This window comes from Lemur catta, chromosome 14, assembly GCF_020740605.2.
Source record: "Lemur catta isolate mLemCat1 chromosome 14, mLemCat1.pri, whole genome shotgun sequence".
NCBI lineage: Eukaryota > Metazoa > Chordata > Mammalia > Primates > Lemuridae > Lemur > Lemur catta.
Genome location: NC_059141.1, coordinates 30,735,723 through 30,879,901, shown reverse-complemented (window position 1 = coordinate 30,879,901; position 144,179 = coordinate 30,735,723). Strand labels below are relative to the sequence as shown.

General features: G+C 39.6%; 1 protein-coding gene, 1 non-coding gene and 1 pseudogene across 2 annotated transcripts; 1 reads left to right on the top strand and 2 right to left on the bottom strand.

Moving 5' to 3' along the window:
* Positions 1 to 2,046: 2,046 nt before the first annotated feature.
* LOC123649959 lies at positions 2,047 to 3,632 on the top strand (annotated as a pseudogene).
* A 48,107-nt stretch (positions 3,633 to 51,739) lies between these two features.
* On the bottom strand, positions 51,740 to 135,046 carry HTR7 (5-hydroxytryptamine receptor 7). Its single transcript, XM_045568297.1, has 3 exons — positions 134,140 to 135,046; positions 60,963 to 61,718; positions 51,740 to 53,410 (listed from the first exon to the last, which is right to left on the bottom strand). The coding sequence occupies exons 1-3, from the start codon at positions 134,685 to 134,687 to the stop codon at positions 53,368 to 53,370; spliced, it is 1,347 nt and encodes a 448-aa protein (XP_045424253.1). The 5' UTR covers positions 134,688 to 135,046; the 3' UTR covers positions 51,740 to 53,367.
* On the bottom strand, positions 132,333 to 132,394 carry LOC123650496. Its single transcript, XR_006739364.1, has one exon. It is a non-coding gene; the product is annotated as a U7 small nuclear RNA (small nuclear RNA).
* Positions 135,047 to 144,179: the final 9,133 nt, after the last annotated feature.

The following is a 144,179-nucleotide window of genomic DNA, read 5'->3' as shown; positions in this document are numbered from 1 at the left end:
AGAAGTTGGATGGGCATGGAGCCAATTGTAGGCAGCTATCATGTTACAGCAGAATCAAACCCAGGTAACAGGACACAATTACCACTATAAGATGAATTTCTTTCTAAAGACCAATATATCCAGTCTATATAAGAAATTTTAATTTCTCTTATTAATGTTAATATTAATTTGACCCAATTCTTTGCAAAATAATATTCAGATCATTTCATGGTAAAGATCCATTTGTCCTCTCCTTTTGTCATATTAACAAGCAGTAAATAGTTACATTATCAAAATCATTCTTTTCTAGTCTCCAAATTTCCCCTTTGTCCACCAAAAAAAGGATACAGATAGACATTTCAGTCCATCCTGACACAACGCGTTATTGTTAATACTTGATTAATAATGTGTGGCTTTCCCCACTGGACTGTAAGCTCTGTGAAGTCCGAATCCTTGTCTATCTGGATCACTAAAGCCATTGTGTCATGAGCCTTGTACAGTTCCTGGAACATGGTAGGCACTCCATATCTGTAGCAAGAAAAGGGAGAGTTGGGAGGGGAAAGGAAGGAAATCAGGAAGCAATCAGGCATATAATAATGAATGTTTGCTCATTAGTCAATAAATGGCCACTACTATTAACGCTGTCACTACTCACATTTTATGGACAGAGTTATAAGTCCATTTGGTTGCATTTACAATGACTTCATTAGCCTTGCAGACATTCTGACGGACACTAGTCACAACATAATTATATTTCCAGGTTTCTCTGGAAGAAACTTTTTGTGATTTCTATTTTATTTCTAAGCTAAGCACATGGTACACATTTTAAAACAAAACAGCAAAAAAAGTTTTTCTGAAGATATCAAAACCAAGAAGGGCAAGTTCTGTTTTTATAGGAAATGGATTTTCCATTAAATGGCAAATTCGTTTTTTCATATAGTTCAAGGTATTGTTTTTTTAAAAATGTATATGTTTAAAGTTAGGGCATTGAAAGTACAATTCAAGAATGTTTTCCACTACAGAAAGAGCATCTTCATTCAGTTGTGAAGAAGGCCAATTTCACCTACTATATACTTTTCACTCTCGGTATTTTGCTCTTCTGATCTAGGAAAATAAACAGTGACACTCTATTAGCCTTTAAAGTTTCTATTACAGTCCACATAATCATCTCAAGAATACTCATATATCTTAGCACATTCTTAGAAAAGTTGCCAACTCAAAAATATGCCTATTTGTCAACATCCTCTTTCCTCTGTAGCAAGATGAATTTTTTCCTCCTGTGCCCTTTCTCACCTGGAACCCTTCCTCCTTGTTTGAAATCATTTTTAAATTGAAGAACTAATTCTCCATCTGTGTTGGTTTTACCCAAGAATGGGCTATGTGTCCTGAGTATCCATACCTTCCTGTCTGTCATGCATGGTATATCATTAATTCATGATGGGAAATCTGGAGCCTGGATTTGATACACAGAATTCATAACAACATAAGCTTTCAGGCAGTCACCTGCAAACAATTAGAACGTTTGTATGAGATAAAACTTTTTATTTTGCCATCACCAGTTTAGAAACTACCTGGAAGCAGTCAGCCCAATTAGATGTCTTGAGATCCATTTCAGTTTTGTCATTAATTTTTATCTACAAATCAGCCTACGCCAAGGATTTAGGACAGACAAATCAATTTTTCATACTCTGGAATAACAGATGTCAACACTCTGTGAGCTCAGCAGAGAGTAGTGACTAGGCCGGTCCCCCGCCCACCGCCCTACACCCTGTCCCCTGGTCCCCTGGTCCCCTGAGGAGGTAGTTTCCATTTGAGTGGGGATTGGGGGAGGGGGGAGGAGAAGCAGGTGAAGATGATAGAGTCCTGGGGGGGCCTGCGGCGCAGCTGGGGTCTCCGGGGCTCCCTCAGGAGGAAGAGAAGCTGCGCTCGCTGGGCAGTCAGAGGGGACAGGATGGGACGCACCAGAGGGTGGGCGGACTCGGTGACTTTGCCCTCTGGGCCCATCCTGCCTGGACGCAGGTGCCCTGGATGAGGCTGCCCTGCGAGCCTGGACCGATTTTATAATCAATGGATAAAGTAGGGAAAATGTGGAGTAACTTCTAATACAGGTGTCAGAATCTCTTCAGTCACGAGGGAAGAAGCGTAGTGAAAAGGGGGACATGAACTCCAACAGATGTTTGTATATCAAGGAGTATAGGAGAGTCAGCTCCTCGGCTGCAAAGTGGTCCCTTAAGAGAAAATGTTGCCTTGCAATTAGGATTGAGCCCTTCACAGAATTCTTTAAGGAGAAACCAGAATTGTGCCACTGAAATCCCTCAAATTGTTGAAGTAAGCATTGAAAAGGATAATGATTCTTGTGTTGCCCCAGAAACAAGACTGGCACGAAGAGATTCCTACTCTCAGCATGCTCCATGGGGTGGAAAGAAAAAACATACCTGTTCTACAAAGACCCAAAGTTCCTTGGATACTGATAAAAAGTTTGGTAGAACTGGAAGTGGACTTCAAAGGAGAGAGGCGCTATGGTGTAAGCTCTGTACACGATGGGGACAGTGTTTCCGGCAGAACCATAGGCAGTCGCTCTCTGACACAGAGTTTGCAGGATACCGTGGGCTTGTGTTTTCTCATGAGAACTTATAACAAGCACTCAAAGCCTCCCTTTTCCAATAAAAGAAAAATACATCTTTCTGAATTTATGCTTGAGAAATGCCCTTGTCCTCCTGGCTTAGATTTCGCCAAAACATGGCATTTGATTAAACAGTATACAGCTCCTATGAGCCCACATTCAATATTTTTTATACATTTGATCCATCTCTGGTTTCTACAGAAGATGAAGAAGATAGGCTTAGAGAGAAAAGACAGCTTAGTATTGAAGAAGGAATTGATCTCCTCCCAATGCACAAATACACACCTTTGAAGCCACTGCACAGGTTAATCCGTTACATAAACCGGGACCAAAGTTAGTTCCTGGAGTGACTGAAATAAGTGGTGACAGTTCTGCAATTCCACAAGCTAACTGTGACTTGGAAGAGGATAAACCACCCTGTGTTTGCAGTCCTGGAGGCAGAAGCAGCGTGTGGTATCTGGAGACAGCCATGCCCATGTTAGCAGGCAGGGAGCTTGGAAAGTCCACGCACAGCTTGATAACATACACTGCCTCGTGCCTGATCTGCTACAGATTACAGGGAATCCCTGTTACTGGGGAGTGATGGACTGTTATAAAGCCAAAGGCCTTCTGGAAGGAAAGCCTGAAGGCACATTTTCGCCAGGGACTGTGCAGGAGGACTGCCTCTTCTCTGTGAACTTTCGCCGCTACAACAGACCCCTGCATGCCCGAATTGAACAGTGGAATCACAACTTTAGTTTTGATGCACATGACCCATATGTATTTCACTCCTCCACTGTAACAGGACTTTTAGAACATGATAAAGACTCCAGTTCTTCCATGTTTTTTGATCCATTGCTTACTGTATCACTCAATAAGACTTTTCCTTTCAGCCTGCAGTTTCTGTGCCGTGCAGTGATCTGTAGGTGCACTACATGTGATGGGACAGATGGGCTCCCTTACCGTCAATGTTACAGGATTTTCTAAAAGAGTATCATTATAAACAAAAAGGGGTCGCTGGTTAGAAAGAGAACCAGTCAAGGCAAAGTAAACACGCCCATCCCAAAAGGGTATTAACTAGATCTGCTTTCATGTGCATCAGACAGTACACCTCTAGCAAACACACATGTCAGTGCTAGGTTTTTTCATACAGTATGTAGGCTTATGTTAGTGTCTGTCAGATGCAGTCTGCTGTTACTTATTCAGGTAAACGTGGTACCTATCGGAACAACAGAGGATAGAGCCACAAGTGTTCAGCAATTTAGCTAACAGTTTGGTTTTTGCCAATTGAGCTAACAGTTTGGTTTTTAATGGCTGTAGTGACTGAGTAAGGCAACGCTGGGGCATTTGCTATAAAGAATTCTATTTCTTACTGAAGAATAAACTATTAATATTGGATGAGTATTTCAACAGTCTGACTAATGTTTGAAATTATTTTTTCTAAGAGTTTCTCTATAATCTTTCAAAAGTAGTGATGTTTGTAGTTACTGTAAATCAAGCTTTGGAAGTCCAAAAAAATAAAAGACTTCCTGCCTTTTAGAAAAACAAAAATGTGATTTTCTGGCCACACGGGTATAGTGCAGTTCACTTAAGTGTTGATGTAGATTCCTTCTCTCTTCTGCAAGAGGTACTGTTAAGTAAACCAGGTTTTCTAAATAGTCATTCTGAAAATTTCAGACTTATGAAGTTAGTAGTAGAATTTTATTTAAAGGCCCTAGGTAATAATTTTTTAATGAGTACTTTAACTTAAAACAGATATTTGAATATCTACTGCAATGTAGTGTCCTGCATGTGATTTTTTTTTAAAGTTGACATGTGCAATCTAATTGTTTTATAAAAGTTGGATCTTTTCCTGTGCCCATCATGAGCTTATGAACTAGAAAGAAAATGAAACTGGAAGATGCCCAAACAAGTCAGATAGTAGTAACAACAGTGGCTGCTAATGTTGAGATTATTATCAAGCTGTAATTAATAATTTGATGGCAGTATTTATCTCTCTGTTGTAAACGCATAGCTGAATTGCTTAAGTATAATTTGTAGAATTTCAGTGCAGTTAATTCTTAATGGAAAATCTGAAACCTAAATTGCAGATTTAAAAGGTACTGTACAACCATTGTATCTTTAAATAACTTTAAATAGCCTCTTTTTGTCACTTAGAATAATATGTAATACTACTTGAGTGAGCTCTTTTAGAAGTTATACCAAGTTCTAGTGTTTGCTTCTTAGTAATTGAACTGAATTTACAGTTCTTTCCTAGACATTTTGCACTAAAGTAGCCAAATCCATTCTTGCATCTTTTTGTTAATGTGCTCTGTACCACTGGTGAGTGCCCTGTAATTTCTGTACCTGCTGCTACAGAATGTTGTTTTACATCCCTATGGCTAGTGCCAAGGCTACCAAAAAGAAAAGCTCTGTTTAACCCTTTGACTGCTAATGTATATTTCTACTTGCCCTGCCTTGATAGGGCTGCTTTTTTGTGCTAATAAAGTATGTTTGGTGTTCTCCTTGTTTAAAAAATAAGAGGGAGAGTAGTGACTAGGTACATGTTTAAGCAGTAGGAATTGTGTGTCCTAGGGAAAGACACTTAACCTTTAGCTTTATCTTCTATAAAATTGGAATCAAAATTCATGATCTGAGTTACACTATTCTACCCCAACCAAACTTTTCAGTGGTCAAGACTGAAGTGGTCTCTTTAGATTGTGTATAAATTTAAAAAAAGAAAAGAAAGGAAGAGAGTACATAAGAAGGAAGTAAGATGTATGTTACTAGAAATATGGGAGTAAAGTTGGTCTTAGGCAAAGGAGAATGGAAAGGATATCCGAAGAAAAGGAGAGTATAGAACTAGCATCAAGAGAATCAAGTATCAAGCTTCTGTACAGTAAAGGAAACAATCAACAAAGTGAAGAAACAACCACATTGACAGCACATAGGACAAGAAAGGAAGGAATGGAAGGGCCAGAAAGGGGAGCAAGTCTGCTTCCACACCTTGATCCTAGCTACCTAGGAGCCATTTTGCTCCCATTGGTGGGTGAAGTGGTGGGTAGTGGTGACCAATGGTACACATGACCATGAAATCCAACACACTGGGTATTAACCTTTGGAATCTTGGGAAGTTTGGCTGGTTCTATTACAGATATGGGCTGGGGCAATAGAACAAAGTGAGTCACCTCAGGCACCAATAACCCAACACCAAGAAAAGTCATGCCAATATCAAGAAAAAAATCTCAAAAGTGAATTTTACAATGGCTACAAAATATTTGAATCTATGATTCTAGAGCTACTGAATATATCTGCTATATCTTTTCTGTGTTTTCCCCTTCACATCATCTCACTTCATTTATTGGAGATAATAAAAATAGTGTCATGAGATGGATGTTAGCAGTGACAACAATACTTGAGCCCTCCTGGAGAGAGATATTGGTATCGAGATGGGGTGAAGCGCTGACACTCCCTCCAGGACATGCTTGTGACTCACAGCATACCTGCCAAACCATCTAATCTCTGCAACCAAAGGACCCACTTAGAAGATTTCAATTTGAGGGGCTGGAGAGATGACAAATTCCCCTTTAAAAAAGACTCCTGAAGGATAGTCAACTTGGGATGGCTCCCAAAAGAAGCTAAATATGCAACCTGCAACACGACATTCATTCCTCCATGGTGTCAATGTTTCTTGCATTTCCTAAGTCTGTATACTGTATATGCATGAGTGAAACAAATGCTTAATTCAGCCAAAAAACACTTTTGTAAGTTATACCTGAATAAAGTTTGTTGACAGAGGAAGGAAAAGAATGGCTGCAACTATTTAGTCAAAACCTACTGTATTTTACTTTTAAAAGTGTTATGTCTGTGGCACTTTTGGACCTGTTTGTATTTTGTGTTATGATCTGTCCAAGTTACTCAAACTCTCATTTGATGGTACAGTATGATTATAATTGAAGCTATAGAGTAGAGATGTCTCCTCATTAAAAAATAAATTGGAGGAGGGATTGTACATTTATTGGTGTTGATAATTTTCAGAGCCCAAACCCAATCACTGATCAATCACATGCCCCCACCATTTTACCCTGTTGTGTAGAAGTGGCAAGAATGCACCCTTGGTTAATATTTCTAGCAGGCAAAAGCTGTACCAAGTTAATACATAATAATGAATACATGCTCTCTATAGGACAGAGAAATACCATGTATTGAACTACAATAGAATATTTGGGTAAAAGAAATTAACTTTCATTTACATCTCTTTTTTTAATCCCTAAATATCCATGCTTTACCAAAGCTGTTATAAGAATTCTAATTACAAATGTACAGCACTTTTTCTATAGTGAGGTGGTGTTCCTGACTCAGTAGCCATAGGAGGTATCATTCGAGTGGTTTCCACAATAGGGATATCAGTCCTGAGCCACCCACATCATTCACCTGGATCCCACTGCGAGCATACCGGTTATGTAGCACAATTTGAGATCATGGCACCACTTATAAAACTCTTTGTAAAACTGGGCATCAAGTGTGTAAATCTGGTCTCATATGAACATCATTTGTTGGAGACTCAGTTGAGATAAACTCTTTCCTGTTCTTCTGGAGATAATCCAGCTTGCAGTTGCCTCTGATATAATGTGAAATACTGATTTAAAAAAATACTGCTCTGAGATCCACTTGCCAAAATAGCTTCTTGTATAGGTCCCTAGTTAATTCTAAAAGCATAATCTGATTTTTATAAAGAGGGGAATGTGTCTTAGCCTAAAATAATACATGTTGGTATCAGAACGAAGCTAGAAGAGTTTATGATGGTTCAAAATCTTACCCATTATTTTCTATTTTGCCAAATATGAAATTAATGAGTCAAATGAATGGGTGTTCTCAGTGTCCCTCTCCCCACCTTCAAGCTCTTTTTCTTTTTTTTTTTCGAGGGGTGGGTAGCTGGCAGAGTTTGAAGAGTGGGATACTGCTTCAGCTTCCTTTCAAATCTCTCTGGTCTCCCATCAAAGCAGTAGATATCTAGAAAGTGTTACTATTTCCCCCCACTCCATCTGAAGATTCAGTTAAAGGGGAGAAGGACTAAATGGTCTGTATCAGTCAGAATTCTTAAGAGAAGCAGAACCATACATATATGTATATGTGTAAACTGGATATACAGTTGACCCTTGAACAGTGAAGGGGTTAGAAGTACTGATCCCAATGCTCAAAAGTCCGAGTATAACTTTGACTCCACAAAAACTTAAGTATTAATAGCCGACTATTGATCTGGAGCCTTACCAATAACATAAACAGTTGAGTACTATGTTTTATATGTTATATGTATTATATACTGTATTCTTACAATAAAGTAAGCTAGAAAAAGAAAATGTTATTAAGAAAACCATTAAAAAGAGAAAATAGATTTACTATTCATTAAGTGGAAGTGGATCATCATAAAAGTCTTCATTCTCATAGTCTTCATGTGGAGTAGGGTGAGGAGGAGGAGGAAGAGGAGAGCTTGGTCTTGCTGTCCCTGGGGTGGCAGAGACAGAAGAAAATCTGCATATAAGTGGACCCATGCTGTTCACCCCTGCGTTGTTCAAGGGTCAACTGTATACAGGTACAATAGTCTGTGTCTGTGTCTGTGTATGTGTGTGTGTACCAACAAGATGGTATATTTTATATAAATAAAGAGATTTATTTTAAGGAATTGGCTCATGCAGTTACAGGGGGCTGGCAAGTCCAAAATCCCTAGAGCAGACCAGCAGACTAGAAATTCAGGCAAGAGTTGATGCTGCGGTCTTGAATCCAAAAATCTGTTGGGCAGACCAGCAGGCCAGAAACTTAGGCAGGATTCTATGCTACAGTACTGAGGCAGAATTTCTTCTTTTCTCAGAAACCTCAGTTTCTGCTTTTATGACCTTCGACTGATTGGATGAGGCCCACCCATATTATCATCTCTTTTACTTAAAGTCAACTATAACTGTAACTGCTGACTTTGAGTAAAATTAACTGTCTTTTAAGTAAAAGTTAACATCTAATGTTTGACCAGACAACTGGACACCATAATCTAGCCAAAGTGATATACAAAATTTAAACATCACATAGTCCTAGTAATGTCTCAAATTGTTGAGCTTCCAGAAATTAATTATTTATATATCATTCTACCAGATTAATAGATACATAATTTTTCTCATTCTAAAATAAATTCTAGAAATTTCAGAATGGTTGCTTTATACACATAGTACAGACCCATTAGAAATAAATGTGGAAATCATGCCACAAATAAGTTTTAGAGTTGTTTAAAGATGAAAGAAAAGCTCTAACATATTGCAAAGTCCTTCCATATAAATGTAGGAGTAAATCAAAATTTGAAAGCATTCTAAGGCCAAATGTCCAGTTCTGTATCACCACAAAAGTATGTGACTAGGATTGAAGCAACACAGCTAAAATCAACATACTCACCATACACACTATGCCAGAGAGTAGTGTTTCTGTCTTGAAGGCTTTTTTTTTCCCCTTTTACAGGAAAGAGAAATACAGCTTTGTCAGTAGTTTACATTCTCTGCAATTGCTTTGGTTTCAGTGAATAAGGTCAAGAAAAAAAATGGAAGTGTTACATTAGTCCCCAAAATTCAACAATAAATAGGGAAAATGTGGAACCTATTTATTTTACTACTATCACAAATTCAATGTCCCATTATTCTAAAATTTGCTTTCTGTTTCATTAATGTTGTTATTCAACACCACTGCATGCCAGCTATGTCTTGAGCTTTCTCCTGTGTGCTGGCAATACAGTGATTCCCAGCATCAAGGCAGTAACCCCCTGAAGGAATTGATTGTGTTTATAAAACAACTGTGAGGCAGAGAGATAACATTTTTGCTGTGCATAAATGCATAGACATTGCCTGAATGGTTACTACCACTTGCCAGACAGGTGCATAAGCCAAGCTGAGGCAATGTTTGTGTGTGCTTAGTAGCATCGTCCCTCTTAGTAACTCCCCTCTTTGGGAAGTTGCTTACTTCCCAACACATTCACTATACATAATACCAAACCCATCATTTTTCTTTCTCTTTTGATCCCTTGGAATTTTTTCTCAACATAGCACTGATCATCACTTATTTGTTTGTATCTGTTTCTTGTTCAACATTATATGCCCTGCTCTTGGCACAGTACCTACAATTGGACAAGAGAATAATAGATATTTTTGGAGTGAATTAATGGTAATTCAAAATTATATGAACATCAAAACCTGCCTGAGTAGGAAGTCATGGAGATGAGGAAAACATACCCTGTTCCCTGACCAAACAGGCATCGCCAACTGTGGGCTGTCCCCGTCGCTACCCCCATCTTGGAAACATGTAGTACAAGAACAATGGGGAACCTTTGTTAGACTGAGAGAATTAATCTCTAATGCCCTAAGGCATCTCATCATAAATTAACTTCCCTTTTATGCTTCTAGAATGTTCTGTAACATCCTTAGGAAAATTGAAAAAATAGTCACTGAAATCATTTTCCGTGTTCTGTGATTCAGAAAAGGAAGCCAGTTGAGAAAGGCTGAGTGGGAGTGACCCCCGTGGCTCCGTGGCAAAGGTTCATAATGTACGAATGCAATTTCACTGAGTAACTGCAGATTAGTACCTTTCACTCTTGGCTGGTTCCCTCCATTTCCCTCTATCTTGTTTAACGTTGGCCAGTTTAATTCTGTATTGGTGGCAAAAATATAACCTTTAACTCTTTTATTTTAATGCACCACTGGTAGGTAATAGTTCTTCCCTCCTTAAGTCGAAAGCCTCTTTGTCAACTTTTCTGCGACATCATTATGGGGCCCGGGGAAGTAGTAGTTTCATGCTTCTGGTCCCTTCTTAGAGTAAGTAGTAAATTCCTTAGGCACTTTCCAGTATTTCTCAGTTGACCATGAGAACAGTCAATGCCAAGGACTTCAAAAGATTGGGGAAAAGGAAAAGGGACCTAGACACCCTATATCAAATCTGTTACCATATATGCAGCATAGAAGCTAGTCTAGGGACAGCCAGAATAGCAGCTGGAGGAAGCAGTGAGGATGCCTGCTGACTGGCTGACTCACCATCTTATTTCCCTTCCATTATTCTCCTTAAAAAAAAAAAAAAAAAAAAAAAACAGGACTTTCTCTCCCTATGTTATGATGTTCTTGGTAGGACTGCAAACCTCAAAGCAGCTGGGACAAGAAGGTGAAAACAAGGATGTTTGATCACTTTATATAAAGCCTTGATGTAGGGAGACTATAGCCTTCTTCCTTCTGTTTCCATTAAACAAAATATGGCTGAGTAGTTTGCTTAATCAGAAAACATCTTGGCTATTTCCGAGGCTATTTCAGCACTTTAGTCTGCCAGCCATTCTTTCAAGACAGATGTGACATGAACGGTGCAGCCCATGTGTCTCTCCGGGAACGATAAGTAGAGAATTAGTACAAATACCAGAGAGACACACTTTTCATCGATCCTTATTGGGCTACTGAATTTCTAGAGTTAAGGTCTACATCTAAAATCCCAAACAGTATATATAGCAGCCTGGAGATGTTTTCTAATGCCACTCTGAATTCTTGTGGGGATAAGTGATACTGATAAATAAAACAAATCATTCAGTTAGAGTTGCTGTTGTGTGTGAGAGAGTTCCCTGTTGTTTAATAGCTTGAAAAATAGATCAGCCCTACACAGACTGCTCACTTTTCCAAAGGCCTCAGTCTGCTTGAGTGTGTGAACCAGACAAACTAGATTCCCACTCAGCACAGTAACTGAGGAAAACAAGAAAAAGTGTACTGCCATGCTTCTTGATGGTTCTTCTCTTTAGATTAACTTTAGAATAATAATGTATTTGGTCATCTAAACATAGAACTTACTAAATATAAGTATATATTATAATATCAATAAAAGCAAATGCTTATAGACTACTTACTGTGAGTGAACAGGTACTATTCTAGGCATTTTACATATATTCACTCACTCACTGCTCACAAAAGCCCCATGGAATAGATATTATTACTAAACTCATTTTACCTATTGGGAAACTTGGGCACAGAGAGATAAGGTCTAAGGTCACACAGTGAATACATATTAAAATAATAGACACAGTAAAAAGGCAATATTATTAGGCAAAGAATAGTACCTCTTGTCTCTAAATGTTGTATCCATTACCACTTAATTAAACCTTGGTTCAGGAAAACTTTTATTCTCTCAAGAAAAAAGAAAAAAAGAATCACTAGCCTTAGGTGAGGCCTCCCCTCCTAGCTATTTGCAGTTTGCTTATTATAACACACGGTATATCCTCCTGGTGACAAAGTTAAAATGAAGCTAGTTCTCACTAAATAGTCTCATATGGATAAAGAAAACTATCTATTCATGTAGATTGTGTTATCTGTGGTTATTCTATACTCCTTCTCTTTCTGCATCAGAAACAGAAAAACCAAGAAGACCTCTAAAATCCCCAAGAGTTTCCCCAAAACATTCATTCCAGCAATTACTATCTTCCAACTCAAAAATTTGTAAGGAACCAAGTTGCCAGCTCATTCAAACAGCCATCTTCCCCTCGCCCACAGAGTCCTTTGCTACAGCACTGGACCACTTCTACCTAGCCTGTGCGAGGCAAAGACAATTCCTTACTGGGGCCTTGCCCCTGGAACACTAAAAGCACAATTTAGAAAAAGCAGTAGCTTTTAAATACAGTTGCATGCTGCTTCTCTCACTAGGCGCAAGCGTCATGTGAATTCTAAGTGAGCCTTTTACCTAAACCAATTATAGAGACCTAAGTCCTCCAAATAAAATTGGCTGCATTTCAAATCCTAGGCAAATTCATGGTAACAAATGGCCTCAGGTTCACAATATGGAAAAGTTATACCTTCTCAGCTTGTGTGTTGGTTCCTAGTTTGTTCCCCACATAAAGAGGCTACTGTAATGAAGAATTCTAGACTCTCAAGCTTTTAAAGCAGTGGTCCATTTAGTGATGGAAATAGGAATCAACACACACCAATTCACTGCCTTCCTCTTGTCCCCGCTCTGCTCCCCAGCCTGAGAGATCGGAGCATCTCACAGGCAGTGTCCTACGGGCTGTGAAGCAGAGCAGGTCATAGAACTGTCAGATTAATCTTAAATACATGGCTTGTTATGGGGACCACAGTTGTTTGTAAGCATTAAAGACAAAAGTCAGGATGATCAGAAGCCCGGCAACACGATGAGCCCACAGTCAATAATAGCCAACTTTGATAGAACATTCCCTGTGTTCCAGGCACCTTTCTAAATTCTTTACATGTTTTAACGCATTCAGTCTTCACAGGGAAACCATGGGGTGGGTGCTATTCTTATTATCCACTTTTTACAGATGAGAAAATTGAAGCCCAGAGAAGTTAAATAACTTGCCAAGGTCACTGCTAATTAGAGGGCAGAGGCAAACATTTGAATTCGGGCCTTCCAGCTCCAGAATTCCTGGGCTTAATCGCTATATTCCAGCTGCCTCTTGGAGGAGTTTTGTGCTGACTGGCCTCGGAGTTGAAGAAGGATTTGATGAGCTCCTTACTCCAGGGTTTGTGAAGAGGATGGACTTCAGAATGGATGGCATTGTTTTTGATACTCTCTGAGAAACATTTACTGAATAATTCTCATATTTGAGAATTATAATTATAATTCTCATATTTGTCTAGCAGAGAACCTTGGGACACATTTATCTTACTTTCCAAGATGTAAATAAATACTAGTTAATACCTCCCATGTGTACTTATATCTATGACACTTTAAGAATCCAATGGATACCAAAAAACGCCAACGTAGGTCAAAAATGGTACAAGCAGAGCAGCATACCTGGAGGGTGAATAACTTCTGAGCACATTTTATCCTACTACATTCAACCGGTATGAGTTTGTTGATAGAAATATGTCATTTTCAACCTTTTCGCTATTCCTGACATTTATTTAGATTCAAAGAACAAAGATGAAATTTCACTGTAGGCTACAAAAGCAATCAAGTCATTGAACCATCTCTACTGCAGAGTTTCAAACTAGCAAACTCCATTTCTCTTTGGGAATCCAGGATGATTCTGTATTTCAGAGCCTAGAGTATCAATTAGAATATAAGGAGAGCACGAGTCTTGTTTGTCTTGTTCACTAATGTGTCATGGGTGCCTAAAAGTGTGCCTGGATGAGAGTGTGCCTGCAGGATTCACAACCTGAAATATAGTAGGCAAGGGAAGTCTTTGCTCAAATTTATACCTCTAAGACTACCTCAGTTGCTCTGGGACTTGTTGACTATAACACCAGTATTTGACAAGAGGCTGAAGATAAAGGCCGCCACTCACCCAAAGCATGTACCCTAAACTCAGGTGTGAATATTAGTATGGTGGTTAAGACTTTGGTCTTTGGAATCAGACCTAAGTTAAACTGAACCCCACCACTTAAGAACTGCTCTTTGAACCCCTTGTAGCCTAGACTTTCTCAACTATAAATTAAGTAATAATGTGTACCAGAGTTATTATAAGAATTAAATTAGATAATACATCAAAAGGGCAAGCACAGTGCCTGGCATATAGGAAACGCCCAATAAGGAGATGGAAAGAGTAGGGTGGGAAGATGCTGAATACTCTTTCATTCTGAGGCTCATTCTCAATATAATTTTCTTTTATCACTAAGAGCACATTGATTGGTCAATTACCAGTTTTTCTTTCAAACAGTCTGTTTGTGCCCCTCCAGGTCACTGAAACTCTCAGAGAAGAACTGCGATATCTTCTAGCAACTTGCCAAGGGGAGCTGGGCGAGAGTAGGTCTCATTACCACAGTGTTGAGAAATCTCATACTCATAATGAAAATATGTTTTACTAAATGAAAGAATTTATGTGGATTTCAGAATACTTAGCTTGCTCCTAGGCCAGGGGTTCTCCTTTAACTTAATCTCAAGCTGCACTTTCAAATAACTTTAATGAAAAGAGCCCTTGACTAGTCCAAACCCTGAAGATTCCAATCTACTGCGTTGTTCTAACTATCACCGTGTAGACGAGCCTCTGAGACTCTCTTGGTCCCAGTCAGGAATTCTGTTGCCTGTACTGAGAGAATCTGAGTTAGTCACAGAAAATAGTTTTGCTTATTTGGTGATATGACCTACAAAATATAAAAGATGCATATCGGGTATAAAAACACTTAATTAGCTTAAAATGATTATTGCTATCACTAGCAATGTGATCCTAAGAAAAGTAGACTAGACTGTTGGATTCAAGGCAGAAAGGAAGGGAAACGAAGCTAATGTTTTAAAATTCATACCATGTAGCAGAAGCTAGGATATTCAATCACCAGCATTTACTGAGCTAAACATGTGCCAAGCTCTGTGCTTAGTACTTTTATGCCCATGTTCTTTTATTTAATCATCACACCTATTATTTGAGGTGGGTAAAACAGATCCCAACTGGGAAAATTGTAGCACAAAAAGGAAAACTTACCCCAGGTCTTTTATCTAACAAGTGGTGAGTTCAGAACTTAAACCCCCAAATCTGGAGCCCGAGTCTAAGACTTCTCACACTACCCTTTCACGTTCCCTACTGTGACTTAAACAGATAGCAAAATCGTGGCCCTCACAACTGGAACAAGTTAGGAGTGTAGGATCTAATTTTATGATTAATGTACACAGGCTGTCTGTACCAAGGAGTTGAAGATATACCCCAAATCCTCTGTTAAATGAGGAATAAACTAGATCTCAATCTCTCTAGAGATCAATTGGTTCTAACTAAATTCTGTAATTGTGGAGGTTCTGCTTATAATGATTTTGTTGTTTCTGTATCATGGTCCAATTTCAGATCAACTGGTTACATATGGTAAGTTTTCTTTATATACTCGCCAAATTCTCCCAGTTCATGGCTCTTCCTCCAAAACCTTTTCTGGGTATTGCCATAAATGGATTTCATGTTCAGAAATAAAGAGAATCACAGAAATGCCAATTCCAACCCCTGGGACTGGTTTCTAAAGGCATGCTTCAGACCCTTCACTTGCTTCTCAGACAAGAAGGGAAATAATTGGGCCATGCTAGGTCTATTTTTATGAAATTATTCTGAAGAACAGTCATTATGTTGGGAAGCTTCTACCTTATCCATCTCCATGGGTTTGCTAAAATGAGGACAGAGGTTTGTGAAAAGGCAGTTGTAAGCTTTTAAAACCACCACATTTTAATAGAATCGGTTTGATTTCTTACACATTTCAATGGACATGACCTCAAAGCCCAAAGTTAAAAGAGAAATATCCATCTGTAGCTCTAATTTAGTAACAGCGTTTCTTTATGATGTCCAGGATCTTATGACGTATTTAGAAAAAAAATATGTCCTTATAGACACAACGATTCACATCACACAAGCAATGTTATGATTATTAAACTCAAGTTGTAGAATATTTGTTTTTATGATGGGTCCATAAAATCTAAGCCAGGCTGGGAGGTGGAGCTGTGCAGCCCATGGTTTCCCAACACGGCGCTTCTGTGTCCTAAGATTTGCAGTTACCTCCGTGGCTTTCACATATGCAAGTGGTTTAGGGCAACTGGAAGAGTTTCCAGGCCAAAGACCTTGGCTCTAAACCTGGCTCTGTTGGTAGAATTCACTTCATTTAAATAAATTTCCACATCTCTAAAGCATGTGGATGGAACTGGATTATTTCTAAGATCCCTGAGAAGCCTGGAGAAGGAGGGAAATCTCTAGAGCTTCCTTTTCCTCCGCCGCCACCCCATACACACACAGGCTTCTTCACTTCTTCCCTTTCCCATTGCAAACACTACTGGAAGCAGGGTGACTGTTGGGATTGGCCTGAGTGTCACACTCTAGGACACTGCTGGGCGGGGTTGCCATGGCAGGGAATGCACTTGGGAGTGGCTCTCCTTCCTGCTGTCTGCTGCACCACTGGAGTGGTGAATCCAGCCCAGGCTTGTTTTCTGTGCCACTCTTCCCTCTCTTTCTCTCTGTCAGTAGCCAGCCTGAGCCCAAGGCTCCAGTTACAGCCCACACCATTCTAGGCATTGGATTGCAAACAATTTGCATTCTTTCTTACAGTCTTGTTTCTGCTCTCCCTCTCCCCGTAGTTCCATCCCTGTGTAGCTGGCAGATATGATGGATTGGGTAAACAAAAAATTATGCTCAGACAGTCCAATCAGTTTCAGCAGAGTTCTGTGGACGGAGACCTCAAGCTCAAACCCAGCTGTCCAACATGTGGCTTTGTGCACTTACTCTCAGTGTGTTCCATGGGGTGGACCTTCAGAGAGAACCTTCCAGGGAGGGTGGGAGGCTGGGCCTAGGAGGAGGCGAATGTTCTGAGTCCCTTGACTCTAACGCTCTATTGTCACCAATAATACCATACCAACAGAGTGGTTTAGAGAATATCCTCTGATTTCAAAAACAACTAAAAACAATAATTTGTATCAGAAATTAGTTTATGACCTGATTAATGTAGAGCTTCCATAAAGCTCTACATTATAAGCTCTTGCCTGACAAAGGTATGGCAAAAATCCATTTGTCTAAATTAGTTTGCATAAAACCCAAACCTCTCTCTTCCTCAGAGTATCTCTCTTTCACTGTCTGTTTCTTTTTCTTGCACATGCGCGTGCACACACACTACAGCGTGAACATGTAGGTGTACACTGAGAGACACTGAGAGTTTGTTTTTCCCAGCCAGAACACCTGAACCCCCAAGGAGCCTGCCCTGATGAGGCTCTTCTTGCTCCCAAAGAAGAAATAACAGAACTCATCCTAGTTTTTATTGTCCACATACCCCCTACACACACACACACACACACACACACACACACAGTCTGGCTTATGTCCCAACCTCTGGGAACCACGCACCTCAGATTAGAGTTACCACAACTGTGGACAGTGAATTCTCAAGGACACATCCATGAACTGAGAAAAATCTGCAGGCAGGAGGCAGCTGCGGTGTATCCCTAGGGGAGCTCAGAGAGCCCTCATCGCCAACAGCCAAGCCAAACCAAGTTCCCTTCTGCTTTTCCTTAGGGCATTGACTTATCAATAATGAAACTTTCCGGGTCCTCAGCCTCCCATCCTTCACCAGATTCCCATCATTTCCACACCATTGACTGACGCCTAAATGCTGCTTTTGGTGTAGAAGAAAAGGAAATAAAGGTTAAAGAGTATTCAGCAGCCACCTCCTCAGGCACTTATGAAAACTCAAAGGATCATGCCTGGCTTCCCAGAGAAGCAAAGAAAAAGAGAAGAGACAAAAACATTCGAGAGCTGTCAAATTCCACGGTTCCTTCTGTCAGTACTTTCTTTCCATAGTGATAACCCATGCAGGCTACGTCAAAGATTTTTAGTTTTTCCTAATATTCCCTGAGCAATTCTCAAGCTGCTACCATCACTGACTCTAATGTTTTATACTATACAAGAGCATTTATAGCAACTAGGCATGAAAGGCTTCTTCCCATTTTAGAACCTTAATGCTGAAGACTAGCAGAGAAAGCTTTGGCTGAGTCCTGAGTTACAATGGCTACTCTCTTGTATCATGTTTTTTTCAAGAGGAAGGTGAGTCTTGGACTACGATGACAGACTGGTACCAAACCCAGGGCAGAGCTGGCTCCCCATAGATCCCCAGAAAGTGAGAACTGTTCCAGGGGCCACCCTTTGTACTGCACAACAGTGGGGAGAGCTGTGGTGAGGGAAGGTAGAAGGGAAGAGGAAGGAGGGAAGCTCAGGGCTGAACAAAGGCAAAGGAAGGAGAAGTTAGAAGACATGTTCTGGCACAATATTTTTGCCTACCCTCCTTGGGCAGAGGCAGGTAATAACAAGAAAGGTGCTTGGTGGCACTGCATTCCGTGGGGTGGCATGAGAAAAGGAGGTAAGGGACCCTACGTTCTGCTGTCACCACCCATGCTCCTTACCCCACTGGCTCCCTCAACCTCCAGGCAAACACAAATGCCTAGACTTCCTCCATATAATGTGCTGCTTTAGCCAAGATGGGACCCAGAAACGACATATGTTATGTATTGTAAAAACATTCCGTACTCACAGTGAAATCTTCAATTATGCAGAATAGTATATGATGAAAGGTAAAATTCCTCTCCATCTCACCTGACTCCCCCACACATGCCCTCACCACAGTAACCGCACTGAACAGCTTATTTTATATCCCTGGAGAAAAGCTTTATACATTTGCAACTGCACACACATATATAGCTTTTTTAAAATATTCAAATGGGAATCACACAAAGCATACTGTTCTGTCGCTTACTTTTTTAACTCGGCGTATTTGGACATTTTTCCACATCCATACACCCAGACCAAATTCGTTCTTTTCAAGGACTGAATTTTGTTTGGGCAGACCGTAATTGAATGAGTCCTCCCCTAAGTGGCTGTTAGATAACTTCCACTTCTTGTTACAAGCCATGCTGCAGTTAAATTATTTGTACATATGTCTTTGTGTGCTTGTTTAAGTAAATCTTAGAAGTAGAATCCTTGGCTTATGGAGTGTACACATTGTAAATTGTTAAAATGTCAGATTGCTCTCAACAATAATGCTTGCAGGTAAAATGTTTGCCTTTCCACATCCTTGCCAATACTCGATATTCACCAATACATGAAAAATGTATTTTATTGGTGCAATTTACATTTCTTTAATTATGAATAAAATTGGGAATATAGCCACTCATTATAAATTCCATGTATGGATTCATAATGCTCTAGTTATATACACATACAGACATATATACAGAAACACATTTCCTCTGTGAATAATCTATTCATACCCTTTACTCATTTTCCTTTGTGTTGTTCATTTATTCTTCTTGATTTCTAAGGCTGCATATATGAAATTACTATATCTTTATCATATGTGGTCACATGTTTTCTACTTTGTCCTTTGAAGTATTTTTTTAACTTTGTTTACAGTGTCATTATAACACTGAAGTTGTTGCATTTCTTAATGTAGCCTGATTCATTAATCTTGTGCTTTATGACTTCTGGGTTTTATGTCAGGCTTCAAGGGCTTACCTACTCCAAAATTATTTTTTAAATCACTACAATTTAGTCCTTTTATGACTTAATTCTTTAAGTGTAAATGCTTTAATTATTTGGCATTTATTTTGTATAAGACATGATGTAAGGATCTACCCATGTATTTTTCCCAAATTTTCCATTGTCCAAATATAATTAATTACTAATCTACTTTTGCCTCACTGATTTCAAATGTCAAATTCCAAAACTCACCCAGGTCTATTTTTAGACTTTATAATCTGTTTCATTGATTTTTCTATTTCTACACAGTTATAAACTGATTTCATTACCATAGCTATTTTTTATGCATTTTAATATCTGCTGGGGCTAGTCTTTCCTCATAACTTTTCTTTAGTAGGTTTTATTTTCAAGCTGGAAAAGTTGCAAGCTGACTCTCTTGTTGAAGGTGGAAGCTTGGATTTGCTTTGAAGGATGACGGTGCTTAGTTTCATGAAAAGCCACTTGAGTAGGTCTGCTGGTTATGTAACACCTGCTCGCAGCTCTGGAGAAGACCTAAATACAAACCCAGATGCAATCTGTTCCAACGGAAGCCAAAGGTTCTGTTTAGAAATGTAAATTGGGCAGATCTTTTAGCAGATCTATGTTTCTACAGTTGATATAGTCAATAGAGAAGTGTTTCTTCCCTAAGTGTGGATGTATAACGTCCTATTCTTATACATGAATGCATGTGGCAGAGCAATGTGTTTCCCTGGCAGCGTTTGTGTCCAGGAGTGGCAGAGACAGGATGGAAGAGCTCGCATGAAAGGGAGGCCGGGTGGAATCCTGACGCTCTCCTCAGCCTACGCTGCAGGAGAGGATGTGAAAAGAACAGGCCCGGCCAGGGCAGCCCAGCCTGAGCCAGAGCTCTTTATTCCACATTTGGTGCCATCCAACATTGAACAGGCTGAACTGGGAAAGTGTGTATTGTTCTAATTTATTCTGGAGGCTTCAGCGGAAACCTTATTCCTGCGGCCTTTTCCCTTAAGGGAAAGGCTATTCCCAGTCATCCTGGAAAGGAAATGGGGAAATGTGGATGTTTGGAGGCCTTTAGGGTTTGGAGGCCTCGACTCCAGGTAAGAGAGATGTACTTAAGGGCACTCCCCTGTGAGTGGTTAAGTAGCAGGTAGGTGGCTTCACTGGGAGGGGAGCTGGAAAAGAGGTACACCCAGGAGAAGACCTCATGGAGGAGCTCTGAAAGCTGCCATAGCTGGAATCCTTTGTGCATCCTCTTTGCTGTGATTCCCTTCTGAAACTCCCAAGCCTTCATGAAGCCTTGCACCATCTAATAGGCAATTATGGAGAGTTTCAGAAAGTGGCTTCCCCACTGTGGGGAAAGTGGGCAAGACGCTTGCAGCTGCAGGGTGAAGACAGCAGGGAGCAGAGGGCAGAGCAGCAGCCAGATGACTGAGATGGTGACAACCCCCACTCCTGGTTTCTCTAACGTGAGCCTTTCCCAGGGGTTCTCAGAAATACTGAGGCAGGGAAACCTGGGATACATTGGAATTCCTACAGACAGACAAAATTGAGTACTAATTTATTACTGCTTCTGTCTTATTACTTGTTATTGGTTTATGCAGGTTTTCGACTTCTTCGTGGTTCAATCCCGGTAGGTTGTATGTGTCTAGGAATTTATCCATTTCTTCTAGGTTTTCCAATTTATTGGCATATAGTTGTTTGTAGTAGTGATGATCCTTTGGATTTCTGCAGTATCAGTTGTAATGTCTCCTTCTTTAAGACTTGCTTTGTGGCCTAACATATGGTCTATCCTTGAGAATGACCCATGAACTAAGGGGAAGAATGTATATTCTGCAGCTGTTGGATGAGACGTTCTGTGAATATCTATTGGATCCATTTGGTCTATAGCTGCAGGTTAAGCAATGTTTCTTTGTTGCTTTTCTGTCTGGATGATCTGGCTAATGCTGAATGTGGAATGTTGATGTCTCCAGTGATTATCGTATTGAGGTCTATCTCTCCCTTTAGCTTTGATGATATTTGCTTTATATATCTGGGTGCTTCAGTGTTGGGTGCATGTGTATCTAGAATTGTTATGTCCTCTTGCTGAATTGACCTCTTTATCATTATATTAAATATAATGACCTTCTTTGTCTCTTGTTATAGTTTTTGTCTTGAAATCTATTTTATCTGATAGGAGTATAGCTACTCCTGCTCTTTTTTGGTTTCCACTTACATGGAATATCTTTTTCCATTTCTTTATTTTCAGTCTATGTGTCTCTTTATAGGTGAAGTGTCTCTCTTACAGACAACATATGGTTGGCTCTTGTGTTTTTATCCACTCAGCCATTTGATATCTTTTGATTGGAGAGTTTAATCTGTTCACATTCAATATTATTATTAATAGAGAAGGACTTACTACTGCCATGTTATTATTTGATTTCTGGTTGTCCCATCTTCCTTTGTTAAAAGTGATACTTCAGACACTGAGTAGTGCTTTTAAAAAGCCTAGAGACAAACATACTTTCCCTTGTATAAGATTTCACTTTCTGACCATTGAATTTTTCTTTATTCCTAAAATTCAGTCATTTTGCCTAGATATGTCAATCATTCCATATCAAGGTTTTTTTTTTTTCTTCCTAGGATAAACTGTCTTTTCATCTGCAATTTCATATATTTTTATTTAGTTTAGGAAAGTTGTCTTCTATTATATTTTTGTTAAATACTTCTTCCCCTATTGCTAGACTCTGGAGTAACATAATGGGCTCATAATAAATACTCCTTGAATACATAGATGTTTGAGTATTTTTTCTGTTCCATTTATTCTGTTCTCTCCTACAGGAAATCGAAACTAATTATATTTATGTTATTTATGTTTTCTCTGTTTCAGTATAATCACTGTTTATAATCTTTTAAATATCTTTGTCTTTTCCATTTTGTTTTTGTGATTTCTCAAGACTGTCCAGCACTCATATCTCTGGCTATGTTTTCAGCATTTGCATTATTCTTGTCACGTCTAAAGTGTGTTTCATCTCTGTAATGATTTTATTTTCTTGTAGCTCTTCTCTGAGTTCTACTGATTCACCATTCATTTCCTGCTTGATGTATTATATTTTCTTCTCAGAACCCTTTGAGCTGTCTTTTAGAGAAAACATTGTAATTTCCTTCAAAATATATGGACTTACTGGCTGAACTCTTCCTATGTTTTAGGGTAATTCTTTTTGTGATATACTTTTTAACATACTTCTTTTAAAATGAAAACAGTGATTCTTCTTTAAATGGGGCCAACTATTAGCTAAGGAATAATGGAGGAAGGGAAGATGATTTAAGGTCATTCACACTGTAAATTCAGGTTTCTTATTGTGGGAAGTCTCACAAAGTCTGCCACTACCTACATAGTGATGGGCCAGAAGCTCTTGTGTGTATGTTAAGCTAACAGTTTTAATGAAAATAAAAGGAAACAGCCATCTGGACACCTTCACCCACCTCACAAGGGTGCTCATATCCAACATTTTTTGTTGATAAAACATATAAATAAGAAGAGATTGGAATATGTATAGCCCCTGATGTGCACCCAACATTCCTAAAAACAGATAGACCCTTCTGTCTTTTCCAGCCTTCCAAAGGCATGAAAGTCCGTGGAGGAAACACTTTCACTCAGTGTTGTTCAACATTGCTGTGGAGTATTTCCTCTTCCCCAGCAAAATACTGAAATGGTAATGAAGACAGTTGGTGAATAAAAAACCCAGGGATAAACAGGGGCAAAATTAGTTAGGACCAAAAGATATGTAACTGAAGGGGATGCTTGGGAGAGAGAGGATGACTCATACTCAAAATTATGCAGGAGGCAGAGTTAAGTGTACAAGAAACTCTAATATTGGGATTTGGAGTTGAGTATGGCAAAATTTCAGAACTGATATGTGCCACTAGTCAGACAATCATTTAAGCTCTGATTACCCACATTCATCCTCCTGACTCACATTTCCAGTACCTACACTGAAAGGCCAAAAGCGGAACAAAGACTCAAATCACAGCCTTGACTGCTCTGCTCCTTCCCCCAGGGCCTCCCCTTGCTGCTCCTGCAGAGCTGGCATGTGGGAAGCTGCAGTGGGTCTGGACCAGGAGCTGAGGAGCCGTGGCAAGGGGAACTTGGAGGTGGACAGGCAGGGCGTGGCTGCCAAAGTGTGCCAGAGGGCAAGTTCACAGGTGGGGAGAAACTGATGCTTTGCCCTTAGAGGTTGAGTGCAGCTGACAATCAAGTCCTTTCTAGATTGTATTTATAGGTAGGTGATTATGACTTCCCTGCTCTCCATTCTCCTGCTGGTCAGATGGATCTCAGACAATAAATGCAAAATCAGTAAGGTTTCTCTTTACGAGATCCTGTCCCTGCCATTGAAAACCATTAAACTGGGCCTCCATGGGGGCATTCCTCACTTAGTAAACTTAGTCCTGCCTCGACCATAGATATCCTACAAATCTTAAGACTTGTAGGATGGGGCTGCAGTTTGAGGGAAATCTGTATGCCTTTGTTCTCCTGTTTCTCCCTCTTCTGGTTGAGAATACACTTTGGGGCGGGAATGCCTCATAGACAGCAGCCTGGAGTTGTGGCCATTTTATTGCTTCTTTTAATATGAAGAGGTTTTTCTTTTTCTTCCTTTTTGTTCTTTTTATTGCTTTTGGTTATGTTTTAAGGGGGAAGGAGGATTAAAAATACTTTTACAAGGACATATTTAAACAGAAACTCTGTAAGTTTGATTTAAATACTTAGCACATTTTGATTACAATTCAGTGTATGTGCAGAGCAAGTTTGGTGGTTTAGAGCTTGGAGTCTCAAGTCAGTTTAAATCCTGCCTCTCTCACTCATGAGATACTGGACCAGTGATTTAATCTCTCTATGCCTCAGTTTCCCCATATCAAAAAATGTAGGTAACAGGATCTTACTGGTAAACTTATTTTCAGGCTTAAACAAAATAACTCACTTTAAACATTAAGCATATAGAAGGAGCACCAAAAAATGCTACTTACTATTGTTATAAATTTTCCTTAACTGTTCCCTTTTGTTATAAAATGCCTGTTAAAGAAAACAATGAAGTGTCGGTTTATTTGCCATACCTAAATCTAGGTAGAGCATAGTAATCATTTAGTACACTTAATCTTGAATATTCAAGTAAGAAAATACAGCATCATTTTCCCCCCAAAGGAAAGTATGCAACATATTCTATTCCACAAATGTATCAGTGGAATGTAGTACCCACCCTTTATAAAAGTATAGCACTTTACAAGGCACTTGTGTATTCATTATCAACTTTGATGCTTCAGTAACACTCTGAAGGAGACATCTATCCATGATGTAGATAAGAGGCAGAAGTCACCTGTTCAAGATTTCACGGTAAGGCTCTCAACCTAGAACTTCTCTTTGTTTGTTCTCACTATGACACATGGACCCTCATAAGAAGGGAGCAGAGGTGCTGAGGGAACATATGTCATCCTCTGCCTCCCTAAGATATTGGAGGAAATAAAACACCAAAATCAGCAGAGCCAGCATGCCTCTCCTCTTTATAAGCCTACAGCTTAGGAGGGCTTAGAACGGGTTAATAGAAATTTTATCTAATCCTATATGGAGGAAGATGGGAGGGAGGGAGGAAAACAAAGAGCCTGCTTCTGCCTTAAAAACCTTGATAGCCTATCCCAGACTCTCACAGACCTGAATGATATAATTTAAGAATTTTATTTCCTATAGTCTTTGTGGAACCAATATATAGCCATGCCTGACATTATCAATTGATTTCAAACTTAACTTCCCTCTGGTATCTGAAAAAAAACGACGAGGCTTGCAGAGATGACAAAAAGAGATATTAGAAATGTCAGCCTACAAATTGCTCAATGTCAGGCTATTATTGGGAACCAAAAGCTGTTTCACTAATAGGTAGCAGCTGAGATTGGCTAGGGTGGTACTGCTTATGAGTTAAAGAAAGAGCTTTGAGGCCAAGCGTAGTGGCTCATGCCTATAATCCTAGCCCTGTGGGAGGCTGAGGCTGGAGGATCACTTGAGCTCAGGAGTTCAATACCAGCCTGAGCGAGAGTGAGACCCCCCATATCTACTAAAAAGAAAAAAAGGAAAGAAAGAAAGAGTTTTATAATTGGCCTCTTCTTCTTGGACTCCAAAAATCTTGACATCTAGGATAGATCAAGTGTCTACCTAGAGCAGACATGTCTGTCACAATAAATGGAAGAGTTCTTTAACATGTGTCTGTATGAAGATGCCAATAATTTTATGAGAATGATGGATTAAGTCATAGTGACATGTGTATGGTTTCACAGTAGCTAAGAACATGGACATGCAAAAAATATTTAAGTGGATTTCTCCCAAAAAAATGCTCTCTCTAGCTATTCTACCTCTGTTTGGCCTATGTTCCTCTCCTGCTTCATTGTGCAGCATAGAGGAAGGTTTTGTTTCTTAGCTTTAGGGCAGGAAGCATAACTCCCAGACTGAGTTTGAGTTGAAAATGTCTATCACTATTAAACATCCTTCATGGGGGTCAGCACTTTGAATGTGTAACTGTCCAATAATCATGCTCATTAATCAGGAAGGCTAACTGCAGATCTTCTGAAGAGATGAAAACAAAATAACAGTTCCTAGTGAGGAGAGAAGACAGTGTATCTCTCTAGGCCTCAAGGCCAGAACAGACTATAATTGGCTTGGGAAGAAGTAGCTTGGGCTCCACAGTAGCCCATTCTCTCCCAGCCCAGGCTGCAGTCACTGCAAAGAAATAGCAGCCCAGGCCCTACCCCAGCACACTTTGATTCTCAGGGTCCTCTGCAGCTGAGCAACACCACGGGGTCCCCTGAACGTTCACAGCATCATCTCAGTAAGCCCCTTTAGGGCCCTTCTAACACTTCCAGTCCTTCCAGGACCCTGTGGACAAGGGGCTAAATCAACAACAGAAAGAAAACAAGACAGGCACCTCCGCCAGCAGTTGAAGGGTTGCTTGTAGATCCAACCTGAAGTACCATGCATTAAAACGTCCAGCAAGTTGCTGCTACTCTGCTCCTGCCATCAGTTATTCCCCAGGCAGAAGGGTGCTGCCCCCTGTGACAACTACTCCTCCTGAAATCAGTGCTGAGACCTTTTCTGTCCCTCAATCACACATCAATGTCCCATGTATTGCCAACCCCCCACTTTCTGGTTTTGCAGGCACAAAGCTCTCTAGGAAAGCGCAGTAGGTTCCACCTTGCACTAAAGCTGAGGCCTGAATAGAAATTAAAAATAAGAGTTCTCCTTTACACAAATAGTGAATTCTTGAAGTCACTGTCTTCAAGCATAATCCCTATACTCATGGTGCCTAACACCAGGTGATGCCTACATAGAATAATGTAAAACCAACAATAAGTAACATTTTGGTGGGGCTCACTATACTCCAAACATAGTGTTTTACATGTATAACCTGACTTGACCCTTAAAACACTCCTAAAAGCTTGGTATTATTGTTATCCATATGCTGCAGATGAGGAACCTAAGCACAGAGAGATTGAACAAATTGCCCAAGGTTGCACAGGCAGTAAGTGGTTGGGCAGGGATCCAACCCAGGCGTGTCTGAACCCAAGCCCCACCATGTTTACTATCTCCCAGGGCTTAGACATACAGCATCGAATAACTTTATAAAGATGCTATTAAAGCTTTATATTTGCATTGCATTTTAGAGTTGATAAATGCCTTTGCATGTTGATTATTTCATTCGATCTTCTCAGTCCTAAGAGGTGGGCTATCCAACTTCATAAATGATAATTTTTGAGTCTCAAGTCCTTGAGAGTTAAAGTGAATTTGAGCAATACATCAAAGATTTTAATAAAATTATCAAATTAGGCCTCAAAAGGAGCTCTTCTGAATACAAGACCACCATTTTATTTTTACTGAACCATGATGTAAAGGATGTTTCTTTACATAGAAAAATTTGCAGCAAAATTTAAAGCTTGCTTCCTATTTATAGATGACCAATAGTTGAAGACACTAAATAAATTTCCAAGTGCTAAACAATGTGCATAGTTAAGAAAGATATGGAAATTTAGTCAGTGCTTTTATCCTCAGTGCCTATAAAATTGCCAGCACACAGTAGGTGCCCATAAATGGCTGTGAAATAAATGAAAGAATGGCAGGGGAGGATCATGGTATAGCTGCACATAATGTGCTATGAGCAGCTTTTTAGTCATGTGACAAGAGAGATTTGATGAGCTTGGAGAAAGTCCTTGAATTGATCAAGGTCTGATGCAATGGAATATGGTAGTGTGGTGTCCTGGGTGTTGGAGGAGGCTTGGGTTTCAGAATCTAAGAAGCAGCCTTGTACTTGCTCCTCCACTGCTTCCTAGATACATGACCTTGGGAATGTATGCAACCAGTCATAGCCTCTGCTTTCTTCAGTGAAAAGAGAATTTGCTGGAATCACATCATATGAGTGTTTATATTACAAGATTAAATCAATTACTTACATGTAAGAGGATGCGGAAAGCAGAGAGAAATAATAATTTAAATTGTGCCATCATTCCATTAAATGAGCATATGCCCTGGGGGGGTTCTTCTTTGGGTTCTCATTCTCTCTCTCTCTACCCCACCCCCCCACTCCATTACATTTTGTTAACATTTTCATTTGCACATAGACTTTTTATTCTATAGTGTACATTATAGTACATGGTTATTAAACTTATCTATATAGTTGAATATCTGAAACCAAGTTTACTTGATGGGCAATTAAAAGGATTTTCAAGAGTAGTTTGGACTGAGAATGATTTTCATTTTATACACTGACACTAAAACTTAACCTCTATGTAAGGTGGGACTCCAGTAAACAAAGAGTTCATAGGGTTTTTGTGAAGATAAGATGAGGCAACACCCATAAAACACTGAGCACTGTGCCCAGGACTCAAGAAGTACTATTTTCTCCACCCACCTCCTAAATCTAACACACAGACTAACTGCTTTGATAAGGTTCCCTCTGTTAGTGGGAATTACAAGCCTGAGATCAAATGAACCAGTAGAAATATAGTTCATGTTTCCTTTTCTGAGATTCGTTTAGGACACCTTTGCTGGGAGCCTTCTCTAAAAATACCTGCGGAAATGAGCTAGAGATACTTTGCCAATAACATACAATTAGTTTAATTTTTCTACTAGTTGCATTTTCATATTTTTATCTTTATCTTATTATTTCTTAAACTAAGTAAACAAGAACTCAAAAAATAATTGAGACAGATTTCTAAATTCCTGGCATCATAGACACCATGAAATTATTCATCTTCAAAGCTTATGTCTGGCAATTTGATACAATGTCAAGACAATTTCAGTTTCTTAATTTCCTTCATATAGCAATCACTTAAATAATTGAAATAAATTTTATAAGTCATATTCTTCCCTATTTATTCACAATTATCTAATCAATTGAAGTACTTTCCTGTAACTTTAACCATAATATAATAAGTGCTCTAATCAGATAAGTTTAAAGTTTAATCAACTCAGACTTCTATGTCTGTGGAAATGTTTTAATAATCTAAATTAAAATCGCCTGTGATAATTCACTCACTCTTCTCAGCGGAATTCAGTAGTCGAAGGAGGGGCGCATGCCACAGGGTTAGCCTTCAATGGCTTTGTATTGTATTAAGCAAAAGTCATTTTCTTTAAAGACAATGTAATTGCATTTTAATATCACTATAGATTTGCATATTGACAAAAGGAAAGCACAGAAAATTTACTAAATAAATTTGAACAAAATTGCCCTGTGTTATTAATCCTTTCATTGCCATATCTAAGAATATGAATTTGCTTGTTTAAAAACCATCTGATAAAATTTTAGTGCTTCTACTTTGAAGGCAGGTAAGCTCTGTGTCATTACAGTCCATGGTGACACAGTCAAGGTAAGTATATGCACATCATTTGCATTTGGGGAACAATCCATTCTGTTGTAAAAATCTAATTTGTGTGTGTGTGTGTGTGTTTGTGTGTGTGTGTGAAAGCGATAACCTCCAAAATCTTACAGAAAAGCGAAAGGTTATTATTTGGTAGGCAAGTAATTACAAGCAGGTTAATTCAGGTCCACAGGGTTATTGGAAGCAAAAAGCCTACTAAACCAGGAAGCCACTCCTCAAATGGTCTCTCAGTTTATGGTGATATCAATTGATTGATGCTTTTTTCCAATTATACATTCTGTTAACACTTGGAAAATGTAGAAAATAGTAAGGAAAGAAATAAGAATCATCTGAAAATCCCACTTACTATTAAAAATGTACTTAGGCGGTGTGCGGTGGCTCACACCTATAATCCTAGCACTGTGGGAGGCCAAGGCTGGTGGATTCCTTGAGATCAGGAGTTTGAGACCCTGTCTCTACCAAGAATAGAAAAATCAGCTGGGTGTGGTGGCACATGCCTGAAGTCCCAGCTACTCAGGAGGCTAAGGCAGGAGGATTGCTTGAGCCCAGGAGTTTAGGTTGCTGTGAGCTATGATGACACCACTGCACTCTACAAGAGACAACAGAGTAAGACTCTGTCTCAAAAAAAAAGTGTACTTATAAAAACATTTTGAAAATATAGAAAAGTATAAAAAGGGAAATAAAAATTCCCTGTAATGTCAATATCCAGAGATAACCACTTTTAACAGTTTGATATCCACATATGCATATACATGTACATATATACAAATATAAGGATATATACATACAATTTTTTTTTTTTTTGAGACAGAGTGTCGCTTTGTTGCCCTGGCTAGAGTGAGTGCCATGGCATTAGCCTAGCTCACAGCAATCTCAAACTCCTGGGCTTAAGCGATTCTACTGCCTCAGCCTCCCGAGTAGCTGGGACTACAAGCATGCACCACCATGCCAGGCTAATTTTTTATATATATATATATTTTAGTTGGCCAGATAATTACTTTCTATTTTTTTTTAGTAGAGACGGGGTCTCGCTCTTGCTCAGGCTGGTCTCGAACTCCTGACCTCGAGTGATCCACCTGCCTCGGCCTCCCAGAGTGCTAGGCTTACAGGCATGAGCCACTGCGCCCGGCCTACAATTTTTTAATTGGGATTATACTACTATATATGTAGCTTCTTAGTTCTTCACTGGAGATTGCACCATTATTTTTCTTTTCATATCATTAACTTTATTTTCAAAACATGTTTATTGATGGCCGTAACATATTCCTGTTAGACTATAAGCTCCATGAGCAGAAAAACTAAATCTGTCTTATTAATAGGGCCAGTAACAAGTAGGCCATAATTAATTTAGCCATTTCCCTAGTGTTTGGCATTCAGGTGGTTTCCAAATTGCCACTGCCATTAAGTTACAGGATTATTAGCGTTTGAATTAATTTTCCCTTTCTGCAACTTTCTGCTCTCTTTGACAGACATTTAGTTTCCATCTTTCTCCCACCCTCAGAGGGGAGGTCTATTTTGCTGGATGATTCTTTGAGATTTTGTGATGCAGATTCAGAAGGAAAGGAGTGAAGCTGGAGTTGAAGAACAAGAGGTGTGTGGGCTAGGAGTGGGAGAGAAATTTCCTGAGAACTCTAGAGGATAAGATGTGGCAGTAGCTATGCCAGGGCACTAGATGGAAGATAAAAAGTATCATGGTGGTCTGTGTAAACTCTTCACTGAGTTTTTTAAATGCAAGTAGAGCAATTGAAGTGGAGTCAGATTTTGGCAGTTTTTTTGTTTTAGGTTTGTTTTTGTTTGTTTGTTTGTTTATTTGGTTTTTTTTTTTTTTTTTTTTTTTTTGCCTGCTCAACACTGATCCTTGAGTTTTAGGGTGGCCTAAATTCCAAAATGAAGAATCCCCAGATCTCAGTGGCTTAATGTCATTAAAGTTTCCCACTCCTGTCTCTGTCCAATGGCAGGTACAGTGGGTAGATCCATGTGATGATACAGGGAACTCGGCATCTTCCGGTGGTGCACTTGACATCCTGCAGGGCTCTGAGTCCTGCACTGGTTCTTCCATATCCTGCCTCGAGGTGAGGACGCAGAGCATGGAGGACCTGAGGGAGTTACAAGGGGCCAGACTAGAGGTGGCATACATCACTTTTGTCCCATTTCATTACCCAGACCTCAGTCACATGGCCCTACCTAACTGCCAGGGAAATCAGAAATATAGTTCATTGTGTTCCAGAGACAGTCTCCACCATCATTCTCTATTTTAGGAAATCTTGCTACAACTGTTACTTGAAGTATCTGCATTCCCTTGGCCAAATGTGGACATAGGGCCCGGCTAAGGCTATTTGGAATATCCTTCTCAGTATCTGAATTTTGAGTACAGTGACAGAACGGTGGGAAATATTTAGAGTTGACCCACTTGATGGTGGTGCCCTCAGGTGGTGTAGGAACTATTCATATGTTCCCGCAACCTGGACCCCACCTAAGCCTTCTATTAATACCTGTCTTTACAACAGCTAGATATGCAGCTTTTCCTTCATACCTACAATCTATCCACATCCTTCCAAGAAATTCCTTTTTTGCCTAAATAAGCCACAATTATTTTTTGTTGCTTACAACCGAAGGACCCTAACTAATACAGAACTTGAATTATTTTGAAATATGCTTGGTTGTTATTGACCTGTGTTTCACCACCACTGTCAGACAATGGCTTTATAAGGTTTACACGAATTATTGTCAATTGATTTGTACATAAATCTTTACCTTAGTTCTGATTATTTTCTTAGGCCAAATGCCTAGATCAGATATATTTTTTAAAATATGGTAATACTAATTTTACATTTTAGTCAATTAAATATTAATATAAAATTTTTTCATATGATAAGCATTCCATCTCAGCTTTAGAAAATTGTGTTTTCACCATTGTAACAGCAGACACAGGAAAGCACACTTGTGCACTACACCTGTGGTCCCCAAACCCTGGGTCCCAGTAGGGTACAGGTCCCTGTTAGGAACCAGGCTGCATGGTAGGAGGAGCCAGCAAAGCTTCATCTGTATTTACAGCTGCTCCCCATCGCTTGCCTCACGGCATAAGCTCCACCTCCTGTCAGATCAACAGCGGCATTAGATTCTCACAGGAACTTCAAACCCTACTGTAAACTGCGCATGCGAGGGATCTAGATTGCGTGCTCCTTACAAGAATCTAATGCCCGATGATCTGAGGTGGAGCTGAGGCAGTGATGCTAGCACCAGGGAGCGGCTGCAAATACAGATTACCATTAGCAGAGAGGTTTGACTGCACAATAAATGTAATGCTCTTGAATCATCCCAAACCCATCCCCCCACCCTGCCCCATCCATGGAAAAACTGTCTTCCATGAAACCAATCCTTGGTGTTAAATTGCTGAGGACCACTGCACTACACAGCGTAGGATTAATATTAAAGTTAGATTGAGGTACCCAGTCATGGCGTGAGGAAATCCGTGCGGTAATTCTAGGTACTCCATGAGCTTTCTTAGAGTATTGCTCTCAGTTGCAAGATGAAGGGAGGAAGGGGAGAGTCTAACTATATCATTAGTGCAGTCTTCCGTTGCTTATTTGGTTGCAGTTGCAGTCAGCTCAGATCTTGGTTTTGGTGGCGGCCGTTCCTCTGTGCTTGTCTCTCCCCCTACACAGTACCACCTCTAAGCCACCATAAAGCACCAGGCCACAACGGGTCCTGCCCATATAAGTCAGTTGGGTCTTAATGAAATTGCCCAGGAGGTCTTGCTGTTCCATGTAGACAAATTCTTTCAGAGAGGCTTAGCTTGCCTTCTTGGCTTAGGATAGGAAATAGGAAATTTGGCGATACAGAGATTCATGATTTTCACTGAGAGAAAAAGGTTTTTCTTAGTTTTGTATATCTAGGGTAATTCCTACACAATAATATTCAGCTGTGAAATTGGAGTAGCTGTCAGTCTTTTAAAATTTACCTCAGGTGTGACCAACATAGCCAAGTGCTTGGTTGTTGTCCTACTTTCTGTGCTGTTTGAAAAATATATTCTTTATCATAATAGTACCATAAAATATTTTAATTAATATTTAAAGCTAAACTGTACATTTAAAAAAGCACAAACATAAAATTACTAAAAGAGAAAACAGAGTAATACAGAAGTGTGAGTAAATAAATCTTAAATAAAAAATAGAATGGAAAAAGTCTTTCTTTTTTTTTTTAGAGAGACGGTATCTCTGTTGCTGGGGCTGGAGTGCAGTGGTGTCATCATAGCTCACTGCAACATCAAATTCCTGGGCTCAGGTGATCCTCCTGCCTCAGCTTCTTGAGTAGCTGGGACTACAGGTACATGCCACTAGGCCCAGTTAAATTTTGTAATTTTTGTAGAGATGGGGGCCTTGCTATGTTGCTCAGGCTGGTCTTGAACTCCTGGCCTCAAGCCATCCTCCTGCCTTGGCCTCTTTCCTGCTGAGATTACAGGTGTGAGCCATAGAACCCGGCCAAGTCTTTCTCGATTTGGTATGAAAGCCAGAAGAAAATGAAAAAGTTTGTAAAAAGTCACCCATCAAAAAGACCTGGTAAGATTATTTTGTGAGCAAACTTTTTAATAATATTTATTTTCTTATATAAATGAACTTCTCTACTGAGCCTGGAACAGTTTATAGAGAAAAAGGAAATATTCCAAATATATATTATAAACCACATGACACTGTTGCCAAATCTTATTAAACAAAAAGAAAGCTACTGACCAATATTACTTACAAATACTGACCCCCAAAACCCTAAACATAATATTAGGAAATAGAATTAAATGAGACACTGAAAGGATATTAATTAGATCATGAATAAGTATCAATCATTCTAGACTATAAGGATAATGTTATATTAGTAATTAAATTAACATAATATATGCTCTTAGCTGCCAAAAACAGTATTTGTTTAATTCCAAATCTATCCCTGCTTTTAAAAACACAAACTATGAAATAGAATTGGATGGATAATGTCTGTCAGTATTATTTTAAACTACATATTGCAAATCCGAGGCCAGCATTATGCTTAGTGGAGAAATAATAAAAGTATTTTCATTTAAGTCAGAAATAATGATGTCTTAGATCATCACAATTATTTAACAATGTCTGAACATTCAAGCCAATGCAATTAACTTATGAAAATGAAGTAAGAAGCATACATAGTTGAAGTGATGATGCAAAGTTATTGTTATTTCCAGCTAATATAATTTTTAAATGACTTATAATTTCCTGCAAACCCTGGGGAAAAAAATGGAAAACTTTTCGAACTATTAAGAGAATCAGTAAAGAAGCTAGTTTCAAAATAAATATACAAAAATATGCAATTGCTCAGGTACCAGTGATAACTAGTAAGAAAACTATCACATTCGCAAGAGCAACAGACAAAAATACAAATAGAAAAAGAAATTTGCAGTAATAAAATTATAAAACTTTACCAAGAAATACAAAAGAATTATTGAATAAATGGAAAGACATACCTTGTTTCTGGACAGAAAGGTTTGTTGTTGTAAAGATGTCAATTCTTTCTAAAATAGGCTATAAATTATATGTAATTCCAATCAAAATCACAACAGGGTTATTTTGGAATTTAACAAAAATTATTTTTAAATTCATCTGCAAAGACGATAATAAAAATTATTAAAGGAGTGGGAAAGAGGGGCACACACTCACCCTATGAGATAGTAACACCTTGTATTTAGCAGTAATAGTAGTAACAACAGCAACAACATGGATAATATGGGCACAGGAAAGGACAAACTACCAAGGAACAGAATAGACAATCCCAGAAACAGATTCAACTATTATGAGAACTTGGTACATGATAAATGTGGTATTTCCAGTCATAGGAGAAAGACTGATTGTTCACTAAATAATTGGGGGCAACTGACTGGCCACATTAGGGGAAAAATTAAATTTTATAAATTAAACTCCTTTTAGATTAAAATTTTAATAGATGTAAAAAGTGAAACAAAAGTATGAACAAACATTTTTAATAACAATAGAATAGAATAAGCCTTTCTTAACTTGACACTAAAGTCAGAAACCATAGAGGAAAATGAATTTACATAGAAATTAAATATTTCTGGGCAACAAAAACAAAAACATCACCATTACAGACATTTGAAAGACTTAAGAAAAACTGGTTAGTAACACACATGATGGACAAAGAATTACCTCTACTGCACAAAGAGCTCTTGCAAATCAATTATAAAAAGAAAAATGGTCAAAGACTATGAATAGTCAATTCACCAAAGACAAAATTGAAATGGACAAAAAATATAAAGAGACATTCAGTTTCATCATTTCCTAAAATGCAAGTAAAAACAATAAAAAAAGAAATCTTTTTAAACCATAAAATTGGTATCAGATGAATGACAAAAAAACAAACATTGTCAAATCAAAAAGAAAATTGGCATTATCAAAAACTATTGATAGAGTATGAATGGATACAATCTTTCTGGGAGGCCTTTTTGTCAATCCACATCAAAATCATAAATGTTGTGATTTTTATAATCAATTATAAATAAATCCCATTCAATCCAACAATCTCATTATCTAGAAATTCTCCACAAAGATAATTACACAAATGGGAAAAAATGTCTGCATAAATATGCCTATTTTAATATTCACAAAAGCAAAATTGAAAAGACAAAACAAAATGTCCATCATTGGATGATTGCTTAATAAATGACTTGCTCTGCTACCATTAAAAAATAGGATGTAGTTTTTATATTTATTGAGACAGAAACATGATCTCACCATGTTTTTATGTGGGGAAAAAAACAGCCTGCAGTGTAGGATACATTCTTACATAGCATTATGTCCATATATCTATATGTGTGTCCATATATATTTACAAATCTAGAAGTTTATCTCTGAATGATGGGTTTTGGGGGATTTTATTATCATCTTAAGTTTTTTTTTTGCATTTGATTTTTTTTTTTTGGTCAATGAACATGTGTCATCTCAACCACCAAATATTAAGCTTTTCAAATAAATAGGCTTACCAGCAAGTTCATTACCTCTTTTCATTGCCTTTGTCCCTCTCTCTACATTAATGCTATCATATTTCATCAACCCCAAGTGAGACATTTTCTTCACATTTTTTCTTTCACTAGGATGCATCTTAAAATAGATGGCATCTCACAATTGCTACTGGCCAGGAGGCTGCTGTGACATAGCTGTCATTGACTATGTACGCGCAAACTTGGTCATAGTTATTCACATTATCATCACTTTGATTAATGACATGCATTATTGGTACAGTTATGTGTCACTTGACGACAAGGATACATTCTGAGAAATGTGTCATTTGGGGATTTTGTCATTGTGTGAACATCATAGAGTGTAATCAAACTAAATGGTGCAGCCTACTACACACCTAGGCTCTATGGTATAACCATTATATTCTTACAGGACCACTGTTGTACATGTGATCCTTCGTTGACGGAAATGTTATGTGGCACATGACCATACTACATTTGTGGAGTATAATTGGTATTTAAGATTGCTTTGGTTGCTATTGCTACATTACTAATCACCTCAAACCTCAGTGGCATAAAACAATCATTTTATTATCTCTCACAGTTTCTGTGGGCCAGGAATTCAGGAAGGGTTTGGCCCAGTGGTTCTGGCTAAGAAACCTCTCATGAGATTGCAGCCCGGAGACAGTGGCTGCCAGCAGGAACAGCAGAGGTGGAGGGAGCAGGAGCCGCTGAAAACTGGCAAAGCCTCTTTTTGCATGTAGTTTCCGGGCTTCTCCATGGGATCCTTCTGGAGTTGGACTAGCGTGGGCTGCCTCTCAGCACGGCAGCCACAGGGTAATCAGACTGTTAGCACAGACGCTCTGGCTCCAGCAAGCAGGGTGCATGCGGCACCCCAGCTGCTGCGTTCAGGTTGCAAGCAAGTCAGAAACTAGCCCAGATTCAAGTGGCGAGAAATCAGGCTTCCCCTCTTAATGTGGAAGTAGTAAGGTTCCAGAAGCATGTGTGGAACAAGAGCTATTATTATAGTCATCTTTGGACGGGGGAAAAAAGATCTGCCACAAGATGTTTTTAAAAAGATTACACCATTATTTAGCATTGAAATATAAAGTTGTTTTAAATCCAAAAAGGTACTATAAGATAAAAATAAATCCATTTCTTTATCTCTAACAGAGCTCTTTCAATAAGTGTAAAAAATCCTAAGTGATAAGACAGCACTGTCTCAATTTAATCAGCAGAATTTATTCTTTCTCAGTAGCTGTACCAGAGATGCCTTCCATTTGCCCTTGCAGATCCACTTGCCGCACTTCTCCTTGAGAGGCTGATCTTTACAAGATGTGGACCTGCTCCTGCACCCTCGGGCTCCAGGCTGGGTGGACAAATGAGGAGGCCTGGCAGGAGATTGGGAGGGGTTGGGAGTGGGGATAGGGGGACAGAGTGGCTTACCTGACCCAGCAGCCTGCTCTACAATGCTCTCCCCTTCCAGGTGTCTGCAACACATCCTCCCCTCATTCTTTTGTAGTGAGGTAGTGATAGCTCCTCAAATCCTAGCCCCAGCTTCCTGCACATTCCCTTGTGGGTCCCCCCAACAAGGGAATTTATCTTTATATTATTTGGCCCCCACCAAAAGTCATGCAGGGTTAGAAAACTCCACCTACCTACAGCAGCAACTCTGGGCACATATTCCCAGGAATCCCAGATGTCTATATATGCAATGTTTGATGTACACACTTTATGTCGTAATCAGTAGATACAGAAGTATAAAATATTACATAATAGGGCTGGTGAGGCTAAATGCTCACTCTTAAAAACCTGAACTCTAAGGTATTAGAAACAAAAAGGCTGAGAGAGCCTGTTCCTCTCAGTACAGGTTCTCTATTAGGCAGTATTCTCTTGCATGGTACTGTCAGAAACTCAATTCCAACTAACTTAAACAAAACTGAAATGTACTAGCTTGTATAACAGGGAAAAGTCAGGGTGAAGTGGGCCTCAGGCACCATTCATTTAAATGCTCATTCATTTAAATGAATAACTATGGTGTTTTTAGAACTCTTTCATCTCTCTGCATGGGCAGCTGAAAACCACAGCTAGGCAGAATTCACCACTTAAACTTCCCTTTTCCAAGTATTTACCATTCAGAGATTTTAGAGAAATTCATTAACATCAAATTGGCAATGATATTAGATGGCCTTGACTTTGAAGGCAAATAAAATGTTTTTGAAGGATGCTGATGCATTGCTGCTGGGAATATAAATTGGTCTAACCACTTTGTAAAACTATTTGGCAGTATTTACTAGAGCTAAATATATATATAGTCTATGGCCCAGCAATTCCACTCCTGGTGTACCCCCATAAGAACTGAGGGCTTATGTTTACAGAAAGACATGTACAAGAATAGTCATAGCAGCATTAAACATAACAATTCCCAAGTGAAAATAGCCCAATCGATCATCAACAATAAAATGGATAAATTATGGTATACATATGAATACATGAAATATGCACAATTTTGAAAAAGAAAAGGTTGATGCTACATACAGCAACCTGGATGAATTTCATAAACACTGAGTGAAAGAAACCAGATACAAAAAAAGTACACATTATATGACTCTATCTAAAGTTGAAAAACAGGCAAAACAAACCTATGATAATATTTCAGAATATTGGTAACATGTGGAGGTTTTTGATCTGCTGGGGTGTTAGAAATGTTAAATAGGGAAAGGGGTAGTAGTCACATGGGTACGCACATGTGTAAAACTTTCTTGAACTTTCCATAAGATGTATGCAGTTTATTGAATATAAAATATACCTCACTAAAAATGTTTAAAAAAGAAAAGGTGCTTGAAGCAATAAAAGCATACCTATGCTTGCTATGGGACTGTCTTCTGGCCATACACGTGGTACTCACATGAGTACCCATCCAAACATGAAAAAGAAAACATTTCCTAAGAAGTGACATTTAATGTATCATGTATATCAAATATTTGGCTTGAAATGCCTAATAAATGTTTGAAAGCTCATATAGTTTACTTTTATGTTATTATATTTCTATTTCTCCTTTTATAATCTGTCTTAAAATTCTAAAAATTGTAATTTTGAAGGTCTGTGTTTACTGTCAGTTTTTCCTGCTGGTTCTTACTTATTTCCTTATGTGTTTGTTTACTGTGTACAGTTCATTGTCCTTGAAACAATATTAATGGGAATCCTTTGAAGACTAGACTTAACACGCCTTTCTCCAGAGAGGATTTGCATTTGATAGTTCCGGGTACCTGGGAGCATTACCAACTCACTGTAAACCACCTCAAACCGAATTAAGAAGCCTGGGCCTTGGGGCTCCCTAGACCACCTAGACACCGTGACCCAAGGCTGCGAATCTGCATGAGAACAGGCTGTGGCTCCAACCTCCCAGGAAACTGTGTTTCCCTTTTGTCCCCTCCCACCAACTAAAGGGAACCTCATCTAAAGAACCCAGAGGTGAAACTGGGAATTGAGGCATGGATGAGGCTGAGGTGGGTTTGGTTATGGATCTTTTTCCGGGGGATTATCTCCCCTCTTTGAGGTCTGAACTTAATGTGGGGAGGGTCTCTATTAGACTCCCCTTCTTGGGAGATCCCTTCATCTCTGCACCCCAAGTCCAACAGAAGTGAACCCCAGGTGTGCCCTACAGGCAATTCCCTCAGAGGAAAAGCAGCTCTGGGCTCTGTTACTACAGCGGGTCTGTTTCTCTCTCTGCCGCCCCACTATCTTGTCAGATGCTCTCAAGATGTTTTTCTATTTTAATTTTATCCAGCTATTTTATTTCTTGTTACTAGAAGAGTTGGTCTGAATAACATAGCCCACAAATTATACTTGAATCTTTCATTTATTCTTATCACCTTTGGTATTTTTATGATATGAAGAGAATTTCCCAAATTAGATCCTATTTCATAGTGCTATACTCATAAAATATACTAGAATGGGAGGAACATAACTTTTCCGGTTATCGTTGAATTGCACAATAAAGCCCCAAACCACAGACAAGAGGTGATTATTGCTCACACATTCTGAAGAGAGGAACTGTGGTTCCACCAGACAGCTCCCCTCAACACTTGGTAAGGAGTAGCCCCTTCCAAGCCCCTTCACCTCAAACTCCCCAACCCCACCCGCATTTGTGTTTTAGGCAAAAGACTGGAGTTTGTTAAGAAGGTCAGGGAAGTAGTGACTTCTAGGCCTTAGGGGAAAGGATTCCGAATTTTGTCCTCTCTGTCTATAGAGAAAGAAAACAAGCGTAACTCTCCTTCCAGACCAAATGACCAGAGACTCCTAGAGAAATTCCCATAGAAACTTGAGGTTCTTGGCCGGGCACAGTGGCTCATGCCTGTAATCCTAGCACTTTGGGAGGCTGAGGCAGGAGGATCACTTGAGATCAGGAGTTCAAGACCAGCCTGAGCGAGAGTGACTCCCCGTCTCTACTAAAAATAGAAAAAAAAAATAGCTGGGCGTGGTGGTGCACGACTGTAGTCCCAGCTACTAGGGAGGCTGTGGCAGGAGGACTGCTTGAGCCCAGGAGTTTGAGGTTGCTGTGAGCTAGGTTGACGCCACGGCACTCTAGTCCAGGCAACAGAGTGAGACTCTGTATCAAAAAAAAAGGAAAAGAAATTTGAGTTTCTTGTAATAGGTTTCCCAGCTGTGTGACAGTGAGCTATAGATGGACCCAAATAGGGTGTTGTAAGAGCATTTGAGCAAGCCTTACATGAGTCCCCTGGAGTTGAGGGGTCAACCTGAATAGAGAGACCAACACCTGCCTCTGGCTTAACTCTGGGCTTCTTAAACTTTTATGTGCATATGAATCACCTGGGTTTATGGTAAAAAGCAGATTCTAATTCAGTCTGTCAGCAGCGGAGAGTGAGGCTCTGCATTGCTAACAAGCTTCTATATGATGCTGCTGGTCTCTGGACTACACTTGGAGTACCCATGGCTTAGAAAATTCCGAGGATGGGAGGCTGGCAGGTACCGCCCTCCACAGCAAGGTGAGGTGGGTGAGGAGCCCACACTCCTAGCTCTCGGCATGGACAATGTGTGTAATTGCCCTTGGGCAAAATAGAGGTCACAGCAGTAGCCAGGCTTGAGGAGTGGCCCCAGAAGGATGGCCGATCAGAACCAGAGGAAAACTGGCACTCTGTGGGGTGGCCACTGGGGCAGGAGCTGAGGGGGTCTTGGAAGAAGTTATTTGAGAGCACAGAACCCACATCAGGATGGATTTGTGTCCAACAAAATCGAAACATGACTCACAAAACAGCCACAAAATAACACCAGCTAAGTAAAAACACTTTTGTCCCTTTTCCTTGTGTCTTCCTTCCTTTTCCTCTAATTCTCCCTCCTCTTCCAGCCAGGGAGGAGAAGAGAAAGGGCTGGAGTATGGAACAAGAGACCACATCCTCTTTCCTACCAAAGGTCCCAGAGTTACAGACCTCAGGTTAGGGCTGAGCTGGGGCCAGAGAAGATTTAAACTGGCTTTGGAATTAAAGTTTTCATCTGTATCATACTGGACTTTTTAATACTTTAAGGAGAATCTTAATCATTGAGAGAAAATTTTCTTATCTCTGAACATGACTAGAAAGTTTTGGGCTTTGCCCAGGTTGGTATACAGGGGCCAGGAAGGGAGATCTGATACGCTGAGTGAAAAGAGTTGGGGAAGAAAATTATGGACACTTCCTGCAACCTCCATGAGGTTCAGTCCACTCCATAAACCAACTCTATTCCAATGGCTCTATTTATGACTATTGCCCAGCCAATTTGCTCATAAGTCAGGGATGGCCCGTATTTCAAATAAACAGAAAACCTTCTATCTAAACAATATCCAATTTTAAACAATATCAAATTTTAAAAAATCAAATCAACCAATCATGTTTTTAAACCAATCAACATGACCCTAGGTTTTTAGTAAATGGCAAATTATTTTTCTATTTTCTATTCACTTGTATCAAGTTACTTGTATATCAAGCCATATGAAGATATGTCGTTCTCATCATGTTGTCAGAAGTGTCCAGATGGTTTGATGCCTTACATGGAAAGGAAAATCAGCAATTAATTTCTAAAAAGGAAACCCTCTGGGTACAGATTAAAAATAAGAATGCTTTGTTAAAGAAAATATTTTTGGCTAACTAAGGACTAGATTGAGAATTAGAAGAGTCAAAGAAATGTAAAGGTGTTTTCCCCAAAATAAGCTGAAAAAGTCAATATGATATAAAAACTACTTCCCTACATTACAAATATGTGCATGAATCAATTGAAAAATGGACAAAGATATGAGCAGGCAATTCACAGAAGAGGAAATACAAATGACTAATAAATACATGAAACATCCTTCCTCACTAGTAATCAGGGACGTGAAACTTAAAGTGACAGCATTTTATACTCTTCAAGCGAAAACTTAAAAGTTGACAACACTGTGTTTGAGAAAAGGTGAAAATAAGAGAAATTCTTATACACTGCTGTGGGAGTATAAACTGGGGCAACCATTTAGAATTTGGCAAAATCTAGTTAAAGATATACACACCCTCCTACATAGCAATTCCATTTTGGGTGTACTATAGAGCTGTTGGGAATCTAAATTTTTTGCATATGTACTCCATAGAATAATTTTGGAAAACTATGCAGCCACTTGCAAATTTTTAAATAGATATGTAAATTTTTTAACCATAAATTTAAATACTTGCAAAAGATGTAATTTTGCAATTGTTATACTGACATTTTAAAAATAAAACCATAATGTCATTCTTTTAAAGCTATTCAAACGTGGTATCAGATAACCATTCTCATCATTTTTTTTTAGAAACACAAACAGTTTTTTAACATTTGGAAATTTTACTTTTTTTTTTTGGACTTGTTTTTCTATTCCACTTTACCACTGAAGTTTATCTTAATGTAATATTTTTTATGCTTGAATGTCTTTTATTGATCACTCTATCATATTGCTGTTCCACAAATGTGTATGTAATGAAAAACTGCAAAAATATTTTTCTCGTGACTTCAAGATTGTGAGTTAAGGAATTTTTTTCAAAAAAATGTTTTACTTCATTTAAAAAATTATCATTACTATTTTAGATAGTAATTTAAATATTACTAATTCTTGTTTAATTGCTACTAAATAACTACTGATCAAAGCTAAATGCACTGAAAATTTTCATACCTAATTATTAAATGTAGAAATATAAAATCTTATTGGAATTGCATCTTTTAATGAAATTAATGAGACTGGTTTTTTTTTCCATTTAGTTTCTGTGTCCAGAGATGACTATTGTTTACTGCTAAAATGAAACAAGGTCCACTATAAATTAACAACAAAATAAAAGGAAGGAGGCCACTAGTAGTGCAAGGCTTACCAACAGTATATCAATAATTAAGTGCAGAAAATTTGAGTTCAGATAAAAAGTGTATGTGGATTTACAGTATCCAATCATCTTGGCTAAAGTAATAGAAATGTTTCTTCTACAAGTCTGAATAAATGTTCAAGAAAATATAAAACACTAACTTCTTTCCAACACGTTTACTTGACAGTATAATGCTGCTCTATAGGAGATGCTTTCATCTCCTCCCTCCTTAAACCTGCAAATGATGCAGGTGCACCAAGACAGAACCCCGGTGAATAAAGGCAGTCTCCAGAGCCTTTCTTTCTCAGAATGAGAAATTCACGGTGTGCTTCTCAACAGACTAGCATTTCCCACATCCTTTTTACAGCTCCTGAATATCCTTAGATGGGTGAAGACCAAGGCATTGTCATGAGTTCATAGTCCCAGTGAAATAAGACATTAATGCCCTCTGTATTTCTTGCCTGTTTTGCTCCCAGAGGACTCCCCTCGGGAACAATGTGTTCTTTGACAATCAAGAGAAGGAATCGGAGAGATCATTAAACAAAAACTGTCCTGCTACCCCACTCTACAATATATCTGAATTCAGATCATCCCATCATGGGTCAAAATACCATTTCTAACTCCACTAGGGCTGTCAAATTTAGCAAACTCACACAAGCATGCACACGCAATGGTTAAATTCAAATAATTTTTTAATATAAGTATTGGAAAATAAGATGGTGAATGAGGAAGTGGGAACTTGCGTGTGGCTCTAAAGAACATCAATTTTAGGATCTGAACACTGTTTTAACAACCATCTGTACTGCGCAAGTTTCTGTGTGTGCTTACCCTAATTTGAAGACTAGTGTCCTGGCACAGAGCTTCCCAACAAGTCTGCATTAAATGGGCACGTGGGTTGTGGTTGTGCCAGAGATATTAACCTCCTTAGCCCTTGGGCAGTCCTGGTTTAGAGGCACAGTGACACCCAGCAGGTAACCCAAGTGAAAAAGGTTGGGGAACACCACATGGAAGCACCTCTCACTAATATACATAGGGTGACTCGTCCATAAATGCTCACAGCAGCATTCTTTATAATTACAAAGACTGAAAATACGTGCCTAGGAGAGGAAAAATGGATGAATGCATTGCAGTATATTCAATTAACCAAATATTACAGTGGAATTACAATGGATGAACTTGATCTATATCTCCCAATAGAAAGAGATCTCAAAAACCTAGCATTGAGAAAAAAGCAGGTTGCAGAAAGATGCACACAGTATGACAGTGTGTGTGTAAAATTTACACAGTTATGTACAGTTTTGAAAGACATAAATGTTGAATATTAAAAGCAGTCAAGCATTGATTAGAAGGATGCACACAGTAACTTCAGGAAAGTGCCTGCCCTCTGGGAGAAGAAGGGAGCAGTGTGAAACTGAGGAGTAAGAGCATTGGCAGCAGACATCAGGTTCTGTTTTCAGTTCTTTACATTTTTATTCATTTAATCCTCTCAACAACCCTATGAGGCACTGGATAGTATTATCACCATTTTGAAGAGGAAGTCACTGAAGCCCAGAAACAGAGAGATTAATGAACTTGTCCAAGGTCACACAGCTCTAATAAAGGGTACAAAAGGGGGTCGACTGTATATTTAATTTTTTTTATTAAAGAAGATCTGAAGTAAATATGACAAAATGATAACACAAGAAATGAATGGGTCCTATTACACTTCATCTTTTTCCATTTATTTGAAAGATCAAATTTAAAAGCTCTATTTTGTTCTTTCATGAGCCCAAATCTGTCGAATGAGATCATTTTAAAATTCTGGTTATGATTTCTTTTAAAGAAAACATACAGCTTTTCCTCAAGTGTCCTCACTGATGGTAGACAAATTAAATACATTAGTATTCTTTTTATATTTACTGCAGCAAAATGGAAATAAAAACATTTTATCTCAGTCTTTATTAGACAATTTTGCTGCGAAACTACACGCCCCACTAGAATTCATGTTGTAATGTTTAAGAAGTGGTTTTCATCCAAAAACCTGTGCTCTGCGCAATCCAAATGGATGAATGGGAACTAGGCCAAATTTTCCCTTAAGTGATTTAATTAAGTAAATCTATTATTTTTTGCCGATAAATTAAAAGCCAATATTTAAAAGCTTGTTGCAATTAAAATTTTAAGAGCCAAGACAATAAGCAGTATGAGAAATAATCTCTGAATTCACATGCCCAGAAACAGTTTCAGGTGTTACTTTTATCCCCACTTTCAAAATATATTCTAGTATTTCATACAAAGCCATTGATGGGGAAGTTGACTGACGATAAGGATGACTCTAAGCAGTGTCACTGGAATTGCTCCCTTGGGCTGGGAGAGCAGCAGGAGAGTCTCACAGAAGCAGATTCCACCAAGACCAGGACCTGGAGGCAACTGGCCAAGTCTTCCTGACAAATCTCAGCTGCTCCCTAATTACCCTCATTCGTTTTGCTTTAAAAAGCTAGGGAATTCCCTCAGTTCTCTGCTCTAATGTTGGCAGGAAGACCTGGCTCACGTCAAGTGGATAGGTTTGGGTAACAGCATGCTTGCGGCCGCAGGGGCCCCTGGGAGGTCTGTAAGTAATTAACAACTCCGAGTTTACAGAAGCCTAGTCAGCAAGAAAGCTCACCCGAGTGATGTGAGCTGCTATCTCCACCGCCACCTTGTCACACTGAAGTTCCCACCAACACTCTTTGGGGTTCAGACACTGATCCAAGAAGTTGCTTGCCTCGATGTAACTACGTGCCATGTCAGGAGAGGTCACTGCCACTGCATGGATTAGTGCATTTGGTTAATTGGGTGACAGTTTCAAGAGACAGCAGAAGAGGAGAGACTGGGACACAGGACAGATAAGTTTTAATGAGGAAAATATGGAATGGTGCACATTAGAGGGCAACAGCACTTAGGGCAATGTAGTAGGGTCTTCCAGAGAAACAGAATCAGTAGGAGATACAGCAACATAAACACACGCGCGCGCACACACACACACACACACACACACACACACACGCACACACACGCCAAGGCCGGGAGTGGGGAGGGGAGACTGAGAGATTTATTTTGAGGAATTGGCTCACATAAATGTGGAGACTGAGAAGTCCCATGATCTGCTGCCTGCAACCTGGAGACCCAGGAAAGCCGGTGGTGTAGTTCAGTAAGAGTCCAAAGGCCTGAGAACTGGAGGGCTGATGGTCCCAGTTCCAGGGCAGAAGACGACCAATATCCCAGCTCGAGCAGTCAGGCAGAGAGCATATTCTCCCTTTAGCACCTTTTTGTTCTATTCAGACCCTCAATGGATTGAACAAGGCCCATTGAAGTCCAGTAAAGCTCCCTGCTAGCTTCAGACTTCCCGGCCGTCCCCTGCTGGCACCCCTAACCTCTCTGGACCTGTCAGTAATAATGTCTTCTGTTTCATGCATTTTGGTCTCACCTCCTCATTGCATTGTGTCTCACCCAACCAACACACCCAACCTCTGTCCCCTGGTCAGGGCTCTCCTTGAGAGTGGCTATCTTGGCTTATGGCCACTCTCAACAGAGAGATCTCAAGACCAAATTAGAGAGGAACCATAACAATAGAAGTCACTTAAACTGAAGCATATATACGTCTTTAAATATCATGTTTGCAAACTCTCTAAGGTGACCTGTGGATTATTTTCCTCCACAAGCTTGCTGGATTTTTGGTACCAACAGTAAGCACTCAGTACCACAGGGTATGTAAGAAAGAGCTTGTAAGCAAGTTGTGTATTTCTTTGATAGGATGCTATCATCAACCACATACAAAAGATTGGATATTATTTCACATTAGGGCTGCCTTCCCACACTAATAGCACACAGAACTGGCTAGATAATTTAATTTGGCAGCATTTTGGGGAAGAGCAATTCTCATCATTTAGAACCCAGACGGGCTATACCACAATCACCCGGTAGGCTGGTTAAAAGCCTTCTTCACTCTGCATCCCACCCCAGGACGTACCATATCAGAATCTCTCGAAATGAGGCACAGGAACCTTCATGTTTATTAAGCTCCCTAGATAATAATTCTCATTCAGAGCGAAGTTTGAAAAACATTGGGTTTAATATATAAGTTGTTGTAGTTACTCAATAGAAATCTTTCTAATACCGCAAACTTTTGCCTCAAACTCTATTGGTGACACTTGGTCAAACTTTGGTCTCTTTCTTCACCTTATTTAAGAACAATTTTTTTAAAAACAATCATTTTAAAAATTAAATACCTTTCAATGCTTTCAGGTCAGCATCGTGGATTCAATTTAATTATAGAAAACTAAAGAGGAAAAATACAGGGGAAAGAAGTTCCAGTTGTTTAATGGCTCTGATTCACGGCTGTTGAGGAGCATGTGTTGAAGCAGGTAGCTTCTCTGCACCGGTACTACTCCAGGTGTAGTTCTCAGACGCAAGCTGTTCCTTATGTTGTGGGCCCTCACCTTTCCTACTAGGGTGCTCTCCCTGTATGGCACGCACCATGCATGCTGTAGAATGAGCCTTGCAAACTTAGTGTTCTCAACATGCAATGATTATGCTACAGTAATTTCTCACCTGGGTAACTGTTGGGTTTTCCCTAATTGAGTAACTGCTCACTTTCAGTGAACAATGGTCAGTTTGGGGGATTCTTTTCTTTTTCTCCATGTTATGTTTGTTCTGATCATATTTATTGAAGTGTAATTTTATGTCTGTTGAATCTAATGAGAAAAACCGGACTTATCATTTGTATGTTTTGCACTTCATTTTTCTTATATTCATAATTAATTTTTACTACATTTTTTAAATGCACAGCCATGTGACAGATTTTTTAAAAGAAGATCTCTTCACCAAAGGTCTAGAGCAAAGCACTGCTTTCTACCATACTCCTTTAAACAACTTTAGACAAAACATGGCTCTAGTCTAGCATTTTCTCACCTGCAAAACAGCAGAGGGTTGTATTATATCAACAATGAGATTCTCCAGCTCTATGATTCTCTGTGGATACAGTTATATCTCATTTTCCTAAGGCATATTATTCACTTTGTGAATTATCCATGACAAAGTTTTATATTGACAGCTGACTTTCTGCTGCCTCTCATCATAGTTCTGAACCGCCCCTCCTAGTATGAGACTGTGTGGGTTTAAAGACTAAAGAGCATTTTAACAATAGCCTAATCAAAATGTAATTAGAAAAGGTAATTTGGCACCAAAAATATTACATAATACATATCAAAAATAAATTCCAGATATTTCTTACCATTAGCTTTTTTGGATTACCACTTCTCCCCCTCCACTAGTACAGGTGTTAATTTCTTCATCTCAGCTTTTTTTTAAAGTGCCAAAGACTCAACACAACTGTTATCTGCAAATCTACTTCTGATACTTGTCAACCTCTCTCACTTTCTGTTTCACATTAGCCATAGTAAATTTTACTTTTATATTTTTATTGATAATCACATCCTATCTCTGTTAGCTTGTACTGCATAAGCAGGTTTAAAAAATTTTTTATTTAACCGAGCACGAACTTAAAACAAAATATTTTAAGTTAAGAAATTATGTTCCAGCTATATGCAGTGGCTCACTCCTGTAATCCTGTGCTTGAGGTCAGGAGTTTGAGACCAACCTAAGGAAGAGCAAGACAACATCTCTACAAAAAATAGAAAAATTGGCTGGGCGTGGTCCCAAGTAGTCCCAGCTACTTGGGAGGCTGAGGCAGGAGGATCACTTGAGTCCAGGAGTTGGAGGTTGCAATGAGCCATAATGACACCACTACACTCTAGCCCAGGCAACAGAGTCAAGACCCTGTCTCAAGGGAAAAAAAAGGAAAGAAGAAAAGAAAGAAAAGAAAAGAAAAGAAAAGAAAGAAAGGAAGGAAGGAAGGAAGGAAGGAAGGAAGGAAGGAAGGAAGGAAGGAAGGAAGGAAGGAAGGAAGGAAGGAAGGAAAGAAAGAAAGAAAGAAAGAAAGAAAGAAAGAAAGAAAGAAAGAAAGAGAAAGAAAGAAAGAAAAATTATATCCCTTCTATAGAGAATGGGTAAACAAAAGAAGTTTAAAGAGTGATCCAATTAGATAAACTTCTGTGTCTGGGAACTAGAACCTCTGAGTTGGTTCTCAAAGTCTGCATGTTCCACACATAATATCTAACAAGGTGCTCCTCACTGTAAGCTTAGAGTAAGTAACCAAACATCACAATATGCATCACTCTGAATGTTTTCAGAATGCACTGACCCTCTGAAAGTTTCCAAATGGCTTCTGTGTGTGCTGTTACAGACCATCTGGCTAGCTGTAGATAAACAAGTTTCAACATATGGGCCATAGCACATACACAGCTCTGCTCCACCAGTGCAGAAAATTAAGAAAAGGTCGCTCTCTTGATAGCACCAACTCATACAAAAGAAGCAGCACCATATAGTGAAGGGCCTGCCATAAGGTGCACACAGAAGAGCTCAATTCCAGTTCCTACTCCCCTACTCACTGGGCATGCCACTTGATCACACCAAGTCTCCTCCATTTCCTCATACAAAAATTAAGGTGCCAGTCAATTCTGGTCCCTCTCTCCTTTCTTCACTCCCATTAAAACATAGCTATGACATGCCTACCAGATATACTAATATACGCCCAGCACAATGCTAAGTAATGGGCACACTGTTGAGGAAAACAGACACAGCCCCTGCCTTTGAAGAATTATTGAACAATGATGAAGACATATGTCAAATAAATAATTAAGAGCAGGAACAATATTCCAAACTGAGAGGGAAAGCATGTGTGAAGGTCCTGAGATGAGAAGGAACATAGACTGCTTTAAAAAAAAATTCAAGATTTGTAAACATTTACATCCACTAAATTGAAAATTCAGTCAACAATCAAAATGCTGAAAGGAAAATTCCCACCATCTCCAGATGGTAATTCAGACAATTATTATATTAGCATAAACTATTTGAAAAATTGTCTGCATTTTTTACTCATATTGTTGATCTCATGGCTACAATCAATGAACCTAATGAAACTGCATTAAAATCTGATCGTCAAATACATATACAAGCATCTCAAGCACATGACACCACAGTAAATGCCTTGAGTTATGAAACAGTTTCTAGAAAACCTAGGAATTCTGACTGCCTGCTGTTTAATATTTATAGAATAAAACTAAACACTAAGGCGCCAGTAATTCAGTTATCTCTTACAAGTACTTTATTTCCCAAGCATGGTTTCCCAATATTCAGCCTTGCCAGAAGATGACAGCTGATACCCTAGAGTGAGAAAAGAGATTAGTCATAATAGTCCTTCTTTCTTGAACAGTCATAACATATATAAGATGCTTATTTCAATGATTTTCCCAATTCTTAGTTAAAATAAAAGTGGTACCCTTGGCACTGACAAATTAAGTCATATGTGAAATAATAGTTTTTCTCATTCCCTTTCAACTTCTACCTTTCCCTTTTATTTGGTTACCATATTTTTAAAGCACAGTGTACACATGGAGTCTAGCCACTGTAGCCAGAACGAAGCAGAGAGTTCAATAACCAAGCATTCAAGCCAGGCAGGATAAAGAGACGATTTGAAATAACAAACGTCCTAACAAATAATTAAACAAACACATTTGGAAACCTGAATCAATCCAAGTGACAGTAAGTCCCTCTCTTCTACTACAGGAAAGAAAAATGTTACTCCCTGCAACGTCCTATAGCACTTATTGTACTAAATTGTGACAATCTGCGATATGTCTGCCTTATACCTGATGGGAAACTCCTCACGAGTGAGAACTGCACCCATCTTTGTGCCCGGATGCGTACAGAGCTGAATGTAGCAGGAGCCCGATCAATACTCATTACTCAACTCAAGTAATGGACAGTCACTATTTAAAAAAATAAAAAGTTAGTAAGGGGATGAATCGTCACAGTGAAATGTAATTAATTCCAGAACTGTCTTGGCTACCTGTTAGGATTTCAGGCAACATGTGAAGTGTGCCCTTTTGCCATTCTGCCTGCAGCAATATGTATGACATAAGACCTTTAATTAAAAATCTTTACTTAAGTTGCTTTATTTCAGCTACAAATAACCTTTATTTGATGTAATGTAATAAAACATTTTCAAGTTTAACAATATGTGTCTGACCATAAATAATCATTTAAATTATGAATATAAGTATATACGGTCACTTTAGCAAATCTGCGGTTCAGGAATTTGTACAAGCTTTGTCTGAAAGGACGGTGCCCACCTCCCCTTTCAGGAAAGGCAGCCCTTCCCCGTGTCCGGTAAGAAGCAATGTCAATGAAAGTTGGAAGAAGTCCATAGTCCACGCTGGAATTCCACTTTATCCTGTGAGAGGACAGCTTTCTTTTTTGTAGGAAAATAATATATTCTCTTCAGTTCTCTCCTATCAAACGAAGGCTTGCATTCATTTTTCCCTTGTAGGTACAGGTACTCTTCTGATTTAGTGTTTTTCTGTCTCCTTAGCTCACACTTATTACATAGTACCATTTTCTAAAAAAATACTATCCCCAAAGGGACATTTTCTGTTTCCTCACCTTCCCTTAATGTCTACCATGGGGGAACAGGGAGGTCAGGGGACGGAGTTGCCCAGGCACACATTTAATTTAAGATACAGAGAACACAAAAACGAATTCTCTAGAAGGAACAGAATAGCATTCTGGAGCATTTCCCAAGAGTGGTCTAGCTGACCTTGGATTCACACAATTCAATTGAATACAATGCTGCTCAACAAGAACGAACGTGCTCATGCTACATCTCCAGACACATCACAACCGTTCATGGAAAACCCATTATTTCCATACATCTTCCACATAACACGTGGTTATGGACCAGCCTGTGGGCCCACTGCACCCTTGTATTATATAACTGAGATTCAGAAACATGCCGATAATCCTGTTAATTACAATGCAGTTACGTAGCACTGGCACTTCATCCCAGTAGAAACCCTCACCTCTCAGGACCCAAGATAGAGCCTGACTTTTATGCTTCTCTCCATCCCGAGATCTGTTCCTGAGTTACACCATAACAATAAGTGAGTTAACAGAGAAAGTACGTTGGAGGGCAAGTCACAGGGACCCTGCAGAAAAGCCAAACTATTTGACAGAAGCTTGAAACAAACACTGCTCTGGGAAATCTTTTGTATTAGCTGATGACTGGATTCTGTTTTCTAACATGAACATGCAACATATTCAACACTATGCTTACCGCAGTTTGCTTGGAAAAACCCTTCTGTCATACAAGAAAATACATTCTGTCTCATGAATGATTCCTGAATAGTCACCACAATGCCTAAACTCGGAAGCATGGGAAATGTGCATTGGAACTTTCTCCCACTTGTGTGGATTTGGACATATGCAAAGCACCAGAAACTGCTTCCTTTCTGGAACCCAGTTCTGTTAGTGTGCTTACTGCTGAGATGATCTGGCTGTCTTAAACTGAGAACACACACTAGCACTGATCCACAGGAAAAGCAGAGGTCACGATCCCCCCCGTAAGATACTTTGTACAACAGATCACCCTGTTTGTCAGGGCTTAGCCATCCCAAGGAAGAAGCCGCATCCCAGTCTGCAGTCTCCGCAAACGATTTCGTTCTGTTTCCACCTCTATTTAGCCTTGTTTATTTCCTCTCCATTATTCCACTTTCGATCATGAATCATGACCTTTTTTTCTACAGTAGTCAGAGTTTTGTCTATAAAAGAGAGAGAGAGAGAGAGAAAGAAGAAAATGATTTAGCAGAACCGTAATGTGAGTTTTCATTTTGTGGTGGGTGGATTTAATTTTTTACGGCAGTCAGTAATTTGAATCATTTGTGGCTTCTAAGGGATTACAAGCATCTTTAAAGGGAAAGAAAAAGTGCTGTGGCTCTTTTCATAAATTTCATAACTTCTGTAAGTTGCCAAGGCCTTAATATATTTGCAAATCAGCCCCAAATAACCCATTTAGAAAATCACTTTTATAATACAGCTGTAGCCAAAAATGAATTTGCTCTCAAAAATTCTTGCAAAATACCACAGCACTTGCCCTGCTTGAAAAGAATAATGACTACCAATGAGAAGTGTTCTCCCTTTCAAACCTAGGAAGGTGCCTCATAGTAAGCTCTGTGTGCAGAGACCAGGAAACCCCAATTCCCTCACTTCCTCCCTCTCAGACTCACAGAAGTGTGGCATGAGCATGGAGAAGTGTCAGCCACTCTCCAATGGCTGAGAAAAAAATCCCCTTCTCCTGGTGTAGAGCCACACGCCCCTAACTCCATATCTCCATGGGCCTCGACTTACTACACCACACCTGTGCTTAAGAGCTAGGTCTACAAGGCCCCAGGGTCTGGGACACCCAGTCTCCACGTCCCTGCCCCATCCAAAGCACCCCCTTCACTTGGCTGTCCTGCCATCGGTCCTGTTCTTCCTCCTCTGATATCCCCCTCTCAGCCTGGCCCTTCGGGACGGGTGACTCAATTGGTGGATTTCCCAGGTAACACTTTCCATGGCTTTGCCCTGCAGCCTCACAGAATGGCACCTGAGGACAAGTGCCACACTTCAGCCCAGACCCAGCACTCTAGGCTCCTGGGCGTCTAGGAATGGAAACGGGAAGCAGGCTGCATCACCAACTGTGCTCCACAGATACTGATTCCAAGCCCAGGGCCTCTGCCTGTTCAGCACAGAGGAGCGACCACACTTCCTCTGTGGCTCAGCACTGCTCTGCTCGCACCAGGTCTTGTGCCGAACTCCTCTAGGCTGCTGCACCGTCTGCAACGTCTCCCTCTGCTCACCAGCCACCTGCTAGCCAGTTGTGATGGTCTGGGGATTCCAGCACCCAAACATCTCAGACACCCTGGGCCTCGTTCCTGGTCTCGACACCACCCTCCTCATGCAGGCCCTCCTGACATGAGACCTCGCCCTTACGTCAGTCTCCTAAACCATCCCTCTTCCCTTCTTATGAAGCCTTGGTCTCACTCCTGCTCAAAAGCCCTTCATCTTCCTCCCCCAGCCCTGCCCACCTGGCCTTCCATGCTGACCCCAGCCTACCCCGCTTCCCAGTGTTGCTGAAGACATGCCCCAGGCTCCTCGTCCCCCTCCATCCATGTCTGTGCTCCTCTGTCCCTGCTGTCCCCTCTGCCTGCAGCAGCCCCCACCCCACCTCCACCCCTACCAGCCCTTCTTGTTAAAATTCCACTCTTTCTTCAAGACTCCCCTCAACCATTCCTCCTTCTTGGTTTCTACTATGGACATTTTCTTCTTAAGAATTCCCCGCCCCCAGCTTATTTTTCTTCTGTACCCCTCTCTACTGCTTGGTTTTATACTGTCCTATGTGTATTTATTAACCACTAAGAAAACAAAAACATATATATTATAAAAAGCAGGAGAGGGCAATCACCTGCCTTTCCTACTTTAAAGAGATGTTGCAAAGTTAAAATGTAGGAAATCGCAAAGCGTGAAACAAGCTATTACTGGTTGATGATTTAATAAAAAACAAAGTGCTGAATTCCAGCTAGTTAATTATGAGGAAAATACTATTGTGGGGGAAAAGGTCCACAAAATAATAGCAAACTTTTTGTTTTGTTTGTTTCTGCCTTTAAGGCAACATCGCATCACAAATACACGGGGTTTTAGGAGCCTCGATATTTCTTCCCAATTTCCTCTGGGATTCATTTCATTTTATTTTATTTTTTAATTACTGGTTTCCATAAAGAAAGGGTAGAATCACCCTGAACTCCAAAGTTTCAGCACAAACCCTGAAGCAGTATATTGGCAGAATTCATGGCAGAAACCCAAAGTTACTCTGCCTCCAGTAACTGCTGAGAACCACTACAATTGACAGGGATTATAAACGGCTCTTTGAAGAGAAACACAATATAATTACCAAGAAGAAAAAAAAGAAAGAAAAGGAAGAACTACTTCAAAACAAGATCATGACATTCTTTTATGTGGAAGTATTTTAGACACTGCTTTTCAATACTGTTCATAAATGATGTCAAAGAACAAACTTCATCAAAACATGATACTTAAAAGCAATTTATGGCAATTCAAAGCAAATCCCAAAGTAAAATCATCAAATTAAAAAGAAAAAAAAAGAATCCCTGATTATATCATATCACATTATCACATTTGGGTTTGTACAGTATTACCAACCTTTGAATACTTGTGAAAAGGATTAAAATTGATAGTAGTAAACTAAAATTACCAGTGCAAAAGTATTCACAGCCTTTTTCCCTCTATTCACTCCATTACCCCAAGGAAAGTTCTCGAGTGCATGCTGGACTTCTGAGTCTCTGGTTAGGCTGATCGAGAAAACGGGAAGAAATGGGTAAATATTTGGGAGTAGCAACACACAGTCTAGTAGACACTTTACACAGGAAAGGAAGAAAACTATTATGTAGGAGAAAAAATAGAGCCAAGAAGGCAGAGCAAGCAGAAAAAGTAAGGGACTAGAACCAAGCAGCCAGGCAAGGAGCTGGAGAAATTAGAGGGAGGAGCCCAGAGTCTCCAGGGTGAAAGGCAGAGGAGAGGCAGGGGGAGCAAAGGATTCTAAGAAGGCGTGCCATGAGCTGTGAATTGGATACCATTTGTCATTCTTCCTGAGACTCCAGAGATTGGCTCTGTCATCCATATTCCATAGAGTTAGGAGATGTTTGGGGTTATCCAACTAGTGTTGATGTGAATGCAATCGTGCAGAGTATGGTCTGTGTGGGTTATTATTCTGGTTACAAGTCTTTCACTAGCCATCACACCACCTCTACAGCCACCCCAGCCCACCAGATTCAGGGCTTCCAGAACCTAGGACTGTCACTTATTAATCTTTCTACCCCAACCATGCCTGGCACCAGGCCTTCTCCATAGTAAGCCCCCAAATGTTTCTGGGAAAAACAAGCCACTGAAGAGACTCTTGACATCCTTCTGACTCACCCCACACAGTACCATAAATCAGTCTTTGCCACTTTGATGACTCTATTCCCCTACTTGAAGACTCACTGATGGCTTACTACTGTTTACACCAGAACTTCCCAACTTTAGCATTATGGGCTAGGCAATGTTTTGTTGTGGAGGCTGTCCTGTACATTGTAAGATGTTTAGCACTAACCCTGGCCTCTACCCAGTACATGCCAGTAGCACCCTCCCTCACCCCCTACCTGTGACAACCAAAAATATCTCCAGACATTGCCAATGTCTCCAGTTGCAAGGGGAGGGAAAAATTACTCCTGGTTATGAACCACTTATCTATACTAAAGTCCAAATTGTTGGAGCTGGCATAGAAGATCCTCATAATTTCATCCTAGTCTACTTCATCTTTTCTACTCTGATCTAACAGTTCCCTCAACCTAATGCTCAGCTTCAGTCACACAGTCCTTTGAAAAGCACCCACATTGGTACTGCTATAAAAAAATGCCCCCTTCACCTGGAATACCATTTCTGCTCTCCTTTAGCTATAAATATTTGGACCACCTTCACATACTCGAGCCCACATCCTGGCACCATGCCTTCTGAAGGATCAGAATGTCTTTTCTGATCAAGATTAGTATAAGATCTGGGTTATTTTCCTTTCCTTCAAATCTTATAGCTTCTCTTGTCTCCACTTTTCCTTATTACAAAAAAGGATGAATGTGCATATGGCTTAGTCTATTCAGGCTGCTAGAACAAGATACCATAAACTGGGTAGCTTATGAATAATAGAAATTTATTTCTGATAGTTCTAGAGGCTGGGAAGTCCAAGATCAAGGCACGAGCAGATCTGATGTCTGGTGAGAGCTTGCTCTCTGCTTCACAGATGGTGCCTTCCAGCAGTTTCCTTACAGGGCAGGAGGAGTAAACAAGCTCCCTCAGGCCTCTTCTATAAGGGTACTAATCTCATGAGCACAGAGCCCTCATGACCTAATCACCTCCTAAAGGAGCCACATTTTAATACTATTGTATTGGAGATTAGGTTTCAACATATGAACTTGGGGGTAGCGGGTGGGGGGAGACAAACATTCAAACCATAGCAGCATATGCCTGTATTGGTGCATGGCGTGTCCGATGGAAATACACACACAAAACAAGGAAGATGTCATATACTTTCTCTATCCTCCTTAATGCATGGCAGCCACACAATAGCTCTATCACCAGAAATTTCCTAAAGTTCATAGATATTTTTAGGCCAGTACTCCTAAATGATTTGAATATTCTGTAATTATATATTCAAACTGTGAGAGATATAAAGAGGGGAGAGCAGACTAAGGCCTGTGGGCCAAATCCAGCTGGCAGCCTCCTTTTGTAAATAAAGTTTTATTGGTACATAGCCATGTCCATTTGTTTACTTGTGCTGATGACAAAGGCAGAGATGAGAAGTTTTGATAGAGACCATACGGCTAGTGCAGCTTAAAATATTTACTGTTTGGCCCCTCACAGTAAAAGTTTGCTAACCCCTGTCTTAGACTAAGAGGAAAACAAAACCCAAGCCTCCGTACTAGCTAAAGATACAAAGGCAAATATCCTTGGACTTTATATTAGCTGATTTATTTTTATAAAAGGCACAGTATCATAGAAGTTAAAAGCACTTTGAACACAGACTTCCTGGGCTCAAATCCAGTTCTACCACCCTCATCTATCTGTATGACTGTGAGGAAATTATTTGACCTCTCCAAGCCCTTGTTGGGTTATTTTCGGAATGCAGGTGAAGAAAACCAACCTCTCATAAAGTTTTCAGGATTAAGTGATAAAATTCACAGACTGCTCAGCATAATGCCTAACAGTGAATCCTCAGCAAATGTGGGTGTTTATTATTTCAAATTGGGAAACCTGTTTATGTTACATTTTTTAAAATTATCATTTTGTGATCTATCTGAATTATCTGTGAATTATTAGCTAAAATAATCAACAAAATTATTCTCAAGTGCTTTGACTGTGTAGGAGGCATGCAAACACACTGGCATTTTCTAGTTCAGGATTCTATCTGTTCTTTCCTAATTTATATATCAGCTGCTTAACTGGACCCCCTGCCACTCTTCTTTCACTTTGTGTGCCCTGCGCAATATTGCCAGAGAGACCTTCTCAAACACATCCCTCAGCGTGCTCCTCCTGAGAACTGAAACCAACATGCTTTCCTTTTCCTGTGCTAGACAATCCTGGGGCCACATAAAATAACCTTGCTACTTGTTCCGGCAAATAGTTGCTTCCAGAAGATAAGGCTGTACACCAACTAAAATTACTTATTTAACAAAACTAATAGCTTGTTCATAAATACTTGCTTCAAGGCCCTCATCTAGCTAAACCCACTAATCCAAAGAAAGCTATTATGTCAGAAACTCCGCAGAGTCCTCACCAGTTCTCTACCTTCAAAGCACTCAGCCAAAGCCCTAAAACTCTATGAATAATCTCGCCTACTTCCTTCATCTAAGAAACCAGACTCCGTCTAGGAGATGTCCTTCCATAAATGCAGTAAGTCTAATAAACCTAACTTACTTAGAGTAACAGGTCATTCTACTTGTCTTCTTAGAGAGCTGATGGCTATAATCCCCAGCTCAAAAACATTCATTGGCTATTCACTGCTTAGAGACTGGAACCATTTGACAAGTAGTATTGCATAATAGGCAAGAACACCCACATTGGGGTGATTCATACCACATCTACCACATAGGGGCCATGTGATCTTAGGTCAGTGACTTTATGTTCCTGACCCTCAAGTTGTTCTTCTGAAAACTGGGGATGATAGAAGCACCTATTCTGCAGGTAGCATGGTGTATAGCACATAGTAGTAGATATTCAATAATTGTTAGTAGTTATTATTTTTATTTATCATCTATTATGTGTCAGTCATTGTACTAGATTCCACTAAACTAAATCTGACTAACACATAGCTCCTTCTCAAAAGAAGTCATAATCTGGAGAGCAAACCCTAGTGGTCAATTCAATAGAATCTCATAGGCCTAGAAGGATTCCTGGGTTTGATCATCGTACCTGCTCTAGAAACTGAAATTGTATTCTTTTTTTTTTAAATGCTACTTTTTATATTGTGAACAATTTAATAGGTACAAAAGAGTGTATATAATAGAAGAAGTAATTAACTAATGAAACTACACCCAGCTCAAGAAATAGCACAGCTGTCGTCTTCCAACTTTGAGTTGTAAGAAAAGGCAGTCCAGTCTATGAAAAATGTGCTGCAGCAGGATTTGGATACTGTGTGATGTAGACTGACTTCGTTGTGACACTAGCTAAGTGTGGGACATCCCCCTCTCCAAGTCTCAGTTACCTCCTCTGTCAAATGAAGGGATTGGACAAGATGGCCAGGAAGGTCCCTCTCAGCTAGTGGCCCCTGGTTCTCTGGCCGGTCCCTTTGTGCCGGGCTCAGTGAAGAGGAACGCCTCCTCTTTCAAGTATGACACTAATCTGCTCACTGTCTCACCAGCACCTTCCAATTTCTCAGTCCAAGTTTCTTTTCCCTTGGTTGGCTTTCAGAGGTATCTCCTCTACTTTAAATGTAAAACAAAGTCTTCATTTGACCTGCTGATGACCCTAACTACTATACTGTCGCCTTCCTCCTTTACAATGCCAATTTGTTAACGTGGGGCTTCCTGGTGAAACTTCCATTTCCTTTTCACCACCTGCCCTTGGCAATCCTTTCTCAGATCCTAACCCACCCCCATAACTGCTTCCTGGAAAGTCAGTCGGCCCTCCTGGACAAACGCAACAACTCGTATCAGTTCTCAGCTGCAGAGATGGCCTGCAGCACTTCCTGTGGCTTTCAAGTCCTTGCCCCATCCTGGCATCTCCCCACACCAACCACTCTCCTTTTGCCCGGGCTGCTTCCTTTCAGCTCACGTGAATGTAACTGCATAGTGGAAAGATCATTTTTGCTTCCTTCCTCAAAAGAAGAATTCATCAGTGAAGGATGAGGTCATCAGAAGAGGGAGGAATAAATAATAGCAACTAAAATGATGTTACAGGAATTCAGATCTAAGGACTTAATTTGGACTCCATTTATGGAGAAAGGATGGACAGTATCACCTTCCTTGTCATCAATCACAGGAATCGCAATTCATCAGCAAATCAATCTCATCTTCCAGTTCACATGAGTACTTATCTTTGGCCTTTGGAATTGTATTGGGTGGCAGACTGGAGTCTATACTATTAAGAATTCAAATCTGATAGCTGAGCAGAAAATAAGCTAGCTACGGGTTCAGGAAGCTTTCTGTGATGTGTTGCAAGAAGAAGCTGCATAAAAGGGGTATGGGGTGGGGGGAATAAAATGAAAATAGTGATAAATGACCTTACAGCACAATCTCGGGTCGCTCCGGCCGCTCGGCAAGCTTCAGGGCCTCATGCATGCCTGCGGCCGAGAGCTTGCGGTTGATGTTCCGGTACTGGCACTGGAGCAGGCTGCGGTAGGTGGTCCTCAGGTCCCGGTTGAAGAAGGCATATATAAAAGGGTTAATGAGAGAGTTTGCATAGCCCAGCCACAGAAATGTCCTCTCCACCCACAGCGGGATGCAGCTGCAGGCGGTGCCGCAGATGAAGGGCCTGGCTGTGGACAGGAGGAAGAAGGGCAGCCAGCACACGGTGAAGGCCCCCACGATGATGCCCAGCGTGGTGGCTGCCTTCTGTTCCCTCTTAAAGATGGAGATGTTTTTCCTCTCGTGCTTGAGGAGTCTCGAGAGGTTTGCACACTCCTCCACCTCCTTCTGCAGCTTCACCATGCCGTTGAGCGCCACCACGCTGTCCGGCTGCACGCGCGGGAAGCCGGGGAACTTGTGCTTGGCGGCGCTCTTCCTGGCGGCCTTGTAAATCTGGTAGTACATGAAAAGCATCACCGACATGGGGATGTAAAACGCCACGGCGGTGGAGTAAATCGTGTAGCCAAAGTCCTGGCTGATCAAGCACACCTTGTCGTCATTCACATTCTGAGCCCAGCCGAAGAGTGGGGGTAGAGTGATGGAGGCGGACAGCAGCCAGACGGAGAGAATCATTTTGGCCATGCATTTCCCGTTCTGCCGCACAGGGTACGTTAGGGGCCTCGTGATCCCGAGGTACCTAGGAGAGAAACGGACAGACAACAGGTAAACTCTGTGATCGTAACTGTTCAAGGGAGGCAGGACCACCAGCCAGGCACCACCGCCCATCCTCACAGCAGTCCTTCTAGGTAGCCATCATTATGCCCATTCTCCAGAAAGGTAAACTAAGGCTCTGAGATGCTACCTATTTTATTCCAGGTGTCACAGTCCACCACCATGCAGCCTGTGAGTCCTCTGACTCTAAAGTTAGTCCATGCTTTTTGCATACCTTGTAGCTTCTCACAATCCATGTAAGCAAAAACCTGAAATTTAAAAACCTGCCCCTCGCCACCCCCACCCATGACCACAGCCACCAAAATCAGCCAGGAACAAGACATGAACATCCCATGATATGGGATGTTCTGACACATCCTTGAAAATTAACCGAGGTCTACCACACTCTGATATTACACACCCACTGATCTCCTCAGCTGTCTTAATTGAAGCCAGCTTTTAATTCATTTTCACTTCCCCTTTGCACTGCAGTAAAAGCATTTATTTAAGATCGCAGAGATTTTTGAGCTAGTTTGGACATCCTAGAGGTTTGAAATGGAAAATAGAACGTAATCATTTTTTTCACCCAGAAAATTCTCACACGACAGCAATGTCAGAGGAACAATCTATAAAATAAAAAACAGCCTGCCCCTCCAGTTCTGAGGAGGATCACAAGAAAAGGCATAATTCTGAAAAATATTAGGCAAATCCAACATTTTCTCTGTGTTTAGTTCTACATAGGAAATAAATATTTCTCCATCTCTGTTATCAAAGTTTTATAATGCAAAAGAGACTCTGCAAACAGAGAAAACATATACAGTAAGATGTTTTGCCAAATGCTTATTATTTTTCAGCTTTCCAAATCTGTATTTTCCTCTATATTTAACAGTCTCAGCTTCTATTTTAGGAAGGATGCAAAGAGTGCTTCAGAAGCAGAGACAGGAAAAAGCTGGTCATTTTGTTGTTGTTGTTTTACTTCCTTTATGTATATAAAAGACACACTATTGAACCATAAAAAGGAAAGGTACAGAGAGTCCCTAATTCCCCCACAGGTTATTTTGTGAAAGTCAGCAGTTGGTAGGTCAAAACTTAAAAATATAATTTCTGCTAGAAATACCCTTGGTATCTAAATTATCCCACAAAAGTCCAAAATCATATTTTCACAATGAAAATTAGCATCATTGCAATACTTACAAGACAAAATTGAAATACAGTAAAAAATAAGCCAGATTTGTGTATTCATCCAAAATACTTATTCATTCCTTCAACAAATTCTAGTGGAGCACCTTCTATATGACAGGTACTGCTCTAAAGGTTGGGGATATGGCAGTGAATAAGAGACAAAAATCTTGAATGCAGGCACATGGAGAAATCACGTGAGGTGAAGGGGAAGACTAAGGGAACTTCTGAACCCCTCCAAGGACCCAGGTGTTCACGGCACTGGTTCTTCACTTCACAGCCTCTGTCTTCCCTTCTTGGTAAAGACAACCCTCAAATACCATCCTTAGGTTACCAGCTGTAGTTAGGATTACGATGTGGCTCCCAAATAGAATGAAGGAAGAGAAAGAGGGAAGCCTTCCTGAGAATGCAAGAATAAGAGCTGGAAAAAATAAAGGAAAAGAGAAAAGGAACTAGGAAGAACAGAGGCAGAAGAGTAAGGAAGAGGGAAAGAGATAGGAAGAGAGAGAAAAGGAAAATATGAAACAGGGTTTGCCTTATGTGGAATTCTCTGAGTATCAAACTAAAAAAAAAAAAATTAGAAAAAAAATCTTTCTTAAAAAAAGGAAAATGAGGAAACTCTAGAAAGATGTCAAAACTGACTGGATACCCAAAATTAAGGGCTTCTTGCCAGAGGCTGAATGTAGAAATTCCATTTTTAAAAGTCTCCCTTCTTTGCTTTGCCTCAGGTGCCTTCTCAAATTGTTCACTGATGGAAGTCCTTTGCAGATCTCTCTTTTGGATCTAGTCCTTGCTCTCTACTAGCTCCTGTGAATGGGGCCCTTTGAGTTCCTTCCTTGTTTCCCAGATCCCCCCAGCAGCATTTCCCAAGACTTGGACTTTGATTTCTCTTGTCCCTGTCTATTTCCCAAGCATCAACTGCCTGCTCCCAAGCCTGGATCTGGCATCCAAGACACCAACTCAGGCTGGAGCCCCAGGCTCACCAAGGAGTGGAGTCCAACAGGTAGAGAGGTTCCTCAAACAGTTCCTCAGGTGGCCACCAGATGGCACTGTCAGACCATCTTACCCATAACTGACGGGTCCGTGTTGATATGGTAGATGGTTGGAACAGTTAGGTGTATGTTGGAAGGGCAATTACTCGCAAGAAAAGAAGTTATATTTTATTTGTGGGGTACAAAAAAATTAGCAAGCCTGGAATTTATAACCTGGTGAACTATTTTGAAGAAGTCAGTTCAGTTTTGCCTTCCATTCCTCTACATTTTCCTTACTGGAATGAGGGACTATACACCTTCAAGCTCAAGTAAAAATCCTGCCTACATAAATAATACAGAATTTACAAAGCTTAATCCTTAGATATTAATTAATAGAGTAACAAAGGACTCTAATATTATCAGAATATTAGATAATCTCATAAAAGCAGTACTTTTATTCACTCTAGTATACTTAATCTGACATATTTTGATGATGAGAATTGGCCCATATTCAGTCTACACTGGATGTACAAATTATTTATACTCCATAAACTCTGTCCTATTTCGGGCACCATTCTCTCATAGTTTCAAGTCACATCCTACAATAAGGTAGTTATATTTATTTTTTTAGTCTCCTGAGTACCACTTGGAGGGACTTCAGAAGGCAAAAATCAACTAAAAGTTTACTAGAAAAAAAAGAGTGTTCAGCAAAGTGTCTGGATAGAAAATAAATAAACAAAAGTCAATAGCTTATATTTTAACCGTTAACAATTAGAAAATATTATGGGGGAAAATGATTCCATTAACATTAACCAAAAACTTAAAATATCTAGGAAAAATCTTTTAAAATAGCCAAGGCCCATATGAAGAAAATACAAAATGCTACTTAGATACGTAAAAGAATACTTAAATCTATAAAGAAAAAACCTTTTTTCTTCAATAATAAAATCCAGTATTATAAAAGTACCAATTTTCCCTCAATTAATACTATACAACCTCAGTTGAATACCCTGGCAGGGCTTTTGTTAATTTGACCATAAGATTTTAAAGTTCATCAAATCAATATGCAAAAATGGACAGATAATCTGGAAAAGAATAATGAAGGGATATTTATCCTGTTTAAAAAAATAGTATAAAGCCACAGAAATAAAATTCCAATAATAATTATTCAAAAATAGATAAATAGAATGGAATAGGTCTCATACATGGATTCAAACGTATAAGGGAATTTAATATAATAGGAGTCATTTTAAATCAGTAGTAAAATATTGGATATTCATGAAGTCTGACAGCTGGCTAGCAATTGGAGTAAAAATAATATTGGCTTCTTATCTTTCATCTTATTAAACACAAATCCCAGATGGATCAAAGATTATCATGCAATAAATTAAGCCCTAAGGCTAGTAGGAGAAAATATAGATATTTCTGCAATCTGAGATATCAAAGGCCATTCTTAACTATAATAGAAAAGCTTGAAACTATAAAATTAAACATCAATAAATTTTTGTGACAAAAATTTTATCGACAAAATCAAATAAATAAATGATACTTAGTTTAATTTAAAAATCACTATGTGCAGAGTTAAAAGTTAAACAACAAACTTGGAAGCCAAATGACAATATCCCAATATTCACAGATCTTTTACAGGTCAATTAAAAAGACAACCATCCCGGCCATCCCAGTGTGTATATATACACACTGAAATGTCCACAAGAACATCCACTAAACTATCAATCTGAGTTTTATCTGAGCTGTAGAGATTTTAGTGGCTTTAAATTTTCTTTGTACTTTCCTATGCTTGAATTTTTATAAGCATGTAAAAAAAAATCCCACTATTTTACGAACAAAAGATTTAAGAGGATTCTGTGATTCCTAAATTACCTAAGTGATTCTGGCAATAGAGAGAATTTGGTTCATAAAATCTTTAAAAAGATGATAATTAAATCTTATATTGTTTTACTTGATTAGCTTGTCAAAAGTGTTTTATTACATTCATAAATTCACACAAAAGAAAAAGAACTCATCAGCATTCAAAATCCTATAATTACTATTAACATACAAAGTAATATTGGTATTCAGGGAAGTATTTGTCCAAATTATACATTCAATCTCCCAAACCCTGTATAGTATAAATCTTGCCTCCAAGAGAGAGAAAGAAAAAAAGAAAAAGAAAAAAACTTGATCAATTCTGAATATTCCTTAATATGCACAGTTAATATTTTATCACGCTAACTTTTTATGCTTACTGTTAATTAGAAAGCAGGGTACTTATAAAGCCTTCAAAATTTGACTTTAAAATGCATACAAATGTTAAAACAGTAAATCTCAGAGACAAAGGCACCAAAGAATTATAAAATTGAGAAATATATGCAACTCACATTAGGGGTTCCATTGAAGTAGAGGTTCAGAGAAAAAAGGATTAGAGAGTTATAATTTGCATAGGGAGAGATTAGAAGCAAATTAACTCTTCTGCCTGTCTTCCATTCTAACTGTATAGAAATGGTAGATAATGGTTCTTTAATTAAATGACTTCTCTGGAGTTTCACTGCTATGGCATAATAATTTAGGGGGTAAAAGAAACTGGGTAGAATTATTCTGAAATACAGTGGTTTTTAGAGTGTTCAGCTTTAAAAAGGTTCTCACACTTAACAACACCTCTTCTAGGAGACTTCCTCCTTTTTGGCAGGCAAATTCCACTAGAATTTCCAGCCAATATTAGCAGTTTCCCAAACTGCCAGATTATCAGAATCACCAAGGAGCTTTTGAAACATGCAGATTCCCAAACCACTATTCTCTGTCAAGGAGGTTTGGAGATACAGGATTTAGGATTGACTGCTCTAGGTTTTTATTCCATATACTGCTGTCAAAGTAGCCTTTCCCCATTCAATTACAAGAACTTTACATGTATCATATGGAGAGCTTTCCCTTTACTTTATATTTATATATTTCATCTTAATGGTTTGCTTCTAGTTTGGCCCTAACAAAATCATTATGAATGTTTCCATTATTTCAGCTATTAGTTCTGTCTCCCAGTACTATGCTAAATGAGGAAGGCATAGTTTCTGTTTTAATCAACATGTAGATTTTTTAAAAATGCATAATACACCACAAGGTTTTATAACTTTTTGACCACAGTTCACAATAAGAATATATTTATGCATATAAGAAATTGATGTGTGTATCTATAGGTATTTATAAAATTGAAACAAAAGTTTCACAAACTATACTTACCATTATAACCATTATTTACTCTTTTCTATTCTATACGATTCTATTTTAGACTTTTTAAATGCTGGTCTTAATGGACTAAGTTGATTTCATAACCCAATAATGGATCATAGCCCAATGTTTGAAAATTGCTGACCTTTAATAAACATATGAAAAGGTGCTCAACGTCATAAGTCATGCGGGAGATGCAAATTAAAAGCACAATGAGATACCACTAACAGCCATCAGAATGGTTAAATTTAAGATAACGAGAGAATATGATGATAATAAAAACTATAATGCCAAGTGTTCTATGAAGATATGGAGCAAATGCAATTCTCAGACACTACTGATGGGAATGTAAATTGATGCAATAACTTTGGAAAACTATTTTTAATATCCACTAAAGCTGAATTATATATACTCTATGACCTAACAATTTTTCTAAGTATATAATGAATATTAACCAAAATACATGTATAAGAATGTTCACAGCAGCACTACTGGTAGTAGCCCCAAATGAAACCAGCCTATTCTGCAAGAGTAAAATAAGTACAACTCTACAATAGTAGAATGGGTACATAAATTGTGTTATATTTATACAATGGAATTCCATAAAACAAAAATTAACCAACTCCTGCTTAAGCATCATCATGGATGATTCTCACAACTGGATGTTGAGTTAAAGCAGCTAAAAACAAGAGAACACACTACTCAAAACCAGGCAAAACTAACCTATGGTAACAGAAGCCAGAGTGGCAGTTACCTTGGGGGTGGAAGGGTTCCTAATCAGTAAGAGTATATATGAGGAAAATCTGGAGTTCTGGAAATGTTCTATTTTTTTTTTTTTTTTTGAGACAGAGTCTCACTCTGTTGCCCAGGCTAGAGTGCTGTAGCATCAGCCTAGCTCACAGCGACCTCAAACTCCTGAGCTCAAGCTATTCTCTTGCCTCAGCCTCCCAAGTAGCTGGGACTATAGGCAAGCAACACCATGCACAGCTAATTTTTTCTATTTTTAGTAGAGACAGGGTCTTGCTCTTGCTCAGACTGGTCTCGAACTCCTGAGCTCAAGCAATCCTCCCTCAGCCTCCAAGAGTGCTAGGATTACAGGTGTTCTATTTCTTTATCTGAGTATGTTACATAGGTACTTTCACTCTGTAGAAATTAAATGAGCTGTGCAGTTATGATTTGTGCAGTGTTCTGGATGTATGTAAATAAGTTTATTTTTATAATATTAAAAGTAAATTTTTAAAAATGCACTGGTATTTGACATTTGACATTAACCTAAATGTTGATCTATTCTCTAAAATCATTATTACAATGGGGTTCCATTTTCATCAGTGTTTCCAGCTACAATTATAGTTAGGAACAGTAAACAACCTAAATTCCTCGTTCTGACCTCAATATTGAGAGAGAGAAGTAGATAAAAGAGAGAAAAAAAACCAAAGAGCAACAAAATTTGACAAAGTTTGGAAACAATAACAAAAGCCTCCTTTTTGAGAAAGTATATTATTATAAAACAAGAAATGAGTTTCCCTTTAGAGAAAGAAACAGAATTAAAAGAAAGAAAATCATGTGAGTCGAAAAGTACTTTCAAAAATTCACATACTATATTAGTTAACTGTTGCTACATAACTAATTACCACAATAGTGACTAAAAACAACACCAATTTATTATTTCACAGTTTTGTAAGTCAAAAGTCTCAGCACAGCTCAACTGAATTCTTTACTCAGGGTCTCACCAGGCTGAAATTAAGATGTTGGCTGTGGCTGAGGTGTCATGAGGCTCTGAGTCCTCTTCCAAGTGCACATAGTTGTTGGCCAGACTCATTTCCTGGTAGCTGTAGAACTTATGGAGATTGCATCTTCAAGGCCAGCAGGGGAGCAACTACTGCAGCTCTGAATCTCTTTGATCTTTAGATTCTCTTTTAAAAGGGTTCACCTGATTAGATCAAGCCCACCAACATTCAAGGGAAAGGAATTACATAGAGCATGCACACCAGGAAAGGACACTCTTGGGCACCATGTTAGAATGCTGCCTACCATGGATCCTATGTGGTAATAGAAGCTCCGGATACAATCTTCCACCAAGGGAGCTAAATAAAGATCTATATACTACCTATTCAGGTTGAGACAAGCCTTCCAGTAAGACTAATTTTGTCTGTCCTCTACCATAAGGCAATTATTTCTGCTGTATTTTTCTGTCATTCAATGTTTCTCTTACTGTCAACTCAGTTTTTTGTCTACCTATATCTATGAAAAACTAAAAATGAATTTTTAGATAATTACAGAAATTCATGAAAATGAATAGTGTGGAAGGTTAATAGTGACCCCTGAATTATGCTTGATGTTAATCACTTCAGTTGTATCTGTACTTACAATAAACTGAATTTTCCCAAAGAATTTAGCCTTTTATTCCTCAAAGAAAAAAATGAAATGGAAAGGCAATGAGTGAGCCAAAAATTTACCAGCAATAATAAAACAAAGAAATGACATAAAATCTTAGCTATAAACTTTAAAAGGTTATAGAGGCAGGAAGACAAGAAAATATTCTGGTTTATGACGGTACTGAGTGGCTTTTAACCCATCCCACCCTGTAGAAGCAGTACTGAAGAAAGGGGGTGAGTAAAATCCCTAAATTCTGATTAATACCCTCATATTTGGGGAGAAGCAAATTGAGCCAGTGAGAAGCCAGCCTAAGGAAGAGCAGAGAGAAGCCATCAAGAGCAAAAGCCCCATCATGCCATTTTAGCAGAGTTAAGAAGGGCCACCAGGTTTGTTACCTTTCAGGACACTGAGCTGAACTGGGGATACAGAAACGCCAAGTTCCAGAAGATGGGTAATTACTTCACTTAGAGGAATGTGCTCTGGTCCAGGCCATTTAATGAGAATTCAGAAAAAAAGAACAGTCCTCCCTAATGGACTTCACTCAGCTGCAGTGGAGTCTACTCCCTTCCCTTCCCCAACCCTACACCTTCAGGATACAGAAAAGTAGATACACTGAATCTGGCCTAAAAGGAAAGAAAGAACTGATATCAAATAAGGTGGAATATCAAGGTGAATTCAACCGCACTATGTGAGAACAAACATAAAGACTTAAATAAACAACCCATGTTAAGAATGAGCAAGATGGAAAAAAAAAAAACCTGTTACAACTACTATACAAACAAGCTCCAATAACAACCACCATGAAAGAAAAAAAGAGAACACGGAGCATTCATTCCCCAGACCAGTGAAGAACCAAGTCAAGTAAAAAACACAACCTCATTTCCTTACAAATACAGTTCACCGTAAGAGATCTTAACAAATATATGTACTCACTGGCCGAGCGCGGTGGCTCACGCCTGTAATCCTAGCACTCTGGGAGGCCGAGGTGGGTGGATCGCTCGAGGTCAGGAGTTCAAGACCAGCCTGAGCAAGAGCAAGACCCCGTCTCTACTAAAAATAGAAAGAAATTATCTGGCCAACTAAAAATACGTATACAAAAAATTAGCTGGGCATGGTGGCACATGCCTGTAGTCCCAGCTACTCGGGAGGCTGAGGCAGTAGGATTGCTTAAGCCCAGGAGTTTGAGGTTGCTGTGAGCTAGGCACTCACTCTAGCCTGGGCAACAAAGCAAGACTCTGTCTCAAAAAAATAAAAATAAAAAATAAAAAAAATATATGTACTCACTAACGCAGAGGCTCAAAGATGTTAAAACAACAGAATGAGATGGAAAAACAGACTGTTGAGTTAAGGAAGTAAATTGAGACCACCAGTGTGGATCTAATGGATGAATCAGAAGCAGCTGGGAATAGAAGCAGACACACCTGAAAAGCAGCCAGTGGTGTGAAGTAAAGGCTTGAGGTGAAAATTTATTCAAGCCATTAATAGACTTCCAGTACTATGCTGAATAGAACTGGTGAGAGTGGGCAACTTTCTCTTGTTCTCAATCTTAGAGAAAAAGTTTTCAGCTTTACACCGTATTACGATGTTAGCTCTGGGCTTGTCATATATGGCTGCTATTATGTTGAGGTCCATTCCCTTCCATACCCAATTTGTTGAGAGTTTTTATCATGAAAGGATGTTGAATTTTGTCCAATGCCTTTTTCTACATCTATTGATTTGATGATATTATTTTTATCTTTCCTTCTGTTACTGTGGTGTATCACATTTCTTGATTTGCATATGTTGAACCATCATTTGCTAGTATTTTGTTGAGGATTTTTGCATCTATTTTCCATCGGGGATATTGGCCTATAATTTTCTTTTCTTGTAGTGTCCTTGTCTGACTATGGTATCAAAGTAATGCTAGCCTCGTAAAATGAGTTTGGAAGTGTTCCCTCCTGTTCAGTTTTTCAGAAGAGGTATAGAGGAATTGGCCTTAATTCTTCCTTAAATGTTTGGTAGTTTCACCAGTGAAGCTATCTGGTTCTGGACTTTTGTTTGTTGGGAGGCTTTTTACTATTGATTCAATCTACTTACTAGTTATTGGTCTGGTCATATTTTCTATTTCTTCATGATTTAGTCTTAGTGAGTTATATGTTTCTAGGAATTTGCACATTTGTTCTAGGTTATCTCATTAGTTAGTGTATAATTATTCATAGAAGTCTCTTATAGATCCTTTGTATCAGTTGTAATGTCTCCTCTTTCATTTCTGATTTTATTTAAGTCATCTCTCATTTTTTAGTCAGTCTAGCTAATAGTTTGTTGATTTTGTTTATCTTTTCCAAAAACCAGCTCTGTTTTATTGATCTTTACTATTGTTTGTCTAGTCTCTATTTCACTTATGTCTACTCTAATCTTTATTATTTCTTTTCTCCTGCTAACTCTGGGATTAGTTTGTTCTTTTATATCTAGTTCTTTGAGGCGTAAAGTTAGGTTGTTTACTTGAGCTCTGTTTTTTCTTAATGTAGATGTTTACTGCTATAAACTGTCCTATTAGAAGTGCTTTCACTGTATCCCATAAGTTTTGGCATGTTGTGTTTCCATTTTCATTTGTCTCCGTATATTTTTTGATTTTTTATTTTTTCTTTGACCCATTGATTGCTGTTTAATTTCTACATATTTGTGAATTTTCCAATTTTCTTCCTGTGATTGATTTATAGTTTTATGTCATTGTGGTCAGAAAAGATACTTGATATAATTTCAATCTTCTTGAATTTGTTAAGACATGTTTTGTGGCCTAATATATGATCTATTCTAGAAAATGTACTGTGTATACTTGAGAAGAATGTGTATTTTGCTGCTGTTGGGTCGAATGTTCTATATATGTATGTCTGTTAGGTCCATTTAGTCTATTCTTTTGTTCAAATCCACTGTTCCCTTATTGATATTCTGTATGGATGATCTATTCATTGTTGAGAGTAGGATATTGAAGTCCCCTACTATTATTGTATTGCTATTTATTTCTCTCTTCAGTTCTGTTAGTATTTCCTTTATATATTTAGGTGCTCCTATGTTGGGTGCATAAATATTTATAATTGTTATGTCTTCCTGATTACTGACTCCTTTATCATTATATATTGACTTTCTTTGTCAGTTGTGACTGTTTTTTGACTTAAGGTCTATTTTGTCTGATATAAGTGTAACCACCCCCATCCCCTTTTCATTACCATTTTCATGAAATATCTTTTTCCATCTCTTCATTTTCAGTCTTTCTGTGTCCTCAAAGCTAAAATGAGTCTCCTGTAGACAGCATATCATTGGCTGTTTTTTTTTTTTTTCATCCATCCAGCTACTCTATGTCTTTTGACTGGAGAATTTAATCTATATACATTTAAAGTAAATATTGATGGGTAAGGATTTACTACTGCCATTTTGTTAATCATTTTCTGACTGTTTTCTAGGCCCTTATTTCATTCTTTCTCTCTTGCTGTCTTCCTTTGTGACTGGAAGATTTCTTGTAGTAGTACGCTATGATTCCTTCATCTTTTATGTATCTGCTACCTATTTTTCCTTTGTGATTACCATGAGGGTTACATAAAATATCTTATAGTTATAACATCTTATTTTAAGCTGATAACAACATAACTTCCACTGCATACAAAAACTCTACAGTCACCTCTTCTACCCTTTACAGGTGCACTTGGCAGGGAAAGAACTTTACCAGTCAGTCCAGCCTGTGGTTCTGGATAGGGCAGCTGGTGGCATTTGCAGGCAGGTGGAGCTGGCTGTTGTGTTCTCCAGTTGAATGGGGCCGTTGCCAGTGCTCTGAGGTTGGGTGGGTCTCCTGGCTGGGCTCTCTGATGTGGAGGGGACGCTGGCTGGACTCTGCATTCAGGCAGGGCCCACAGGCTGTGCTCAGCAATTGGACAGGGCCTTAGGTGGGCTCCATGGCCAGGCAGGGTCACTGGCCAGGCTTCCTGGTTGGATGAAGCCATAGGCTATACTCCTCAGTTGGGCAGGACTGCTGGATTGGCTCTCTGCTCAGTGGGGCATGGGCTGGGTTTCACAGCTGGGAGAGGTCACTGTCTGGGGTCCCTGGTTGGGTGGAGGCTGTAGGTAAAGACTTTTTTAAAATTGTAATTTCAGACAATAATTTCATTCACCTTCCAATTGGTCCTTCTTTACAAATCTCTTAATGAACTTGGTAAGTTTGAAATTAACTGCTGACTTAACCATTTTCAATTTCTCAGAAATTTGCACAAATTATCTTTGCACTATAAATTCTTGGGTTGTGAAGTAAATTTTGGGAGAAAGCCAGTTCTGTCCTTCCTAATGGTATATAATCTCCTAATCAGCTGTGGCGGACAAAGTATGGCCATATATTCTCTGCAGGTAAATGATTCTGTTCCCTGTTATTCTGGGCTGGCCTTGTGACTTGTTTTTACCAGTAGAGAGTACAGGAAGTGATGCTGCATGACTTATGAGGCTGAGCCTTAAGAGATCCTCAGCTTCCGCCTTCACTGCTGGGTAAATTCCCTCTGGGAAGCCAGGTGACAGGTAAGAAGTCTGTCATTCTGTGAGGAAGCCCAAGCTAACCATGTCAGGAAGAACAGGATCACTTGGAGAAGCACTGAGGAACCAGACATGAGTGAAGCACCTTCTGGGCCATCTCCAACACCAGCTGAGAGCAGCCAAATGAATAATCCTACATGATGCCACCTGACATGGAAGACTCTGCCACGTGAGCCCTACCCAAATCCCTGACCCACAGAATTAGGTGCAATAATAAATAAAAACAAAGTTACAGGGTGGCTTATTATGCAACAATAGATAACCAAGACAGCATAGCAATACCATATTCTCCTATCCTGCACAGGGTCTTAGAAATTGGATTTGCTGACAAGCATTTCACCTCATTACTAGGAATGTCTGTCCAGCGCTTCTTTCATGTAGCACCTGCAGCCCCTAATGGAGAGCCACAAACACTCACTAGTGCTTGAAGCAACCCCAGGGTTCACTCCCTGCCCACTTTTACTTTGACCCCATCTTGATTGACTGATTCATCTCTTCTCTCTAAAAACATGCCCTGAATATCCAGAATATATCAAGCACTGTTTTAAGGACTGAGGATATAGTAACAAACAAAACAGACATAAATCCATGAAGCTTACAATCAGGGATGGGGCAGAGAGATGGATGATAAATTAATAAGTAAAATATTGAGTAGGTCAGATAATTATAAGTTCAATGAAGAAAAACAAAGCAGGGAAGGGAAATAGAGATTTCAGGGTGAGACTGGGGGCAATTTGCAACACAGATTTGCATTTCTCAAAGTCCTTTCATTGCTCCTTTCCAGGCTAGGCATTTAGAGCTCAGCTTTTCCCTACAAATTTGAAATTGGCTTGTCCCTTTAACTTGAAGACCCTGTTATCTCAAGCAGGACTTCCCTACCCAAGTCTTAGTCAACAGAACTCCAAACTCTCCCCCTGCAAGGAGCACAGTCAAAGAGCACTGACTTTGTACCTACACATACTTTCTTCCCTCCTCTAGGGTCTGGCTTCTAAATTACTTCTCTTTCTCTCTCTCTTTAACTTTTCAAGTTTACAGGTTTATTTCCTTTTACCTACAGATATAAATGTATGCATGGGTGCATGTGTGTATACTGTTGTACATATTATATTCGATTTAATCCTCCATTGTGCTTATTCCTTTTTACCCCAAATTTATTGAACATGTCATCTACCTCAGCTGCTTTAATTTCTACCCACTCTCTTCCTTCTGGTTCTCCCAGTATCTGGCTTTTACCCTCATCACTCTACATCACTTTATTCTAAAAGGGCACCCCCTTTTTTGCAAATTTTAATTGTCTTTTCTCATTTCTGATAATTCTCAATTTCTCTTCTCCCTGAAATGTGATTGCAGACTTCTTGGCCTCTCTTGAAATATTCTCCACTCTTAACTTCTGTGACATTGCCTTCGTCTGTTTCTTTATCTTAAGCTGCATTAGAGAAATGCCATTTCCACATACTGGCTACATAATATTCAACATTAGGATATAATGAAAACAGCTTAAACCTTGCATCAGGCAGACTTGGTTTAAATTCTGCCTCTGCCCTTCTTACTAGCTAAAGTACTCTGAAAAAGACACTCAGTCTTCCTGAGCTTTCGTTGCCCCACATGTAAGGAGAAAAGAACACCTATCTCACAGGGTTACTGTAACAACTAAATGTATGTAAGGCTTCAATCCCATGCCAACCACCTAACAGAGACTCAAAAAATACAGCTGGCTTCCTTCCTTCACAACCCCATTTTTTGAAAAGGTACTGGCAAATAATACTGCAACCTGAGTAGATCCAACAGGTGAGTAAGAGGACTGTAATATACATGTAATACATAGCATCTGACAAATGAAGTAAAAACAGAGGGTGCCTATAGCCTACACACAACACGAAGTAGTTTCATAGTGTACATGTTTGTGGGTTCCATTGGCATGCGAGCTGACTGGACCTGAACTGGTGCAGTGGCAGTATGAATGGAGAAAAGAAGGCAGAAGTGAAAGATAATCACTGAAACAGGGTAAACAGAATCTGGAAATGGTTTAGCAAGGATAGGGAAAAGGGGCAAAGACAAAGGAGGAGTTGAACAAGCTCATCCGTTTTCAAGCCATGGGAAGATGGAGGCGCCATTATGTGAAATAAGCAACTCTCAATTCACTGCAATCTGCCTTCCACTCCAACAGGCCTCTGAAGCAGATCTCACCGGGATCACTGATGCCCTCTCTAGATCTGGTGACCATTTCTCTATCCTCAATACATGACAGTCCTGCAGCCCTTAGTATGCTCTCACTGCCGCCTTCCTAAACTCTCTCTTTGGTGCAGTGCTGCCATGCTCTCCCAGTTTCCCACCCCTCTGCCCACTCTTGCCCAGTCTTGTCATCTGCAACTGGGCCTTTATGTCTCAGAGTTCCTCAAGGCTGAGCCCTGACTCCACGTTTCTTCCACCTCTACATTCTCTGCTTGTTCTCCTCCATTACCAGTGTTTCCAAATACTCTCTTGGCTGACAATCCCAAAATTTGGATCCCTGGCCCAGACTTCCCCTTGGAGCTCCAGACCCACAAATCAACTGCCTCCTTCACATCTGTACTTGAATATCTCTAATGCGTCTTATTCGCTCCTTCATTCAACAAACCTTTATTGAACACCTCTATGGGTTGGCACCACCTCAACATGTCCAAACGTAACATCATCACCACAAAACTGAACCTCCTCTATTTCCCCAATTTCCCCAACCAAGTGAATTCATCTAAGTGTGTGGTCCAAAAGCCTGAGGGCCTTCCTTAATCGTCATCTTAACCAAGCCTGGCCTATTTTACCTCCTCAATGTCTCTAAAATGCACCTGCTTCTCTCTGTCGCCATTGCCTCCACTCAGAATCACTCTCTGTCCATGGGTCACTGCAATGGCCTCTCCCTTGGCCCCCACCTCTACTCCCCTCCTTCCTAACCCTTTCTCCGCATGCAGCCAGGGTGATCTTTTTTCATCTTTTTTTTAATGTAAATTTATTTCATCAAATAAGTAATATCTTCACATACTTCAAAAATCAATATATAATAAAGTATATATTGAGAAGTCTTGCTTCAAATTCTGTTTCCATCCTCCTCATCCCCCACCTCCTATATGCATCATGTTTATTAGAACCTTTCATACCCTTCCAACTTTTCTTCGTCCAAATGCAAGCAAATAAGAATGTATGCCCTTATCTCCCCCTTTCTGACATGTGAGACAGCATACTGGATCTGTTTTCACTTAATATATCCTCAAGATACTTTCATACTAGTGCATCAAGGGCTCCCTCAAGCTTTTTCAGAACTGCAAATATTCCACTGTGGGGCTTTGCCATCATTTATTTATCTAGTAATAAATGAATAATGGGATAAATAAATTCAAATGATATCCACATAATTCCTACCCTCCTGCCCACCAATCAAGGACAAAATGAAATCCACACTTCAGACGTGAACACCCAAGCATACAAAGAAAGAAACAACTCCAACATCTTCCTTGATGATGTGAATTCTAAAACTTAGTAGCTGCCAGTCCTTCAGTTGGCCTTTGAACAAAAGAAAAGATGTTGTCGGCCAAAGCTGGTGTTCATCTACTGAAGGTACTACTGAAACAGAGCACAGAACTGATGTTTCCTCCCTCTAGCCAAGAACACTCCCAATAAACAGAGCCCAGGGCCCTATGTTCCAAAATGTCCTGCAGTTGCTGAGGGTGTGTGTCCTAAAGCCATCCTTTTAGAAAAGATAAGTTTCCTGAATGTACCTTAAGTTGCTGTACTATTTAAATGTAAACATTATTTTACTTCTTACTTTAAGGATATCATGCTTATCAATCTAGATGCATCAATATTCAAGTTTTTAAAAAGCATATAAAAAGATGGCACCTATAGCTTTGGGTAATATGTTTGTATTTTGAACTTTGATAACACCATTTCTCCTTTTTAAGGAAGCTGTATCAAAAGTTATGAATTAAATTTATTCTGTGCTCTCTATTTAATACTGCTGATAATTGTTAATTAATTTGCCCATTTCCATTAATCTTCCCCCAAAGCAATCAACTAACAAACATGTTTAATATTGAAATGCATATTATGTATTCATATTTTCAATGTGTTTTCTTTCTGAACTAAATTGCTCATCTGATCTAGGCCTATCAGAAATGTTCACATTTTCCTACTAAAACACAGTAGAATATAAATCAGTATACACTTATCAAAATGCATTTTCTAGTTTAAGTTTTAAACATAACAAGCTTTAAACGTTACAACTATAACCAAATATATACTTCAAAATAACCATGAGAATAAATGAACAAAAGAATTTTTAGAATTAGAAAATAAATTATATATTCCAACTGAGAAAAGGAATTTTAAAAATTAGATTCTAAAAATCAAAACAAAAATAAAACAGGAACAGCAAAACCAGTTACCAAAATAACAAACACCAACAGTTAATTCTTTGAACAAAATACATAAAATTGAAAATCTCCTTTACAGACAATAAAATGAGAAAGAGATTAAAAGGGGAAAGAAATGAAAAGGAAATAAAATGTCATGTAAGAAAATCAATAACTTTCAAAGTAAATGAAAACATAAAACAATTTCTTGTTTTAAAAACGCCTTTTGGTTAGAACTATAAATCATTATATGTATAAAAAACAACATTTAGGAAGACATCTCAATTGAAAACTGATGACAAAATTACCATAGAATTGTTAAATTATCTCCTAAATCCAGACAGTATTCAAACAAATTTCTAAAAACAAAACCCTAGATCATAGCAGCATAATTTTTACTCTTATCCATCTAATACTTTAAAAAAGCAACTAGTTATTAGATACTGGTTTTGTTATTTATTCTCTTCTTTCATTCTAATCCTTTATCCTCATATCCTTTTAATATTTTTCCTTATAAATGAAATCATTCTACTAGTTTTAAATAATATTCAGTAGTATTAGCCTATATGAGCCATTAGTTATAGAGTCTAATAACTTAGATGTCTTCCTTTTCTTCTGGGAAATAAGAAATGCATCAATAAGAGTGGAGATTTTTTTTCTCTTCTACCTTCCCCATTTAGCACATTAGCCATTTAAAAAAGGACCACCACTTTATTCCAGAGGATATTTTTATTCTTCTGTTCTTCTCCTTAGTCCCTTTCACATGACATATCTTTACACTAAAGCAAAAACCTTCCGGAATTTAAAATTTTAGCCAATAAACTTACCTTCCACTTCTGTGGGGTGGGGTTTTGGGGGAATTACATTCCTTTTATATACGTGTCTACCCAGAAACCCAGCTTGCTTTTCCTTTTATGCCCAGAATGAGTACTGCTAAAAGCAGAACAAGAAGAGCAAAGTTAATTCTGCCCCGTGTGTTCACTGAATAACACTAGCTAACTGAGCATATACAGCATGCCAGACTCTGTGATCAAAGATTATCTATACAGCATTGGATTCAGCCCTTACAACCCTGTAGGTTAGATATGATAATTACCATCATACCCATTTTACAAATGAGAAAACGTAGGCTCAGAAAGGTTATCTTACTCACCCAATGTCACATAGTGAATAAAGCTCAAAATTAAGTTTCAACATGGCTTTTCTCATTCCAGAGCCACCTCTTAACCAATACCTATGTTTCTACTCGATTATTTACAATATCCATATATGTGATCTCATATAATCCCTGTTTTTCATTTATTTGTTGAAGAATAAATAGAATTCTACCTGGAAAGAACTTAGAAACTCAAAATGTAACTTGAGATAGAAATCCCCATTTACAGCCTCCCTAGCTTTTGGTTAAACTCACACATTGACAGGGAAGTCACAGGTGCTTGCAGCAATCAGCTACATTGTTGAATAGTCCCAAGTGTTTAAAAGTTCTATATTAAGTCAAGGACAAACGTGCCTTTTAATGGGTTTCCTTTGGATATCATTCTAAAAGCAATTGAGAAGAATGCTAACTTTTTTCCATCTGACAACCATACGACTACAGACTGTTGTGATACACTCCTTTCACGCTGTTTAGGTAGGTCCTTGCCAGTAGAGACGACAAAACAGGAGTAAGAGGGAAGGCAAACATAATGGCTCACTGAATAAAAAAGTTCAGGTTATGCTTCAGGCCCACCTCGACCCAAGTGCTCAGAGGAGGCCACCAAAATCTTCTACAGATTATCAATTGTTTTACAGAACTGAACTCCAGACTCCAAATGTATCAGAATCAGAACAGATTACAGGGAAAGGGAAGCAGATGTTCCACTTTTTCCACTTTTCTGTGTTATGTTTATAACTCAAGTTTTATAAATTATATTGGTAATTCAAAGTACTTCTTCTTTGTTGGAGTTGTTCTTCCCTTAAGTACTTAGTACTCATATTGTGCTAATTGTGTCATCAGCCTGTTCCTTGGGGAGGAATTCTACAATAGTATATCTTATTATGACTTCTGCACTTTTGTCTGACAGGTTTAAGATTTGGAGGCTGCTTCACTTAAATTCTGTTATAACATAGCATCAGGAAGATATATAGTATTTGGCTGGAAAGAAATTTTCAGAAAACCCAGTTCAAAATGACCCCAACAATGAGAATGATTTGTGACAGGAAGTCACAAAGTAGGGCAGCTCTGAAACAGTTTATTTGGCAGCCCAATGACATGATGAGGGACCTGGTTTCCTTCTATCTTTTTACTTTGCCATCCTAAGTGTTTGGGATCCACAGCCCCATGGACACAATATGGCTGCTGAAGTTACAAACATCACATACAAACCAAGCCCAGTAAAACTTGACAACCTGTTTCTTCATAAGCATCTCTTCTTAATCAATGAAATCTTTCCCAGATGGCCTCTGCTCCAAGCTCAATGGCAAGAAGTGCATCACATACCCACTCTTAAACCAATTACAGGCAGAAATATAGGCCAACCCTTAGTGGTTTTGGTGAATCATGATCACGTACAGAAGAGGCACTGCCTGAACAAAATAAAGTTCTCTAAATAAGGAAGAAGATGGTACATGCTATTGAGTAGAAAACAGAAGAAAATTAAAATCACCTATACTCTTATTACCAATAAAGAGATCCTATTAATATTTTGGTGTATATGCTTCAAATTTGTTTTTTTCTTTTTTTGGTTGCTTCACTTAAAATTATTTCATTCATTCATCCATGCATTGAAGTTGAGGGCCTATGACGTTCCACCACTGTTCCAGGCAATGGAGATCCAGTGGTGATCAAGGCAATGACACAAACATCGTCTATGGCTATTTCAGGCAGTGCTCAGTGCTATGTGGATGAACACAGGGACAGAGAGCGAGGAGGGAGAGGGGGCCAAGATGAGATAGCGAGTTGAGAGGTGGCTGTCCCAGAAGAGTCCTGGAAGAGGTGAGAGAAGGAGCCACATGGAAATGCAGGGAAAAGGAATCCTGTGTGCAAAGGCCTTGTGAGCGACACGTGGCCATGACCAAAACCCAGCAAAGTGCCGGTGTGGCTAGCGCAGAACAAGCAACAAGACGAGACATAAGTGATAAATTCCGAAGTGGTAAGGAACCAAACCCCACCGGGCTGAGAAGGTGACAGTGAGGCCTTTGGTTTTCTTCTAAGTGTAATGAGAAGCCCCTGGAGGGCTGAGCAGGAGGGAGACATACTTTTTAACGCTTCTCAGGCTGCTCTGTGGAAAACAGAATCTGTAGAGACAAAATGCTAGGAAGCAGATTTTTCAAGAGGCTCTGGCAGCTTTTTCAGTTCATTTTTTCCTCAGTTACCAGAACGGTGCTTCTACTGACTGACTTTCTGCTGTTTCTCTGAGAGTCTGTTTCAACTACTTGGTTGAGACCAGCACCATCTAAGAGAAATAGAATGTGCACCACAAATGCAAGCCACATATGTATTTTAAAGTCTCTAGTAAAAAAAAGTAAAAAGAAATAGGTGAAATTAATTTTAATATGGAATTTTATTTAATCTCATATATCCTAAATATAATTTCTACATATAATCAATAAAAATTTATTAGTGAAATATTTTAACATCCTTTTCCTTGCATAAAGTCTTTTAGATCTAGTGTGCATGATATACTTTCAGCACATCACAATTCTCAGAGCCCACATTTCTAGTAGCAATAGCCCCATAGCTACCATATTGAATTTGGCAGTTTTGAACAATAGTATCTAACTTTTCTTTGTTCCTCCTCATGTGTTCTTTGTACTACTTCATGCCTGTAACATTTGACTACTTAAATTCATAAACATTTCAATTATGAAAGGTCTGGCTAATTTTAATATCCAGTATCACTCAAATCGGTTGAATTGACATTGTCTCCTTCTTTTGTTGTCTCTAACTTTTCATTTTTAAATGTTTTAATTCAAATGCACCTTCACACATATGTACATTGGCCAACTCTCATTCAGGAATATTTATTTCAAAAAGCAGAACATAGGTAATCTTTATATCCTTTAATATATGGACAAGTTCTATTAACCTTAGACAAAATGTGAAGCTTTACTATTTTTCTTTAAGTTTATGACTTAAATTTGATTTAGTCACACAGGCAATTTCCCAAACTTCACACCTCACACTTCACATAGGTTGAAAGAACATGAGTTTTTTTTTTTTTTTATTTTAAAACCAACATTTAAGCAGAGTAAAATACCAGGTGTGAAAATGTTGATTAAGCAGAATACTTAGGGAATAAGATGGTTTTGTTCTCTAAATTCAAGGTTAATGTTTTGTTCTTTATTGAAACATCTTTTCAAAATATATTAATCAGACTTCTACTTAAATAAATATACTCTACAGACTATAATAGAAGTTTCTTTGATGATTCCAGAGGTTGCGCAGTCTCAGTGTTGTTACAGAGATGCAAAGGGAGGAAAACCTAATTAACTGAAGGTCTCAGCTGAGGTCTGGCAAGAATTCACCGTGGCATGGCGTAGGAGAGCTACTACTTCGTACAGCAAGTGAGAGTGTAACCGTTATGAATGCTTTTGGCTGAATTTAGTGGCCTCACCAAAGTGGCTCAACCAAATAAGGTTTGTTCTCCTCAGGAGGTCAGCAGTCCAGGACAGGTATGGCCACTCTACAATGCCGTCAGAGACCCAACGGCCTTCTAAACTCCCATTTTTAACAGACTTATTTTGTGGCTTTAAGATGTTTCCTACAAAAAGAGGCATATACCATCCATGTTCCAGGCAAGAAGACAGGCAAAAGACCAAAGGTAAGAGAAAAGCCAACCAAGTCTGTCCATTTTTAAGGACTTTTTCAGGAACCACCCCAAAGAACTATCATTTTCATCTCAACGGCCAGGGCTATGTAACCTGACCACCATAGCAGCAAAAGAGGCTGGAGGCAAGTATTTCAACTGGAAGCATTGCCATCCTAAACAAAACCAGGGTTCTGTTAATACAGAAAAATGAAGAACAGACTTGGAGAAGGCAACCAGCAATTAGGTACAAGGGGGTTATGGCACAATTGAGGGAACCAGGGAGGGGGCTCCTGAATTCCTGCCTTGTGACAGCTGGTGGGAAGTGAGAAATAGATGGGAACAGCATGAGAGAACACAGTTTGTGTCAAAGAGCAACAATGTTTCCTCGCCATCCACCACCCCAAATCACACATGCTTCTTCATCTCTTTCTCTTCAATCTTGAAAATTCCTCTGTGGACACTTTCAAGGTACAATTTCCTACAGTTCTTTCCTCCTCAGGTCCCCTAAAGTTGATTCTAACTAGCTGAACCACAGATCCCAAAGGGCAGGGATGATGACATTACTCCACCCCCAACCAATACAGCATAGCAGTGTAGACCACTAGACAAAATGAGAGTTGTCATTACCCTCCTATGCTATGGTTTGAATGTTAGTCCCCTCCAAACTGCATGTTGAAACTTAATCCCTCATGTGGCAGTATTGAGAGGTGGGGTCTTTAAGAGGTAAATGGATTATGAGGGCTCTGCACTTATGAGTGGATTAATCGATTCATGGATTAATGCATTCATGGGTTATCACGGGAGTGGAACTGGTAGCTTTATAAAAAGGGGAAGAGAAACCTAAGCTAGCACATTAGCATGCTCAGCACCCGAGCCATGTGATGCCCTGTGCCACCTTGGGACTCTTCAGAGTCCCCATCAGCAAGGTTCTCATCAGATGCAGCCCCTTGACCTTGGACTTCTCGGCCTCCATAACCATAAGAAATAAATTCTTTTTCTTTATAAATTACCCAGTTTCAGGTATTGTGTTATAAGCAAAAGAAATGACCTAAGATAGCAGTCCCCAACCTTTTTGGCACCAGGGACCGGTTTCATGGAAGACAATTCTTTCCAGGGGCAGGGGTAGGGGGCAGTGAAGGTGGAGCTCAGGTGGTGATGCAAGTGATGGGGAGCAGTGAAGCTGAAACTTTGCTTGCTCACCTACTGCTCACCTCCTGCTGTGTGCTGCCCCTGCCCAAGTTTCATGGAAGAGAATGTCCCCCACAGACTAGGGATATCCTACAACAGATTCTATAATAAACGGAAAGAAAAGTCCCACTGCTTTGACTGCTCAAACATGGTTCCTTTAAATGAACGAGAGTCTCCCACAAAACATACTCTACACACCTGCCCTCTATCTCTGTACTTAACCCAGGCTACTTCCCACTTGCCCAAATCCACTGCTTCTCACCGCAGGCTTCCCCATCCCTTCCACTGCCTAAACATAGCTCATTCCTGGACACCTTTTCCATGTGGTCTTCTATCTATTCCTCCCAATTTAAGTCTGAACTTGATTTTTTCAGCTTTGAACCGAACACCCTCCAGACACAACTTCACAATAATCTTCCTCCAGCCTCAGGCACCCCTGACTTTTGCCTTGTTAACCCCCCAGCTGGTGTTGTCCCCCATAACGAGAGGATATCAGGCACTCCTAGCTTCCTGCACAGTGTGCTAGACTGGAGGAGTAAACACCGTGGAGGGAGACAGCTGCTGTCCTGCTTCTTGCTGGGGACACTGGTAAAGTGCCAGAAAGGAGGGGGGTTCCAAACATGCCGCTTTATGGTGGTGTTTTCTTGTACAGCCCCCAGGAGAGGTCCCTGAGAAAAATGCATGTGCCTCTTGAAGATTTTTAAAGAGAATATTCAAATTCTTCCTTCTCCCCCTTTGGAACAGAAAATGCTGGAACAGCACAGAAGTTAGGACAAAGCAGAGAAAGAGAGACCAACATCACCAAAAATAACAAAATGAAACTTCCTACACTTCTAATTCTGCTCATAAAATCTGATGTGTTTGTGAGAAGTGTTCAGTGTTTTGTCCCAGAATGGAAATGGCAAGAGTGAGACAAGGCCCCTCTGTGATCTGGCCCCTGCCTTTAGTTCCAACCTCACCGCGGGCTGCTCCCTGCCTCCCCTGCGTTTTGTTCCTCAAGTACTGTATTGGTCCAAAGTAGCTAGGCTATGCACTGGTCACAGACAACTCCAAAATCACAGCAAATGTTTATTTTCCACTACTCTCATCACCTCTTCCCTGAGTCCAGGCAACTCTTTAGGCCAGCTCTCCTCCATGCCATGGCCAAATAGCACACCTTTGTATCAAGATACACTTCCACAATGCCCATGGCAGAGGAAGATCACTTTGGACACCTGCACACCCACAAGCAATCCCACCCAGAAAGAACACTAGTCACCTCCCCTCACATTCCATAGCCTTGACGAACCACAAGGAGGTGGCAAATGCGATTTGTCAAGCGTCCAGAGGAAGGACAATAGAAACGTTGATGCGTGACATGGATATCTAACATACATTGCATGTTATTTTTCACCTCCACACTTTAGGATGGTGTGGCCCCTCTGCTTAGGATGATCCCACTCTCCCAGCCCTTTTCTTGGTTCATCTATTCGGGTCAGTCATTCCCCACACTCCAGCCCTGCACGGAGGCTAGGTTAGGACTCTGTCCATGTCATTGCACCAGTCACATCATGTTATTGTCTATCTCACTCACAAAAGTACAGGCTTCTGGCCAGGTGTGGTGGCTCATGCTTGTCATCCTAGCACTCTGGGAGCCGAGGCAGGAGGACTGCTTGAGGTCAGGAGTTTGACACCAGCAAGACCCCATCTCTGCTAAAACAACCTGAAAAAATTAGCTGGGCGCAGTGGCGTGCACCTGTAGTCCCAGCTACTCAGGAGGCTGAGGAAGGTAGATCACTTGAGCCCAGGAGTGTGAGGTTGCTATGAGCTAGGCTGATGCCACGGCACTCTAGCCTGGGTGACAGAGAAAGACTCTGTCTCAAAAATAAAAAAAAAAAAAAATTCCAGGCTTCTAATGTTTCTAATTTCTTATCTTTTTAAAGTTCAAGTATGGAGCTCAGTTGTGCCACAGCATAAGGGATGCATAAATGTGTGCTAAATGATTCAATGAATACACACACAGCATCCCAGGGAGAGGCACAATACCACATTTGGTACAAAGGTCAACCAACATCACCAGGAATGACAAAATCAAACTTCCACATTTCTAATCTGCCAAGAAGTAAAATCCAATGGGATTACGGGAAGTGGTCTGTTTTTTGTCCCAACAAGAGACAGACATAACCCCTGCTGCCTGGAACGTTGTGGGATTCCTTACGCTTTAGTTTCCTACCCCTCCTAAGAGTTCCATGGGTTTGAAGAAGAAAACACAGACAAACAAAACTCCTTTGAAGGAATAAATGTTTACATGTATGATAGATGTGGCTTGAAATCTAAAACTTTGAAATACTTTCGTTTTTCATATTAGAAAACAATGTATGATCACAGCAAAACTTTTAAATAACACAAAACGGTATGAATTGAAAAGTGAAATTCCTCTTCCCTATTTCTCCAACACTGCTCTGAAGTAATCACTGTTAACAGAGTGTTCTTCCAGAAATTTCTTCCAGAAATTCTCTATGCATTTTGTATTCATTTATGTTGATATGTTACCTTTTCCTAAAAATGAGATCATATTCTACATATTCTACAACTTGCTCTTTTGTCTTCACAGTTTATACTGGGCATCTCCCTATCAGTATTAATACATAGAAATACGTCTCATTCATTTAAAAGCTGAATAGTTAGAGTAAGGAATTTAGGCCAAACTCCTAACAAATGAGCAACTTTTTGAAGTTTTATTTTTAAATATTTCTTTCACACAGGAAAAAAAGTATTTCAGACATTCTTCTCTGGAAACAATTAGAAAAGTGACTTCATGTTCCACAAAAAATCCAGAAGACATCAGAAGGGTAAAATGTGGCCAACTCAATGCTATTAGTTATCTTTTAACTGAAGAATCTGTTAACGAAAATACTTTTCCTAGAAAATACTGTGTGCTATTCTACCAGGGAAAAAAAACATCTGATTTCAAATGTTTTTATTTCAAACATTTTGTCTTGTTATATAATAAGGCTTCTTCCTTTATATTTCTTAAGCAGAAAAGCAGAATTAGAAGCCCTCTCCGTCGACTTAAAGAAATATTCGTGCTTCAGATTTTCTGCACTGAAATCTGGATTTAGGTGGCAGAAGCCCTTTTGCCACTGTTCTTTGACCATTATAATTTAGTTCCTGACATAACCTTGCCTGTGGCTACGGTGAATGCAGGCAGCAGTCAAACCACAATCTGCACCTTACTCAAGAATTTCTCTGAGCCCTGGCCCTTGGCCCTTCTTCCTTGCTCTGGTCACTTTCTCCTTTGGGTCTCAGACCTTGGCTCTCTCACTTCTCTGCCTGGGTTGGATCAGACTAGACTCCAGGACCAAGCACTGACCTCTGGCTCTGCCCTGGTTCCCGCTTTGAAAGGCCAATTCCTGTCATTAATGGGACATCACAAATACAGGTATCCTGGAGAGACCCCTGGACACTGCCCTAGCTGGGTATCCAGCTGTCCAATTCCACAGTCACAGGCAAGAGACAGTGTACCTCAGCCCCCAGACTCCTCGGGATTCCAGGCTGGGTCCTTCTCAGAGAGGATACCGGGCAGCTTCCAGAAGCAACAAAGTTCTAGAATGTGAGCTTGGACATCAGGCTAACTGGATTCACACCTGACGTCTAACTCTTAAGCTTCAGTGAGCCATTTAACCTCTCTAAGGCTTCATTATCCCACTTGTAACACAGGGTTAAGAACAGTACTTATGTAATATTATTAAGAAGGTTACAATAAGGTTAAAGTAAAATAATCCCCATTATGTGCTCAGTATAATGCATGAAACATATGTGCTTCATAAGTATAAATGGGGATGATGATGATGATGATGATGATGATGATGATGATGATGGCAATGATGAAGCTAAACCTTTCCAAAATGTCTTTGGAATTTTTGACTTCCTTGACCAATCAAATCTCTAGAATCATGCCCCATCACCTTTCCTAGACCTCAAAAAATGAAATCACCTGGATCTTTCCAGAGGAAAGGCATCCTGAAAACAATTATGACAGTGCCCTTAAATGGCCAGCTAGACTCAACCAGGATCCTCCAAACAAGGTAAACCCTTGACCCATGAAGATGCTTCTGAAGCTCTCAAGTGTTCATTCGAGGCTTGTACAATTTTCTACCACCACCCATCTGGAAGCCTTTTTTTTTCTCTTTCCCACAAATCTGTCTGGTCATTGTGGAGTTTTCTGTTGTTGTTCCTTGCTCATACTTTTGATTCCATCTTTTATTTGTTTCAACACAGTAAACATGGGTGTTTCAGTTTGGTATTTGATAATTCTAACATGTAAAGTCCGCAGATCCAATTGTGCTGTGTGTAGTTTCTGGTAGCAGTGTCTTGTGTGTCCTGCTGAGTTCTGTGATCTGGTGATTGTGAGCCCCTGCGTCCTGGAACTGGAACTGCGGGAATTCTCTGAGGGTCTGTTCCACCAGTGACCACTGGCATCCATTTCTGCCAGGCAGGCGGCACTGTCAATCCAAGATCCCTTTAAGCTAAATTCCACCTTGAGGTTGTTGTGTTTGTTTTTCCTGGGCCTCAGGCGCAGTATGAACACAACCCCAAACCCCATGAGTGCCTGCCATGGTCACAGATTCTCAAGAAAGGCTTCCCACTCCCCAGCGTCAGGGTTAAAAAAGGCAAATTTCCCTGCTAAATTGTTGCAAGTTCTCCTTCCTTAGGTCATCCTTTTAAGAGTCCTAGATTTGGGTGGTGACTACAATCTCATTCCTCACTTTGTAAAAGCCTGTGTTTATTTCCTACTCTGAATGCAGTCCTCATATATTTTCCAGGTTCTAGGTCACCAGAAACCGGCAGCTATCCCCAACAGAGGCCACCAGCTTCCACACGGGTTTACCTCTTGGGCTGCTGGCTTCCTCTCCATCTCAGACCTCTAAGGATTCCTCCTACTTTCCTGGCAGCTCAGCCATGCAATTAAAATGACATATATATTTTTTAATTTTATCCAGGATTTTTAGTGTTTTGACTTCAGTTATGGGCTTTTTAGGATATCTATAATGCTACCAGAAATAGCCTGAATTTTAGTTTGATGTTAAAATTTACTCAGTATTTTCTTTACCCCATTATTTGAATGGTATACGTTTGCCTGGCCTTGTCCCCTGCTTCAACTCCTGTGATGTCGCTGCTATGCTGTGCAGCCCCCACGAACTCCGAACAGCCCACCTCCGCCTGCGCCCTCTCCTCATGCTCCGTTAAGCGATGGTTCTTCACTGTGAATTTTTCCAGCTAGGTCTGCCCATGGGAGAGAGGTGACTGTGTAATTATTATTTTTATTCTGTGACTTCCAGCAAGATTTCTAGAAAATTTAGTTCTTGACAGGCACGATACAATTACACAAAGAAAGATGGGGATTAATTACCTTCTTGCTAAGACAAGTCATATTAAACAAATGATGTGTAACATTTTACACATTATCTTTCAAAAAATACACCACATACAAAACTCTCTAATCATGATGCCAGCCAGCTCAGGCAATATTATCATTTATCCCTGTAAAATTCTTTCACTGTCTTAAAATTAATGACAAAGGACTCTGAAAAGATCCATTAACAACCTCTCTGTCATGTGCTAAATACACTCCATCTTGTTCTTTCTCTGAAGCCCAAGCACTGGGGTTCTGTGCCCACCCTCTGGACTTGAATCCCTGCTCTAATCCTCCCCTAGGTGAGAGGCCAAGAGCAGGTCACTTCATCTCCGGGAGCCTCTGGTCCTCATCTGCACAACAGGAATGTAACAGCTCCTCCCTTACAAGACTGTGTCAGGGTTTAAATAAGCACATTTTCAAAACCCTCAGAACAGTGCCTGGCACTTAGGTCATCCTCAGTAAGTGGCAGCTATAAGTACAAAGTCTATTACTATCTAGGGTTTTAAAGATATTCACCCAATGTTATCATAATATTCACCCACTATTATCACAATAAATGACCTACAACTGAGCCAATATCACACCTGACACTTCCTGAGTGTCAGGAAGCCAAGAGGTTTGTTTAAGAAATGGAGATTAATGTGTGCTGATCTGACCACCGTCTTTCACCCTGTCCTCTGTGGAGCCAGCCCACTCTCCAAGTGGGAGGGTCAGAAGAAAGGTCAGTCGGAAGAAAGCCCGACAATTCTTGCCTTGACCCAGAGCAGACGTGTAATGGCTGACCACTTGGCTCACGTCATTAGCCCCAGCACATACAGTTCAATAGTACTTCCCAGCTCACTCATCAGCCATTCAGGCTGTCGACCACTCTGGGAAAGACTCAGGCTCCCGCCATCCCACAGGTTGCTTCTGTGCCAGGAACACTCCACACCCATGCTTCAGACATCAGCGTGGATCCCGCTTCCTCCAGAAAGACTCCCCAGTCCCAGGGAGCGCCCCGCCCTGAGCTCTCAGGGCATCTCCTCATCATCAGCCACACTAGACTACAGGTGCCCACTTATTCATCTGAACCCCCAGTAATGTAAGATGCACTAGGACAGGAACCACATTTTTCCTTGTTCAGCACTAAATCCAAACCCTGGTCCAATTGCTGATATGACACGGGCATTAAATAAATACTGGTTGGATGAATGAATGAATGAAACATGCAGAGAGAACTGCAGCAAAAGACTTCTTTGTCCCATAGACGTCACTTACAGGCAATTAAAACATCAACGGTGTTTGATCGTTCAGAAAGACCTATATCTCTGACATAATCTAATTAAAAAGTTGCAGTGACATATACTTTGAACTGTGTCTTCTCAGTGAAAGCCAACTAGAGGATTCTTAAATTCTGGATGCAAATTCCTTTGTGACGTTTGTGATGTTCCCTGTCTGCTCCTCCACCCCCTGCCCAACACACCCACACCCACACCCACACACACACACACACACACACACACACACACACACACTCTTCTCCTTCTAACACATGACTCAGTACCTGGTACACAGGCACTAAATAAATACCACCTTATTTACTGAATGGCACCCTGCATTTCCCCATCAATCCTAATACTGCCTGAGGCAACAGCCATTTCAGCCAAGAACCAGTATTGGACTTCTGGCAATCCACCTCCAGCCTCTATTTTGTGATATATTTTAAATAACACCATGGTTCATTCTTATTTTTTACTTAGTCCTTAAAACTGTGTTGATTTTTTTCCCCAACATTTCTTACTGCTCCCCAGACTGCACCATAACAAGGACTGAGCCCAGAACACAGCAATCCACAGAGTCCTGCGGGCCTGGCAGCGCTTCTCAGGAGAGCTGGAAGGCAGGCACCGTGCTGCCTGGTCAGCAAGCTGACGTGGGGCTGTCTCTGCCCCTGCAGTGTGCTTCCTCGCCTGCGTTCACGCGACCACAGGGAGGTGGCCTTTCTGCAAAGTGCTTTCACTCCACCTGGCTTCCATCTTCACTACTGCTCCTTCCAGGCATTTCTGGGGAGGCAAGTTCCTTGGCATAGACGCCCAGGGTGATCCCTGACCTGGGCCAATCTGTGTTTTCATTAAAAACCATAGAACAAATCAGGATGAATTAACAATATCAAAATTTAAAAAAACCCACATAATTTAGAAGAGCAGGCAGATGAACAAGTGATCTTTAATCAGTATTATAAACCCCACATATCCCAACAAGGAGGATAACCACCAGGGGGGCTTTAACACTCTGTAATGCCACGTGGCCAAGGGCAGGCCTCCGCTAGGGACAGTTCATCCACTTCATCAGCAGAAAAACGCTGTGGTACTTACTGCCAGATACCTGTTCATGTTTCCCTATGCAGGTCAGTGATGTTTTTTTTTAACCACACATGTTGTCTTGGGAATTTGAAGCTAATGAGGAAGCCAGATGTGGTGCCTTAGTTAACATTTTCAAATGTATTTGTTCCTAATATCTGGCAACGTAACACAGGAGCAGGCTATGAAATGTTTCAACAGATGGAAAAATGATGAGACCAGGAAAGAGTGGGAAAACCTGACAGAGCTGAACTAGCCTTATTCTTGGTTATTACCTGCACTTTTATTTTTAAACCACAAAGCCTTGAAATTCATGAATAATACAGGAAATCTGTGAAATGCCACTTTTCTGGAATAAGCAGGACATTAAAATGCAAATTGCAGTTCTACACACAGCTGTACTCGATGTGACAAATTAAGCTCTTCTTATTCCTAGTCTTGACATTTGCCTTCAAGATGTTTGTTCAATGGAGAGAGAAAGTGCAAGGGAGAAGCTGACAGGAGGAGTGGCAACAACCCCAGGAGACCAGCCCCCTACAAAAGGTCCCCAGGCGTGGAGGGTCTGCATGGGCACCTTCCGAGCCAGCAGAATACCTGGGAAAAACCATCCTCTGCCTTGCTGCATTTTCTCAGGAGGACCTTCTTATGAAAATGGCATTCTTTAATGATAAAGATACTTTTTTAGAATGAGCAGGACAGAAATCTAGAAGAAACTGAGTGAACTGCAGAGTTTCGGAGTCCCTGTTACACCCATTCTCCACATATCACTCACTTAGCTGAATTCGCAAAGCCATCCTCTAACCCTCCCTTACTCGCTCGACATATTTACTCGAGAGGAGTGGCGGCTGTGTACCAGGCACATGTGGGACACATCTGTGACTAAGACAAAGCTCACTGCCTTCACTGGACTTACATGCTGGGGCTGGGGGATTATGTCAGCAACAGTGCTAGTGCTCTACATATTTAACTCACAGAAGCCAAATGAGGGAAGTAATATTATTCATATTTTACAGATGAGGAAACTGAGGCACGGACAGGTTAAGTAATTTAGCTAGTAAACTAGTAAGTGAACAAACTGGGATGTGAACCCGGGCACTCTGGCTCCAGAATCAGCATGCTGAACCAGCTTGCCTCACTTTTATGGCCTCCTCCACTTGCTCTCTTGCTATTTATGTACAACAATAGGACAATACCCTCCCAAGGTCAGGGTCTGCTCCCTAGTTATCTTTGTCACCCTCCACTCACAACCCCTGTAGGGTCTGGTTCATGAGTGCTAAATAAATATTGTATAAATGATTCGCCTTAGAAAAATTACCTTTACCCTGAGCTGGAGCTGCAACAGCAGGTATCAGCACCACCTAGTGACGAAAGGCCTGGCACTGGGAAGATACCATTGGAGAGTGGTTGACAACACAGCCAAAGCCAGCTAGGGGTCACAGCAATGACCTGGATGAAGCAGGTCAACGTCTTCACATAGGTGCTTTGCTATCATTCTGCAGACCTCGGACAGTTAATCTAAAAACCCCTCAGGCTTACCAAAAGCTAAACACCAATCTACAAAGTAAACAATATTCCAAACCCAAAACAGATCAAGCTGTGGTATGTTTAAGGACCCGACAAAGCAGAACAATTTAAGCAGAGCTCTTCTAGAAAATCCATGATTGAGGTCACAATGAAACAGGGAAGAGCTCAAATTCTTACAAGAAAGACCTACATATATGTATCTACAAATAACTTCATTAAACTTGTTAAACCAAATATAAACAATCATTTGGAGACCAAGAAGTAAATTGGACCCAGATATAAAGCCTGAAAGAAAATAATCGTTCCTAATCTCTATTTCTACAGGAATTCAACTGTCTTTGTACATTTATGAAATATTAGCTTATTGTGATATCATCATATTAGTATAAGATTAAATAAAGTCTCTCTATACTTTGTTTAGAGTAAAACAAAACAAACAAAAAAATCATTGTATGTCTTTTTTTTTAAGACCGCTTAGCAAAAATAACAGGGAAATAGAATATTTTATTTCAGTTAGTCATTTTCAGTTGCTTTTCCCCTTTGACATGAAGCGAAGAGAAGAGAGGAGGTAGATGAAAAATGCAGGGAAACATAGCAATAGGCCAAAGTGGGGAAGTCAGGAACAGTCTGCATTCACAGTCCCCACTTCATAACCTAGCAAACTCCTATTCATCCTTCAAGACCTTGCTCAAGTGTCACCTCCACTGTAAAGTCCTTCCTATCTGTGCCCTACCCCCAGCTATTTACTCCCATTATTGAGATCCTATAGCACTTGACACATCAAACTATGATATAATACAATGTCATATTATAATTGTGCACTGACTTGTCATTCTTCCCCAGAGACCATGAGGCCTTTCTTAAGTTTCTCAGCACATCTGCCAGCTAAATAACTACTGAAACCAGAGGTAAATAATGATCACTTGAAACAAGTATCATTTCCCTCTTCCTTTTATGCGTTGTATTGTCATATAACAAAAAGCTCTTGAAAGGATCATAAAGACCCAGCAATTCTCAAGGCCTTTGCTTTGACTCTTTTGTGATATTTTTTTCCTACTCGGTCTTCAAGACTAGTCTTCCCAAGCCACAAAATCAACAGTCATTGAAATGTAAAGTAGAAAAAATAACCAAGGGCTTTGGTTTTAAATGCTATTTTCTTCTCTTCTGCCCACGATAAAACTGTGTCAGGAGGGACGCCCCACACACATCAGTGCATCTGCCTGAACTGAAAAGAATGTGGAAATGCTCGCTGGGAACATCAAATGTCCTTTAAAAATTGAAGCGCCCAGACATGATCTGTTTCTTTAAATGCTGTGGGCAAATGTACTTCTGAAGGTTAACAGATAATTAAGAACTATTGTAGTCCCATGAAAATGATAAACAAAACAGAAAGATCAGTCTTTCATAATTGCATAAAATCAGTTACAATTAAACAAAAATAATCATTAGGGAAAGCACTGCACTTGTTAAATGCATTATTTTAGTAGACAGTGGTGGCTAAACATTTGGATTTGAGGAGATCAGAGAGCCAGAATTCAAATCCATGCTCTGCAAGGTATAAACTGGGTGACCTGAACACATTATGTAATCTCTTTATGCCTCAGTTTTCTTATCTATAAAATCAGAATAATTATGGTACCATCCTGGGTTTGTTAAGAGCACTTAACAGAGCATCTGGAATATAGGAAGCATTCAGTAAAGATTAACATTAATTATTCTTTCTCTTTTCTGACTTATTCATTATTTCAAGAAAATATATATTTAGTGCACACACTAGACATTGTGCTGAAGAATCAATCTACACACATCATCATAGTTCACATCTGGAAAAATGAAAAGATTAGACACAGTGAACCTTTCCCACACTAACATCCCTTTATCCTAGTTATGCAGTATTCAAATTGTGCTTCCAGAGTTCTGTAAACATTTGATTCAAAGTCCATGATTAAAATATATTAATCATTTTTAAAACTGTAATAAAAAGCATTACCCATACACACTTCTGTTCTTTATCAAATTTTAATACAAGGGAGACCCCAAATGACTTAATTTGTGCTGCCTGGTTAACTGCTCTATTCTGGAGCCCTCAAAATAAAACTTCTCAGTGTATATTTGAACTTCTTAAAAATGTGATACTGATTAGTAAGATTGCAGGTCTTTTTCTATTTTGTTAAAAAAAATTCAGACCTGTACATGTCTACTCACATAAAATTGTACAAGCAAATGCAATCCTATGACAAATGTGTGTTCCACTCAATTAAAGGACAAGATACATTCATACAGTATTTTCTGCCAAATGGTGACAAATTAAGCTGGCTGAGGAATCCATTAATTGACTCTTTAAACTGAACATTTAACAATTAATAACTGCATGCCCTTGTTACTTGCTGTGATTTTAATTTGAAACTAGCATTTCCTACTCTTTTTAGCTACTGTATCAGTTAGAGAGCAAGCTATTAAAAACACTGTATCAGTTAAACTGAAGAGCAAACTATCAAAAAAAAAATACTTCCATTTGCAACTTATCTGTGTGAATCCAGATTTTCTTGACATCATGCAAAGGGAAGGAAGACAAAGGAAAGGGGAAAGAGAGAGACAGAGACAGAGACAGAGAAAGTAATAGGAGAAAATTAAATTGGATGCTTAGACTTATGTGACTGCAACTGTCTTCCATAAACACAAATTGCATTAGAAGTTTATTAAATCAGCCTCACTGCTCTTTTGGATGACTATAAGAATCAAATGTCACAAATCTGAACCAATAAATTTATACTAATAAAACACTCCCCTTAATATCTTCTATATATTTTAATCCTTCCTACATATTTCATTTAAAAGGGGAAAGGGGTTCAGAAAAGCCCTTCTCTTTTATTAGTAATTACCATGGGCCAGTAACTGTTATGGTTCCTTTGCAGGACAGAAAGAAAAATATCACTAACTACCTGTCCACAAGAAGGTTTAAGCTGAGAGAAGACAAACAAATGCATATTTAGAATAAGGCAACATGTGGGAAGTGCCATCTAAGTGTGTGTGTGTATATGTACATAATGTATACTATATATAACACCTAAAGGAGTAAGGAGGAGGTAGACTGGGGGATGATTAATTTCACTTGGGAAGTTAAAGGAAGGTTAATATAGATAACAATATTTAAGTTGTACATTGAATACTGAATAGAATTCAATGAGATAATTTAAGTGGAAAATACCAAAGAAAGATTCAGAAGTACAAAATTCAGAAAATGCTCAAGAAAGATAAGTGATCCAGATGTATGTGCACATTTTAGTTCATGTGCACTGAAGCGGGAAGAGGAATATACAGTATAATAACAAATAAGTCTAGCCTAAATTAAAATATGTCATACCTCCCAAAATTATACTTAGAATAAACATATACATTTTGTACTTATGCTATTCTTCCTATGTCTAATGAGCCCAAAGAGAAGAATTTTTTTTTTTTTTTTTTTAAGAGACAGAGTCTCGTTCTTGCTCAGGCTGATCTCGAACTCCTGAGCTCAAGCAATCTTCCTACCTTGAAAGAGAAGAATTTTTAAAGCTAACTCTGTTGATGTTCCCTCCCAGTGTTTTCTTTTACTCAAGGTACCATTATAATTTCTCGTAAGCTGAAGCACAATAATCCTCTCATTTCTTCATCTTTTTTAACAATTTCTCACAAACATGAGAATTATTCCATTGTTAGACAGGGGTTTTGGCTCCTCAAATATGAAATACCTGATCATAGCTTTTCCCTGTAGTTCTTCAGCATTTACCTGGGAAATCTCCAAATCTGTTTTCAGTTTAGTACAAAAAGATGTCATGAAATTAAAGAACTTTGAAAAGAGAAGAAAACCATAAAAACCTTGTAGCTCAAACTCCTCATTTTCAGAGGCATCTACCAACCAGAAAGATTAGGTGACTCTATTGAAAGGATGAAATAAAACAGAATATGAAATCATTTTATTAAAAAACACTAAATTTTTTTAAAGTAGTCACACAATTTCATCACACAAGCTCTCAGTGATAGGAACAGAATCATGATTCCATGGCTCAAATTTTCAATTTTTTTTACTTCTAATCCAACATCAACCATGTGCAGGGCACAGCAGGGAATTAAAAACATGACAACACCAAGTCTCCGGTTCTAAAGAATTCAGTGTCTAATTAGGCAGATGAAGAATGAAGTCTGTAAATAGAAGGAGTTTGTTTGTGGTTTTTGTTTTTTGTTTTTTGCTACAGCTATAGTGGAGAGAATTCATCATAATTCTTGATTTATAACACATTATCAACATACCCTTCTCATAAGGTTTTTCAGTGCTTAAGTTTTTAATAATGTATACACAAGAAAGATTTTGTCAGTTGTAAAGGGATTACAGATGGTCCCTGACTTAGGATGGTTTGACTTAGGATTATTTTATTTTACCATGGTGCAAAAGCTATATGCAGTTAGTATGCTCCTCAACTTATGATGGGGTTACATCAAAATAAGCCCATCATATGTTGAAACTATCCTTAAGTCAAAAATTCACTTTCATGTACTTTTGACTTATGGATATTTTCAACTTATAATGAGTTTTATCAGAACATAATGGGGAAAGGACAGTATTTTAACAACTGGTGCTGAAAAAACTGTATATTTGTGTGCAAAACAATAAAGTTGGATCCCAATCTTATACCACATATGAAAATTAACTCAAAGTGGATTAAAGAGCTAAATGTAAGTGCTAAAACTATTAAACTCCTAGAAGGAAATACAGGGAGAAAGCTTCAGAACACTGGATTGGGCAATGACTTCCTGGCTATGACACCAAAGCACAGGTGGCAAAAGCAAAAAATAGACAAATGTGACTTAATAAAACTTAAAAATTTCTGTGCATCAGAAAAAAAAACCCAAGAGAGTGAAAAGACAACCTATGAAATGGAAGAAAATATTCACAAATCATTTATCTGATAAGGAGCTAATATCTAGAACATATAAAGAACATCTATAACTTAACAACAAAAAAACAAATAACCCAGTTTTTTTAAATGGGGCAAATGACTTAAATAGACATTTCTCCAAAGAAGACATACAAATGCCTAATAAGCATAAGAAAAGTGGTTCAACATCACTAATCATTAGAGAAATACAAATCAAAAACCACAGTGAGATATCACCTCACACCCATCAGGATGGCCACTATCAAATAAAACCAGAATAACAAGTGTCGGGGAGGATAGGGTGTAACTGGAACCATTTTGCATTGTTGGTGGGAAAGCAAAATGGCACAGTAGATATGGAAAACAACATGGAGGTTCCTCAAAAAATCAGAAATAGTATTACCATATGATCCATCGACCTCACTTCTGGGTACACAACCAAAGAATTGAAAGCAGGATCTTGAAAAGATATTTGCACACTCCTGTTCATTTAAGCATTATTCACAATAGATGAGAGGAGAAAGCAATCCAAATGTCTATCAACAGATGCATGGGTAAAGAAAATGTGGTATATACATACAATGGGATATCAGTCAGCCCTAAAAAAAGAATGAGGTCCTGTCACATGATACAACAGGGATGTACCTTGAGGACGTTTACTCTAAGCAAAGTAATCCAGTCGCAAAAAAGATAAATAATGTATGATAATTTATGAGGTATCTAAAGTAGTCAAACTCATATGGTTGCCAGGGGTTAGGGTGGAGAGAGAGAGAAATGGAGTTCAATAAGTGCAGAGTTTCAGTTTCACATGGTGAACAAGTTCTGGAGATCTACTGCACAATAATGTGAATATATATACTTAACATTAGTGAACTGTACATTTAAAAATGGTTAAAATGGTAAATTTTACATTATGTGTTTTTTCAAGTAAAAATAAATTTTAAAAAATTTCAAGGCACTGATTAATTTTCATCCTAATATAGACAAAAAGATGAAAAGCCATGCAATTCATTTTACCAAGCTAATATAACTCTAATACCAAACAAAAATAGCACCAGACAAGAGCAAATTGTCAAAATTAACTATAAACTATTGCCAGATCTTTAATTTCAACAGATGTTACAAGGGCCTATTATCAACCAAGCGCTATGCTAAGACACAGAAAAAATATGGTCTCTGTTCTCATGGAATTTACAGTCTAGCCATTAAACAAGTATCTATAATTATGATGGGGTAGAGATATGAAAACCACAACATGCTGGTAGAACTTTAAAATAAGCCAAAAGAATCACTGATAATTACCATGGAGGAGGGTACCCCCAGGAATGTAAAAACAGTTTAATGTTAGGAAATTACTTGTATAATACACTACTAATTAAACATCGATATATCTAATAAAATATACACGTTCACTATACATAGGGAAAAGAAATTTAATATTAAACATCAACTTTTAAGAAAGTTCTTTAAAAAATAAAAGATCAGCTTGGAATGACAGACCAGTGTACAATGCACCTCAATCCTTGTACACCAATTCCTTGATATATATAAATAGGGTTTTTTAAAAAATCCATAAGAGTATTCGAAACCAAGACTGGACCAAAAATCATAAGGAATCCCTTAACGACCAACAGTAGACTGGATCAGACTGAAAGAGGAACACAAACCAAAATGCTCAGAGAAAAATGACTGCTGGAAAACATGGGGGACCTTCTAGGGGTGCTGTAAGCTTAGAGTTGATGGGTACAGAAGGGTACCCCAGGACAACCAGTGTGACTTGGGTGGGAGTAGTTATCAATGCAGGAAGAGACAGGCAACCTGCCACTCTCAACTCTCTTCATTTCCAAAACACTAACTAGTAAAACACCCCACCTGGAAATGCATTCTACCTTCCCTGATAGTCTCCACGGCTCCTGCAGTAAGAAAGACTCTATTAACAGGCAGACAAGATGAACCCCCAACCAGGTATCACAAAACAAACATCACCAAAGTGAGATACCAAACTCCATAACAAGAACTAACACCAAAGAAGATTTATTAGAGCAAACAGGGAAAGACTTTAAAACGGACATGTATATAGTATAATTAATAACTTCAAATAGATCAAATAAGATATTGCATTCATGAAAAAGTAAAAGCTTATAGAAAAAATTATATTGAAATCCAATAAGATATTGTTTATGTTGAATGAATCAAATGATTCTAAAATTCATCTGGAAGAATATCAGATGACGTTATCTAAGAAATTTTGAAAAAAATGGTCCTGTCAGATATTACAGAAATTATAATAAAACAGCAAGGTATTGGTATAAGAACTGATAATTAATCAGAGAGAATAACAGCCCAGAAACAGACCTTAGTATGTATTAAACCTAATTACATTAGAATAATGAAAATTATTAAACAACAAGATGTAAAAAGCAATCCACGAAATATCCAAAACAAATCACAAATATTTAACTTGTCAAAGAATGAATAAGGACATCTTAAGCACCAAATGCAATCTAAGAAATAATGAAAGAAAAGAAGAAAGATTTGACTATATTAAAAATACCACACAAATTGTTAATAAAAAGCAAATGGCAAACCAGAAAAATATATCTGCAACATATATGACAAAAAAGTGATTATCCTTCAAATATAAAGTGCTCTTAGAAGTTAATTTTTAATTAATAGTGAGATTTAAAAAACAATTATTTGGATATTTACCAATTTAATAACATTCATTTCTAAGTGATAAAATTAAGAATTTTATTTCCTTTATACTTTTTTGTACATCCTAAATTTTCTATAGTGAATATAATATTTTTATTCAGAAATAAAAGTTATTTCTAGATGAGTAAGATAAAGATGAACACCCAAATTTAAAAATGGGCAAAGACAATTCATAAAAAAATACAAAGCTAATCAACATATGATAAAAGTTGGACACTGCTAATCAAAAATACAAACCAAAGTGAGTTATCATTTTTATTTCTTAAATTAGCAAGTTTTTTTTTAAAATGTAATAATAACATTCAGTGTTGGCCAGAATGCTATGAAACAAACACTATCACACAGCCTTGGTGATGTGTATAAATTCATATATAACCTTTCTGAAGAATGTGGCAATATGTGCCATAAATATTAAAAATACACAAACCCTTATAATTTCCATTTACAGAAGATTATCCCAAGAGGATAACCAAAGCAGCAAATAAGTATTTTCATCATACTATTGATAATAATCAAAAACTGGAAATAATCTAAATATCCAAATAAGTGGAATTATAAAATAATTTATGGTAGACAATTATACAGTTACTAAAAGTCATATCTTTGAAAAAAATGACTTAATGACATGGCAATTGCTCCTAATATGATTTTTCCACCTTTATTGAGGTATATTTGACAAATAAAATTGTATGTATTTATGGCATACAACAGTGAAGATGTGACACACGTATATATTGTGAAATGATTATCGTAATCAAGTTAGTTAACACCTGTGTGTGCACGTACGTTGAGAACACTTAAGATCTACTCTCTTACATGATTTCAAGAATATAATATTATTTACTATAATCACCATGCTGCACATTAGATTCCCAGAACTTACTCAACTTATAACTGAAAGTTTGTACCCTTGGACCAACATCTCCCCATTCCCCACCCACTGGCCCTAGTTCCTGGCAACCGACATAAGTTCTATTTTTTAGATTCCACATGTAAGTGAGATCATGTAGTACTTGTCTTTTTTGTCTGACTTACAGTGCCCTCCAGGTTTATCTCTGTTGTCACAAATGGCAGGAAATTTCTTTTTCAGGCTAGATATTTAATTATATGTGCAGTCATGTATTTCTTAATAATAGGAATATATTCTGAGAAATGTGTCATCAAGTGATTTCGTCACTGTGTGAACATCATAGAGTGTCCTTACACAAACCTAGATGGTGTGGCCCACCACACAAATAGTCTATATGGTATAGCCTGTTGCTCCTAGAGTACAAACTTGTACTGCATGTTACTGTACTGAATACTGCAGGCAACTGCACCACAATGGTAAGTCTTTCTGTACTTACACATATCTAAACATAAAAGGTACAGTAAAAATGCAGTATAAAAAATAAAAAATGGTACACTTGTATAGAGCACTTACCATGAATAAAGTTTGCAGGACTGGAGGTTGCTCTGAGTGAGTCAGTGAGTGTGTGGTGAGTGAATGTGAAGGCCTAGACCACTGCTGTACACCACTGTGGACTTTACAAACACTGCACACTCAGGCTACACTAAATTTATAAAAAAAAAACAAAACATTTTTCTTTCTTCAATAATAAATTAGCATTAGCTAACTGTGACTTTTTTACCTTATAAACTTTTTAATTTTTTTAACTTTTTGACTCTTTTGTAATAACATTTAGCTTCAAACACATTGTATAGCTATACAAAAATATTTTATTTCTTTATATCTTTACGCTATAACCTTTTTTCTAGTTTTAAACTTTTTTATTTTCATTTTTTTTTTTTTTTTTTTTTACTTTTTAAACTTTTTTTTTTTAAACTAAGACACAAACACACATTAGCCTACTCCTACGCGGGATCTGGATTATCAATATCACTGTCTTCCACCCTCCACATCTTGACCTTTAGGGGCAATAACATGCATCCAGTTGTCATCTCTTAAGATAACAATGCCTTCTTCTAGAATACCTCCTGAAGGGCCTGCTTGAAACCGGTTTACAGTTAACTCTTTTTTATAAGTAGAAGGAATATACTCTAAAATAAGGATAAAAAGTATAGTAAATACATAAACCAGTAACACAGTTGTTTATTATCATTATCAAGTATTATCTACTGTGCCATACTTCTCTACAACTGGCAGGGCAGGTTTTTTTTACACCAGCATCACCACAAACCTGTGAGTAACGCATTGTACTGCAACATTATGATGGCTACATCAGTGGGCAATAGGAATTTTTCAGCTCCATTATAATCTCATATTGCCACCACCACATATGCAAATCTGTCATTCATTGAAACATCATCATGTGCTGCATGACTGTATATACATTTTCTTTATCCATTCATCCTTTGTTGGACACTTAGGTTGTTTTCATGTCTTAGTTGTTATAAATAATGCTGCAATGAACATGGGAGTGCAGATATCTCTTCAACATACTGATTTAATTTCCTCCGGATATACATCCAGAAGTGAAACTGCTGGGTCATATAGTATTTCCGTTTTTAATGTTTTGAGGAACTTCCATACCATTTTTCATAATGACTGTACCAATTTACATTCCTATCAACAATGCACAAGGGTTCCCTTTTCTCCTAAATGAAAAACAAGATATAAAAATTTATCTATAGCATGAACCCACTTTTGAAAGACATTTATATGTAAGAGAAAAAAATTATCATCTCCCTCCACCACGTCCACCACCATTTTCTAAGGAGAGCGTTAGTAGGAACACAAAAGTTTAGAGGTTCTCTCATAACAAATGATAAAGGCAGACGATATTAGAAGTCCATGAAAGAACTAGGAGTAAAAAGACAGGAGCTATCAAGATGGGAGTCCACAAAAGCAAGAGGAAGATTGAAAGAGAAACCCAAAATTCCATTGCCAAAGGAAATTTACAGTATATTAGAAATTGCTTACAAATACTTATCATGCAAGTGGATTCTGCTGGGGAAGCTCAGCGAGGGGGGCTGAGTGGCTGCTGACATTTGAGCTATGTATGCAAATGTTTAAGAAAAAAGAATGGAAGCCTAAACCCTAAAATGTCAATGATGGTTATTTCTGGACAGTGAGATTCTTAGTGATCTCTTTTCTTTCCATCTTTATCCATTTATATATTTTCTAAATTTTCTACAATGAGCATGTGGGAGATGTACTTTTTTTTAGTGGTAGTCTTGGAGCACAGTACAAAACAGGGAATGGAAAGAAAGGCAAACAAGAGGCATTGCCTTGAGCAAGACAAATATACAAAATTTAGAAATAGGACAAGTGAGGAGCTTCATTCTTTACAGTTCATTCATTCACTGATTCATCGATTCATTCATTTATCTAATACATCTATCAAGACTGGAAGGAAACCAAAATAAAGACAACTCATTCCTTGCCCTCAAGGAGCCGATGGTCTAACACACACATTATCAGCTAACCGTAAAGCCATGTGAGAAGACTATAATAAGGCTGGGTTCAAGTTCAATGCTATGAGCAGAGCTAGGAATCTTGTCAAAGTACTAACTGGAATCTAGGATAGAAAAATGCTTTGAATGACCATAAAGCAATACACAGATGCAAGACACTGTCACAACTATCTGAATTATTCCACAGAAGAACAAAAACCCCAAAAAACAATGAAGAATGTATCAAGGAAACTGTCCCACAAAGTAAATTTTCTAAACAGTGGATATTTAAGCAGGAAAATTGTGATAAGCGTTTTTGAGTGAAATCTTTCAAAAATAATTTTCTTTCTTGCATTCTGAAACAGCATCTGGAAAACAAATTTTAATCTTTCCCTAACGACTCAGTGTCATCATCGCAAACATCAAGCACTGCACTGTCTTGTGGAATAGTTATGCCCTCAGGAGCTGCCCAATTTTCAAGGACTCTTTCCTCTACACCGGGTCCAGATTTCCAGGTTTTTTCATTCTTATATGTTTCTCTGCAGCTTTGTATAGCTTTTATCTTAAATACATTGAATTTTAGAGCTGGAAGGGACCTCAGAGATTAACTAGTTCAACTCACACATTTTACAAAGAAGAAAACTATTTCCCTCCTCCACGGGGCAGCTCTGGTTCCAACTTTTTGCTGTTTTAATGCACCTACCATGAGCAAATCGTCTCCCTTTTCTAATTTTCTGCTTCTAATCTGTCAGCTGGGAAACCAGATAAGCAACCTTGTCAGAATGTACAAAACACCCATGATCTAAAGGAAAAACTATTCTTAGAACACAAAGTAAGAGTTTTAATTTTGTTCTCTAGGGCCATACATTGTGGTAACTCGGAGGCCTCTTTTCCATTCATTGCATTTGGGGAAGGTGTTTACAATACTCAAGATTTCCAAGACTTTCACATAAAGAATGCAAATGCTCTGAGAATGCAGACTTCTTGATCTTGAGTAAACGGTTTAATGGCTCTGAGTCTCAGTTTTCTCACATATGAAAAGAAAATGAACTCTACCTGGGAAGATGATCTCTATACTTATCTATATTTACTTACAGTGGGTGAATTTTATGGTATGTAAATTATACCTCACTAAAGCTGCTAAGCAACAATCAAAAAAATGAAAAAAAATGGAAATGCAAATTTTCATTTTCATCCCTTCCCAGAAAATCCATCCTTTTCCCTAATCATTACTAAGCTGCCTCTTTATCTACTATGGCAAACAGGGATGCCTAGGGCTGGGGACCCAAAGTCCACAGGAATCTACTGGGTTTGGGACTCTTTGTTTGAACAGAGTATCCATCCCATCTTAACTTCTCCTAAATATCCATTTATTTGTAGGTAATTTAGTGTTAGAACCCCAAATTGCCCCATCGAGATTTAACCTAATACTTGGTTTCTGCTTCTAGGGCCAACCCATTCCTAACTGCCCCCTTGGTTCCTAAGTTCACTTTTGCCCTGACAAAGTTTTAGTGAAGCTTTAGTTCAGCTTCACTCCTCAATGCATAACCCTGAAACAAAAATCTCAAATACCATCACAGACCCCCAACCAAAAACCTCACTGAGACCGGCACCAAGTAGCTTCCCACTAGCTCTGTGGAGGGGTGACATTCAGGCAGTATTTCACAAGCTGCAAAGCTTATCCCAGCAATTCCCATCTTTTTTTCAGAAATGAGAATCCCCCCCCCTTTTAAATGTCAAAACATTTTTCAAACCTACACTTAGTAATAATTGTACTGTTAGTATCAGTTGATTGAAAAAATACAGAATGACAAAAAGCTACTATGATAGCTTAAATGTTCTTAAGTAAATTTGCATTTTATTAATCATAACCACACCTACATTTATCAGGAAGGAAAATCTGCTATAAAAGGGGGGAGAAATACTTGCGTGGGCTGCCCCTGCCTTCTGGGAAAGCACAGAATTCACCTTAGGGGAATAAGTCATTCTTTTGTTTGGGATGACACAGACTTTAGGTTGTGAAAGGGATGGCTCTAGGATAGTCTGTTGGGAGAGTCAGGCTGAAGAGAAATAAACTGTGCTGCATAATGAAATAATAAAGATCTTTTGAGTGGTCCCCTGGCAGTTTAAGAAAGAGATGGCTTTTTGTTTTTGTTTTTATTTTGTTGTTGTTTTGGGTTCAGGGAGGGAAGAGGAAGGATCTGAACACATAGAAAACAGTATTGGGGGGAAAATTTTGATGGGAAGAGTTGTTAAACCAACTCTTAGTGCTTGTAGCAAAGACCCGGAGCCTGCCAGACATCCTGGCCTACAAGATGGGGATAGCCACTATAAGAAATGTGCTTTCTAGTAATTTTCTTGAGTTATCTCTTTGGAATCATAACTACAAGTGAGTTTTACAGATACTGGGAGACGGTCCTCAGAAAAGCTAAACTAGTTCTGCACATAGATCAAAATGTCAACATACGTCCTGCAAGACAGTCCCATGGAGTCTATCAATTCAGACAATTGTAACATCCTGTGAACTAAAATAAAATTTTAAGGCTCACCCCACACCAGCTGACTGAATGGACCCCCTCATGGCCAAAGGAATATTCTAAACCTAAATTGCCTGCCAGGAGGTGGGAGGTCAGACATGCTTCATCATGCCCTCCTCCCTTCTTGGGGACATCCTTCGTAACCCATTAGCAAGCCTAAGAGTATGCAAGACAAACCTACAGGCCCTCAATTTACACAACAAATCTATGTCCATGGCTTATCTCTGATAAACAGCAACTATGTTAAAACATTCCAAGCCTTTAGACAAAGCTTCATGTCTTTAACCAATTACAAGCCAAAGAATCTTTAAACCCACCTATAACCTGTAAGCCCCCCCCCATTCGAGATGGCCCACCTTTTGGGGCCAAACCAATGTATGATTCCCACATATTGATTTATGACTTTATCTGTAACCCTTGTCTCCCTGAAATGTATAAAACCAAACTGTAACCCAGCCACAGAGAGTCCACTTGCTCAAGGCCTCTTGGGCATGGGTCCGGGTCATGTTCCTCACATTTGGCTCAGAATAAATCTCTTTAAAATTATTTTACAAAGTTTGGCTTTGTTTCCTTGACAATCCTGACACTACACTAACACAATGGGGTTACAGTGAGTTTACCAGGACATAACCTCACGGTAAATTGAGGAGGTGCTGAATGCATATTGCTTTCGCACCATGGTAAAGTTGAAAAATATAAGTCAAACCATCCTAAATCAGGGGCCATCTGTAATCTGGTTACAATTTATAAAAAAGCTCTCTGACCTACATAGTTTTAAAAATTTAGCCATTAAGAAACCCTATGAGAAAGCTATTATTGTGAACTAAAATAAAATCTTAAGCCTCCCATCTGACTGAATGGATCCCCTCTTGGCCAAAGGGACCCCAGAAATACCCTAAAGCTGAGTTGCTGGCTATGAGAAGGGAGATCAGACATGTGTCATCATGCCCCCTTCCCTTCTTGGAGATATTCTTTGTAACTTATTAACAGGCCTAAGGCTATGGCAAGACAAAGCTTAAACCACACCTGCAGGTCTTCAATTTACTCAACAGATTTTTGAGTCTAAGTCTATGTCTGATGACTTGTCTCTGATTAGCAGACTTCCTTATCTTAACTTAAAGCATTCCAAGCCTTTAGACAAAGCTTCATTTCTTTAACCAATTACAAATCAAAGAATCTTTAAATCCACCTATAACTTGTCATACCCTGTTTTGAGATGTCTAGCTTTTACGGGCCAAACCAATGTACATCTTCCCTGTATTGATTTATGATTTACACATAATTCCTGTCCCCTGAAATGTACAAAACCAAACTGTAACCCAACCATGGCAAGACCACTTGCTCAAGGCTTCTTGGGCATGGCTCTGGGCCATGGTCACACATACTTGGCTCAGAATAAGCCTCCTTATTTTACAGAGTTTCAGTTCTTTTCCGTTGACATTATCAACTCAACTTCACCATGGAAACTGAGGCTCACAAGGAGTAAAATGACATGTTACATCTAACAAGAAAGTCACAGAGTCAGAACTAAAATCAAGGGCCTTCAGATGCCAAATGCAGTGCTCCTTCTACTTTATCACAGGTGTGAAAAATAGATATTAAAAAAAATCAAGGCATCAACAAAATTCTAGTTAATTTCATCAGGGTTCTATAGCCAACTGAGAACACCAAAAAAATCAAAGAATTAAGCACTGCTCTCCACAGATTACATGCTACTGCTAACTTTAAACTGTTTCCCACTCCTCGACAACATGAATATTCATACATTCAATCATTCAACAAATATTTATTGACTGTTTATCTTGTGCCAGTACATCGGAGACAGCCAACCTCATAATCCAAACTTGAATACCACTCAATAACTGTTACCAATAAAGTGTGACGACATTCTTCCCTTGATGGTAAGAACCTGATTTGCTGCCATTTTCAGTCTGTGGTTGTTATTAAACTGATGAATATACTACATTTCTTAAAGAATAAAAACTATTTACCCTGAAAGGCATTAATTACACTCACACACAAGCCACCTGCCTACACTGCTTTTTAAATTTGTAACCACACAAACACAGAAGACCATTCATGGCATTTTTCATTCTGAAGCACCTCTGAAAAGGCAAAAGTCCTAGCTGAGAAACTGTCCAAGTATAGCTGAGAGATGACCTGGGCAAAAGTCATTCTGGGAAGATTTGGCTCCACAAAAAAAAGGAAATAAAATAAATACCTACCCCAACTAATGTTGTGCCACTCACTGCTCTTTCCTATTTGGGCTCTGTAGGAGGATCCCTGGACAAGAAGTCAGTCCCTTGTGCTTCCAAGTTCAGGTTCTGCCACTTAACAGTTGCTTCAAGCAAGCACTTACTTTCTCTATGCTTCAGTTTTCTCTTAATAGAATGTGAAGTTTGGACTACATAATCTCTTAAACTCCTTATTAATCAAGGTCCTAGCCATAAATAGATTACACACTCAAATTAGGATAATTCAAGGAGACTATTTACAGAGGTCTGGTAGGGAAACCACAGAGGACAGTGCAACGGCAAGAAACGATCTCCATCCCAGGCCCACGAGCAAGAGGGAAGTAGGCAGGGACAGGGCCCAGAAGGAGGAGTCATGCAGCAAGGGCTACCCTAAGAGGGGCAGGGACTGCCAGTGAAGGGCACAGCCAGTGCAACGTGGCCCCACAGGGAGTTGGGGGGACTCCATCCTCCCTCTCCCTCTGACATCCTTTCCTGGGCTCCCCATTGGCTGAACCCAACCAGAAGCCAGAGAGCATATCAGTTTCCCAGGGAGGAGAACAAGGTGGAGGAAGGTAGAGAGTAGACGGAGACATGAACTAGCTCGAGTCCCTTCCAGTTCAATTAATAACATTCTCTGATGGTTTGTCTGGGAGTTGTGGGGACAACCTGACCTCATTTGACCTCAGGCATGCCAAGCCGGGAACTCCTAGGCAATTAGAACCAAGTATAGACTAACATACCCACCAAGGTCAGTCCCTACCCTATCTCTGTAGAGAATATTTCAAGGAGAATATCTTCAAGGTCTAGATAAGTTATTTGATTTTCATTGTTAAAAGTGGATCCATGAATAGACCATATTTTTCCAATCCCTTCTCTGTGAAGCTTAAGGGTTAGACACCAGCTCTGAAATCAGACACAGGTAGGTTTGATTCCAAGCTTTGACTCTACGTGACCTGATTACAAACTCTCTAAGCCTTTCCTCATTTAGAAAATGGGGGTAATAGAACCTACCAAATGGGTTTGCCGTGAAGATTAAAAGAAATGTTCAGGGTGCAACTTGGGCTCTGGCTAACAAATGGTAACATTTATTATTAATCCTTTACTGAGAATTTATTTAACAAAAATTTCTTGGGAAGTTGTTAATAACTTTTACCTGAGTTACCTTCTCTTTCCCTTATTCTGTCTTTGAGGGCTTCCTTCACATGACTTCCTAGGGTTTCCCGAATGCCACTAACCAATCAGTGACTTTTACTGAAGTGACACATTAAATGAATTTGTTTGAAGAGTTATCATCTCAGACAAAATGAAATTAATAGCTTTCAGTAGGAAAACTGTTCATTTTGAAATATGAATCCTATACCTTGAAAATAAAATCAAATCTAAATAAAATAAGAATCAATCGTCACATAATGCCATCTAAAAAATGTAATTTAGAGAAAGGAAATTTGGATTCTTACAAAAAGCTTTATTTTGGCTGGTGTCTTTTACGACTACATAATCTTATTTTGAAAAAACTTGGGGACCTTTGCTATTATCTATAGATACCCCAAGAAATTATAAGGATGGGTAAAAGGTGATATAACTGTTAGAAAGAATCAGAAAATAGAGAATTTCAAGAATATGGCAAACATCAGGTTTTGTATACCTTGCTGGGGAGTGGGGAAGAAATAAGTAAAGGGGCTACTGTTGACACAGAAGCCAAGATTCAAATATTGAGCTGTACACGTTTCCAGAGTGCATTCTTGGTGCCTGGCACTGGGATAGGGTTTAGGTGGGCAAATCCTATTAGTCCTGCAGACACTGCTCCTGGCCTTGGGGTATCCAAAGTCTACTGGGAAGGCAAACTCATGAACAACCATCCAGAACATATGATGGACTTTTGCTATAATATGAACAAATCAAGATGGAAACATAAATTCAGGAGAGAGGAAGGTAAAAATCGCTAACAACTTGCTACATCAGTTAACTTTTGCTGTGTAACAAAGTACTCCAAAATCTTGTGGCTTAAACAACAGTCATTTATTCAGCTCACTATTCTGTGAGTCAGCTGGGTTGTTCTGGTCCTGGCTGAGTTTTCTATGTGTCTGTGGTCAGGTAATAGATCTGCTGGTGTCTGGATAATTTATAATAATTTCATTCACCTGACTGGCAACTGGCCACCAAGAAAATAGTATGACCAGGCCATGGGTCTCTTGGTCTCTCATTATCCAGCCTGGGCTTCTTCACATGGTAGCCAGCAGTCACAGGGTCCCCAAAAGCAGCAAAAGAAGGCAAACTCCAATGTACCTCCCTCTACAAGTCTCTGCTTGCATCATGTTTTCTGAAGTCCTATTAGTCAAAGCAAGTTATAAGGTCAAGCCTAAAGTTAGAGGGGGAAGGACTGCAGAATCACACTGGAAAGGGGTGTGCACATAGGAATCAGAAGAATTAGGAGCCACTTTTATGGTCTATCACAAGGTTGCATACATGTGATATCTGTGGAGATTGTAACACTCTCCTAGGAATTTCCCAGGGTCAGAGCTATTCCTTGAGAAAAAAATCAAGAAAGAAACCAATATGGAAATTTAAAAATGCCTCTGACTCACCCAAGATGTAACAATGAACAGTGTGTATTTTGGGAGGTTCTGGAAATAAAGTTAGAGTTCATCACATGATTTCCCATTTTGTGCAGGTATATTTGAAATATCTGTGGCTGTAGTGGAGTCCATCGTAGTATTTCTAGTGTCTAGTGTTGCCTCTGGGGCTTGGAAGCTAACCCAATAAGGCTCCTGGGGATGTTCACATAATGAGATAATCAGGTAAAACCCCACGATACTGACTGCCCTTACAGGGAGACCTTAATGGCAGAACATCCTGGGAATGAAATCAACAGTGTCTTCATAAATCACGCGCAGCAGAGCTATGCCTTCAAAGTCACAGAACAAATGGTCCTGACAGGTATGATGAGGTCCCCACTCAGCAGGGAGGGAAACAAGGCCCACCAAGGCAGAACTGGGTCATCAAAGGTGCAACTTCTATGTCCACCTTTCACATTCCCTTGTTACATACCCAAGAGGCAATTAAATAAAATAGTCAACAGCGCTTGCTTGATTCCTTCCTTCCTCCTTCCTTCCTTTATTCATCCAGCAAATGTTTATTGAGCACCTTCCCCATGCCAATAGGAGCTGGGAACAAATAGAGATGAATAAGATGCCCCTGTCCCCAAAGACCTCAGCATTTGGTGTATGGGGAACACAGAAATATAAACAATTAAAATTCAACATGACGGTAATAGAGAAGGAAGCTCACAGTATTAAGGGAGAGGCTAGAAGGAACACCTAACACAGACTGAGGTGTCAGGGACAGCTTCCTGAAGACCATGACACTTTAGCTGAATCTCAAAGAATGTTTAGGAACCAGGCAGACAAGTGAAAGGCATTCCAAGTAGAGCAAACAGCTTGCACTGGGACACGGAAGCAAGGGAGGACATGTGCCATACAGGAAGTCCACAGGGAAAGGGCAGGAGACAATTAGGATGGGGGCAGGATAGCATTCCCTGAAGCCTCATCAAGACCCCACATAGACTTTTCCTAAAGGTAAATTTGATTTACTTATTCCTTTCAGGATGAAAGGAGAGTTGGGAAGGGCATCAGCAAGCCATCCCACTCAAACAACTCTCAAATCCCAGAGAACCGCCCTGACTGGCTGGTAGAACCCAAATCCCTAGTACAGCTCAGTATAGAACAATATTATCAATGGTATTAATAACAATGCTAGCTATCAGCAGGTGTTTATGAGTCGGGCCCTTGGCTAAACTCCTCATGGATATAATCTCATTAAATCCTCACATTAACTCTGCAGAGATATTTCTATCATTATGAGGAATGAGGTTTAGAGATCAGGTATAGTAACTTCTGTAAGGTCACAGTTAGGGAGTCAGAGACAAATCTAGAAGGTCCTGCATCCTATTCCCTGACTTCTGCCTTGACAGAGTTCTCTGTGCCCTTGGACCCCAGTCCCAGGTCTTCCACAGTCTTATGGGAACTTTGGTCTAAATGGCCCCCATTTCTGACCTTTCATGGCCCCAGCTTACCTACCCTACCCACAGCTTTACCAAAGTTATAATAAAGGATAATTTATAATAAACTCATTCATCTGACTGGCAACTAGCCACCAAGGAAATAGTATGACCAGACCATGGGTTTCTCAGTCTCTCATTACCCAGCCTTCCCATTGGTCATCTCTATTTGTTCCCAGCTCCTATTGGCATGAGGAAGGTGCTCAATAAACATTTGCTGGATGAGTGAAGGAAGGATGGAAGGAAACAAGCAACTGTTGACTCTTTTATTTAATTGCATCTTGGGTATGAAAGAGGTAGGCAGGGGAATGTGAGAGGGGGACATAGAAGCTGCACCTTTGATGACCCAGTTCTGCCTTGGTGGGCCTTGTTTCCTTTCCTGCTGAGTGGGGACCTCATCATACCTGCCAGGACCATTTGTTCTGTGACTTTGAAGGCACAGCTCTGCTGTACGTGATTTATGAAGACACTGCCAATTTATTCATTCAGGAATATTTTTGCAACCCCACTAGTAGAAGATGAATCAGACATGGTCTCAGGCCTAAAGTCTTTCTATTCTACTTACATATTCATTAATTCATCCATCCATTCATTCAACTAAAATGAGTAAGCATCTACTGCATGTCAAGAGCTTTGTGCTAGGAAGTAGAAGTGAATAATGAAGTCAAATGGGATTTAAGACATGTATATAAACAATGTTATGGTTTGAATATATCCCCCAAAAGTTCATGTGTTGGAAACTTAATCCCTCTGCCCTCATGGATGGAGTAATGTTGCTATCACAGGAGTGGCTTTGTTACAAAAGCGAGCTCTCTCTGGCTCTCTTACTCTTGGCTTTTCACTATGTGATACCCTCTTGCCACGTTATGACACAGCAAGAAGGCCCAGCTGCTGGCACCATACTTTTGGACTTCCCAGCCTCCAGAATTGTGAGCTAAATAAACATCTTTTCTTCATAAATTACCCAGTGTTTATAATACAATATTCTGTTATAGCAACAGAAAAATGTACTAAGACAAACAATTATTTTTTGAGTACACTGCAGCAGATATATGGCTGGAATCTAGGTCCGTTGACCCTTGAAATGAGTGTCTATCAGCAAAACTTCTCAGAAGAGCTGTTTCTGGTCACTGTCTCTGCTTCTTTCCTCTCATTCTCCCTTCACCTCACTCCCCCTGGGCTTCCATTCTACCACTTCACTGACATTGCTCTTCACAAGATCACCAATGACTTGAAGACCACCAAATTAATTACATTGTATCTTTGTCAAAACATTTTCCCCTTGATTTCCATGGCAGCAGCCTCACCAGGTGTTCCTCATTCTCACTGACCATCCCCTTTTAAACTTTGCTGGCTCCTCCTCTTCTGTTAACCTCCAAACATTTTATCTCCCCAAGGCTTGGTACTGCCCTTTTCCTGTCTACTCTCTCCCATACCATGGCTCTAAATATCATTTGCAATGACACCCAAATTTGTATCTCTAGTCCTGACTGTTCTCTGGAATTCTAGACTCTCATATCAAAATGTCTACTGATAATCAAACTTATCACTCAAAATAGAACTCTTGATTTTTACCATCAATTCTACCCCTCTGGCATCTTGGTAAACAGTATCACCATCTACTGACCTGCTTGAGCCAAAAGCGCAAGAGTCATCCTCCATAACTCTGTCCCTCAGCCCCCCACATCCAGCCCATCAGCAAGTCCTTCCAACACACCTCCAAGACAGATCTGGAATATCTCCGCATGTCTCCATCTTCATTAATCCCAACTCACTTCAAGCTACAATTATCTCTAATCCCAACCCAGTCCAAGCTACAATTATCTCCTGCTCCAGCAACTGCAGAAGCCTTCCCATTGGTCTCCCAGCTTTCATTCTCAGTCTCCTCCACTTCATTCTCTACAAAGGAACTACTAAAACTAAAAATCAGACCATGTCACCGCATGCTTCAAATTCTCCAATGTTTCTACTGCATTTAGCATAAAATCCAACTCTTTACCTGGCCTGAATCCCAGTATAGATAACAACATTTCTTTAATCTCATCTACTTCCAGGTTTTCCTTTGATCCCTGTACTCCAATCACTCTGAGCCAGGGCTGCTGCCTTTGCCTGTAATGTTCCTCTTCCCAAACTTCACATAGCCAGCTCCTTCATGTCATTTACATCTCAGTTTATATGTCACCTCCTCAGAAAGGCCTTCCATAATCACCCACTCTAACACATTGCTGTTTTAATTTTCTATGTGACATTTGTTAAAATAAAGTGTTTGTGTGTGTATGTGTGTGTGTGAGTCTGTGTTTTAAATTATCTGTTTCTTGCCTGTTTCTTCTTACTAGAATATAAGATCCAAGAGAGCAAAGATTTTATTTGCCTTGTTTAGGATACTGAAGAGTAATTGATACACATTCAGTAGTCAATAAATGTTGAAGAAGTGAATAGATGATCCTCTATGACTCCCATAATAAGAAAAGGTGATTTTAATATGTTAAGAAGTTGCCAATAAAGGGCTATCACCTTTGTGACCCTGAAAGGAAGCCCAGAGTATTAGGCGCCTACAGTATCCAGAAAACTATCAAATACAAGACTACAAGGCAATCCACTTATCATCATGGAAGCATTTTCAAAGACTTTTATCGAGAATAGCAGAGCCTTTTTTAATCCAAATATACAGAATATACATTTCCCAAAATAACTCTGAAATATTCAGGCAGATGGACCAGATTGATTATGGATGGATTGGAGCACACCATTTAAGTTTCTCCATGTTTAACCATAAATATTGATAGCCCCTTTTAGGTGGATGGTTCAGATGAAAGAACCATTTGGAAAGAAGAGAGCTATACAGCTGCCTCTCTTTGGAAGAGTGGAAAATATTATCCGAATGCCCAGAAATACCGCATGCTCAGGAATTTGAATCAGAACAGAGGCCATGATGAAAGTGATAATGAACACTGGCTAAATGGACAAAATAAAGCTCCCCAAATAGATGCACTAGAGATGTTCCCCAACCGACCACAGCTGCTCAGCCCCCAGAGATTGGCATTCTTCAGTAATTTATGCCAGTTGGTGTTTTTTAAGCTTATATTATAATAGATAATGTTTGTGTGGGGGTGATATTTTTTAAACTTATATTAGATGATACTTATCTGGGAATTGGGACCATGAAGGAAAGTTGGTTATGTTTCCTACTTACACATGAAGATAAATTAATACATACTTATACAAGAATTTTCATGCTGAAATAAAAAAAGAAAAAGAAAAAGAATTGTCAGGGCCCAAATATAAGATTGGCATCCTCTACTTCAACACACAACATCAGAAGAGTAAGAACTTAGGTCTGACCTAGGAGCCATCATCTTGCAGAAGTCCTCAAGAATTCTTCAGGCACGGAAAGTCTGTTAGAAAACAGACCAGAGAGTACCTGAGGCTTTACTGATGGAAGAGCTGCAACACAATTGTTTACAACCGGAAGTTAAATGACTCATAACTACTTCAAGAAAGTTTGTATCACACAAGAATTGACTGTAAAGCAATATCTATAACCTAACTTTTGAGAGCTCCAGATTTTCTGATATGTGAACAAAATCATCTTAATTTACCCTCAACTAGATAACATCTTGAAGCTGGGGCTGTGTCTTTACTCACCCTTATATCCCCACAGTACTTAAATACATAGTAGGAGAACAATAAAGGTTTGCTTATTAAATAAATCTCACCACCCCCATCTTCTCTAGCTTTCTTGTGCATGCGCTCCTCCCTCCCTCACTCCTTTCCTCCCTCTCTCCATTTCTCTCTGTATCTGCATGTCTCTCTCTCTCTCTCTCTTTTACGCACACACTTACACACACACACACACACACACACACACACACACACACACACCTGGCCTCTCTGTTAGGGCTCACTGGTCAGATTCTATCTTAAACCTGTGAAGGAATAGATCTATATTGTCATTATAGATATTATAGATAGTCCCTAAAGACCTCATCTTAACCTTAACCTCAAAGCTAACTGATGGAGTGGAGTGCAGGTTGCCTTGCATCAACACTGGAGAGGAGTGAGGCCAGATGGTGATGGGCCCCTCCATTCTCCCACTCCCAAACACAGACACGTGCATATAATCTAGGGGCCAGGTATCCTGAACATCCAACACTTACAGCAGCCACCAAAACCAAGAGAAGGGAACCCTGTGTGACAAAAACATGGAGTTTATCTTATCCTTTTAACTCCACAAGTTTCAACTTTTAAGGACTGTTCAAATTTTTCTTATAGAGATCTGACTCCTCTATTCACAGTAATACATTCCTTACTAAATAGAGAAGCACAGCATCAATACAAGAACAATGCTAATAATTGTAACAGCTCACATTTAATCAGCATTCAGCATGAGCCAGGCATGCTCACATAACTATCACAAACCTCTGAGTAGGGCATTAGTATTATCTATTTCATAGATGAGTATTCTGAGCCTCAAGGAAATTAAGTGATATGTTCATGGTCAAAGAACTATAAATATCAAATTTGGGACTTGAACCCAGGTCTGTCAACTTCAGGGCCTGGGCAATATTCATTCATCTTTAACTTGTTCATCCTTATCCCCAGCACTGGCAAAGCTTTAAGCTTCAAATCTGGGCACCAACAATTGCCTAGAGGAGATATAAGAGCACAAACCATGAAGCACAAAAAAAAAAAAAAAACAGCCATGGCTTCAAATCCCAGACAGGTCATTAACTAGTTCTGTGACTTTAGGTATGTTTGTTAACTCTCTGAGCCAAAAGTGCCTTTACATAAGGCTGCTGTGAGAATTAAGTGAACTTAGTATCTTGTGTAATGCACAATAAGACCATTTACAGGTCCACAATTCCTTATCCATAAACCTAAAACCCAAAAGGCTCTGAAATCAGACCTTGTTCTTAAACTACCTATATTAATTTCCTATTGCTACTATAACAATCCCACAAACTTAGTGGCTTAAAACAACGCAATCCAGTGGGGCGCGGTGGCTCACGCCTATAATCCTAACACTCTGGGAGGCCGAGGTGGGCAGATTGTTTCAGCTCAGGAGTTTGAGATCAGCCTGAGCAAGAGCAAAACCCCATCTCTACTAAAAATAGAAAGAAATTATATGGACAGCTAAAAATATATATAGAAAAAATTAGCCAGGCATGGTGGCGCATGCCTGTAGTCCCAGCTACTCGGGAGGCTGAGGCAGGAGGATCCTTGAGCCCAGGAGTCTGAGGTTGCTGTGAGCTAGGCTGACACCAGGCACTCTAGCCCAGGCAACAGAGTGAGACTCTGTCTCAAAAAAAAAAAAAAAAAAAAGTGAAAAAAATAAAACAAAAAACACACACACAATCCTATAGTTCTGCAAGTCAGAAAGAAGTCTAATGTGGGTCTCCCTGGTCTAAAATCAAGGTACTGACAGGCTGCGTCTTTTTCTGGACACTCTAGGGAGAACCCGTTTCCTTGCCTATTCCAGCTTTTAGGGACTGCTCCCATTCCTTGGCTCGTGGCCCCATCTACCTTCAAAGCCAGCATGGGTGGATTGGGTCCCTCTCACATAACATCACTCCAGCTTCTGCTTCCATTGTCACATCTTCTTCTCTGACTCTCTTGCCTCTCTCTTTCACATTTAAGGACCCCTGTGATTATACTGGGCACACTTGAAAATTTCAGGATCATCTCCCTCTCTTAGTCAACTGATTAGCAACCTTAATTCCACCTGCTTTCATTCTTCCCCAAACCCTGCCCTTTGCCATGTAAGGTAACTTATTTACAGGTTTCAGAAACTAGGACATGGAATAGATATCTTTGGAGGTTGATTATTTTGCCTGTCAAACTGGTGGCAGACTTATCTGGCAGCAGAACCTAACTTTAACTGACGTGACTATTTATAGCCTTTATTTTTCTCCACTAAATATGAACATTTACATATTTAATTTCTAGGTTATAGCCCTAAGCCACAGTGAGGGTGCTATGTAACATACAGTATACTAAACTGAATTACATTTCTAAAATCCAAAAAATTCTGAATTCTGGGACACATCTGGCCCCAAGGTTTTAGATAAGAGACTATGGACTTATACTACATTATTATTAATATCATCTTCTCTAAAAGACAAGAAAAAATGCTCCATGTTTGATATGGCCCATAAATCATATTCATAAAGCCAGCACCCCCTTGAGCCTTGGAAGATCCTGCTATGGTTTGAATGTATGTGATCCTGCAAATTCATATGTTGGAACTTTAACCCCAACATGATACTATCAAGAGATGGGCTTTTAGGGGGTGATTAAGGCATGAGGGTGGAGCCCTCATGGTTGGGATTAGGAACCTCATAAAAGGGCTGGAGTGAACTAGTTAGGAAGCCCTTTTGCCCTTCTGTCCCTTTTGCCGCCACATGGGGACGTGGCAACAAGGTGTCATCCTGGAAGAAGAGACTACACCCTCACCAGACATGGAACCTACCAGCATCTTCATCTTGGACTTCCCAACCTGCTAAACTGTGAGAAACAAATTTCTGTTGTTTACAAATTACTCGTATTATAGCAACACAAACAGACTAAAATGGACCAGGGTCAGACTTCCCCATAACCAAACCTGAAGCCACTCCTTTCTTCCTGTGTGCCCCTGGGCAAGTTATTTAACCTCCATCAGCCTCCCTGTCCGCATCACCCAGCGGTGGGCTGGAGTGAGAGTGCCCACAGGGTGGTCAGGGGATTAAATGAGATGAATCACAGAAGCCCTTGGCACCAGGCCTGGCACGTGGTCCAACACTGGGATCGCTGCCAATTATCATGCTCCCCTACGTGGGGGTTGCCTTCATGCCTGACACCGCGGCTTTCCTTCTGGGGTGTGTGGGCTTCGTCAACAATGTGTTTATTCACTGAAAGAAAAACAAAAAGGCTCTGGGATTTTCATTTAATTTTGCCTGCATTTTCACCCTGCTCCCCAGCACAGCACTGATGATACTAAGGAGCAGATTCCTGGCTCTGAGCTGCCTCAGGCTTCCACAGCACCGGCAGTTTTGTTAATGCCAGTGCGCTGCATATGCGTGGACAGCAGAAAGTGACTCACCAGCCTACTATGCCTTGCTGAGACCATCCCTTGGGACTGTCCCACTGTCTCCACGATGCTTCTGTTTTCACCAATCTCCCGATCCCCTAATTTGGTTTACCAAGTAAACTTCTCCACTGTTACCAAGAGGAATGTTTTGTAGAAAGCTGGTGGATAAGAAGTCAAAGCCAGATGTTGTGGATTTGAGAATCAGAGGCACCATTCCTTTCTCCTCCTCTCCCTTCTTCTCTCCCTTCTTTCCTTCCACAGTCAATCTGCAAAGATTAACCGAACACCTGCCCCATGCCAAGTGCTATGCTGGAGGCTGGGGATGCAGTCTCCAACAAGATAGGCCCAGGTCCTGCTATGTAGAGTATGCGGATCTCACAAATCATGAATTCATTACAGTTAATTTCACAAACCATTAATTACAAATTGAGGTGAGTGCTAGGAAGAAAAAGTACAAGGTGTTATAAGCCTGTTTAAGATAGTCAGGGGATTCTAGGAATGCTTCTATGAGCCAGTAATATCTAATCAAGGACCTGCCTGAAGAGTGGTAAGAATTACCCAGCCAAAGACTGATTGTGGTGGCTCACGCCTGTAATCCTAGCACTTTGAGAAGCCAAGATGGGAGGATTGTTTGAGGCCAGGAGTTCAAGACCAGCCTGAGTAAGAGCGAGACTCCATCTCTATAAAAAATAGAAAAATTAGCTGGGCATGGTGTCATGTGCCTGTAGTCCCAGCTACTTGGGAGGCTAAGGCAGGAGGATCACTTGAGCCCAAGAGTTCGAGGTTGCAGTGAGCTATGCTGATGCCACAGCACTCCAGCTGGAGCAACAGAGCAAGATCCTGTCTCAAAAAAAAGAAAAAGGGAAAAGAATTACCCAGCCAAATTCCAGGGGAGAAATGAAGAGAGCTGTGAAGGCCTTGAACATCAAAATGTCAAGGAACTGAAAGATGACCAGAGTTGCCAAAATATGGGTGAAGGGAGAAGGCAGATAGATGATTAGTCGCTAGCAAGGAAGGAAGGAAGGAAGGGGAGAGAATTGAATAGAATCGAATCTAGGGCCAGAAGTTGGCAAACTTACAAAGAGCCAAATCTTACTCCAGTCTGTCTTTGTACAGATCTCCCAGCTAAGAATGGTTTTTGTATTTTGAAATAACTGAAAAAATCAAAAAAATACTACTTCATGACATGTTGAAAATATATGAAATTCAAATTTCAGTATCCATGAATAGTTTTATGGGAATACAGCCACACCTACATATTTACATATTATCTATGGATGCTTTTAAGCTATGACAGCAGAGTTGAGGAGTCATAACAGAGACCATGTGGTCCACAAGCCTAAAATATTTACTATCTAGTCCTTTGTAAAAAAAAAAAAAAAAGAGTGTGCCAATTCCTGATTTAGTGAGATAGGCAGAAGCTAGAACATAACAATGTTTTAACGCACATTAAAGATTTAGGATCTCATGGTAAGAGTGGTGGAACCCATTAAAGAGTTTGAAGCAAGAGAACAGCAAGATCCAGCAGTGCCAAACTTATCTGCACGTTAGACCAGGGAGCTTCAAAAAATATGGATGCATGAGTCCCACCACCAGAGATTATGAATTAATTGGTCTTGGGTATGGTCAGGGCTTTGAAATTTTGAGGGAATTCCCTGGTGATTCTAATATGCAGACAAGTTTGAGAACCATGGGTATAATCATATTTGCATGTTTTAAAGATCATCCCAACTCAGGGTTCTCTCTCATTAGAATCATCTGGGGGATAGTTTCAAACATACCTATGCCCAGGCCTACGCTGGCATCAATTACATAAGCATCTCTAAAGGGGGCCCTAGCATTGGTATTGGTTTTAATAATTTGTTTTAAATTTGGCCCAGGTGGCTCTAATGTGAAGCTAGGGTTGTGCGTCCTGCATTAACAGTGACCAAGGACGGAGACAGGGAGACCCCTAGGAGGGTAGTCTGAGTGGTCCAACCTAAAGATGATAGGGGATCAGGTTGAGTTGTTGGGGTGGGAGGGGGGAATGAGGAAGAATAACCAGCAGGACTTGGTGATTAGCTGGTGACAATGAAGAGTTGCGGTGGGAAGTTTCAAAAATGATACTCAAATGTCTAGCAAAGCAACTAAGTACAGACTGATGACAAATATTGGGATAGGAACTTTGGAAGAGGAACCAGTTTGGGGGGTAAGAGCATTAGCTCTATTCTGATATAATGTTGAAAAGAAGAGTGCCTATGGCAGAGTTGGTCAGTTGGTCAACTATAAAGGACTGGAACTAAACAATAAAGGGCCTTGAATGCTATCCCAACAACATCCTCCTCATACAGTGGCAATGGCCACGATGATGTAGTGGAACACACAGGGGCTTTTGATTCAGACACTGTGCCCATCATGTATGGTATATGTGAGTTTCCTCAGCTCCCTCACCTATAGAATGGGATTAAATGTGTTCATATATGTCTCGTTCACTTCTGGCCAGCAGAGACGTTGCTCAAGGCCAGACACCCAACACTCAATAAACACCCTTACAAGAAAGATTGCACTTCATTATTGTGAAGATTCAATTAGATGCCATATGTAAAGTGTCTAGAAACCTAAGTAGCATAAAAGGCACTCATAAAATGGCAATATTACCCCTGAAGAATTTCCAAAGAAAAACAACACAGTGACACCTCACATTGAAGTTCTGGAAAGTGTATGTGGACATCTGTGGGAAGGACGAGCGGGTGGAAGAAAAATGGATACAAGTTGAGACCCCTTATCCTCAATGTTGGGGACCAGAAGTGTTTCAGATTTCAAATGTTTTTTGGATTTTGAAATATTTACATACATATAATGACATATCTTAGGGATAGAACCCAAGCCTAAACACGAAATTCATTTGTTTCATATGCACATAACTTGAGAGTTATTTTATACAATATTTTTTAATAATTTTGTATACCCATCACATGAAGTCAGATATGCAATTTTCCACTTGTGATACCACATCGGGACCCAAAAAGTTTCAGATTTTGGAGCATTTTGAATTTTAGACTATCAGATTAGGGATGCCCAACATGTAATTAGGTTTAGCATTTGGAATTGAGTTCAGCTGTGTCTGATAAACAGAGTGGTATCAGTTCATCAGCTAGTAAGAAGTCAGGGTTCCAGCAATCCGGTAGAGCTACCCTTCCAGTATACTGCTCCTCCTTCCCAAGCATCGCCCTTATTGTACATCTTGGCCAAGACAGCTAGAGCTCTAGCCACCATATTCATATCCCAGGCAACAAGATGGAAGAAAGGAGAAAAAAGAAGAGGGCACACACCAATTCCTTGAAGCAAGTTTCCTAGAAGCTGAAACATAATACTTCTACTAACATCTCTAGGACCAAAATTTAGTAACAAGACTATTCCTAGCTGCAAGAGAGTCTTTATCCTGGGCAGCCACATCTCCAGGTCAAGACAGGAATTCCCATAACTAAGAAGGCAGGGGAGGATGGAGGTTGGGGTAGGCGAGGGGCAAAGCCTCACTGACTAGGGTCTTTCCTATGCTGTCCCCTCACTCAAGATGCCTTCCTGCTCCCTCCCTGAGTTCACTCAGACTGAGTCACTGCCTCAGCATCTGCTGCTCCCTTGCCTGGAATGCTCTCTGGCCTTCTTATCACCAGCATATTTCAACATTTCTTTTAAGACCCAAATCAGGATTTATCTCCTTCATTGTGGTCCATGTCTCAACTTTTATTATTTTTCTTAAATACATTCACACATACATAAGCACATGGTGTTTGAATAGGCTTGGAACACACGTTCCACCCACACAAAGTGTATATCCTCGGACAAGTCACTTCTACCCTCTGAGCCTCAAGTTCCTCCCACATCAGTGGGGATAATAATGTCTACCTCACAACGTTGTAGCAGGGATCAAAGGAGATTTTTGTATTTGCAAGTGGTATGTAAACAATAAAGCATTAAATATCTATTAGCTGTTACCATTTCTACCCTGAGGTGTTCCTTCTTGTTATAATAGTTAATGTGAGAGAAAAAAAAAAAAAACAGTTGGTGGGAAGTGTTACCTCACAAAAGAATAGGGCAGAAGATGTGTTTCATTTCCTCCCTTTCATTTTCCCATAGCAAAGCTAGAAGAGGATTCTATCAATTCTTAAAATATATCTACAAGCTGAAAATTAATTTTAGACATGAGCAAGGATGACTTCCTTCAAAGAGAAAGGCGATCCAGAGAAGCTAGAATGCATCCTGCACTGCTGATCACTGCAAAATTAAAGCCAAGAACAGAACTCAGATCATCGAAGGGAATGAGTCACAGTACCTGGCGAGGAAGCAAGGCTTCAACCAGACACCAGTCAGGACTAAATATTATGGCTCTTGCAAATAAGGCAGATGAGTTCCTACAACCATGAACAACCCGAAGATGGCCCCTGCCCTCATACATGAAGCTAAAAGCTAACGGTTGCTGATAGCATTAAAATAATAACTGCATCTTCTCAGATTAATGATACATCTGACATAAATCCAAATTCACCTCACAAGATGTCATCAAATAAATACTTTTGACCCTGTTATTATAAAACAAAACACATATGCAGGAAAGGGCCTAAAATATACATGGACACATTAACAGTAATTTTAAAAGGAAGCCCTTGTGTAATTACCACTCCAGTAAAGGAATAGAACAAGGCTGGGTGCAGTGACTCACGCCCGTAATCCTAGCACTTTGGGAGTCCAAGGCAGGAGGACTGCTTGAGACCAGGAGTTTGAGACCAGCCTAAGCAACACAGAGAGACCCTGTCTCTATAAAAGATAGAAAAATTAGCTGGGTATTGTGGTGTGCACCTGTAGTTCCAGCTACGTGGGAGGCTGAGGCAGGTGGATCACTTGAGCCCAGGAGTTTGAGGCTGCAGTGAGCTAGGATGATGCCACTGCACTCTAGCCTGGACAACAGAGTGAGTCCTGTTGAGGAGAGGAGAGGAAGGGAGGGGAGGAGAAATAGAACATTACATTACCTCAGAAGCATGCCTCTCTGATGACAATCTCCTCCTTCCCACCTGGAAGTAATCACTATTCTTGTTCTTATGACACTCATTTCCTCTTCTTTATTACCACCTATGTATGTCCCTAAACAATGTTTTTGCCTATTTCAAATTTTTATATGAATGAAATCACATATATGTATTCATTTGTACTTTGCTTCTTCTGCACAGCATTATGTTTGTGAACCTAAATTATCTATCAGTGAAATGATACGACATTTGAAATTTGATTTAAAATAATGGGAGCAGGGAGGAGTTGCAAAGTATATGTTAAATAAATTGGCCATAAACTGATCATTGTAGAAGCCACATAATGGGTACATCAGGTTCATTATATAATGTTCTTGATTTTTAAATATGTCACAAAATTTTTATAACAAAAAATGGTTTAAATTACTTTGTACGATGTATTTGCTTGCTATGTTTAGTTACAAATTTGATCATTTTCACTGCTGTATAGCAATAGTTCTCCAACTAAGGTCCCAAGACCAGAAGCATCACAATTACCTGGGAATTTTTTTGAAAAGCAAATTCTCAGGGGTCCCCCCGCCCCCCGCCCCCACCAGACTTACAGAATCAGAAACTCCTGGGGTAGGACCCAGCTGTCTGTGTTTTAATAAGCTCTCCAGATAATTGTGATACACATGCAAGTTTGATAGCCACTCCTGAATAGTATTCTATTGTGTGAATATACCACAATTTATTTATCCATTCTACTATTGATACGCATATGTCTTATTTCAAGTTTTGGGGTTTCAAGTTTGTTGATATTCTTGTAGAAGACTTGGTGGACAAGAGTCTCTCTGTTATATACCTAGCAATGAAATAATAGGGTATCTTTAAAATTACATGATAATGCCAAACTATTTTCAAAATGGTTCACCAATTGACAATCCCACTGGTAATATATGAACGTTCCCTTTGCTCTATATCCTTGACAACACTTGGTATTTTTCAGACATTTTAATTATTACCAATCTAGAGGGTTAAACACTTTTAAGCTTTCCAACTTGGAATCAAAGAAACACACATTAGGGAGCCAGTCACAGCAGCTCACACCTGTAATCCTAGTACTCTGGGAGGCCAAGGCAGGAGGATTGTTTGAGGCCAGGAGTTCCAGACCAGACTGAGCAAGAGTGAGATCATCAACCCCCCTACAAAAACTAGAAAAATTAGCCGGCATGGTGGTGTGTGCCTGTAGTCCCACCTACTTGGGAGGCTGAGGCAGGAGGATCAGTTGAGCCCAGGAGTTTGAGGTTGTAGTGAGCTATGATGACATTGCACTCTAGCCCAGGTGACAGAGAAAGAGTCTGTCTCAAAAAAAGAAAAACAAAGCCAGGCATGGTGGCATGTGCCTGTAGTCCCAGCTACTGAAAAAAATAAAATGAAACAAAGCTGAATAAAGCACAAATACATGCATGTGTATACACACACTTTCTTGAGGGTATCACAGGGTTGTTGAGACAACCAGGACTTGAGGGGACAAAATCCTGGAGAAGAGAGAACCACAGGGATGTGAGCCAAAATTCTGCAGTCACTCTCTCCCTTGGGACATTTGCCAAAACTAGGTGAGGAGTAAGGGGCTGAGGATCCAGGCAAAAAGCCTCAGCAGAGTTGCTATCAGGAGGGAAAAACACCAGAAGAACCCTTGGCAGTCTCTTGGGGCTAGAGAGAGAAAAACCTGAGAGGCCAAGACCCTAGTAAAAGGAAGGAACAGAAAACTAAGCCCAGCATGTGTCTGGTATTTCCCTTAAGACATTTGCTGAATTCTGAAACTATGTAAGGCAAGAGGCTAAGAAGTTATGAAGAAAGCTCCCAAAAAGTTTTCAGTGGGAATTTTGCCAGTTTCAGGGTGACAAAAAATTAGAGTTCTGAACTAGCCGTGGGGGGAGAAATCATTGAGAATACCCCAGGCTCTGAGGTGAAATCTCAAGAAGGCTACACCCTAGAAACAGGCATCTGCCAGTGGCAGGGCCTCATCAAAACTAAAATGTAGCCTACATTTAGCTCAGTCCCTAATCAGATTAAAATAATCACTTCCCCAATATGTCTGCTTAGCAGAAACTTTCTCTGGAAGAAAATATCATTTGCAACATCTACGATTTTTCATACAAAATGATGAGTACACAATCAAAATTTGCCAGGCATCCAGGACAAAGACCAAAAACAAAACAGATCACACAAAGAAATAAGTGACTCAGTTATTGGAGTTAGGAGAGAAAGAGTCTAACAATGATTGATATACTCAAAATATTACAAGACAGAGAAATTAGATGAAAAGGTAGAGAATTTCATCAGAGCATTAGAATCAATTAAAAAAAGATCAAATGGAATTTCTAGGACTATAAAATATCAATACTGAAATTAAAAACTCAATAGATAAAGTTGAACAACTGATTAGACATAGCAGAAGAGACAATTAACAAATTGGAAGGCAGTTCAAAAATTTTTCAAAACTGAAGCACAGAGCAAAAAAAGTTAAATGGAAAATACAGAAAAGATCGTAAGAGATGTGTGATATGGTAAAAGGGTCTAAAATACATATATTTGAAGATACAGAAGAAGAAAGAATGTAACAGTAATAACAGTGTTTGAAGAAATAATAGCAAACTAAAGATATGAATACACAAATACAAAAATTATTAGGAGCCCCAAACAGGAGTAACAGTAAATAAACAACAAAAAATAATCAGTAAAGCCAGACCTAGAGACATCACAGAAAAACTGATAAAAACTAAAGACAAAACCCTAAAAGCAACCAGAGGAAAAAAAGACACGTTACCTTCAATGGAGTAATAACAATGTTGGCTGATGGCTGCTTTTTTCAACAGAAATGATGGAAGTCTAAAGACAATGAAATAATGTTTTATTTAAAGTGCAAGAAAAAAACTGAAAATACAGAATTCCATACCCAGTTAAAACAGCATTCAAAAATAAAGGTAAAATTAAGACATTTTCAGGTAAGTAAGAACTGAAAGGATTTGTCACCAGCAAATCCTCACTGAAAAAATAATGCTAACAGGAGTCTAACTGGGCATAAGAAAATAATCCCAGATGAAAATGCAGGAAAAAATAAAGAGCAATAGAAAAGGTAAACATGTGGCTAGGCGCGGTGGCTCACACCTGTAATCCTAGCACTCTGGGAGGCCCAGGCGGGAGGATCGCTCAAGATCAGGAGTTCAACACCAGCCTGAGCAAGAGCGAGACCCCGTCACCACTAAAAATAGAAAGAAATTATCTAGACAACTAAAAAAATATATAGAGAGAAAAAATTAGCCAGGCATGGTGGCACATGGCTGTAGTCCCAGCTACTCGGGAGGCTGAGGCAGGAGGATTGCTTGAGCCCAGGAGTTTGAGGTTGCTGTGAGCTAGGCTGATGCCACAGCACTCTAGCCCAGGCAACAGAGTGAGACTGTCTCAACAAAAAAAAAAAAAAAAAAAGAAAGAAAGAAAAGGTAAACGTGAGTAAATAAGAATGAATATTGATTGTTTTAGAACAACAATGAAAATAGCATTAATATCCTTCTAACAGGCTTTTAAAACCTATAGACTTAAAATGCATGACAATAATAACACAGAAGGTGTGATGGGGAGACAGAAATAGAATGTTCCAAAGTACCTTATTACCTTATGACCTATTTACCCAAAAGAAATTAAAACATGTCCACAAAATGATTTGTACACAAATAAATGTTCAGAGCAGTGCCATTAGTAACAGCCTTAAACTGGCAACAACTCAAGTGTCCATCTACAGGTGAATGGATAAACAAATTATGGCATATTTATACAAAGGAATACTACTACTCAGTAATAAAAATGAATGAATTACTGATAGCCTAAAAACTATGTATGAAACCCACAGACATCGTGTTGAGCAAGGGAAGCCACATTCAAAAGAGTACTGCTATACAATTCCATTTATATTAAGTTCTAGCCAAGCAAAACTAATGTATGATGCTAAAAGTCAAAACAACAGTACCTTCAGGGGCATTAGAAACCAGAAAGGAACAGGAGGGGATCTCTGGGAGGTTACCAATGGCCTATTTCTTGATATGGCTAATACAAGAATATGTTCACTTTGCGGAAATTCATCAAGCTCCACACTTAGGAGTGTGTACCTTTCTATATGTATTTCCAAAAAAAGTTTTAAAATGCATTTCAGAAATACAAAAAAGGTATACAAAGAATAATAAGTCTGTATCTACCACCAAAATTAAGAAACAAAACATTACCGATATAGTTTTTTGTTTGCTTGGAGCCAGTTGTCTGGCTCTGTTGCCCAGGCTAGAGTGCAGTGGCATCATCATAGCTCACAGCAACCTCAAATTCCTGGGCTCTTTGTTCCTCCTGCCTCACCCTCCCAAGTAGCTGGGACTATTTGATCCTCCTGCCTCAGCCTCCCAATTAGCCATGCCTGGCTAATTTTTTTAAAACAATTTTTAAATTGTTTGTAGAGAGGGAGTCTCACTATGTTGCTCAGGCTAGTCTCAGACTCCTGGCCTCAAGCAATCCTCATCCTCCTATCTCGGCCTCTCAAAGTGCTGGGATTACAGGTGTGAGCCACTATGTCCGGCCTCAATATAGTTGATATGTGTACTCCTCCCAGATCACTCCTCCACCCACCCCATCAGAGATAACCACTCTCCTTGAAATTGGTGTCCACCATTCCTCTGCACTAGTTTATACTTTTACTCCTCATAAAAAGCTTCCCTAAACAATATATAGAACTGTTTTACATGTTTTAAAACCATATATAAAAGGTAACTTGATTTCTATTTTTAAAAGATCATTCTAAAAGGGGTATGGGGAACTTTCTTGGATGACACAACATTTTATATCTTGATTGGAATATTGGCTACATGGGTATACATATACATTTGTCAAAGCTCATCAAATTGGATATTTAAGATCTGTGCATTTCACTATGCATAAATTTTATCTCACTTAAAACAAAAAAAAATTTTTTATAATAGATCATTCTAGCTTCTTCATATGGAATGGCTGGTGGGATGGACTGAAGTAGAACCAGGAAGGCCAGTTAGAATATCGCAGTGGACCTGGTTAGTGTCAAACTCAACTACCTGAAGGGTAAGAAAGTAACGACAGGTTGTGGACACAGTTTTTTGAACAGCTTAACTGTGAAGCAGAGAAATAACTGGAGGAAGAAGTGAGGCCAAAGAAGGGATTTTTAAAGATAGAAGACCAAGTTTGACCAAGTAGGGAGAAAAAGCCAATGACAGACCAAAGATGAAGGATCATTGAAGAAACAAAGTCCTCAAGAAGGTGAGGATATGAAACATGAAGTCCAGGGCTTTTGTCTTTGTTAGGACACAATATCTTCTTATCTTTTAACTGGAAGGAAATAAAAAGAAGGGTAGAGATTAAAGGGAAGATTGTTTTTTTGGTGATAGAAAGATAAGGGTGTTCCCATCCAATGGCTACTACTTTTTCAATGAATATGAGTTGTTATCTGAAAAGAGTGAGGAATGGGAGTTTTGAAGCCTGGGGAGAAGAACAGTATGGCACTGCATTGGAAAAGGCTGGAAAAGCATCCCAGTATGGTGAGGAGTGGTTAAGAAAAATGAAATGTTCCATTTTGGACAGGTTAAATGCCCAACAGATATCCAAAATCTTGAATATAAGCTCAAAAGTAAGAATATTGTTATTCATCTTTCATTGTGCTGCACAAAGCACAGTGTAACTTATACTAGGTACTCAAGAGGGAATGAATAAGGGAATAAATGAAGATTAATTTTTTCATATTTTCATAGCACATTTTATATCACCTGTCATATTTTACAGTGGAACTGAAGAAAACATTCTTTTAGAAGTAATTTACCTTAGATATCAAATGTATTTTCCTTTTCTTCATTTTTAGTTCTGTTATTGGAAGAAAATCAATCTGTGCCTTCCAATTTTATCAATTCTTCATTTTATCTAAAGCATTGATATGCTGATCTGCTAAAATAATTTTTAAGCAGAATTCACCAGGATAATTCCCACAGGTAAAAAGAGATAGAATTTATATGCCTATATTATCATAATTTGTGATAATCATAAGGGTATAGTTAATGAAAAAATTAGAAACTCTTGCCAAGAAGAGAATTAACCTCTGTATTCCGGACATGCCTGCTGATGCTAAGTCACACATGTACACTGAGTGAAGAATGTCTTTTTTATTTAATATTTTTTCATTTTTTTAAATATTTTAATAAATTTTAAAAGCCATCCTAGTTTTTGGAAGTCTGACGAAGAATGTCTTTAGTTCATGTACTGGAATCACAGGGTAATATCAGACAAGCTTTAACGTGCCCAGAAGAACAGAAGTACTGGCTGTCTTAGGAGACAAATTAGCACTCTGTGCTATTTATTTACCATCTATCAATTATGAAATTTTTAAATGGCTATAAATGTATTACTTGCAGCATAAATTATTATTTGTTTTATCAGACTAAGTTCCATTTTAAAAGACTCCATTCATGCAAGATGCTTCATTTTGGTTGGCTAAGCAGTGGGATTTCTGAGCTTTTAGTTCATGTATATACTTGCTATGTATATTGAGTGCATGCTCCTAATTCCTGTTGCCATAGCCAGAATGTAAATGCATGTTTTTGTTATTCTTTTTTTTTATAGCTTTTATAAGGATTTTTTACTTGCCAGCTTTTAAATATGTATATTTGTATTCAGACTATCAATCTTTATTTTTATTATTTTTTAAATAAATTTTTGGAGGGTTTTCCGGTGAGGACTGGAAAATCTGCTAGACAAACTCTAAAAGAGCTGTAACACTAGACCATCAATCTTTTAATTACCTATTTTATCGCCCTGAGCAATTGTTAGCTATGCAACAATGTGCCTTTTAAAAAGATGACTCCTAGGTGCAACAAGGCAGAAAATTTATACCTTAAAAGCACAGAGCTAAGGCTTTAGGCCTAAATATTGTACCATCTTTTGCTTATAACAAGGAAAAAAAAAAGTTGCATGTAAAGTCCCAGTTAAGACAAGATAGCCAGGAAAAGTACCCTAAACAAAGGTAAGACTTGTCATGTAAAATTAGAACAATGGTAAGAGTTTCAAGTAACTCCTGTTTTTGTCATTCTTAACTACAGTAATTCAGAACTTCAGCTGCCAAGTTTGGTGCTAATATCCTCACTTATGTGGTTTATACTCTGCTCTTAAAATAATTCCTTGTTTGCTGTTAGAGGCTCCAACCATGATATATAAAATGGCAAGGATCAATTTTTTAAAATCATGAAATAAATGGAGCTATATGTATTTTTTTCTTGAAAATAATCCCTTTCCTATCATTCCCTTTATTTAGTAATTATAAACCCAGGTCAAGCATAAAATAGCAGAACATTTTAAATAGCAACAAAACACAAATAGCAGTGTTTTCAAGGAGAAAAAAAGGAAACTCTCAGTTTCATGCTAAACCATCCTTTGATGCACTGTCATTTTAAGTGTCAAGGTATCAATTATTTCTCCTATGCTTAAAAGTCTACACATTTAAAGGTCCTGTGGATCCACTAAGAAAATAAGCAACCATTTCTCTCTATCATTAAACACAACAGGATACTAGTCCTGTGCTAGTTTTAAAACACCAGCAAAATTCTGATTGTGAATATTAAGGTTTACTATTTCAGTTTCAAGTGAAACAGTTGCTCTATAGCCAAAGAGCATCGACCATACTTAAAGTTGTCACCTGCATAATATTTGTAGGGCCAAAGACTAACTCCATTTCAAAATTCCCGAATCTTCATTTCAAAATTCCCTGAGGGTCTCCGAGTCCAATATGACACCCATGGCAGGACTACTTTTCCCCAGTCCTCTCTGACAGATGGTCAGACTGTTTCAATTACTCTAGTGGGGGAGTTCTCAAGAGAAGGTCCCCAAGGGATATGATGAAAGGCTAGAACCAACCACTCAAACAGGGAGTAAGGTTCCAGTCAGTAAGCTTGCAGGAATAACGTTGCCAAACACTTAAAAGCAGACTTCCACAAGAATGCGATGCGGAATTAGCAATCACAAGGGTGCAACGTTTAAGGCATGTACACCTCAATTCAGGAACCCTCCAAAGTTCTTTCACTGGCCTAGGGTGTAGCTCGCACACTTTGGGGAAACAAGGTGTCTTTGCTCTGTTTTTTTTTCCTCTCTGATTTCTTAAAGTAAGAAATGACCTGTTAGGCTCACAGCAAGGGTTTGTCAAGCCAGACAGCATCAAATCCCTTCCTTCCTTAAACCAAGCCAGGGGACCCCCTGGTGGAACTGCTAAGGCTTAAAATACTCTTAACTTTGGTCTTAAAATCGTCACTACAGTAAAGCAGAACATTTCGGGTTTTTCTTTTAGCGATGTATAGAGGCTATGCTGTAACTGAAGTTTGGCTGGTGTAGGGTTGATGTGTGGGGGTTGTTGGAAGCGCAGCCCTTCATCCCGCCTGGGAGTCTGGCTTGATCCTCCCAGCAAAGGCGAGCGCGCCGGGCTGCGCCGCCAGCACATCCCCAGCTGGACCCCAGGACCGGGCGGCCCGGCCCTTACCTGTCGATGCTGATCACGCACAGGGTCATGATCGAGGCCGTGCAGCACATGACGTCCATGGCTATGAAGACGTTGCAGAAGAAGTGGCCAAAGATCCACTTGCCCCCGATGAGGTCGGTGACGCTGACGAAGGGCATGACCGCCACGGCCACCGAGAGGTCGGCCAGCGCCAGGGACACGATCAGGTAGTTGGAGGGCTGGCGGAGCTTCTTGACGAAGCACACGGAGATCACCACCAGGCAGTTGCCCGCGATCGTCAGCAGCGTGATGAGCGTCAGGATGGAGCCGATCACAACTTTCTCGGCTCTGCCGTAGTTGATCTCCTCCCCACAGCCGGAGACATTGTCCGGGGGTGCGTCCCAAGTGGGCGCAGGGCTAGCTGTCACCTCCGGGACCGCGCTCAGCAGGTGCGGCGCCCAGGAGCCCGCGACCGGGTCGGCGCCCCCGTCGGGGCTCAGGTCCGGCAGCCCGCGCCCCACCTCTGGCAGCAGGAGAGAGCGGAGGTGGCCGTAGAGGTCCGGGCGGCCGCTGCTGTTAACGTCCATCATCGTGCCGCTGTGCGCTGCTGCCCATGGAGCCGGCGCCCCCGCCGCGCGCTCCGGCTGCCGGCCCCCGGGCCTCACCTCGCCGGTTCCGCTCCGCCCGGCCCAGCCATGGGGCCCGCGCCGGCCGCTGGGGGGCGCCCGGCTCGGTCTCGGGGCCCCGCACGCCCGGGCCCCCCGGCCGCTGCGGGGAACGCAGTGGCGCGACCGCGCGGGGACTCCCCGCGGGAGGCGCCTCGGCACCCGACGGACGCCCGCCCGGGACGCGCGGGCCGGCCCCGGCGGGCAGCACCTCAGCCCGCGGCGGCCGCGCGGCTCGGCCGAGAGCGCCCGGCGGCGGCGGTGGCGGCAGAAGTTGCGGAGTGAGCCCCGCCCCTCGCGCCCGCCGCGGCCGCTCCCCTGCGGCAGCCGCGCCGCGTCTCCGCCGCCGCCGCCTCTGGCCGCTGCCCGCGCCCTCGCGCTCCCGGGCCGGGCTCCCCGCGCCGGGCAGCGACCGCCGCCTCTGCCGCTCCGCCCCACTGTGCGGGGGCGGCGCCGCACGCGCCCCGGGATCCCCAGTCCGCTCGCCCGGGGATCCTTCCCTGCGGCAGGAGACCCAGGCCCCCTCCAACGGACCCCAGCCTCCTTGCTGTGTAAACGACAGTTTGGCGGGGGCTTTTCCTTTTGTTAAAGGGACTAGTGGGCCAGTGGATGTGCAGACTCTTAGCGAAATGAGGAACCGAGGGGGGGAATTTTTTTTTTAATTAAAAAACCTTCTCGAGCACTACACCAAGCAACAAATACATACTTGCGTTTCCTATTTTGACCACTTATGAGAGAAAGCGAAAATGGAAAAGGAGAAACAGCCGAATGGGACGAGGATGGGAGCTGGGGGGGGGGGGGGTTGCCTTAGACCCCGGCACCAAGGAGGAGCTGGGGGCTCCGGGGAAGGGGGTTCCAGGGGGGTCAACCCCTTCTGACTAACCCTCCTCACACTCCGGCGTCTAGAAACAGGCCTCTCAGCTCTGAAAACAGACCCTGTCTGCCTTTATATTTAGGCTACAAAGCCTAATATATTGAAATGAGGGTTAATTTTCCCATGGCATTCTGCAAATCTTACACATAAGCGGAGACATGGCCGGTTATAATGTTCTGCAGAAGAATCCTGGAGGTGTATGTGGATTTAGTACCCATTGCCTAAAATCCCCCTTAGTATTCAAACCCTGTCAGAGTGGCTGGTTTTTATTATAAGTGAGACTTGTTTCATTCCGTTTTGTTTAAAGGTTTTATTGGAAGCCAGTAGTGATTTCTTCAGTTTAAGACGCTAAAAACAATCAAATCTGTTTTCTTTTCTAGTTAGGCCCTACTGGATTATAAATAAAAAAGAAAAGGAACAAAGACCTCAAAATATATTGATCTGAGTGCTGAATAATACTCTCATTCTTCAAGGTGGGAATTAGCCCTGCTTTTCCAGATAAGGAAACGCAGTTGCTATTATAATTGGCTGGTAAGTAATAGTTATGTTTCAAACCCAGGTTTATCTGATTAGTATGCCCATATTCTTACCCCTACATATTCGACAACAACAGAAATAATTTAAGTGGGAAAAAAATTATTTAGGATGGGCCAATGTTTGCAGCAGTTTCACTATGATCAACATTTTAGAGGCTCTCCTTTGCCTGGGATAAGCCAAATAATCTATTGAGTCAGAAGAAAAGTGGAAGATATTAATAATACCTAGGCCACAAAGCAATATTATTTAATAAGAAGATGGGGCTGGGTGTGGTGGCTCACCCTGTTCTCCCCTCAGAACGAAGCAAGGAAGGCTGGTTCAGTCGTTCATCAATTCATTCATTCATTCAACAATAACCCTTGAGCACCTACTCAGGGCCACAGGTTGGGCAGGAACCTGGGACAGAAGGATGGGCCTCACACTGTCCTGTCTCTGGGTGATTACCGTGTATGACACCCACAGTGACCCCCCCCCCCCACCTCCCACTCCTAGCGCTCTGGGAGGCCGAAGTTGGAGGATTGCTTGAGGTCAGGAGTTCAAAACCAGCCTCAGCAAGAGTGAGACACCCCCACTCTCCCAACTGTCTACAATAAATAGAAAAATTATCCGGGTGTGATGGCCAGCTCCTGTAGTCCCAGGACTTGGGAGTCTGAGACAGGAGCATGGCTTGAGCCCAGAGTTTGAGGTTTCAGTGAGCTTTGATGATGCCACTGCACTCTAGCCAGGGTAACAAGCCACAGAATGAGACCCTGTTTCAAAAAAAAAAAGGCAGTGGATGAGAAAACTTTTTCAACCTTACGTTAGTATAGTGGTTCCCCCTTATTCTCAGTTTTACTTCCCTTGGTTTCTGTTAGCTGCAGTCAGTGGAGGTCTAAAAACATTAAATGGAAAATTCCAGAAATAAACAATTGGTAAGTTTTAAGTTGCACACCATTCTGAGTAGCATGATGAAAACTCTCTCTGCCCCACCCAGAACTTGAATCATCCCTTTATCCAACTATGCACATTGTATATGCTACCCACCCATTAGTCATTCAGTAGCCATCTCTGGTAAGATCAAAAAAACATAGTATATATACAGAATCCAGTACTATCCCAGGTTTTAGACATTCACTGGGGGTCTTGGAACGTTTTCCCTGAGGACAAGGGAGTACTACTGAATTAGACATAATCTCAAATAAAAGAAAAATAGTTTGTAGCTGAAAGGCATCTAAGCAGTCATTTGTTCACCCTTCAATGCAGAAGACGAAATAGAGGCTGGGAAAGGTTTAACAACTTGTCCAAGATCAGACATGACTACATTGAAATGTCTCAGTTTTTGGTTTGAGGTTTAGAATGGTCTCAACGCCTCTTAAAAATTCTTTAAGGTAGTACTTTTGACTTTTCTAATTTTAACTTTTTAACTCACTTTGACTTTTCTCATTTTTGTCCCTTTGAATACCCTAATCAGTTCAGCTTACATATTCTGTCTTGGCTCTTTTATATAATATTCCACATTAATTAATTGCACAAAGGTTTTGAAAATTAATGGTGCTTTTTTTATTTTAATAACCAGTTAATATAATTTACCACCTACACTCTTACCAGCCCTTAACTAGCCCACTTATACTTCACAGAAGCTTCTGCTTTTTGCTTTTGTTTTGTTTTAGTCCCTTCAGGTTGCTATAATAAAAATACCATAGACGATGGTATAACAATAAACACTGATTTCTCACAATTCTAGGGGGTAAGAAGTACAAGATCAAGGTGCCAGCAGATCCGGGGTTCAGGTAGGCCCCACTTCTTGGTTTATAGATAGCATCTCTCTGTGTCCTCACATGGCAGAAAGGGGTGAGTGAGCTCTCGGGGGTCTCTTTTAGGAGGGCACTACTCCCATTCATGAGGGCTCTGCCCTTATTACCTAATCACCTCCCAAAGGTCCCACCTGACACCATCACACTAGGGAGTAGGATTTCAACATAGGAATTTTGGGAGGAAACAGATGTTCAGTCCATAACAACTTTTAAATGTGTGACATACAAACTCACCAAATGATCATTAAAATACTACCTTTAAAATTACTTCCCCTTCCATTGCCATTATAGCATTGGGCCCAAACTCCCCTTTTTATACAGCTGTCACCTTTCTTATATTTTCTATACTGATGGCTGAGTGTATTTCCTAAGAGTTGCTAGGTTTTTAATTTATAAGCTGTCACAATGCACAAACATAGTTATTGAAAATCTCGGCTTCTGCAGCATCTCCTTGCTTATGTTGAGTTTAAATTTCATATATCATTGTATTATTCCAAACTCCTGACAGAACAATCTGGAATTCTTTCAGTTTCCCTCTAACCTTCACTAGCAAATCATTGTGTCTTCATAAAAATGCTAAAATCTTGTATATCCTTTTCCATAATTTTCTCACAAAGAAAAGCTAAAGATATAGCTTCACAAAATATTCATAAAATATCTAAAAATTCATGTAAATTTGTTGTTTTGCCCTTGGTTTCCTGGTGTTTTAAAATCCATATCAAGGTGTTGCTTCCTTCACCCCTCCCCCTGCCTGCCCACTCTCTGGCAGTGATAGTGGAGATAAGTGAAGTGTTGGCATCTAAATGAAATCCTGTCTTTAGTTTCTATCCCTTTTCTTTCTTTCATTAAAAAAAAAAAGTCCTACTGTTTTAAAGAGTACCAGTTCTTGTCTAGACTCTCATTGCCTATAATGGCATTCTCATAAAATTGTCAGTGACAGCACCTGAGAATATAGCTTGCTGATGTTTCCAACTGGCAATCTCCTCCTCTCAAAACTGCTCTGGCGGAGTACAGAAAAGCTGCAGAGTTCTACAGCATGAATTTTTGTCTTTTTATAAGCCTTTCTTCTCTCTAGGTACTCATCTAGCTCTCCTAAATGCATATGCTTAATCCCATCTATGCGAACCCACACATACCCATCCATAGGACATAAGCTTAGGATACTTTATTTTCCTATAAGCCAACATACCCTGACAACCTAGAATTACTTTAAGAAGCACAAGTAGGCCAGGCTCAGTGGCTCACTCCTGTAATCCTAACACTCTGGTAAGCTGAGGCAGGAGGATAGCTGAGGTCAGGAGTTTGAGTCCAGCCTGAGCAAGAGCAAGACTGTCTCCACTAAAATTAGAAAAATTAGGTGGGCAGGGTGGTGTGCGCCTGAAGTCCCAGCTACTCGGGAGGTTGAGGCAGGAGGATGCTTGAGCCAGGAGTTGGAGGTTGCAGTGAGCTACCATGGTGCCACTGCACTCTAGCCTGGGTGACAGAGTGAGACACTGTCTCAAAAAAGAAGAAGAAGGAGGAGGAGGAGGAAGCAGCAGCAACAGCAGCACAAGTAAAGTAAAGCTCTCTGTGTCATCGGGTCCACTGGCAACTCATTAGTCAGTCAAGCATGCTAATATGCCTGCTGGGGGTCCAGTAACTTCCCATGTCCAATGCAGTAGTCCTCCTGTGGGCTACTCTTTCACACTCCAGATTATTTCAGTCTCTCACTTTGGTACCCCATTTCCTCACTCAACTAAACTAATCTTTTGAGTGTCCCTTGACCCAGAATTTGATGAGAAAAGACCAGAAAAACAAGAATGCTTAGTATAAATATCTAAATACTACCCTGTGGCTACCAGTGGGGCGATAGAGCAGTAGCACTGAGACAGAACACACATCTTGGAGACAAGGACTCAAGTCTGTTAACACAGACATTTTCGAAGCCCAGTTAGGATAAAGCCAGTTATTCCGGGACACCTGAATGACCCTTCTCTGTGACAATCTCCCTCACCACAGCTAATCTCATTCTTTAAGTGAGCTCTTAAAGCATTTTTTTCACATCTTTCTTAATTAGGTTAATACTTTATGTTTATATGACTCTGTTCTCCATTAAACTGTGAGCTCCAAAGGCAGGGAATTTTTTTTTTTTTTTTTTTTTTTTTTGAGACAGAGTCTCACTCTGTCACCCCAGCTAGAATGCAGTGGCATCTTGGTAGCTCACTGCAACCTCCAACTGCTGGGCTCAAGCATCCTCCTGCCTCAGCCTTCTGAGTAGCTGAGAGTACAGGCACAGGCCACCACCCCTGGTGATATTTTCTCATTCCTGCCACATGTTACAATGTTCAGTAAACATTTGTCAAATGAATTGAGTATAGAATAATAACTATAAGCAAGAATCATTCCTATTTTAAAATAATTCTTTAGCCTAAAAGTGATTTGTAAGTTTTGTTTTAATTCAGATGTATGCATCCTTTAATCATGCTACTTTCATGTGCACTATTTATTTATTTATTTATTTAGAGACAGGCTCTCACTCTGCCGCCTGGGTTGGAATGCAGTGGTGTCATCATAGCTTACTGCAACCTCGAATCCCTGAGTTCAAGCAATTCCTCTCCTGCATCAGCCTCCCAGGTAGCTGGGACTACAAGCACGTGCCATGATGCCCAGCTAATTTTTCTATTTTTAGTAGAGATGGGGTCTCGCTCTTGCTCAGGCTGGTCTCGAACTTCTGAGCTCAAGCAATGCTCCCGCCTCGGCCTCCCAAAGTGGTAGGATTATAGGAGTGAGCCACCACACGTGGCCCTGAATTATCTCTTAATGCTGACTTTTTAAATGTATGTTTTTTTTTGTTTGGTTCTTTCCATTTAGAAAATTTTTGGCCGGGCGTGGTGGCTCACGCCTGTAATCCTAGCCCTCTGGGAGGCCGAGGCGGGTGGATCGCTCCAGGTCAGGAGTTCGAGACCAGCCTGAGCGAGACCTCGTCTCTACTAAAAATAGAAATAAATTATCTGGCCAACTAAAAATATATATAGAAAAAATTAGCCGGGCATGGTGGCTCATGCCTGTAGTCCCAGCTACTCGGGAGGCTGAGGCAGGAGGATCGCTTAAGCCCAGGAGTTTGAGGTTGCTGTGAGCTAGGCTGACGCCACGGCACTCACTCTAGCCCGGGCAACAAAGTGAGACTCTGTCTCAAAAAAAAAAAAAGAAAATTTTTATTCTTTTTACAACATCAATGTAACCTTTTAAAAATGTCCTTCAAACAAGATAAACAGAAAATCAGACAACAGGTACAGCTAAGAGCACTTAATTATTTTTATTAATTTTCAGTGTTTTCTTAACCACGACGGTTTCTGAAACATAAGTGGTGCACGCGTACCCCCTAGTGGGGAGTCTGTTCAGCAACGCAAATTCCACAAGAGAACTTACATGGAAAGCTTTTAAGGAACAAATTGGACGTTGTCAGCTCCCGTAGTCTGAACCTGAATGACTTCTAATGAAAAGAAAAAGTTCCTCAATTTAAAAAATAGATAAAAGTAGCAATCATTCATTAATTGAGTCAACATTAATCATCATCTAATGCATACCAGTTATTCTTTTAGGAGTTCTTTTTTAAAAGAACATGTTAAGTTTGAGATCCTACTGGACATTCAAGTGATGTCCACTAGGCAGGTACAAGTTCAGGGGAAGATCTCTCAAGAGGAAGAGTAGACACAGAAGAGGCCTGAGAATTAAACCTGGGATGTACCAACAACCTGAGGTCAGGGAGATGAAGAGAAATCACAGACTGAGGAGGAGAGGCCAGTGCATCACAAGGAGAACCAAGAGGAAGTAGTTATTTAAAGTCAAGAGAAGAAAATGTTTCAAAGAGCATGGAGCATGAATGTGTATGGTCCATGGGTAATGCTTTAGCTGTTATTTGTATGGTTTTTAAATTTGGAGCTCAAAGTGGTTTCTGCTTAATGGTACAATAAATTGGCTTAAATTCTGTATCTTGACAAAATCTTGTCACATTGAGCTTATGTTTTATAAGTCTGATATTAACACTGACCCTTGAAGAGTCCCATCTGCAACTATGGTTACCAATTCTGACAAGTCTACTTTAAAATTCTCCGAACTCTTTTCTATACACAAAAATGAGCCATTTCCTAATGTGCCTTTTTGGAGCACTGTTCCCCCCCAAATTTTAGCCATGTCAAAATTCTCAACAACACTAATAGCCTTTAGGTTTCTATTCTCTTATCAGCTGCAATGAAAAATGCCAGAAATAACTCAGTTTTTTCATATAACTTTTCCTGCAAGTTCTAGGCCATATTTACAATATACTGAGCAATAAAATGTATAGTATTACGTTTGCAAATGCTAATTTCTGTTTAGGACCTGTTCTTTCTTTTGCCTTCAATAAACCTTCTTTGTAAACTTGCCTTCAGTACAAAGTTTGTTATGGAAGCAATTTTTTTTTTTTTTTGTTTAACAATATAAAGACAGCTTTGCTGAGATGGTTAACTTTATGTGTCAACTTGACTGGGCCATGGTGTGCCAGGTTTTTGGTCAAATATTATCGGGGTGTGTCTGTGACCATGTTTTTGGACATTAACATTTGAATAGGTAGACTGAAAAAAGCAAATTATCCTCCCTAATGTGAGTGTGCCTCATCCAATCAGCTGAAGGCCTGAATAGAACAAAAGACTGACCTTCCCTTGAGTAAGGGATGATTCCTTTTGCCTGACTGCCTTCAAGCTGGGACATCAACTTTTCCCTGGCTTTGGACTCAAAGTGAAATGTCAACTCTTTCTTGGTCTTGAGACAGCCTGTTTTTGGACTGGGATTATAGTCCAGCCCAAATCATCAGCAATTCTGGTTTTCAGGCCTTTGGACTCAGATTTGAACTATGCCGTCACCTGTCTTGTGTCACCTGCTTGCTGACTACAGATTGTAGGGCTTGTCAGCTTCTATCATCACTTCAGCTAGTTTCTTGAAATCAATCTCTCTCCCTCTCTCTCTCTCTCTCTCTCTCTCTCTCTCTCTCTCTCTCTCGATATATATGTGTGTGTGTGTGTGTGTGTGTGAACCAACATCCTATTGGTTCTTTTTCTCTGGAGAACCCTAATACAATCCATTGTTTTACTTATATTAAAAAACCAACCCTGTTGAAATTTTGTAACAGAAGTAAAGATCTGAAAAAGAGCAATGAAATGTTTTATGAGTTGTTTCTTTAAACCTCCCCCCCCACACACATCCTTTTGGGAATTTAAAACCTGCATTCCAGCCTTAGGCCAGTAATCAAAGGGGCAGAAAAATGTTCTTTGCTGTTTGTTTTCTAGTATCTTAAACCACAGGAGATGGCTCAACAGAATTGTCCGAACAAAAGTCACCAGATCCTCATAAGGTCAACTGAAACCACCAATTATAGTAAAACAACAATAGCCCGAAGCCACAACATGTGACATAGACCCAAGCCCCACGTCCGAACCCCCCGCTTTTAAAAAGCCCTGTTTTTCTGCTTAAAGGCAGGATGGCAGTCTTTGGGACACTAGTCCACTGCCCTCCTTATTTGCCAGCAAATTGATAAACTCTTTCCTTTTTTTCAAACCACTTGTCCTCGTTCTTCATTTTCACGGATTTGGCCTCAGGGACAAGTACTGAACTTTCAGCAACAATTTCGGTCCTCTTCTTTCCATTCATTAAATTTATTGTCATACATTTTCCCACATACCAGTCATAGTTCTTCCTTTGATTTCTTTCATAATGGCTTCTTAACACATTGACTACCAGACCAGAAAAAAAATTTTTCCCCTTGGGACCATGTTTTATTACAAAAATAGAATACAAAATTTGAAAAAAAAATGATCCTTTATTATTTGATGAAAAATTTAATGAGAAATAAAATTTATTGACTTCTATTCATTTAATCCACATTTTGAGAATTTATCAATATTAATTGTAACAATAAGAACATGGACAAGTAAGATTTTCATGAACCAACTGCAGGATTCTGCCTAGGTTTTGCTTTACGAGGCCCCTGGCTCAAAACTAGCAGAAGTTAAATACAACTCACATGGAAGTTAATGTGTTAAGTTGTATTTTTAAAAAATTAAGCATACTCTGCATCTTAAAAAGGTAGGAATACCCTTTATTTTCACAATCGAGCATGCTCTCATGTGAATTTTTTTGTAGCATATAAACATTCTACATCTGTCTTTCATTTTAAACTTTTATAGACATGGGTATAAG

Coding starts and splice junctions, on each gene's coding strand:
- HTR7 (XM_045568297.1), bottom strand. CDS start 134,687: ATGATGGACGTTAACAGCAGCGGCCGCCCGGACCTCTACGGCCACCTC. Junction 61,719..134,139: donor TGCGTGATCAGCATCGACAG/GTAAGGGCCGGG, acceptor TTTCTCTCCTAG/GTACCTCGGGATCACGAGGC. Junction 53,411..60,962: donor GAGCGACCCGAGATTGTGCT/GTAAGGTCATTT, acceptor TCTCTTTTATAG/ACAAAACTCTGACTACTGTA.